Here is a 109,866-nt window from a genome sequence, read left to right as displayed (position 1 = left end):
CCTGAGCCACCATCTGTGGCTTCTCTCCCTCTTTCTTGCCTGCATAGCAGCCTCTGCTGCCTATACCAGCACCCCACCCCACCCTGCCCCTCTGTGGGATCTCCCTGGGCTTCCACCCACGCCCTGCCACACCCAAGGCTCCTCCTGCCCTGCCTTGCGACTCTCGGCTCTCTCGCCTTGCCCAGTGATCAGTCAGAGCACTTCCCACACTGTGGAGGGGCAGGGCTGGTCGTACTCACTGTGTCCCCGGTGCCCAGCCAGGACCTAAGGATCTGAACAAATGAATGAATGAATGGAAAGGGAAGTAGGAATGGAATAATTCCATTTTCCCAACTGTAGGGGTAGATAAGTGGGGGCACAGGCAGATAAATGTCTGTCTCTTGGCATCCTTGTTAAAGCCGAAGATGGCAGAGCCCAGGCTTCTTAGTTCCTGCCCCAGGAGGTTAGCCCAGTGTCCCCATCCTGTCCTCTCCAGAAGGGAGCTAAGCTGGGCGCTCTTGGACTTGCTGCTCTGTGCTGCCACCTTGTGGCCTCACAGGAGGAGCTTTCATTTTTCACCCAAGAGCTCAATGACTTGGTGAAATCAGCCTGGATTGATTTAATCCTAGTAAATGTATCCTCCTATTTCACTAATGAAAGACATACTCAAATGACAGACAGTGAGAGGCCACCAGTGTGCCCACACTGAGCTATAATTCCAACCAAAGCTACAATTCCCATTGTTTGCAATAGCCCATGACTCCCTACCCGGGGCCATGACTTACTTGTTTCAGAGCTGGAGATTTCTCGGGAAGTCCACTCCACCCCTCCCCTTTCCTTTTCTTTCTTTCTTTCTTTCTTTCTTTCTTTCTTTCTTTCTTTCTTTCTTTCTTTCTTTCTTTCTTTCTTTCTTTCTTTCTTTCTTTCTTTCTTTCTTTCTTTCTTTCTTTCTTTCTTTTTTTGAGACAGAGTTTCGTTCTTGTTACCCAGGCTGGAGTGCAATGGCGCGATCTCGGCTCACCCCAACCTCCTCCTCCTGGGTTCAGGCAATTCTCCTGCCTCAGCCTCCTGAGTAGCTGGGATTACAGACACGTGCCACCATGCCCAGCTAATTTTTTGTATTTTTAGTAGAGACGGGGTTTCACTATGTTGACCGGGATGGTCTCGATCTCTTGACCTCATGATCCACCCGCCTCGGCCTCCCAAAGTGCTGGGATTACAGGCTTGAGCCACCGCGCCCGGCCCACCCCTCCCCTTTCATGGAGGGAGCAGTCCAGATGCTTTCTTTGTGCCAGACTCTGCTTGGACTGCAATCCATGGCGAGCAAAACAGAGCCACCCTTAGCCTCGAGGAGCTTAGGGTCTGGAGCAGAGATGGGTCTTTTTTTTTTCTTTTTTTTTTTTTTTTGAGACAAGGTCTCTGTTTTCCAGGTGGAAGTGCAGTGGTGCAGTCATGGCTCACTGCAGCCTCAGCTTCCCAGGCTCATCCTCCCACTTCAGCCTCCTGGGTAGCTGGGACTACAGGTAGGCACCACCACTAATTATTTGTATTTTTTTGTACAGATGAGATTTCACAATGTTGCCCAGGCAGGTCTCAATCTCCTGGGCTCAAGTGATCCACCCACCTCAACCTCCAGGAGTGTGGAGGGGAACCCTGCAAGAGCTGAGGCAAGGGTCTGAGGCCTCAGTCTGCTCTCATAAAAATAGTGAATTATTAGAGATACAGTTACATAGTTATTCTTATATATAGTCAGAAATAATCACATAGCTATTCACACGTAATTATATACATATATATGCAATCATATAATCTTTAATTTTACTAATAAGTCTCAGGTCGTGAAGTATGGAACTGAAGTGGCATTGGGATAGAGGTGACCCTAAGGCAAGATGCTCTAAGCCCTCTGTCACGCCTGCATAAGGGCTGCTGGAGGGCGCCTCAGCCGTGCGGCAGCACCAGCCCTGTGAAAGTGGCCGCTGTTTAGCTAGCCAGGGAAGGAGACGTCCAAAATGGCCGAGACGTCGCCTTTCTCCGGGGAGTCAAGGGAAAACTCTGCTCTTCCAAGCCCTTGGGGTAGGCCTGGGGGCTGTCAGGGAGGCCCGCGGGCACACGAGGGCTTAACTGTCTCTGTGTGATGCTATGCTTCCGCAGTCACGCTCCATGTCTGCTTTCATGTTCCGCTTCTGCACCTGGTTCCTCTCTTTCTTCTAAGATAAAAATTAGTAATACTAACATAAATGTTAATGTCCTTGATATCTTGACAAATATGAAAAAAGTGCTGATGCATTAGGTTTCCTCCTCCCCTCGGCTTCTTGAAAATCCTGAGCCCCTGTCTGCAAGATACGTGACTCACCCGACCCTATCACCAACCACCATTACCTCACCCTACCTATCCTGCCCCTGCTTTGTGCTCAATAAAAGTCAGAGTGCCCAGGTACTCAGGGCCACTGCTGGACTCCACGCCTTGGTTGGCAGTGGACCCCTGGGCCCAGACTCTCTTTTCTCTATCTCTGTGTCTTGTGTCTTTATTTTTATGGTTTCTCATCTCCACACCTGTAGAGAGGGACTCACAGGACCCTGTAAGGCTGGACACCATACTAAAGTCTTGGGATGACAGGCATGAACCACTGTGCCTGGCTGAGATGGGTCTTATTCAAATAATCATGCAAGCATATACTTTCAAACAGATTAAATTCAATGAAGAGAATGTAAATGGAGTCTGTATTAGTCCATTTTCACACTGTTTAAAAAAGACATATCTGAGACTGAGTAATTTAGAAAGAAAAAGATTTAATGGACTCACAGTTGCATGTGGCTGGGGAAGCCTCACAATCATGGCAGAAGGTGAAAAGCATGTCTTACATGGCAGCAGGCAAGAGAGAGAGGGCAGCCAAACCCAAGGAGGAAGAGTCCCTTATAAAATCATCAGATCTTGAGAGAACTCACTATCATGAGAACAGCATGGGGGAATTCGCCACATGATCCAATGATCTCCCACTGGTCCCTCCCACAATATGTGGAAATTATGGGATCTACAAGTCAAGGTGAGATTTGTGTGGGGACACAGCCAAACCATATCATTCTGCTCCTGGCCCCTTTCAGATCTCATGCTCTCATATTTCAGAACCATTTATACCTTCCCAACAGTACCCCAGAGTTTTAACTCATTTCAGGATTAACTCAAAAGTTCATAGGCAAGAGTCTCTTCTGAGTCTCTTCTGAGTCAGGAGTTCAAGACTAGCCTGGCCAACATAGTGAAACCCTATCTCTACTAAAAATACAAAAATTAGCCATGTGTGGTGGCATGTGCCTATAGTTCTAGCTACTCAGGAGGCTGAGGCAGGAGAATCACATGAACCTGGAAGGCACAGATTGCAGCAAGCCAAGACCACACCACTGTACTCCAGCCTGGGTGACAGAGCAAGACTCTATCTCAAGAAACAAAACAAAAGTTCATAAAGTCTCATCTGAGACAAGGCAAGTCCCTTCCTCCTATGACCCTGTAAAATCAAAATCAAGTAGTCACTTCCTAGACACAATGGGGGTACAGGCATTGGATAAATATACCCATTCCAAATGGGAGAAATTTGCCAAAAGGAAGGAGCTAAAGGCCCCATGCAAGTCCAAAATCCAGTGGGGCAGTCAAATCTTAAAGCTCCAAAATGATCTCCTTTCACTACGTGGCTCACATCCAGGTTATGCTGATGCAGGAGGTGCGTTCCCATGGTCTTGGGTAGCTCCACTCCTGTGGCTTTACAAGGTACAGCCTCCCTCCCGGCTGCTTTCACAGGCTGGTGTTGAGTGTCTGCAGCTTTGCAAGGTGCATGGTGCAAGCAGTCAGTGAATCTATCATTCTGGGGTCTGAAGGATGGTGATTCTCTTCTCACAGTTCTGCTATGCAGTGCCCCTCTGCATAGGGACTCTGTGTGGAAGGGCACTGAGAACCACTGCCCTAGTGGAGATCCTCCATGAGGGCCCCACCCCCGCAGCAAATTTCTGCCTGGACATCCAGGTATTTCCATGCATCCTCTGAATTCTAGGCAGAGGTTCCCAAACCTCAGTTCTTGACTTCTGTGCACCTACAGGCTCCACACATGAAAGCTGCCAAGGCTTGGGGCTTTCACTTTCTGAAGCCATGGCCTGAGCTGTGCCATGGCCCCTGTTAGCCATGGCTAGAGCAGCTGGGATACATGGCACCAAGTCCCTAGACTGCACACCGAAGTGAGGCATTGGGCCTGGGTCAGGAAACCATTTTTTCCTCTTAGGCCTCTGGGCCTGTGATGGGAGGGGTTGCTGCAAAGGTTTCTGACATGCTCTGGAGACGTTTTCCTCATTGTCTTGGGGGTTAACATTGGGGTACTCATGACACGCAAATTTCTGCGGCCAGCTGGAATTTCTCCTCAGAAAATGGGTTTTTCTTTTCTATTGTATTATCAAACTGTAAATTTTCTAAACTTTTATGCTCTAGCTCCCTTTTAAAACTGAATGTGGGCCGGGCGCAGTGGCTCAAGCCTGTAATCCCAGCACTTTGGGAGGCCGAGGCGGGTGGATCACGAGGTCAAGAGATTGAGACCATCCTGGTCAACATGGTGAAACCCCGTCTCTACTAAAAATACAAAAAACTAGCTGGGCGTGGTGGCGCGTGCCTGTAATCCCAGCTACTCAGGAGGCTGAGGCAGGAGAATTGCCTGAGCCCAGGAGGCGGAGGTTGCGGTGAGCCGAGATCGCGCCATTGCACTCCAGCCTGGGTAACAAGAGCGAAACTCCGTCTCAAAAAAAAAAAAAAAAAAAAAAAACTGAATGTGTTTAGCAACACTCAAGTCACCTCTTGAATGCTTCGCTGCTTAGAACTTTTTTCCACCAGATACACTAAATCATCTCCCTCAGTTCAAAGTTCCACAAATCTCTAGGGCAGGGGCAAAATGCCACCAGTCTCTTTACTAAAACATAGCAAGAATCATCTTTACTCAGTCCCCAGCAAGTTCCTCATCTCCATCTGAGACCACCTCAGCCTGGATTTCATTGTCCATATCATTATTAGTATTTTTGTCAAAGCCATTCAACAAGTCTCTAGGAAGTTCCAAACTTTCCCACATTTTCCTGTCTTCTTCTGAGCCCTGCAAACTGTTCCAACTTCTGTCTGTTACCCAGTTCCAAAGTTGCTTCCACATTTTTCTGACATCTTTACAGTAGCACCCTGCTACCTGGTACCAGTTTACTGTATTCGCCCATTTTCATGCTGCTGATGAAGACATACCCAAGACTGGGCAATTTATAAAGAAAAAGAGGTCTGATGGACTCACAGTTCCATGTGGCTGGGGAGGCCTCCCAATCATGGTGGAAAGTGAAAGGCCTGTCTTACATGGTGGCTGATGAGAGAGAAAGAGAGAGAAAGAGAGAGAGAGAGAGAGAGAGAGAGAGAGAGAGAGAGAGAGAGAGAGAGCAGACGAGTGAAGGGGGAAGAGCCCCTTATAAAACCATTGGCTCTTATGAGAACTTAGTCACTATCATGAGACCAGCGTGGAGGAAACCATCCCCGTGATCCAATTACCTCCCACAACCTGTGTTGTGGAGGGTAATTGGATCACGGGGACGGTTTCCTCCACGCTGTTCTCATCTTGAATATGAGATTTGGGTGGGACACAGCCAAACCATATCAGGGCCTTAAAAGCAAATAACAGAGGGGCCAGTTCTAATGTGGGCAATGGCAGGAAAGGCTTCCTTAGAGAAGTCACTTTTGAGCTGAGTTCTGAAGAATGTCTAAAGGAGAGAATGGCACATACATAGGCCCTGAGACAGAAGGAATCTGAACTGTTCAAGATATTGAAAGACTATCAGATGGCTGGAGCATGGAGGGAAAGAGAAGGGGCAAGTGGACACTGGCCGGGTTGGTGGGGCAGGAGGCAGACTATTTAGGGGCTCATAGGCCTGGTCTGTCTAAGAGCAACGGGAAATGAGGGCTTTAGACAGGGGGTTGGCATCAGATGCTCTATTTTCAAAGAACCCCCGGTGGCACCAGGAGGATGAATTGGAGTGGGCACAGTGGCTTCAGGAGACCTGTGAGGAGAGTGCTTCCTTTAAGTGAAAAGGCAAAAGTTCTCAATATCATAAGGAAAGAAAAAAATATGCACAGTTTGCTAAAATCTTGGGTAAGAACAAATCTATTCACGAAACTGGGAAGGAGGAAAGAAAAAATTGTGATGGTTTTTGCTGTCCTGCCTTAAATTGCAAAAGATAAGCTACAGTGCATGGTAAGTGCTTAGTTGAGATGGAAAATGCATGAAATTTGTGGATGGAAGACATGAACAGAAACGTGTTCCCACTGATGGCAATTTGTTGTACCAGAAAGCATGCCCTGTACAAAGACTTCAGCAAGTGATCTCCCAAAATGAGTGATGCTAGGCCATTCAGTGCAAGTGAGGGACAGTTACACAGATTCAGGAATGGGTTTGGACTAAGAAATATAAAAATTACCGGAGAGGCTGCCTCTGCTGATGAAGAAGCTACCGCCGCATTTCCAGCAGAGCTGAAGAAGCGGATTAAGGAGAAAGGTCATCATTCAAAGCAAGTCACCGACTGTGGTGAAACCAGGCTCTTCTGGAAGAAGATGCCCGATAGTCTCTCCTCGTCAACTGTCACTGACATGGGCTTGGGTTCCTCAGTCTGTGGCAATAGCATCTCAGCTTTAAGACTACTATCAGGTGGGAGATATCACTAAGGCCCCTCAGGCCAAGAAGCAAGGCAAGTGGGCTGAGTAGTTACAAACGGGTACTTAAACTGGCTCTACAGCAATGTCTGCCCTTCCCTTGAAGCTGAGTGCACCTTAAGGGCAGGGATCCTGGCTTAGTCCTTGCCTATCCCTAGTGCTCAGCACAGAGCCTGGCACCACTGAGTGTTTAGGGATATGGTGGACATTTGTCACCTTGGCTGTTGCAGAGTATAGATAAAATATTTTTGTGTCTCTTTACAGTTAGTGATTTCCGAGCAAATTTTCCTGAAACCTGGAAATTATTTGCAATTATATAGATAGTGAGAGAACTCCGAAGACATTTACCTAATTCTGGAAGGATGTGTTTACATTTCAAGGGATAATGGAGACTCGGTTTGCCTAGCTCCTAGGAAGGCTGACTTACATGCCAAAGTGTTGTAATAAGGACTCAAGCCCTGTGGTTTCCCAGGAGACCCTTCCAGGAGTGGCAGAGGACAGCTCTTTCCCCTTTATAAGCAGAGAAAATTCTTTTTAAGTTCATTCCTCTCCTAGGATACGACTTTTTATGCATAGGAGATTTTTCTGACTGTCATTGTGTCACCTCAGGGGTAAGAATTAGGATGGAAGGAGCCAAGTGATAATTCTTTGCTTTTTAAGTGAATAATGATAATCCCTCTCATCTAAATTGCCTTGTGCATTCAGTATGAAATTAATGAAGATGAATATTAAAAATCCAATAGCTGCTCAGCATTTGGATAACCTTCCTATTGTAAAAATAAGTAATTCAAAGTCAAAACTGTTGGAATTTTATTTTGAGCCTTGAAGGAATAATATTATGGGGTCTGAATCATGTGACAGGCTGCTGTAACTTAGGAAGCTGTAACCTAGACAGCTGTAACTTTTGTTCTTCTGTTACAAATTAGTCTTTTCTTTACCTAACTTGTGTTGTAAAACATTATTTAAAAACAACAATAAAAACTAGAGGGCACCAGAGAAGACCCTTTCCTCTTCACTTCTGATCTTCATTATAGATGAACTTCCCTTTGACTTCTGTTATACAAAGATCTCACAACTATCACATTGTCTAAATGAGATGTTAAATATGCTCATTTAAATTGTGAAAGCAAAATAAAACAAGCTATTACTAGTCACACATTTCTGTAACCCATAAACCAGTCTTGCATGAAAAATGTCGTATGCCTGTTAATTTCTTTGTTTTCTGCCTACATGAATAAGACCTTGACTTTTCAGCTTAGGAAAAGTGGCCCCATTCTCCTAGGGAAAAGGGCCCCACTGGCCCCATTCCTTTAGAGTCTCTGTTTCCCAGGTGGTCATGCTCAGCTTTGCACTTGAATTCACTCTTTTAAACTAGATCTGATCCTTTTGATTATTTCTCGTTGACGTTCTGATGATTCAGATGGGACCCGAAGTGGTCTCTTTCCATTGACGCCTAATGCTTCACAGAGAGATCAGGGCCCTGGTACCCACACACACTGTTTCTATGCAACCAACGTTTGCGAGTTTGCCAAAGTTCTTGGCAGAGTCCCTCTTGGGTTTCGATTCTCCCTGGCTTAGGTGAAGTCAGATATTATTTAAGTGAACTGATTCCATGCTTGATGGGGATGGAACTGAAGCTCAAATTTAAAGCTTTAAGGTAGGGATTTGTTACCTATTCAGAGATTTTGCTGCATGCAGGTTTGTGGTTTTACTCTTCCTTGAAGTTAAAGTTTTGTGTCTTACTTGCTAAAATTTGTAATATGGTTTGCCTCTGTGTTCCGACCCAGAACTCATCTTGCTTTGTGATAATCCCCATGTGCCAAGTGTGGGACCAGATGGAGACAATCGAATCACGGAGGGTGGTTCCCCCATGCTGTTCTCATGACAGTGAGTGAATTTATTCATAATAGTGAGTAAAACCATCATGAGAGCTGATGGTTTTATAAATGGTAGTCTTTCCTGCGCTCTCACCCTCTCTCCTGCCACCTGGTGAAGAAGGTGTCTGCTTCCCCTTCTGCCATGATTCTAAGTTTCCTGAGGCCTCCCCAGCCATAGAGAACTGTGAGTCAATTAAACCTCTTTTCTTTATAAATTACCCGATCTCAGGTACTTCTTCATAGCGATGTGAGAATAGACTAATACAATTTATGAACTTTTGTCACAATCGAAATTTGGTTGAGGAGAAAGCAGTTTCTCTTTAACAGGACACAAATGTCTGTGGCTTAAGCAAAATTGTGATGTTAGGTCAGTTCAAATTGCCACATTTAGATTCTTCTTACATAAAAAGAAAGAATAGACTAATTTATAAAAGACGTTTATGAGGACATGATAAGTCACAAAGATGTGGGACACAGTTCCTTCTGGCCAAAAGGCACCTTAAGCAACTAAGGTCTCGTAAGAGTGCCAGAGTTTATAGCTTATGATAAGAAGTGGTCCCATAAGGAGTCCCCAAAGAAGAACAAACAGAGAAATTTGCTTAACTTGATGGGCACACACAAGGGACTGATCTCCCAGTGCTTTAAGTACCTGGGATTCCTGGGTTTTACCAAGACACATAAGAGGGAAGAATCAACCTAAGGATGACCCCTGAGGAAAGTCATTCCCATAAGCAGTACACAGGATTAAAAATATCTTTCCCTTTCAGCTTTTGGTCCCTTAAGAGGAGAATACAAATAATAGACAATGCCCCATCTAATCCAAGCCTTCCTTAAGGAGAGATTCACATTTTGAGACTCCAGCTGGACTCATGAACCATACTTATGGCACTGTCTCTTCTCCTTATTTAGAAAAATGGTCTCACATAACTCACACACACACACAAAAATTGCAATGACCAAAATGGAGTACCTTTGAATGCTTAAACTAATGTATTTGCATGCTCAATTAGAAAAAGCTTGCTCTAGGATAAAATAGAATAATTGAGAGAGTTATTTCCAGTGGTATTTGAAGGTATCTAAAAGAGGCTCTGATAAAGTTATTTCTTTGCAGGAAGAAGAAGATTGTCAAACAATTTCTGAATTTTAAAAGGCTGCTGAATCTTCTCCTTCTCCCTCAGAAGCTTCGCCTTGACTTGGCTTTCCTTCCTCCTTACCCTTCTTTTTCTTCCTCCACCTCCTCCTGCCCATGTTGTTCTGGCTCTGTTCAACAAACAGCGTCTGGTAGGGGAGAACCTGACTTGGCTTAATAACCATGATCAAAGGCAGAACTTAAAGGCATAATTAAGGAACTTCCTGACCCCCATCAGAACCCTACTGGTTTTGCCAGGGAATTTGAACTAAATGTTCAAGCTTATGGCCTTGGTTTTCTGATTGATATCAACTAGTTCACATGTTAGTTTCAGAAAGTGATGTTAAAGATTGGCTAGATAAAGCCCATCGGAGAAACCTCCTAGAGGATTTCCATCACTGTTTATAAGAAGACTGCAGGAATGTCTGTGACACTGCAAGGGCTCCATGTGCAGCCACGCCTTTCATCTTCCAAAAGGTGGTCAGCTGAAACAAAATGCAACGTCAGCAAAACCCGATGAGTCGGTCGTGTCATGTCTGAAAGGTTTGAAAAGACTTTAAGGCACTAGTCAGGCTTATCGGAGGCAAGCTATGTAAATCATCAGAATGACACTCTCCTCAACTCCAATTTTATAAAACGGTGCATAAAGTATCAGCACTAATAGTAGAGGGATAATGCCCTGGTTGGGGCATTTCTCAAACTCACAATTTGGTTAACGCTGCTGACCAGTGGTCTTGTACTTTAAAGAAGCAAAAAGTCCAGACCAAAGAATAAGCTAATGTTACGAATTTTCAACTCAATTATCCATTCAGTCTAAACTGCCGAAATATCCTAACAAATCTTTGAACAGATCTAACCCTCCAATATACAATTACTGCAAAAGAACTGGCCACTTAAAAAAAAGATTGCCAAAAACTAAAACAGAGGAACAGCAACAGACAAAGGACGAAAAGATAGAATAGGGGTGCTCCAAGGAACTTAAAGGGACCTTTCTTTTTTCCTTACTGACACTCTGGAAGGAATAGAAATTATTTTAAGTGGAGAACAATCCCAAGCCCTCATTGACACTAGAGCAACTTTATCTGTAGTAAATCCACCTTATTACAAGGTCCCATTCTTTGAAGTAAAATCTTGGTCCAAACAGTGGCTGTCACAGATACTCCTGTATCAGCATGGAAGTCTCAACCTGTAACTTTTCAACTAGGTCCCTTACAGGGAAATTCATGTTTTCCTTTTGGTTTTATCAGACCTTGTTCATTAAATAGAAAGAGACTTCTGGCTGGGCACAGTAGCTCTTGCCTGTAATCCCAGCACTCTGGGAGGCTGAGGCAGGTGGATCGCTTGAGGCCAGGAGTTTGAGACCAGCCTGGCCAACAGCCTGAAACCCCAACTCTACTAAAAAAAAAAATTAGCTGGGCATGGTGGCAGGTGCCTATAATCCCAACTACTAGGGAGGCTGAGGCAGGAAAATACTTGAACCTGGGAGGCAGAGGTTACAGAGAGCCAAGATCACGCCACTGCACTCCAGCCTGGGTGACAGAGAGAGACTCAGTCTAAAAAAGAAAGAAGAAAGAAGAGAGAGAGAAAGAGAGAGAGGGAAAAAAGGAAGGAAGGAAGAAAGAAAGAAAAGAAAGAAAGAGAGAAAGAAAGGAAGGAAGGAAGGAAAGAAGGAAGGAAAGAGAGTAAGAAAGAGAGAGCTGAGGCCGGGCGCAGTGGCTCAAGCCTGTAATCCCAGCACTTTGGGAGGCCGAGGCGGGTGGATCACGAGGTCAAGAGATCGAGACCATCCTGGTCAACATGGTGAAACCCCGTCTCTACTAAAAATACAAAAAAGTAGCTGGGCATGGTGGCACGTGCCTGTAATCCCAGCTACTCAGGAGGCTGAGGCAGGAGAATTGCCTGAACCCAGGAGGCGGAGGTTGCGGTGAGCCGAGATCGCGCCATTGCACTCCAGCCTGGGTAACAAGAGCGAAACTCCGTCTCAAAAAAAAGAAGAAAAAGAAAGAGAGAGTTGAGACTCCTGTGTTTCTTTCTTTCTTTCTCCTGGAAAGGGAAATGTATATAGAATTAAATGCTATAGATGATAAAACAGAATTAACAGACAGAGCAAATTTTTCAAAATCTAATCCAGTTGCTACCCACATTGCCATTGAAGACACTGAATTATTAAGCAATGAAGAATCACAGAACTTGCTAAAGGTAGTGAAGCAGGAGGGGTCGCAAACAGACCTCTGGAGCACCGGTCTGGGAAGGAAGTGGTGATTGATTCGGCCGGGAGCCGCAGCGGCATAGAGGTCTAATATCCGAGCTCCCCAACAAAGAAAATCCTTGCCCTTTTAAAGGCTTACAACTCTAGAAATTACATGTGAAAGGGTCTTGATCCATGAAGTAGGCATGGGGTACATGACTTAGGTGGGGGTCTGATCATGTTTAAGTAAAAACAATGCCTTCCGGAAAGATTCCTTCATACCATATCCATGATCTATAGATGGGATTGTGGTTAGCAGTAGGGGTCTTATCCTTAACCTGGCCAGCAGCACCAACCAGTCCCTCCTCTGGCTGACTTCTAACTTCTCCTTTTGAGATGCAATGTAGAAGGCTGAAGGGGACATGGCCTTAGAAGCTGAAGAGGATTAAGGGTCTCCTTGTCAGTAGTACCTAATCAATAATGGTCAAAGTCCTCCACTGATATAGGAACTATTATTTCAGCTACTCCAACAAAAATTTAAATAGTGTCATCAAAATCAATTCCAAATATCAAACAATATTCCTTGAGAATTGTGGCCCTAGAAGGAATAAAACCTGTAATGTGCGATTATATAGAAAGAGGAGTGATCACTGGACATGGTGGCTCATGCCTATAATCCCAGCACTTTTGGAAAACCAAGGTGGGCAGATCACTTGAGGTTAGGAGTTTGAGACCAGCCTGGTCAACAAGGTGAAATCCCATCTCTACTAAAAATACAAAAATTAGCTGGACATTGTGGCATGCACCTGTAATCCTAGCTACTCAGGAGGCTGAGGCAGGAGAATCACTTGAACCCAGGAGGTGGAGGTTGCAGTGAGCCAAGATCATGCCACTGTACTCCAGCCTGGGTGACAGAGTGAGACTCCATCTCAAAAAAAAAAAGAAAGAAAGAAAGAAAGAAAGAAAGAAAGAAAGAAAGAAAGATGATTCATCATTCCATGTACAAGGCCTTGTAATATGCCAATCCTTCTGGTAAGAAAACCAAATGGAGCAAGGTGCAGTGGTTCAGGTAATTCCAGCACTTTGGGAGGCTGAGGCAGAATGATCTCCTGAGACCAGCCTGGGCAACATGGCAAAACAAAAGGAAAGAATAGAAGGAAGGAAGGAAGGAAGGAAGGAAGGAAGGAGGGAGGGAGGGAGGGAGGGAGGGAGGGAAGAAAAAAATAAAGAAAAAGAAAGAAAGAAAGAAAGAAAGAAAGAAAGAAAGAAAGAAAGAAAAGAGAAAGAAAGAAAACCAAATAGTAAAGAAGGAAGGTTTGTACACGATTTAAGAACAGTAAACAACATGGTAATTCCACAGAATGCAGTAGTGCCTAATCCTCATAAATTTCTCACAGCTATTCCATCAAATGCAGATTTTTTTTACAGTCATAGACGTATGCAGTGCATTCTTTAGCATTCATTAGTGCTCATTCTTGTAGATACAGTTCATTTCTCTTTGCCTTCACTCATGCCCCAAGGATACACTGAAAGCCTGACTTACTTTTCACAAATACTAAGAACAGAACTTTCAAATGTTGACTTCATGGAGAAGTCTGGTTTTTTGTTTGTTTGGTTGGTTGTTTTTTGTTTTTTTTTTTTTGGTCAGAGTCTCACTCTATAGCCCAAGCTGGAGGGTAGTGATGTGATCTTGGCTCACTGCAACCTCTGCCTCCCAGGTTCAAATGATTCTCATACTTCAGCCTCCCAAGTAGGAGGTATTACAGGCATGTGCCACCATGCCCAGCTAATTTTTGTATTTTTAGTAGAGACAGGGTTTCTTTAGTAGAGAATAAACCCCATCTCTACTATAGAAATCTCCATCTCTACTAAAGGCCAGGCTGGCCTTGAACTCCTGGCCTCAAGTGATCTGCCCACCTTGGCCTCCAAAATGCTGGGATTACAGGCATGAACCACCATGCCCAGCTGAGAAGTCTGTCTTAATACAATATATAGATAATTTACTTCTTTGCTCAGAGAACAAACAAGCTTCCACAGCAAATGGGATATACCTATCAGAACAATTGGTCCTAAAGGGTCATAAGGTTTCTGCCATAGTTTGGCTCTGTGTCCCCACCCAAATCTCATCTTGTAGCTCCCATAATTCCATGTTGTGGAAGGGACCCAGTGGGAGGTAACTGAATCATGAGGGCAGGTCTTTCCCATGCTATTCTCATGACAGTGAATAAGTCTCATGAGATCCGACAGTTTTAAAAACAGGAGTTTCCCTGCACACGCTCTCTCTCTCTCTTTACCTTCTACCTTCCATGTAAGACATGACTTACTCCTCCTTGCCTTCTGCCACAATTGTGAGGCCTCCCCAGTCATGTGGAACTGTAAGTCCCTTAAACCTCTCTTTCTTTTTGAATTGCTCAGTTTCAGGTATGTCTTTATCATCAGTGTGAAGACGAACTAATACAGTTTCTAAAGAAAAGCTTCAATTTCATCAAAAACAAATGAAGTACCTAGGCTATCTAATATCCAAGGAAGGACTTTTCTATTATTCCAGATAGATTTAAAGGAATTTTAGCTTTTCTTCCATCAAGAACCAAGAAACTGTTAAGAGAGTCTTGGAGACTAAAATGATATTGCCTAAATTACATTCCAAACTTCTTCAAAAGCCCAGCCCTTATATGCAGTCTTAAAACAGGATATACCTGACCCTCTAGACGGGACAGAAGAAAATGAGCTAATGTTATATATGATCAAAAATGATCTTGTTGGCTGGGTGCAGTGGCTCACACTTGTAATACCAGCACTTTGGGAGGCAGAGGTGGGTGGATCACTTGAGGTCTTGAGTTTAGGACCAGCCTGGTCAACATGGTGAAACCTCATCTCTACTAAAACTACAAAAAATTAGACGGGTGTGCTGGCACATGCCTATAATCCCAGCTTCTCGGGAGGCTGAGGTAGGAGAATCACTTGAATCCAGGAGGTGGAGATTGCAGGGAGCCAAGATCACACAACTGCACTCCACCCTGGACGACAGAGTGAAACTCCATCTCAAAAAAAAAAAAAAAAAAAGTTAATGCCCCAGCCTTGGGACATCCAAATTATAACCTTCCATTTTCCTTATTTGTACATAAAAGTGATGGAAATGTTTTCAGGGACCTAACTCAAAAACATAGAGATGAAAACAGACCCATAGAGTATCAGAGCCAACAATTAGACCCTGTAGCAAGAGGATTGCCACCTCCTATGAGAGCCATAACAGCCACTGCTGTGTTCAGACAACTGAAGAAATTGTAATGGAAACACTCCTTACTATCTTTGTCCCTCATTCTGTGGAAGCATTGCTGAATTCATATCACACTCAACATTACTTGGTTAGCAGACTGGCTTCACATGAGTTCCTGCTTCTGTCAGATCACCATCTCTAGTGTAACGATTGAAACCCTGCAACTCTTTTGCCTTCGTTTACAGATGAAGTGCCACGTGACTGCCTAACTACAACTGATCAACTTCTTTCTCTCAGGTCAGACCTACAAGACACTCCCCCTTACAAATGCTGATGTTGTTTAGTTTACAGATAGATCTTACTTGAAGGATGAATCTAGAATCTCCTGAGCACATTACACTAGAGTGGCTGAAGAAATGGAAAGTGTCTATCTTCTGGAAGCCATCTCAGCTCAGCGAGAAGAATTAATGGCATTAATTAGGGCCTGTCAGTTGGCAAAAGAAATATCCACTGATATTTATACAGACAGTAGATATGCTTTTAGAGTAACCTATGATTTTGGAAGGTTATGGAAACAAAAATGGATCTTAACCTCTCTGAATCAATCCATAAAAAGTGGCCATCTTATTTCACAACACTAGAAGCCATATTATTACCACAGTCACTGGCCATTAGTAAAATTCCAGATAATTCCAAATCAGATACTTTAGAAAGCAGAGGAAATCAACTAGCTGATGAAGTTAACAAAGAGAACTTCTTTAAACACATCCAAGCAAACAAACAAAAACAACTTATGTTAATTTTTAAGGATGCACCTGAATTTGAGAAAAAATTAGCTCAAGTCAGAACCCCAAAATCAAAACAAAAAGGCTGGGAAACAAAAGAGGGAAATATACTCCTCAAAGCATGAGATAGGGTATGTGCCAAATGACTTGCTCATACTTTCAGCTGAATTACAATTATTTTTCACTTGTGTATATGATCTAACTCACTAGAGTCCTGACAGAACGGTTGCTTGGGGAAAACAATGTTATTGAAAGCCTTCTCTGAGTATAGCTCATAAGGCATACAACTCTTGTCATATTTGCACAAGGTTAGTCAGGGAAAACCATTACCTGGCTCCCAGAGACATTTTTCTTTACCCAAGTCTCCCTCTGAAATATGGCAAATGGACTTCATCTGGCAGCCACCTTCACAGGGCTACAGATATGTTCTGGTAATGATCTGCATGTTTTCTCATTGAGAGAGGAATTCTCATGCAAAAGAGCAACAGCTTTAGCAGTAAGTAAAATTCTCTTTAAAAAGATTATTCCAACCTGGGAGTTTCTCTGGAACTTCATAGCAACAGAGACACTCACTTCAACTGGACAAATAATTCAATCAGTACATCAAATCTGGCCTATTCTTCAACATTTCCACTGTGCTTGTCACCCTAGCTATCTGCATTAGTGAAACGCACAAACGAAATAATAAAAACCCAGTTAACAAAATTAATGAAGGCTTTTAAAATTATTTGGCTGATGCGGTTTGGATATTTGTTCCCTCCAAATCTCATGTTGAAATGTGATCCTCAGTGTTGGAGGTAGGGCCTGGTGGTAGGTGTTTGGGTCTTGAGGGCAGATTCCTTGGTCTCTCCTCATGGTAATGAGTTCACATGAGAGCTGGCTTTTTTGTTTTTTGTTGAGACAGAGTCTCACTTTTTCACCCAGGCTGGAACCCAACCTTTACCTCCTGGGTTCAAGTGATTCTCCTGCCTCAGCCTCCTGAGTAGCAGGGACTACAGGTACATGCCACCATGCCTAGCCTATTTTTGTATTTTTAGTAGACACAGGGTTTCACCATGTTGGCCAGGCTGGTCTCAAACTCCTGGCCTCAAGCAATCCACTCGCCTCGGCCTCTCAAAGTGCTGGGATTACAGGTGTGAGCCACCACGCCCAGCCAAGCTGGTTGTTTAAATGAGTCTGGCACCTCCTCCCTCTCTTTTGCTTCCTCTGTTGCCATGCGGCATACACCTGCTCCCCCTTCACCTTCTGCAATGACTGTAGGCTTCCTGAGGCTTCACCAGAAGCGGATGCTGGGACTGAGTTTCTTGTACATCCTGTGCAACTGTAAACCAAATAAACCTCTTTTCTTTATAAATTACCCAGTCTCAGGTATTCCTTTATAGCAATGCAAAACAGACCAACACATTGGCCGAAAGCTCTTCCATTGGTGTTACTAAACCTAGAACTGACTTTTTTCAGTATACACCAGTTATCTCTGTTTGAAATTAGACAGACTTACAAAACTATCTCCTGGAAATTGTGCTGCTTTAATCATAAAAAAGGATATATTCACTTATGATGATCTTATGAAACAACTAACTAAAAATAATTGGTAAAGTATTTCACATTGAGCTCCCAAGAGATGAAAATCTCAAGAACCACGGACTTCAACCTGGAGATTTTATCATTGAAAACAACGTCTTTTAAAGGACTCTCCAACCATGGTGGAATGGATCCTACCAAGTACTCCTTTCTAATCCTTGTGCTGGTAAATTAAAAGGATTTATATCTCTTATCTAAAGAAAGCCAAACCTCCTGAATGTACTGTTTCACCAGAAGGTGATCTTCAATTTAAGCTAATGCCTGGACAAAAACCAACAACACAAGAGATGGTCAGGTTTCCCAAGACTTGAGACCAGTCCTGTACCTAAAAGAATGCTTAGACTGCCTTTACAATGGCTGATACTATTTGTTGTCTCAGGAAGTAGTAGCTGTTATTATTGTGGTCTTACATATTGTTACCACCCTATGTAAAGTAGGACATTTGCCTTGTTTACTTTAACTAGCTCCCTTAAATTAGCCAGTTTTTCCTACAGTTGTCCCTCTGTCCCAGTGCAAAGGATGGCAGGATAACACTTTGGTTACGTTATCCCAAAGTATCACCACTGGAGAAAATCTGTCAGATTGTTGGATTTGTTATATAATTCCTAGCTTCATTCATGACCAATATGTGCCATTAGTAATACCTGTCACTGACTTCTCAGATGTCCCCAAAGTTAAAGTCGCCACTTATTTGGACCGACCTCCTGCTGGATTAACTTATCAAGTCTTAACTACTTTATAACCCAAATACTGCTGCCCGTTGTTTTAATTTGTCCCTTGTTTTTAATGGTAGAAATCCATTCTATATTATGGAACTTCCTCAATCCATATGCTACTAGGTAAACAAATACATTCTAGATGATATGAAAAAAGTTAAAGATAAGTCCTTACTATGCCAACAATACCTGCATATAGGCTTTTATATAAACAAATTCTGAAAAGCTTGCGAAGAAAAGAACCCGTGTGGTTCAATTTGATGGTGTCAGCATTCATCATGAATGAATCTCTTAGTGAGCACACCTCAGGGGTATCCCCTGTGCGCCCCCAGGGTGTGTGTATGTGTGTGTGTGACATGTGGTCTGAATCACCTACACGAAGATGGACACATCATTGCCTCAACAGATTACAAACAGAAAGTTTATGCTTGCTGGAACATTTTGTAAACCCCTTTATCCCTATAAAAACATACAGAGGGGACCCCCTTTTTCTCTTCATTATAGAGCTAAAAGGTGTATGTTAATAAGATATGATAATATATAAGTGAAAATACCCTGAGAATGCCTATTCCAGGTGCTAGAATTTACGTCAACAGAGATATTATTCAAAACCTATTCACCACTATTAGCTAGATTGTTTAAGTCACTGTAGGCCAGGCACAGTGGCTCACGCCTGTAATCGTAGCACTTTGGGAGGCCGAGGTGGGCAGATCACCTGAGGTCAGGAGTTCGAGACCAGCCTGGCCAACATGGTGAAACCCCATCTCTACTGAAAATACAAAAATTAGCCAGGTGCGGTGGTGTGCACTTAAAATCCCAGCTACTCGGGAGGCTGAGGCAGGAGAATCGCTTGAACCCGGGAGGCGGAGGTCACAGTGAGCCGAGATGGTGCCATTGTGCTCCAGCTTGGGCATCAAGAGTGAAACTCCATCTCATAAAAAAAGAAAAAACACTGCAAAAAGTTTTGTAGCTCAACAAAAACGCTTTAGCCCAGGTAGTACTGGACAACAGAATTGCCTCAGATCACTTGTCAGCAGAAAAAGATTACTTAGATTACTTGTCAGCAATAACACACACCACCTGTTATACCTATTATTAATTCAGGAGGACTAGAAACTAACTAGAAAAGATAACTCAGAAGGCTAAATGGCTACAAAATGTAAAAAAAAAAAAAAAAAAAAAAATTGATCCCTTAAATGACTTGTTTAGTTAACGACGGAGCTTGGCTCTGTGGCCCCACCCAAATCTCATCTCAAATTGTAATCCCCAATTCCCTTGAGGGAGGGAAGTAGTTGGATTATGGGGGCAGTCCCCCATGCCGTTCTCATGATGGTGAGCGAATCCTCACAAGATCTGATGGTTTTATAAATGGTAGTCTTTCCTGTGATCTCAGTCTCTCCTGACACCTGGTGAAGAAGGTGCCCGCTTCCCCTTCCATCATGATTGTGTTTCCTGAGGCCTCCCCAGCCAGGTGCAGCTGTGTGTCAATTAAACCTACTTTGTTTGTAAATTACCCAGTCTCAGGTACTATCTTTACCCCAGGGTGAGGATTGACAAATACATTTGGTTACTCTTGGGACTAAGTTCTCTATTTCATTCTAGTTTTCAAGTTGTTATTGTAATCATAAACATAATTGTTATTTTTCTGGTTGTTAAGTTCATCATGATTTGTTTTCTACTTGATTAAAACCAACAACAAAAACTAAAATAACGATTGCTTACAGAATTGCATTAATCAAGGGACAGCCCTGTAGCCTGACTCAACTCACAAAATCACCTCCTTCCTGTTACTCTAAATTCAGCCTATACTCCATCAATGTCAACTTGTCCAACATCTCCAGCTGTGGGACATGATGTCCTAGGAATGAGCCTTTCTAATAACATGGGACCAAAATTCCTAAACATAAAAGGAGTCCAAACTATTGAATTCATCTACAATGCTTTCTTCAAAAGATCTTGCTGAAAAGGGAGAAATGCAGAAATAAGTACATCAAAATCAAATCTGTTAGAACTTTAAGTAATTTTGAACCTTAAAGGAATATGATTATGGGACCTGAATCATGTGACAGGCAGCTATAACTTAGGCAGCTATAGCCTAGACAGCTGTCGCCTTTGTTCCTGTGTTATAGATGAGTCTTTTATTTACCTACATTGTATTGCAAAATGTTACCAGAGGCCAACAGGCACCAGGGAAGACACCTTTCCTCTTCACTGTTGATCTTCATTGTAGATTAACTTCCCTCTTACTTCTCTTAAACAAAGGCTTCATGTCATATTGTCTAAGATGGGATTTTAAATATACTCATTTAAATTGGTAAAGAAAAAGAAAAAAAACTACTCAAATTGCTATAGTTCATAAACCATTCTTATGTGGAAAATGTTGTAATCCTTTCACTTTTTTTTTTGTTTTTTGCCTATATAAACAAGACCTTAGAACTTTTCAGCTTCAGAACACCGACTCTTTTCCTTTGGAGTCTGTGTTACCCATATGACTATTCTCAGCTTTGTGTTCGAACAAAGTCTTTAAAACTGGTTTCTGATCCTTTTTATTATTTCAGTTTTTCTTATATTTTGTAGCCATTTAGCCTTATGAGTCAATTTTTCTAATTTAGTTTCTAGTTCTCCTGAGGTATTAATAGGTACAAGATGTGGTGTGTGTTATTGCACAGACACCTTGTTTTTCAGCCGAAGAGTTGACACGGTATTGTGGGAACCTCCAAACGGGGAAATAGGAAATCTGAGGAGGAAAGTGAATCCCCCTCCATCCTCTGGCAGCTCAAGTATGAGCACACACCGAGTATAGCCGGTTGGCTGCTTCTTGCAGGCTTTGATCCTTAAAGCCTGGGAGAAGAGTGACACAAAGATGCCTGGTCACTAGGTGTCACACTAAGTGTTGTGTTCCAGCCCAAGCTGAAGTCTGAGTGGAGTGGGTGGATGGGAGGTAAATAGCTGAAAGAATACATGGGAGGCCATAGACAGGTGAAATAGGGCTTTTACTCGGCAGCGCTCTCATCAGCAGCTTTCTTACGCCATTCGCCTTTATCTTGGCTGCCTGCTCACCTTTCTCTTAGCTGCGTGCTCCAGCTCTGCGGCTCCTGCCGCTCCCACACTGCAACTGCAGTCCCTGGCCCGCAAGGCCAGCTCTTCCTTACGAGGTTAGCAGTTTCACTCTCTCCCTCTGGGCGGAAGTCACGCCAAGCCCAGCCGCACTGAGCCCTGAATACAGTGTTAGTAGGGCAGTTACAACTTTAACAGAAAATAGTGGCTTCGAGCCAAGTATGGGCTTACACAAACAGGTTATATAACTAGTGGAGTTATGCGTTTGCACTCCAAACTCACTGAGTCATGCTGCCCCGATGTCTGCTTCGGCCTATGCTTGACCACAGCACATCCATGTTTTCTGGTGTCAGGTCCTCAGTGGCCTGGCAGCATGTATGCGGGTGACAATGACAGAATGATCTTCTTCCTAAGCAGGCCCTTTGTGGGCAGGCTTTTGGCTGTGCCTGGCCTCCCTTACTTTCTGTTGAAATTTTGCTCCTGAGCCATCCCATCACATTTGGGGACATACTGATATCCTTCCAATAGACTGTTTTCCCCTAGGATTCGCCAGAATCCATTTCCGAGTTAGAAAAATAAATCTGACAGGCACAGCTGAATTTAATTTGCTGTTGAATGCCTATGATTACAATCTCAAGCCAGCTCTAAAATGGAAAGGTTAAGTGTGAGTGCTCTCTCTCTATCTCTCTCTGTGTCTCTCTCTCTCTTCAATGGAGATCAACTGCTGCACCAACTTTGGGTATATCCTGGTGTCTCACCAAGAGCTTTCTGGAAGACCCAAATATGTTATCTGATCATGGGTGACATTCTATTTTCAGGTGCAAACTGTATTTATGCCTTCAGGACATCAGGAACTCAACTTGCTGAGATGAACACGATCATAGACTGCTGACACAGCGAAGTGCTAAATCGATTATATGAGGCCAATCAAGGTTTTTAGTCTCCTCTCCTCCCTCACCCCTCTCTTCACTCGATCTGAAAAGTTCACCCACTCTCCATGCTCCTTCACGCCTCTGTGCCTTTGCTCAGGTAGGGCTCCCTGGAAGCCTTTTCCCCTCTTCTGTCTTGAAAAAATAAAATAAAAAATAGAAGGGCACCCTCCAAGCTTTAGGCGCCTGCCATTCCTTCGTTCTCGCTTGCCCCTTATTACATTCTGAATTCCTGAGATCAGAGCCTACTCTAATTCATCTCTGTAGCGCCAGCCCCTGGCCTGCTGCCGTCCTTTAGTGAACGCGGGTTGAATGAATGAAATGAATGTCCTGGGTGCCTCAAAGACAAACAACCCTGTCCCATTCATCTTTGCCCCCTAGTGCCCAGCACAGGGCCTGGCCTCTAGAGGGCCCTCATGTTGATGAACTGAATGGCCCCTCTGTGGACCCCAGGCTCCTCATAAATCCAAAAACTGCTGATAATCCCAAAATCTTCTCCGAGAAGCCTTTAGGCCTCAACTTCCTCCCTGCTGTTAGTTCATCAGAAAATTATCTCCCGCTTACCTCACCTTCATGGACAACTTAAGCTTCCTAATTCCCCACGCGCTTCTTGTTCTTCTTGTTCTGACTCAAACATTGACTTAATCTCCTTTTAACATCTTGTGCCCTGGCAGCTCTCCAAAGGAGGCTCCGACCGCAGGATTCCACTTTTCAGGGCCACTACTTCTACCAACAACCAGAAGGAAGGGATTATTGACTCCAGCTTCCAGAGGAGGAAATGGAAAGGAAGTGCAAGCAATTTGCCTAACAAGTGGAAGAACTACAGTTAAAAGCCCAAGTCCTGTTTATTCTAAGACCTGGACTCTTTTTCATTCCTCACCACCTCTAGGAAGCTAAAAATTTATTTTCAATTCAACTAGCACATCTTTAATAATAAGGCCTTTCTATGGACCTGGCATTAAGGGAAAAGCATGTAATAGCTTCACTGATTCTGGGGTGGGGTGTGTGTGTGTGTGTGTGTGTGTGTGTGTGTGTGTGTATTTGCTACTAGACACCAGGCTGTCACTCTGACAGAGGCTGGGCTCATCACAGTGACCCAGTGGCTGCCCTCCAGTAATTCAGAGTCTAGTGGGCGTATTTTGTTTATTTTTAAATTAACAGATCGTAGAGTATGTTAGTCAAGTCTCAGTTGTTTTAACAGAAGAGTATAGAGAAATGTAAGCAAGGTTAAAGTTGCTGACTCCGTAGCAGAGAAGTCAAGAATTAAACACTTAAATATCATGGAGGTGGCAAGTGCAATAAACTGTCTCCACTCCTAGGTTTGGGGAACAAAGGGAAGAGGTTGGAATTATTAAAAGTAAGTGCTAAAGGAGGGTCTTCTGGGTCTAGAACCCAACCCCTGGGGAAGGGGTCCTGGTAGGCTGGTGCTGGTGTCTCTGAGGCTGAGGGTGATGAGGATGGTTCTGCAAGGACAGGGAAAACTGCAAACCGGATCCAGCTGCTGTTACAGAAAGGCAATGCTACTGCAGTGGCAGAGTTGCTCGGTGATGTGCCCTGGAACAGGAAACTAGACATCCCTCCTCCCCTCTCTAGCAGGTAGCTGAGTAGTGTCTCTCTCTCTCTCTCTCTCTCTCTCTCTCTCTCTCTCTCTGTCTCTCTCTCTCCATCCCCCGTCCTTGAGCACATGCACAGATCCTAACATGGGGCCAGTGAGCAGGAAAATATGGTTTACATAGTCCCAGCCTGTCTCTGTCTCTTTGGGCCACCGTAACAAAATACTACAGAATGGGTGCCTCAAAGAACATTTATTTTTCACAGTTACGGAGGCTGAGAAGTCCAAAATCAAGGTGCCAGCTGATCTAGTGTCTGATGAGGGTACCCTTCGTTGTTTGCAGACAGCCATCTTCTCCTTGTATCTTCATGCAGTGGATCACGGAGCAAGAGGATTGGCAAGCTCTCTCTTGTCTCTTGCAAAGGCACTGATCCCACTCAGGAGGGCTCCACCTAATTCGATCCCACCGAGGATTAGGTTTCAACACAGGAATTTGGGGAGGGACACAAACATTCAGTCCATCGCACAACCCCAGCATCCAAAGCCGAGTATAGAAAGGTGGGGTTGGAGCAAAGAGACAATAGCCTGGTAACTGGCACACATGGTAAAGGCAAGGCTCTGGACTGTAAATCAGCGTTCCCATGTCCGTGTCCTGCCTCTTCCACTAACGTGCCATGTGGCTTGAAGTAAGTCACTTGACAGCCTCAATTTCTTCTGCTGCAAAATGAGAAGGTGGGGGTGCTGACTGAACTCCTGCTTCTCACATTGTGCTTCTCAGACCAGCAACATTGGAATGACGTGGGGACTTGTTAGAAACTCAGAATTTCAGCCCCCACCCAGATGCCCTGCATCAGCATCCACAGCTCAGCAAGATGCACAGGTGTGGCTGCATTTTAGAAGCTCTACTTCAAGAGCCCCTGCTGGCCAGGCCCATGCTAGGCAGGCATGACAATGTGATGGAAGGGATGGGGTTTACAGTCAGTCAGGCTCGACCTGAATCCTCATTCTGCCATGGAAGCCTGGGCCAGTTAGTGTCTCTCAACTTTAATTTTCTCACCTGGAAAAACAAACAAACAAACAAACAAAAAAAAAAAAACAAAAAAACAGAGAGAGAGAGGAGGGAAATTACATGAAACTCACAGGATTGTGGTAAGGATGAAATGAAGGGCAGATACTCCCAGCACCAGCAGGGACTCAAGATCATTTTGTACACTCTATTGTAGAATCAGTATGGGTCAGGACATCAGGGCAGGCTTCCTGAGAGCAACACTGAAGCTGGGTCTCTAAGAATTCACAGGATGTGAAGAGACAAACCACACTCCAAAGAGACTGGAATCTGAAGGGACGTTTGTAAAAGGTGGAAATGTCAAACATGTGCTCTTTTCTGTAGAACAGGCAGTGTGGTAGGAAGGGAGATTCTTGGACTGTTTTGTATTGGTCATGTGAACTTGAGGTCATCATGACTCTTCCAGCATCAGTTTTCACATCTGTAATGTGGAACGGTTTTGTAATATTCCCACAGGGAACACTACTCATGTGATGAAAAGCTGTTTGTGTCGTGGTGATGGCAGGAGTAGCCTGTCTGGAGTAGCCTCTGGGGGAACACCTGCTGCAGTGGGGAAGGCATGGATGAGGCTGTGTGCTCCACAGATCCCACTGGGGCCAGGAACACGCGGGAGCCCCGTCCCCTACTGAGTTGGCAGGGCAGGAGCTTCATGCTCCTGAGCACAGCTGCAGCTGCCCAGCTGCAGTTCTGGACCTGGGTATCCCTGAACTCTTGGGGGTGTGGGAAGTCCCCCCTACCCCTGCAGATTTGGAAGTACCTGCCCCCACTCCCTGTCCTCTCCCTGCTCCTGGCTCCAGCTCCAATTTCAGAGCAAAGTTGAAGCCAAACCCAGGCACTGTCATGACCTGACTGCATGTGCACATGTGTGGGGCAGTGCTGACACACCAGCCCCCTGTCACCTCAGCCCCCTCCAGACTTTGGGTGCTGATGAGCTTGGGAAGGAGGCCAAGCGGGTACTGAGGGAGGCTGAGGGTGGCTTGGCAGATGCCCCTCAGCTCAAACAGGCCAGGTACCATGGATGGCACACTGACAGCAGCAGGAGGCAGACAGGCTGTTCGGCAAAAAGATGGATGGATCCTAGCTTACACCCACCTTCAACCCATGGATGGCCTGAGCTTGGGGGCCCAGCTGCCAGTTCCAGGTAGTCTTCAGTCTAGAGTGAGAACTTATAGTGCTTTTTTCCAGGCCCGCCCATGGCCACCCATAGACCAATCAGCACACACTTTCTCCCTTCTGAGCCCATAAAACCCCACGGACTCAGCCAGACTCAGACAGACATAGAGACAGCCAGCTGTGGGAAGAAACTACCCATTGTGGGCCTCCTCTCTGCTGAGAGCTGGACACTCATAAAGATGACCTGCCTGCAGAAAGGAGCTACCCACTTCAAGTCTCCTGAGAGCTGTCCTGTTACTCAATGAAGCTCCTCTCCACTTTGCTCACCCTCCAGTTGTCCACATACTTCATTCTTCCTAGATGTGGGACAAGAACTCAGGACCCACCAAATGGCAGGACTCAAAGAACTGTAGCACAAACAGGGTTGAAACATCCCCACTGCCACCACTCGCCAACATTGTGGGCAACAAGGAGAGAAGAGCTGCAGCCCTTCGGGGAGACCTAGGGGCTCCTGAGCCAGGGTTGTGGCACCCTCTTTGGGGCTTTGCAGTTCTTGGTGTCTCCAAGCTTCCAGGTGCCACCACATTCCCCTCATCCAGATGTAGGTGCCTGCAGCAGAAACTGTGTATCTGGTACATCTGGTCCAGCCACAGCCTTGAATGGAGCCGACATTTGTGCTGGCATCTGGAGCTGCTTGCCCTGCCACAGCAACTGGCATGCCTGGCTGTGCACAGTGGCTGGACCCCACGCTCACTTGCCCACACACCCCTGGCCACTCCGTGCTTGGCTCACCCTTGGTAGGTGTGGGATCTGGGCCGGTGGTGCAAGCTAAGCACAGCCTGCTGGGCCGAGTGGGCAGGACAAGCCCAGCAAGCGCAGGCAATACTCAGGCAGAAGGTGCTGCCAGCCACAGAGGTTCCCAGCTGGCAAAGCAACACCCCAAAGATCCCATGACATGATTTGTTTGTTAAAGAGTTGCTCCAGTGCTTCTGGCTTGGGTGACTACTGATTGCATCCTGATCCAGCTTAAGACTTTGAGGACGACAAACTAGGCTGCAGCAGAAACATCAGTCATGCTGAGTTGAGGTTCACGCAGGACTCCAAGTGGAGATGTCCAGCAGGCATGACTTATGTAGGATGAGAGCAGAGCATATTTGCGCATGTGTATGAGATATGTTCCACTTCACCCACTCTGTACAAATACGGTGACATCCTTGTTTTTCAAATTAACTATTTAAGTCCCCACATGCCCTTGTTAACAGAAAGTTTACTATTATTTCTCTCTCTTAAAAGACCTATCTCCTTCCCAGCTATCCAAGAACCCTGAGAGCTCCAGGGACTAAAAAGTCCTCAGTTCACCATTGCAATTACCACCGTCAAGAGGTGTCAAGGTTCAGCACCATTCCTGCTACCACTCACAAATGCCAGCCCACTCCTTCAGTTCCTGAAACAGAACAGCCTGTCAGGGTAGCTGAGTCTGGAGGAGCATTCAACCTTAACTCAGCACAGCCCGGGAGCCAGTCCTCTTCCACCAACGCTGTGTGGATGCTCATGCACCAGGCCGCTGTGGCATGCTGTGCTTTGAGGCTTTTGATGCCTTTCCACCTGCTCAGGGACCACAGACAAAATCACAGTGATCATCTGCTTCAGATCTCAGGGAGGAGGAGTGGGGGTGGGGTGTCTCAGGCCCTCTTCTTTCTAGGAGTGCTGGGATTCTTACATAAATTCGCCCGTGCCCCCCCTAGATCCTCTACTCACCAAGGACAGAGGCGGCGTTGGATAAGACCGTCTTCTCCCCGGACAGTGTGGATGACTCCTAGACTCTTCACAGAACTGAGATCAGTGCCAAGACATCTTGCTTGAAAACCGCATTTCTGCCTGCTAGGCTTGCTGCGTAGACAGGTTTGGGAGCTTCTGCAAGTAGGTGATGAGTGAGGTAACACCAGGAGTGGAAGATGTTGAATTTTCAGAGGGCAATGGTCAAGGAGGGGTCCCTGAGTCACACCAAGGCTGGGGCCGGGGTAGGGACAGAGCCAGACAAAGGACTCAGGGGTCTGACTGATGGAAGGAGGCTTCTGGTCACAGAGCCATGGGAGGACAGGGTTTCAGGAGGAAGGAGGGGACCGAGAGGGCAGGTGGAAGGACTGACAAGAGCCCACTGGATCTGGCAATTCTAAAGCCATTGGTGGCCTAGAAGCCAGTGGTTGGCAGAGAGTCACAGGAGCTGAAGCGAGGTTGCTGTGGGTATAGGAGCAAGGAAGTGGGAGCAGGCAGTATGGCCACCCCTTAGCCAAGGAACTTGCCTTCTCTTTTCTTTTCTTTTTAAATGGAGTCTCACTGTTGCCTAGCTGGGTGCAGCGGTGCAGTCTTGGCTCACTGCAACCTCTGCCTCCCAGGTTCGAGCAATTCTCCTGCTTGAGCCTCCCTAGTTACCGGGACTACAGACGTGCACTACCACACCTGGCTAATTTTTGTATTTTTAGTAGAAATGGGGTTTCACCATGTTGACCAGGCTAGTCTCGAACTCCTGACCTCAAGTGATCCTCCTGCCTCAGCCTCCCAAAATTCTGGAATTACAGGTGTAAGCCATCATGGCCAGCCAAGAACTTGTCTTTAAGAGAAGGTAAGAGATGCTGGCTGGGCAAGGGGCTGATAGGATCTTTGAGGCACCTGGAGAAGGCTGACTTAGCTGAGGTGTTTGCCTTTAACAGAGTCTTCCCAGGAGACCTCTGGGGTTATCATGTGTTCAGGCCAACTTACCAAATGAATCTCAAAGGTCGAATTAAGGTATATTTCCACATCATGATTTCTCAGCCTTGTGGTCTTCACAAACTAGCTGGGCAACATTACAGTGCTGGAGAGGAAAGGCAGGACCTGACTTAGGCAAAGGTATCATTTTGCAAAGTGCTTATTGTGTAAAGAGAAAGAGAGACACAAGGCAATGGCTGGGATGGGGAGGGAGGCAGGCAGGACCAGGAGAGGGTTTTGTTGTTGCAAAAGCACATTAGAAGAAAGAACAGAGGAATAATTGGTGTGAGTGGAGTGGGCGGGGGAAGGCATGTAGAAGCACATGTGAGGAATAATGAGAGGACAGGTCGAGCCCCAGTTAGGTTAGCCTGTGACTGTCAGCAGAAGGAATTTGTCCTTGGCAGAGAACACTGAAGGTAGTTGGCCAAGAGGCTGAGAGGATTGTTGCTGCATGTAATGAAGATTAATTTTGCTGGGATGTCTGCCTTTAAATTAGCTGGAGAGTGTGCCCAGAGGATCTTGGGTAGACATTAAGCTTCAAACTCACTTACTTGAGAATCATACTATGATTGCTCAACCCTATCGTCTTCATAACTAGCTGAGCGACATTACTGTGCTGGAGAAGCAAGCTAGGACTTAATTGGACAAAGGTATTAACTTAGCCTGTGTCATAAAGACAAATATGCTGCTATTCACAATAGCAAAGACACGGAATCAACCTAAATGCCCATCAATGATAGACTGAATAAGGAAAATGTAGTCCATATACACCATGGAATACTATGCAGCCATATAAAAGAACGAGATCACGCCTTTGCAGGGACATGGATGGAGCTAGAGACCATTATCCTTGCCAAAGTAACACAGAAACAGAAAACCGAATACGGCAGGTTCTCACTTATAAGTGAGAGCTAAATAATGAGAACACACAGACACATAGAGGGAAATGACACATACTGGGGCCTTTTGGTGGCTGAGAGGAGGGAGAGGATCAGGAAAAATGACTAATGGGTACTAGGCTTAATGCCTGGGTGATGAAATAATCGGTACAACAAACCCTGTGACCCAAGGTTACCTATGAAACAAACCCGCACCTGTACCCCTGAACTGAAAAGTTTTAAAAAAAAATGCTGGTTTCTTTGGGGGATAAAACTGTCCTAAAATTAGATGTGATGGTTGCACAACTCTGTAAACATACTAAAGAACTATTGACTTGTACGCTTTGAATAGGTAAATTTTGTGATATATAAATTCTATCTTAATATAGGTTTTAAAAACAGCCTGGACAATGTGACACACTAAGCCAAGGGTAACCATTGGTTTTCCACCTACAATGAAATAATGCTTTCTTCCTAGAGGCCCCAACTCTCCCAAACTGCTACACGCATTCTCACTAATGCCAACGTCTGCCTCTACTAGCCTGTTAGTCCATGCTCTGGGACCAGGGCTAGGCTGAGTCTTCATTGCTATGGAATAAAGTTCTAGTTATAGAATACCTGACTTACATCCCCAGCACCTAGGAGACCATCTAACATGTGAAGGAAAAAAATGACATAGCTGGAAAAAAGATAAAGATTTACATTTAATGTCACTAGCTCTAAGAACAAGAAAAAGAATGCTGAAAGAGGTTAAGCAAACAGAGTGCACTTAGCTAGAAAGTGGTAGTTGGTTCAGTTCAAAATGTACTTACTGAGCATCTGTGTAGAAGGTACTATTCTAGGGCCGAGTGCAGTGGCTGATGCCTGTAATCCCAGCACTTTGGGAGGCTGAGGTGGGCAGATCACACGAGGTCAGGAGTTCCAGACCAGCCTGGCCAACATAGGGAAAGCCATCTCTACCAAAAATACAAAAATTAGCCAGGTGTGGTGGCAGGTGCCTGTAATACCAGCTACTCAGGAGGCTGAGGCAAGAGAACCGCTTGAACCTGGGAGGTAGAGGTTGTGGTGAGCTGAGATCGCACCATTGTACTCCAGCCTGGGCAACGAGTGAAACTTTGTCTCAAAAAAAGAAAGTACTATTTTAAGCACTGTGAGAAATACGAAGGTAGGTCAGGTGCAGTAGCTTATGCCTATAATCCCAGCACTTTGGGAGGCCAAGGTGGGTGGATCACCTGAAGTCAGGAGTTTGAGACCAACCTGGCCAACATGGCAAAACCCCATCTCTACTAAAATTACAAAAATTAGCCAGGCGTGTTGGTGGGCACCTGTAATCCCAGCTACTCAGGAGGCTGAGGCAGGAGAATCGCTTGAATCCGGGGGCAGAGGTTACAGTGAGCTGAGACTGTGCCACTGCACTCCATCCTAGGCAACAGAGTGAGATCCTGTCTAAAAAAAAAAAAAAAAAAGAAAGAAAGAAATACAAAGGTGATTAAGATGAACTCCCTACTCTCAACAAATAGGGGACATAAATCATGTTACCCACGTAGGGGAGAGGAGCGAGACACACATTGAAGGCTCTAAGCAGGGGTCCTTCTCTGCCTTAGTCTCAGTCTTCACAGACACCCTAGGAAAAGGATTTTATTATCCCCAACTTACAAACAAGGAACTCAATCTCAGGGACATGATACATCAGAACTTGAACCCAGGTCTATCTGGTGGCAAAACCTAAGCTCTTTTCATAACACTATTATAATTGAAGAAAGAAAGGCCAAATGAGTTCAAAGGAGTAAGTTGCTCACATCTCTGGGGATGGCAGGAAACATTTCATGAGAGAAGTAGTATAGGATCACCGAAAACGTTTTGACAGCAAGCCAGTTTGAGGGCAGGTGTGTAAAGATGGGTGGCCATTTTTGGAGGGAGAAAATGCAGGAGAAACTGTGTCTATAAATAAAGGCCTACAGCTCGTTTCAACTAGAACCAGAGTCCACATAGGGCAATAGTGGGGACAAGGTGGGAGCAGAAATTTGGGACTATATCATATACAAACCCCTGAAGGCCAAGAAGAGAAACATGGACTTATTTGAAGACGATATTTCATCAGGGGGATGATGCATCATAATGCATAATCACAGCTGGGATTTAGGAAGATCAGCCTGTAGTATATGTAGGCTGGCTTACCAAAGGCAGAGGAATCGGAGGCCAGGAATCTATTAAGAAGTTGCCAGTGTAGTCCAGGGCCAGAAATAGGGAGGTGTGCAGTGGGATTGGAAAGGTGACAATAAAGTACATTGCTATAATGTACATGTGTCTAGATGCAACCCATCTATATTACAATTACATAATTGCTGAGCACATGTTTAGTAGTAATAACAGAGATATTTATTGAGTACTTGCTGTACCAGGCACTTTGCTAAGTGCTTTATAAGCACTAATTTATTTTCTACTAATAGCAGCCTCATGAAGTGGATGCTATTATTATACCCATTGGGCAGATGAGGAAGTTGAAGCTTAGAGAGAGTAGAAATACACACAAGGTCATATAATTAGTAATTGCATAGACAGAGCTCAACTCAGATTTGTTTGACTCCAAGTCGGTCATACCTACCACATTACCTATTCACTCCTTGTGGCCACCTCTGCTTGGCTCAGCCTCCTCCAAATTAACAAGGTTTATATGGAAATTTCAGAGCATTCTGAGATCATGGAAATAGCATGAGCTCTGGAGTGCCACAGACCTGAGTGTGGGATCCTGGCTCAGTTACTCACAAGCCAAGTGATACTGGGTATGTTACTTGGCCTCCCTGAGCTGATTTTCTTTCTGTAAAATGGAAAGAACAGACCTACTTCCCAGGGCTGTTGTAAAGATTTAAAGTAAGAACGTATGGAACATTCCTAGGCGGTGTGGCACATGGTAACTAACATGCAATAAGTGGCAGTTGTTGATTAATAATAAAAAGGCATCCAGACCAGGCTGACAGGAGGACGGGAGGTCAAGCCACATGAGAGAAGGGAGATGGAATAGTCATCTTCAAATGTATACAGCATTGGCAAGCAGGGGAGACTGTGGCTCAGGAGGGCAGAACTGGGACTAAGGAGATTAGTCAGGCAGTTTCCAACCATCTGAGGTAACTCACATGGAAACAAATTTCTTTGGAAGTTAGTGGGATCCTGTTACTGGAAGTTTTCCAGAGAAAGCCTGTGCAATCCATCTAGAAAGAAGGAACTACAACAGTAATTCTTTTGTTTTTTTTTGAGACAGAGTCTCACTCTGTGGTCCAAGCTGGAGTGCAGTGGCATGATCTCGGCTCACTGCAACCTCCACCTCCTGAGCTCAAGCAATTTTCCTGCTCAGCCTCCCTAGTAGCTGTGACTATAAGCGTGGGCCACCATGCTCAGTCATTTTTCTTTTTTGTTTTTTTGGGTTTGTGTGTGTCTGTGTGTAGATGAGGTTTCACCATGTTGCCCAGGCTGGTTTCAAACTCCTGGACTCAAGGGATCCTCCAGTCTCAGCCTCCCAAAGTGCTGGGGTTACAGGTGTGAGCTACCACACCTGGGCTACAACAGTGTGAACCCTACAAATTTGAGACAGGTCTCAGTTAATATCTATCTATCTATCTATCTATCTATCTATCTATCTACCTATTTATTGAGAGAGAGTCTCACTCTGTTGCCCAGGCTGGAGTACAGTGGCATGAACTTGGCTCACTGCAACCTCTGCCCACTGCAGCCTGTGCTTTCCAGGTTCAAGCAATTCTCCTGCCTCAGTACCTCCCCCTGAACCCTGACAAGTAGCTGTGATTACAGGCACACACCACCATGCTTGGCTAATTTTTGTATTTTCAGTAGAGATGGGGTTTCTCCATATTCACCAGATTGGTCTCAAACCCCTGACTTCAGACTATCCGCCTGCCTCATCCTCCCAAAGTGCTGGAATTACAGGCATGAGCCACCGCATATGGTCAGGTCTCAGTTAATTTAGAAAGTTTATTTTGTTGGGCAGGTGTGGTGGCTCATGCCTGTAATCCCAGCATTTTGGGAGGCCGAGGCAGGTAGATCATGAGGTCAGGAATTAGAGACCAGCCTGGCCAACAGATGAAACCCCATCTCTACTAAAAATACAAAAATTACCTGGGTATGGTAGTGCATGCCTGTAATCCCAGCTACTTGGGAGGCTGAGGCAGGAGAATCACTTGAACCCAGGAGGTGGAGATTGCAATGAGCCAAGACTGCACCGTTGCACTCCAGCCTGGGTGACAGAGTGAGACTTCGTCTCACACACACACAAAAATAAAAGAAAGAAAAGAAAGTTTATTATGTCAAGGTTAAGGACACACGTACTCATTACACAGCCTCAGGAAGTCCTGATGACATGAGCCCAAGGCGGTCGGGGCACAGCTTGGTTTTACACATTTCAGGGAGACAGGAGGCATCAGCCAATATATGTAAGAAGTACGTTGGTTCATTCAAGAAAGGCAGGACAACTTGAAGCAAAGGTAGCAAGACTCAAGTGGGGAGGGGATTTCCAGCTCACAGATGGTGAGAGACAAAGGGTCACATTCTTTTCAGTTTCTGATTAGCCTTTCCAAAGGAGACAATCAGATTTGCATCTATATCAGTGAGCAGAGAGATAACTGAAGAAAATGGGAGGCAGGTTTGTCCTGAGCAGTTTCCGGCTTGAGTTTTCCTTTCAGCTTAGTGATTTTGGGAGCCCAAGATATATTCCTTTCACAACAGTAATTCTTAAACTTGGGCACATCAGAACTATCTGGAAAATTTGTCAAAACACAGGTTGCTGGGCCCACTTCCAGAATGTTTGCTTCAGCCTGGGATGGGGCCTGATAATTTGTGTCTCCGAGAGGTTCCCATGTTATGCTGACGACGCTGCTGGCCGATAGCCCATTCTTTGAAAACCACAGCAATAGAGAATGATAGTTTTTAAAGGCAGGGTCCATTTGGTTGGTTTGTGACAATGCTTCCAGAAATTGTCACAGTCAGAAAAATTATGAAATGCAGCAAGCCTTTCATAATGCTACATGTATTCCATTTGAAGGACTATCATTTATTCTAAGATTGGGGTCTTCCTACTGTTTCTGACATTAAAATTTCCTTTTCTGAAAATATGACAAGAGTAGGTAGTGATTCTTTTGTTGATTGTTTCTTAGGGTCCTTACGTACCATGACAACAAGCTGGCACCCTATGGTGGGCCTTAATTTTTTAAAGTTCTTCTTGGGGGCCATGAACTCCTAAAATCTAGAAAGCACTGCTTCTTAGTGTGTAAGACTTTAGACTGAGTGGTTTCTCTTAAAAAAAACTCTCTTAAAGTCAAACAGGTTCTACACCTTTTTTTTTTTTTTTTTTTTTGCCTGGCTGGATGACTCTCTGAACATGTTTTTTTGATTGACACTTTTATTGGCAATTCAAGTGATCATTATCTGCACCTACTGCTATAAAGAGCTGTCAAACTCATGGTCATGCCCTCCAGGAGCCTACTTAAAAAAGAGGACTGCGTGTCCCTCATTAGACGCCCAGGCTGCTTTTCTGTTGTATGCACAGCCATCCTACTGCCTCTGCAGGTTGCTCTCAGCCCCATTAGCATCTCTGCTCCTGTGTCAGCTTCCTCCTCACCCATGCCCCAAGAATGTCATGCCACAAAGCTTATTAAATCAGTACTTTCATTCCATACATCCATTTAAGTCCATAGTCTGTGACTTTTGGATAGCTTATCCCTGCCAATAAATGTGGGCATAGGCTTAGTAAATGATCAAAGACATTTGCTCCTTTCTGTTAGGAAATGGTAATGACACATATTCATGGAGAATTAACACATGCCAGAACTTATCTGGAGTGGCTGAATAACTTGCTCAAGGATAATGGAGAGAAGAGCTGGGACTCCAGCTGGGACTGTCTGAATGAAATGAGCAGACCAGGATTTCACCTGGTATCATTGGTGTTTTCAACAGTAAGCTACTGTTAGTCTGACCACTAAGTGGAAATATTTTTTATATTATGCTTACTCACCAGTTTTTCTTTTCTTTTTTTTTTAAGGAATGTTCTGACTTTGTGAGGAGAAACTGAAATGATTCTGACTCGAGAGTCAAGCTGGGGCCAAGGACAGTGGCTCACACGCATACTCCCAGCACTTTGGGAGGCCAAGGTGGGAAGATTGCTTAAGGCCAGGAGTTTGAGAGCAGACTGGGGCAACATAGCCTGACCCCATCTGTACAAAAAATAAATAAATTAGCTGAGTGTGGTGCTGCATACCTATTAAGGTGAGAGGATCACTGGAGCCCAGGAGTTTGAGGCTGCAAGTGAGCTATGATCATGCCACTGCACTTCAGCTGGGCAATAGTCCAAGATCCTGTCTCAAAAACGAAAAAAAAAAAAAAAAAAGGATAAAGCTAAGGAGCAGTTGACTTCAGAACACTGGCCTATGTTGGGCACTGGGCACACAGAGAGATTAGGGGACAGTCCTTGCCCTCAAGGAGCTGTCCTGCCAAATGGAACCAGCTGTAAGAGAAAAAAGCAGGCTGGTATATGGGAGAGAGGAGCAGGAGGCTGCTATTTTTGTTAAAATACTTTTACTCTTCTTTGCTCTGTTGGACTACAGGCTTGTATCCTATATTTAAGTTGAACAAAGCTGAAACCCATTCTGGCCATCAGTGTCTGATTTGTGACATCTCTCCTAAGAAGTCCAGTGTCCAGCACCTGGTTCCACCACTTACTCTCCTTAGACCAGCTCCCTAACTTCTCTGAACACTGATATAGGGAGGGCATGTGTCAGGGTCACCACCTGCGGGGGTCTGTCCTGCAGACCCTGACTCAGCAACGGATGAATAAAGTACACTGACACACAGACATTATACTTTGCCAGTTCTGCGGAGGGTCCATGGCTTTACACCCTGGAGAGTGCTGTAAAGACATAGCAGCCACTGGCCCCCCAACCAGCCAGAGAGACTTGCATTTATTTAGTAAAGTTTAATTGACAAAGGCTTCAGTTAGCCCCACTAGAGGTTAAAGATTAAAGCACAGGTTCTGATGCTCAAAGAAAACACCATTAGTACATCATCTCCCTGGTCAACCTCCCCTCGAGAGGACCCTCCAGCTCAAAGGTTAGTTTTAAGACCATATGAGCTGCCGGGCGCGGTGGCTCAAGCCTGTAATCCCAGCACTTTGGGAGGACGAGGCGGGTGGATCATGAGGTCAAGAAATCAAGACCATCCTGGTCAACATGGTGAAACCCCGTCTCTACTAAAAATACAAAACATTAGCTGGGCATGGTGGTGCGTGCCTGTAATCCCAGCTACTCAGGAGGCTGAGGCAGGAGAATTGCCTGAACCCAGGAGGCAGAGGTTGCAGTGAGCCGAGATCGCGCCATTGCACTCCAGCCTGGGTAGCAAGAGTGAAACTCCGTCTCAAAAAAAAAAAGACCATATGAGTAAACAAGTTAGGCAAACTCCCGCACATACCCTAGCTATTTGCTTTACTTATTAACTAAATGTAAAGGGGATTTAGGCTGCCTTCAGCCAAGCACTATAGAAAAATATTTAGGCCTTCCAAGAGGGTTTGAGACTATATTCAATAGCTTTCTCCAATATTTTTCCCCGAATATTTTTGCCACCACCCTGAATGAATTCCCACAGGCATGTCCACATGGTAGAGATGTGTTAAGGGTTATAGTGAAATGATGAGTGTGTGAAGCCTGGTGAACAAGAGGTGCTCAATATCTATTATTGAGTCAGAAGATTTCTCCTCTTTTTAAGTACATACTCAGTATTGGACCACTTGCAAAGTATAATAGTTAGCACATTTTCCTTTGTACTGTTGTATTTAATCACATTATTGTATTATATTTAAATATAAAGCATTTAGAACTGTGCCTGTATTAGTTAGGTTTCACTAGAGAAACAGAACCCATAGGATAGATGGATGGATGGACAGATAGACAGACAGATGGTAGACAGACAGACAGATATAGACAGACAGATAGATAGATAGATAGATAGATAGATAGATAGATAGATAGATAGACAGATAGATAAAAGGAGACTTATTAAGGGAATTGGCTCATGCAATTATGGAAGCTGGGAAGTCTCATGGTATGCTGTCCACAAGATGGAGAACCAGGGAAGCCAGTGACTTCACTCATTCTGAGTCTGAAAGCCTGAGAACTAGGGGAGCTGACAGTGTAACTCCCAGGCCAAAACCGAAGGCTCAAGGACCTCAGGGAACCACAGCAAGTTTCCCAGTCTGAAATCTGAAGATCCTGAATTTCTGAGGACCTAGAGTAGGAGAAGATAGGTGTCCCAGCTCCAGGAGAGAGAGCAAAGCTATCTTTCCTCTGCCTTTTTGTTCTATCCGGGACCTCAAGCAATTGCGAGGTGCCCAACCACACTGAGGCTCTTCCTTGCTCAGTCTACTGATTCAAATGCCAGTTCTCTTCTGCTTTATCAGCCCTCTGGGTATCCCCTAACCTAGTCAAGTTGACACCTAAAATTAATCACAGTGCCTGGCAAATAATACATGCTCAATAAATATGAACTGTTACCACTACTGTAATGGACATCACTTTTTCTGCATTCACATCTTACCTACTATATTAAGATCCACGGGACAGAGGGCCTGCTGTATATACTATTTCCTCTCAACCTGTGCCCACCAGTGCTAGGCACATAAGAGTCACTTAAACTTATGAAAAGGATTATTGCCTACCTTATATCATTATGAACATGTATGTGATATGCCCAGCATTTTTAGTGAAAGCTGTATTTGTCATAAAGTTTTTTAGTGCTTACCTACTGCCTGTTTTATAGCTAGCTATTTTCATATCTTCCCCATTGGTCCATGACTGTGCTTTTGGCAAGGACTGAGTCTCTGTCATTTAAGACCCAGCTCAGTTTATTGTCTGTAGTTGAAACTGCACACATAGACAAGTATTTATATAAAATTAATGGTACTTCAACTTCAGAGCTACTCACTTGAAAGATCATCTCCTGAAGCCCTAGTTAAGGAGTACACTCAATTCAGAAAGCAGAGAATGTTCACTACATGAGAAAAAACAGGCAGTAGGTAAGCACTAAAAAACTTTATAACAAATACAGCTTTCACTAAAAATGCTGGGCATATCACATACATGTGATATTATGTGCCTAGCACTGGTGGGCACTGGTTGAGAGAAAATATGAGTATATACAGCAGAAGAGAACTTGCTTTACCAGTCTGTATTTCTCTACTGTGTAACTTGAGAAGAATTACACTTGGGATTTCTTGTTCTATCTGTCTTCCTCTTACACTGGTGGTTCTCAACCAAGGAAGAGTTTACCTCCTAGGGAACATGTAGCAATGTCTGGAGGCATTTCTGGTTGTCACACTTGGCGGAAGGTGCTACTGGCTTCTAATTACTACTAAGCCACCTGCAATACCTAAGACATCCCCACAGCAAAGAATCATCTGACCAAAAATGTGAATAATGTTGAGGTTGACAAGCCCTGCTCCGTGAGGGCAGGGCATAGAACATCTCATTTTCTGTTTTATTTCCAGTATCTGGCAGCGTGCCTGGCTTAGCCACAGGCCCCTAAGCATGCTCGCCTCCATTCTCCATCCCAATTGTAAACACTTCCATTTTCTGTACCTTTCCTTTCACGATGACAGCTGGAAGGTATGAAATAAGCCCCTGATATCATAAAGTTCCACCCAGAAAAACTTAAAACCAATAAATAATAGGGAATATAAGCTAATGCATAGGAACTGTGTGACTACTCTGAAGATGTTTAATGGATATTCAAGGATTTATTGATTGCTTTCTTAAATGAATGTTGACTCAGGAACATTGGTCAGAAAGTTTGTCACTGGCCTGAGCACAAAGAAGGTTGTAGTCATAAAGGAACGGCAAGAGCAAGAACTGTTTGTTCGTTCGTTTGTTTGTTTGAGATGGAGTTTCACTCTTATTGCCCAGGCTGGAGTACAATAGTACAATCTTGGCTCACTACAACCTCCACATCCCTGGTTCAAGTGATTCTCCTGCCTCAGCCTCCCAAGTAGCTGGGATTACAGGCGTGCACCACCATGCCTGGCTAATTTTGTATTTTTAGTAGAGATGGGGTTTCTCCATGTTGGTCAGGCTGGTCTCAAACTCCCGACCTCAGATGATCCGCCCACCTTGGCCTCCCAAAGTTCTAAGATTACAGGTGTCAGTCACCCTGCCTGGCCTAAGAACTGCTCTTGAGAATGATCGTGAAGGGTGAAAACACTCTGAGCTGCCACAACACCAACAATAGAAATGATAATGACACTTACTTCTGCTGACTGCCTTTGGATCACTATGAGTGGTCAGTCTGGGACATTCACTTGCCTTTCTTGTCTATAAAGCCTTGTGAACTGGACATTTTGGCAATCTGGAAAAGGAGACTGGCGGATGAATTTCCTCTGTGGTGGGCTGATCTTAAGCAAACTCCTTTGATGTGTGATACGAGAGATACTGAAAGGCCAGATGGAGCAACCAGCTGAGTATCTGAAATTTCTACCATTTAACCACAAAGAGATCATTATTTTATAATTGATTTATAATTGTTTGTTGATTTATAATGGTGATAAAGATGTGGAGACATTGGTATTCTTATATCCTCTGGGGAGCATTTTTAGAGAGTGATTTTGTAATAGGTTATTTTGTTCATTTGTTTTATAGAGACAGGGTCTCTCTATATTACCCAGGCTGTTCTCAAACTCCTGAGCTCAAGCTATCCTCCTACCTCAGCTTCCCAAAGTGCTGGGATTATAGGTGTGAGCCATCATGCCTGGCTGAGGTTTTAAAATGTAAATTTATTTTAAGAAAATGTTAGAAGTTTTGTAACAAGTTGTCAACATCAAAATGGAGTCACTAATGTCAAGAAAACCCTGATAAACACAGCTGGGGAAGGCCGTGAAAAGAGGGCTATCATGTATGCCTGATAGCAAAAAAAGACAACAAAAACCACAACCTTGGATTAAAAGCCATCACAACCTTACGTAAAAAAAGACTTCTGCAAGGACATCTACGCAGCAACTTCCTGTGTACTCTCGATGAGGCATAACCCTTGTTATTAATCTTTGCAGCCAAGGATAATTATTTCAAAACAATTATGTAATTTTGTCCTTTAAAAATCTTTGTCTTCCTTCGCCTCCCTGAAAATGCACATAGTTTACTTTACTATGACACATGTATTCCCATTGTAATGTTTTATTCCCAAATATAAGTCTTGTAGAGAGCGTCTCTTAGTTATTTAGGTTGACAGTTTGAAAATGCGGATAATAAGGAAAAGTCACTGAAACTTTTGCTCATTATAACAAAACTTTAGAAACATTTAAATGTCTTTTGAGAATAGACTCTTAGAATAAATTGAGCTATACGAATATGGGTTTGCACACACCTATATACATACAGATGAAGACACACACACTGGAATACAAAGAAACCATATGTCTACAGTATATTGTTAAGTTTTTTAAAAACAAATTGTAAAGCTCCTGTAGAGTTGACCTTATTTTATTAAATACTATACATATGTGCATATAGGCCTAAAGCTATGTCTAAAAGGCATGTCGTGAAAATGTGAACTTCAGTTAGCTCTGCATGATAGAATGAGTCTATTTTTGGTTTCTTCTCTGTACTTCCCTGTATAGTTTGAATTGTTTAGAAAAGCATATGGCATGTTTACAGAAGCAATACAACAATTTTTACATAAAATATAATGTTATATATGTTATTAATCTCCTTTCAAGAAAATAGTGTTGCTGCAAAGACAGTCATGCTTTGGTAAGGGCTGATTAGTCAGACGGATCCATTGACATGTTGGAAGGAAGACATCAGCAACCCAAAGGGAAAGGATACAGGAGACATCCTCTGTGGCTTTGCCTGAAGATGTCCAGCTATCATTTCTTTTCATCAGATCGGATGACCCTAACTCATCTTCCCTCCCATTCTAACCCCAAAACGGATTCAAAACCTACCTTCTCTGCCATGCTGGTAAACATCTTTGTCATCCAAGCAAAATGGCCAGAAATCATCTTTGGTTCCTCTTCTTTTTGACTCTTCGTTTTTCCTACCTTCTCCTTCAGTCTGTCTCCAACTTTTCATCTACTTTCCATTTTTACTGATACTACCTTAGTTTGTAACCTCATCACTTCTCGCCTTGATTTTTGTCGGCATCCTACCTGGCCTTGCTCCTGCTCACCACTGGTTGGTCTCCCTTCCTGCAGTCAAAGCAATTGTCCTAAATATTGTGAGAGTGGTGGCACTCTGTCTTCAAAAATCTGCCAGTAGTTCTCTATTTTCTGTACCGCACAGAATAAACTTTCCGTACTCCCAAATATCACATCCATTCACCTGCTTCTGAGCTTTTTGCACATAACATCCCTTTTCTGGAATGCTCTTATTCCTGTAGACCCAATACCACACATGGCTAACTTCCACTTATCCCGCAGCATCTCTGCTTAGTCATCACTTCCTCTCAGAAGTCCTTCGGAACGGCATATAACTATATCTAGCTACCTATCGATTGATATCTTCATGTGCTTCCATAGTACCCTTACCATAGTACTTACTAGGTTGGTTTATGATTATCTGTTGATTGCCTAGATCTACACTTGATCTGTCAGGACAAGAATTGTGTCTAATTCACTGCTGTGTCCCCAGCATTTTTCACAATTCCTGCACAATTAAAATGACTGAATGAATGTGCTACAGAAATGGTTAATTTCCATCCAAAATTGGTTCCCGTTATTTTGCTAGATGTTGCTATATCTGATGTAGCACCTGGAACCATGGCTGCTCTGCCATCATCAGGGAGGTTCACCTGAGAAGACAGAGTAGGCAAAAGATAAAAAGAACTGGGTCTTTCAAATTGTCACTGAGCCGATGAAGTAACCAACTCTTGGTCAATCTGCATTCAGACTTCTTTTTTGTTTTGGACAGGGTCTCTCTATCACCCAGGCTGGAGAATAGTGGTGCTATCCACAGCTCACTGCAGCCTCAACCTCCTGAGTTAAAGCAATATTCCCACCTCAGCCTCCTGAGTAGCTAGAAATACACGTGCGTGCCATCACAGCCAGCTAATTTTTATTTTTTGTAGAGACAGGGGTTCACCACTTTGTCCAGGCTGGTCTTGAACTCCTGGGCTCAAGTAATTCTCCCACCTTGGCCTCCCAATGTGCTGGGAGCTCAGATTTGAGCCACTGTGCCCAGTCCAGGCTTCTTGTTGTATGAGATAACAAGCACCTTTGTTGTCGTAGCTGTTTGAGTCAGGGTTTTCTGTTATATGCAGTCAGAATCATCATACATGAGAAAATGAGTGAATGAATGAATGACACTCCACCAGCATAAGGAAGCCAACTCCCTTAGAATCAACTTAAAGTCTTGCCTGGGAGACTTTTAAAACTCCTTGACAACTCAACGCAACAAGACAATAAAACCTTAATTATCTGAAGTTTCTTTAATATAATTTTCTGAATAATTGTCTTTTACATGAAAGCTACACTTTGTAAGTAAAAAGAATCCTCTGCTAGTGCTTTATTACTTCATTTTATTTATTTTTTTGAAATGAGTCTTGCTCTGTCACCCAGGCTAGAGTGCAATGGTGAGATCTCGGCTCACTGCAACCTCTGCCTCCCAGGTTCAAGCAATTCTCCTGTTTCAGCCTCCTGAGTAGCTGGGATTATAGGCGTGTACCACCATGCCCAGCTAATTTTTGTATTTTTAGTAGAGATGGGGTTTCACCATCTTGGCCAGGCTGGTCTCAAACTCCTGACCTCAAGTGACCTGCCTGCCTGGGCCTCCCAAAGTGCCAGGATTACAGGCATGAGCCACTGAGCTGGCCTGTTAGGGCTTTATTTTAAGAACAAAGGTAATATTCTTTTTTTAAGATGGGGTTTCAGCATGATGGCCAGGCTGGTCTTGAACTTCTGACCTCAGGTGATCCACCCACCTTGGCCTCCCAAAGTGCTAGAATTACAGGCGTGAGCCACCACGCCCAGCTTTGTTTTTTTGTTTTTTTTGGTTTTTTTTGGCAATATTCTTAAAGAAGTTCCAGGGTTAATATTCAGTCCAGTCTCCTAAGTTTTAGCATGCATAAGAGTAACTTAGACACCTTCTTACAAAGTAGATTCCTGGCCCCACCTCTGGAGATTTAGATTCAGTGTGATATGGTAGAGTCTAGGACTCTGCATTTTAGAAAGCATTCTGATGCAGTTGGTCTGCAAACCACGCTTCAACAAACCCTATTCTAAAACTTCTACTTCATAACTATGGAATGGAACCACATGAATGGCTCCCATCTTCTGGATCTTTCCATCATTTGAATCTGCTCCCTTGATTATTGTGTGAAGTGTGGCCTGCAGACCAACTGCATCAGAATTCTGTATTCACCAGAATAAGACATTGATCAGGTAAGTCACTTAAACTGAGTCTAAATGTCCCCATTTATTAAAAATAACACATATTAATAATTCCCTGCATTGCCACTCCTCAGACTGGTTGTAAAGATCAAATGATCTCAGTAGCTGCACTGTACAAATATAAGAAAATGCAATTTGTTAGGACTCTGGTGTTTATCGTGCTCTTTAATTGAAGGAAAAAAAAAACTGTGTTCTTTAGACTTTATTTATTAAGAAAGAAATAAAGACTCATATTGTAGAAAGATTGCTACATGGTCAAACTATAAAAGTGGTTTTTCTTAATCTCTAGTTAACCTAAAAAGTTGTTGCCCAGACATCCTCTTCCTAAGCATTCTGACTATTTGCATGTTTCATCAACCGTGTAAGTAATATTATGAGTAGATCCCCTGACAAAGGGAGCTGCTTTGACTCCAGCAAAAATTAGTGGGTCCAAGGTTATACATCATATGTTGTCCATTCATATAACCTAGAAAAAAACAAAACTATAGTGACAGAACAGGGCAGTGCTTGCCAAGGGCTAGAAGGTGGGGGAAGGGTATGACTGCAAAGGGGCAGCAGAGGCAATTTTTTGGGGTGGTGGAACTATTCTGTATCCTCATTGTGGTAGTACTTACAGGAATCCTCATCATGCTAAAATTCATCAACTATACAAAGATTAAGCAGTTTTACTATATGTTAACTTTAAAAAAATTAATTAATTAATTGGCCCAACTCAAAGTGACTGCTTTCCTTACCTGGATAAAACAACCTAAAGGATTAGAGTTTGTGGAGAGAGAAAAGAAGAATCAGAAATATGAAGAGAGTAGGCAGGAAGAGAGAATGAGAAACGTGAACACTGTTGTTCTGATTACTTTTTCACTTTTTTTGTTGCTGTTGAAATAGCCTATTGCTGAGGCTAGTATGCAGTGGTGTGATCATGGCTCACTGCAGCCTTGACCTCCCAGGCTCAAGTGACCCTCCCATCTCAACATCCTGAGTAGCTGAGACTACAAGTGCATGCCACCATGCCCAGCTTTTTTTTTCTCCTTCTTCTTGTTTGTTTGTTTGTTTTTTGTAGATGCAGGGTCTTGCTATATTGCCCAGGCCAGTCTTAAACTCCTGGGCTCAAGTAATCAGCCCCTACTGGCCTCTCAAAGTGCTGAGATTACAGGCATGAACCACCACACCCAGCCTGAGTATTTTTTTATTCCTTTCCTTTTGGGGGAGCTGTTTCCTAAAGATCAGGTTTATCTACTTTTTGGGACTCCCTCCTTCTCTTCTGAAGTATAAAACTATTCTGATTAATCAGTAATTTCTACTGTTTCTCCTACACAACACTCAACACTTCAGTTAACGTTTAGGTTGAATTTCACTTTCCAGATTACGTCATACCCCCAAAATAATCAGAACAGTTAAGCTTCTAAAGCAAGCCCTCTCTTACAGATTCAGACAGGACCTGGGAGAGGCATTTTCACATCGGCTTTCCTCTTCATACTTCACCGTCCCCCTGTAGATCAGATCTTCTAGAGATGTAATACAAGACAAATCTGTAATTTAAATCTGTAATTTAAAAAGTAAATAAAGCAGGTGAAATTAATTCTAACACTATATTTTATTTAACTCCATATATCAAAATGTTATTTCAACATGTCACTAACATAAACATTACTAATGAGCTATTTTGCATTCTTTCTTTGTACTAAGTCTTTGAAATCCAATTTTACTCTTAAAGGGCATTTCAATTTGGACTAGTCACATACCATTAGCTCATAGCTGTTGCATAAGACAGTACAGGTTCAGGCTATTTACTTTTGAAGTCCAGTGCAAACAACCTCTCATTCTTTGCACTTTGATAACTTGAATATTTGAGCTACAATCTTCATTCATTCATTGGTCAACAGCCACTGGAGTGTTTACTGTGCACAAAGCACTGTGCTTTCAGAATCTAGAAGGACAAAAGTGAACAAGACATTGTTTGCCCTAAGGCTCAGTCTGTGGGGGTGAGAGGCACATAAAGAGACAATTATAAAATAACATGAAAGAACGGTGACAAAGAAGCACACTATTTAATAAGCACCTGGAAGGGGAGCTAAGTGCTATAAATCTTTTAGAGGTGGCCCTGAGCTGGCTTCAGAATGTGTGACGTGAACTCTGAGAAGGGGACGGAAAGGGCATTCAGAGGTACCAGCTTGACCAGCAGCACGCAAATGAGAAACGGTAAGGCTCAGGGAGCCTCCTAAAAGTGCATGTTGGCCGGGCAAGGTGGCTCATGCCTGTAATCCCAGCACTTTGGGAGGCTGAGGTGGGAGGATCACGAGGTCAGGAGATCAAGATCATCCTAGCTAACTCGGTGAAACCCCATCTCTACTAAAAACACACAAACACAAAATCAGCCGGGCGTGGTGGTATGTACCTGCAGTCCCTGCTACTCGTGAAGCTCAGGCAGGAGAATCGCTGAACCTGGGAGGTGGAGGTTGCAGTGGGCCGAGATCGCGCCACTGTACTCCAGCCTGGGCGACGAGCAAGACTCAGACTCAAAAAAAAAAAAAAAAAAAAAAAAAGTGCTTGTCAGGGCAGAGATGAATGGAGAGCGAACTGGATAGATATGCAAGGCCAGAGAAGAGCCTGGTATGTCATGTTTCCCTTCTAAACTAAAACATCTCGGAAACTTCCTAAAATTCCAGGTGAAATGCAAATAGTGTTGTATTTCAGCTTTTGCTGGTAACCGTGGCAGCTCCCCTACACTGGTTGCTGAGTGAGGGCAGGGCCATGTTTTGCTCACCACCCTACTCGAGGCACACTGGGGGCCTAAAGGGTTTACTCGGGCTGAAATACCTGCCTTCATTCTTTCTCCTCGGGGCCTCCCATCTGCCTCAGTGAACTGGAAAAAGTGGAAAAGCCAGCCATAGGATTCCACGCTTCCAATGGCCTCTGGAGTTCACAAAAAGGTCTTCACCTTTCTGAGCTGCTTCCAAGTGTTTACAATGAAGCTCACCACTCTCTACTGTCCAGGACTGTTGTGTAGCTCAAATGAATTCGTGGAAAGTGCCTCCCAAAATGAAAAGGTGCCCCTGCTTGCCTTGTGCACACCGATGACCAGGTTTCCACCCTCCGCGCCTGGGAACCGCCAGCCGGGCCACAGGGTGACTGACTCAGGGCCGGGGCACCTACTAGCCCTCGGGCGGAAACCCAAAGCAAACCGCTTAAGGCGAGTCCGGAGGAGGCGCCCCCTAAGGAGGAGTGGAGCGGACGGCCCCGCAGCCCCGAAGACTGGGAGCCCTGAGTCCCCGCCGTCCGCTCCCGGAAACCCCGGCGCCTCAGAACGCAGCAGACCCCACCAGAACCCACCCCGGCACCCCCGCCTTGCACGGCAGCGGGGAGAAAAGGGTGGAGCGACCCGACTCCCTCAGCCAATAAAAACCGCGGGTTCCTGGTCCGATCCCCAGCGCGGCTCGCCATTGGTCGCCGCTCGGGTCTCGGCCCACCGAACCTCGGCGACCTGAGCCAATCGCGAGGCGGCGGGCGATAACCGCTCCCCTGGCGGCCGGCGGCTGGCGCAGAGCGGGCCAGGCGCGGAGCTGGCTGCGGTGACTGGCGGCGCGGATCTGCAGCCCTCCCCGCGTGGCGTCCCACCATGGAGCCCACAGTGTCCCTGGCCGTGTGCGCGCTGCTCTTCCTGCTGTGGGTGCGCGTGAAGGGACTGGAGTTCGTGCTCATCCACCAGCGCTGGGTGTTCGTGTGCCTCTTCCTCTTGCCGCTCTCGCTCATCTTCGACATCTACTACTACGTGCGCGCCTGGGTGGTGTTCAAGCTCAACAGCGCGCCGCGCCTGCACGAGGAGCGCGTGCGGGACATCCAGAAGCAGGTGAGCGGCGCCGGGCGCGGCCAGGGCTCATAGCCGCGGGCTCCCGGGGGCGGCGTGCGCGGGGATAGCGGAACGCGAGGCGGTGACGGGAGCTGCGGTGCGAGGATTCCCGGGGGCTGTGGGGAGCTGGGGTTGGAAGGGGGTTGGAACCAAACAAAAATGTGATGGGGGCGGGGGAGCAGAATAGGCAAAGTACCTACTGTGTGCAGGGTATATTAGGGTACTGAAGGGAGATGAAGAATGAGAAGAGGGGAGGTAACTCAGGGGCACTCTCACCCGGCCCAAGCATTTCCGAGGAGGAAAGGCTTCCGGGAGGTGGAGCTGGGTCTAGAGATTGGGAAGTTGGGGAAATGACTGCGAGAAAGTGTTTGGGTGGAGGGACTGATGTGAGCAAATGTTGGGAAGCCGGCAAGTGCAGGACAGGAGCGGGAGAATGTCGGACAGTCTGTTTGGTGCTAGGCTGGAGAGGAGCCTTGACGCCAAGGCCGGGTTTGGAGTTTATTTTGTAGCAGCAAGACGCTTCTGATTGGATTTAGGTTAGAAGACGAAAGCAAGAAGATAAACCCAGCCCAGAAGCCAGAGGGAAGAGCCTCACAGCCTCTGGTGACAGAGGGCTCACTCCTTGACAAAGGCAGTCGGTCCATCTCCCAGTTCCTCAGCCACCCACGGAACTGGTGACCTGCTGTGGCTCACAGTGGAGCCTCCACCGCATCCGGGGGCTGGCATGGGCCTGGGGCCTGGGCGGTTTCTTGACTCCCTCTGCCCCTCTTGGTGTTCCTCTCTTGCTGGCATCAGGTTGCAAAGAGCTTCTGTTTCCTGCTGCCGCCCTCCCGTAGGTGTAGCAGCCTCCATATTCTGCTTGCGCTGCTTGCCGAAGAGCATGAAGATGGATGCAGAGAGACGTTCCCATGAGGCAGAAGACCTTGGCCCGATGGGGAACGCAGTGTCTGGAAGTGCTTTGCCCTGTAGCTCTGGATTTTGCTGATCACAGTCATGGCTCCAGAGCCTCTGCCTGTCCTCCCTCCCCGCCTGCACCCTGCTTCCTAGCTCTTTTCTCGAGTTCAAATTCTCCGTTTACCCGCGTGTCTCCCCCATCAGACTGTGAGTTCCTAGAATGCAGGGACTGTTGTGTGACTCGCCTCTGGCCCATAGGGCCTGGCTCAAAACAACCTATTGAGTGTTATTAATCTCAGCTAAGCCACAAGATTCACTGTGGCTCAAAACAACCTATCGAGTGTTATTAATCTCAGCTAAGCCACAAGATTGACTGTGAGCAGGAAGACAAGGACCCAGCTGGCCTAGCCTCTACCCCCGACCTGCCATGTGCCATTGCCATCCTCACAGCAACCCTGGTAGATCTTGTGCCTATTTTACAAACAGAGAAAATTGAGTTTGAGAGTGTGAGTCATGTGCCCAAGAAGATGTAGTCAGTAAATGGGACTGGAACCCAGATTAGCTTGATTTCAGAGCCTGAGTTCTGACATTTCTTCTTTCCCACTCTTCCCTTCCCTGGTAGGTCTGGTTCAGTTGCCTCACACCTGGCTTGTAATAGCTGTCTGACCGAGTTCCCTTTTTTCCAGGCCCTCTCTTTGACCTCCAGCTTAATGCAGCACCCCTAATCACTCCCTCCCATCTTTGGGCTTGTATCAAACTCCGTGGCTGTAGATTTCAGGCAGGGACAAGGCCTGGTTGGTCAGGGAATCCCACCTCTCATCCCTTTCCCCCCAAATCACAGGAATCTCTTAATACCTGCTCCCTCCAGGCTCCGTGGCCTCTGATCAAAGGAAAGTCCTTTCCCCGGTTGCACTGTTTGCCCGGCCAGCTCCAGTGCAGCCTTCTCCAGGTGACCTGACAGTATTTGACCAGATCTTTGGTTGCAAATGAAAGAAGCTCAATTCAAACTGACTTGAGCAAAAAGAGGTTTTATTGGCTCATGTCCTGGAAAGTCTGGGGAGTATAACTGGATCAGGGATGGCTGGATCCAGGATTCTCTGTCCCCCATCTCCATCTGTCCATCCCTCTGCCATCTCTTGGCCGTACTTTCTTTTTTCTTTTTCTCGAGACAGAGTCTTGCTCTGTTGCCCGGGCTGGAGTACAGTGGCATGATCTCGGCTCACTGCAACCTTCACCTTCCAGGTTCAAGCAGTTCTCTGCCTCAGCCTCCTGAATAGCTGGGGTTACAGGCGCCTGCCACCATACCTGGCTAATTTTTGTATTTTTAGTAGAGAAAGGGTTTCGCCCTCTTAGCCAGGCTGGTCTTGAACTCCTGACCTTCTGATCCACTCACCTCGGCCTTCCAAAGTGCTGGGATTACAGGCATGAGCCACCGTGTCTGGCCTTGGCCTTGCTTTTCTAGCTTGACTTCATTCTCTGGAGCCTCTCTTCCTGCAGAGGCCCCAACAGTTTCTTGCTCATATCCAACCAGCTTAGTGACCCCACTGAAGAGAGAGGGGCCGTCCTGGAACTGGTCTCATTGTCTTGACTTGGGTCATAGGTCCATCCTTTAACCTGTCTCTTTGGCCAGAAGGATAGAATCAAACCTCAGTCATGTGTCCGCCTCCTGGGTTAGGGGAGTAGAATCAGTTTCATTTGGACCAAAGGAAGATTGGGATTGTTAGAAGCAGATGAAGAGGAAGTGGATGGTCACAGTTCAAAACAACAAATATCCACTTCCCTTGCATTAGTTTATCTCAGGAGAAAGGAAATGCTTGCTCCTGCGTTTCTGATGGGCTTGTCGTCTGTGGGCCATTTGTTCTGTGCTTTGTGGTCTGGTCAGTTACCTTAGAGGTTTTGTAAAACCTCTTCCTTCCATTGGTTTGGTGGTCCTTTCCTGCTCCTCCTCTCCAAAGCGATACGTGAGTTAACATACACAAATGTTTAAAGAGGCCTTGGCATGTGATACCTGTTAGCTGTTACCCTGTGGACTGTTAGCACAACCCCATCTACCCTTCCTGTCCTGAAGTCAGACAAGCCCTGTCTATGAATCTGAGCTCTGCCATTTACCAATTGTGTGACTTTGGACAAGTTCTTTTGCTTTTGAGTTTCCTCATCTGCAAAAGGGTGTCGTCATCCTAACTTCCTGGGACTGTTGTAGGAATTAAACAAGACAGTGGGCAGTAGATACCTACTGTATTGGGAATACCCAGTAAATGGTCATCATTTTTATAATTGCTGTTATCACCATGACAAAACCTTCTCTGAACTTCCCAGTTAGAATTAATGTTTTCAGAATGCTTTGATCCTCTCTTCTAGCTCTTTCTTCATTCTTCCTTGTGGTATAGCAGTATGTTGGCTTTTCTGTCAGCCTTGCTAGCCAAGGAGGTGCCAGAGGGTAGGGCCAGCAAGCCTTTTCATTGTTATGTTTCTCCCGTGCCTGATGGAGGCGTCATTCCCAGCTCCGCCTCAATGAAAGCAGGGCTGCAGGCTGCTCTGGGGATCCCCAGTGGGGCCAGCTCCGCCTCTGTCCTGTGGTTGCAGGTGCGGGAATGGAAGGAGCAGGGCAGCAAGACCTTCATGTGCACAGGACGCCCCGGCTGGCTCACTGTCTCGCTGCGTGTCGGGAAGTACAAGAAGACACACAAAAACATCATGATCAACCTGATGGACATTCTGGAAGTGGACACCAAGAAACAGGTGAGAATAGCATTGTTCTGGGCTCTGGGAGCAGGTGAGGGACTTCCCTGGTGCAAGTGACTCATAGGGAGATGATTTTAGCCAAGGGCATCCCAGAGTGGATAGGACCAACGCCCACAGTCATGGAAGATTCTCCCTGCCATTGCTATCCTCAGGTCTCACAGGCCAGGCACTGGGGGAGAAATGGGTCATAACCCCGTATCAAAGGTGGACAGACCAAGAGCTCAAGGGACCCTTCGATTGTCTGTGTTTCCACAGGAAGTCAGGAATGGGGAACTCATGGGCAAAAATGAGAGACAAAAAAGGAACCAACTTACCCCTTCCTGATAAGGAAGGGTGCTGGTGAAAAGTGGTGCTACAGAAGTGACTGGGAGCCGTGGGTCTTGTTCCAAGCTTCCTGGAGACCCTCTTGTTTAATAGCCTTCAAGATGTGCATACTCTTGGGCCCATCTAGTAATTTTACTTCTCGAAACCTGGCCTAAGGAAAAAGGAAATCAACTTCAGTATAATTAAAGATACGAAACACACAGAGATTGTATCACAGCTTTATTTCTAATTGACAACAATAGAATATCCATTAATAGGAGAGTCATTAAATATGGCATGTCTACTTGATAGCATTTTGTTGTTTTCGTGGGACCTTGGCCAAGTTACTTAATCTCTCTGTGCCATTTTTTAAAAAATAGCTTTATTGATGTATTTAAGGTGTGGTAAAAAGGCTGGGCTCGGTGGCTCATGCCTGTAATTCCAGCACTTTGGGAGGCTGAGGTGGGCAGATCACGAGGTCAGGAGTTCAAGACCAGCCTGGCCAACATAGTGAAACCCTATCTCTACTTTAAAAAAAAAAAAATTAGCCGGGTGTGGTGACACACACCTGTAGCTACTTAGGAGGCTGAGGTGGGTGAATTGTTTGAACCAGGGAGCCAGAGGTGGCAGTGAGCCAACACCATGCCATTACACTCCAGCCTGGGTGACAGAATGAGACTCTGTCTCAAAAAAAAAAAAAAAGTGTGATAAAACTATTACCACAATCAAGACAACAAACATATCCATCACACTCCGAAATTTCCTCATGCTCCTGAGTAATCCCTTCCTCCTGCTTCTAGCCCTGCCTCTTCCCCTACCTGACCCCCACAGCCTTAGGCAAACAGTGACCTTTCTGCCACTATAAATTAGTTCGATTCTAGAGTTTTATATAAATGGAATCACATAGTACTTTTTGTTTGTCTAGCTTTTTTCACTCAACATCTTTATTTGGAGATTCATCCTTGTTGAAGCATGTGTCAATAGAACGTTTTCTTTCACTGCTGAGTCATATTCCATTGTGTGCAGTTGGTTTATCCATTCACCTACTGATGGACATTTTGGCTGGCTCCAGTTTGGGGCAATTACAAATAAAGTGGAACATTTGTGAACATTTGTGAGCAGTGTGGACATATGTCTTCCTTTCTCTTGGGCATATATCTAGGAGTAGAATGATCTAGTCAGATCATATGGTGGGTGTACATTGAACTTTTCAAGTAACTACCAAATTTTTTTTTTCAAAGTGATTGTAGCATTTTACATTTCCACCAGCAGTGAGAGTGTTGCTCTTGTTTCACATTGTAATAAACTTGGTATGGTTAGTGTTAATTTTAGCCATTCTAATAGGCGTGTAGTAGTTTTTCATTGTAATTTTAATTTGCATTTCCCTAGTATCTAATAATCTTTTCACATGCATGTTTGCTATTTGTATACCTTCTTTGGTGAAGCCTGATCAAATCTGTTGCCAATTAAAAAAAAAAATCAGATTTTTTTCTTATATATTCTGGAAACATTTTTTTTTTTAAACTTTTAAGTTCAGTGGTACCTGTGCAGGTTTGTTGTATAGGTAAACGTGTGTCATGGGGTTTGTTGCACAGATTATTTCATCACCCAGGTATTACACCTATTACCTATTAGTTATTTTTCCTGATCCTCTCCCTCCTGCCTCCCTCCACCCTCTGATAGGCCCCAGTGTCTGTTGTTCCCCTGTATATATCCATGTGTTCTCATCACTTAACTCCCATTTATAAGTGAGAACATGCAGTATTTGGTTTTCTGTTCCTGCATTAGTTTGCTAAGGATAATGGCTTCCAGCTTCATCCGTGTTCTTACAAAGGAACATGGCTGCATAGTATTCTGTGGTATATATGTACCACATTTTCTTTATCCAGTCTACCACTGATGGGCATTTAGGTTGATTCCATGTCTTTGCTATTGTGAATTGTGCTGCAGTGAACATACACATGCATGTGTCTTTATGATAGGATGATTTATATTACTTTGGGTATATACCCAGTAATGAGATTGCTGGGTTGAATGCTATTTCTGTTTTTTGGTCTTTAAGATATCACCACACTGTCTTCCACATGGTTAAACTAATTTACACTCCCACCAACAGTGTATAAATGTTCCTTTTTCTCTGCAACCTTGCCACCATCTGTTATTTTTTGAGGTTTTAATAATAGCCACTCTGACTGTGAGATGGTATTTCATTGTGGTTCTGATTTGCATTTCTTTAATTATCAGTAATGTTGAGCTTTTTTAATGTGCTTCTTGGCCACATGCTTGTCCTTTCAAAAGTGTCTATTCATGTCCTTTGCCCACTTTTTAATGGGCAATGCTGGATATTATACCTTGAAGCAATACCCTTTATTAGATTCATGATTTGCAAATATTTTCTCCCAGTCTGTGGCTTCTCTTTTGAAAACCAGAAGTTTTATTTATTTTTTCTTTTTATGGCAGAGTTTCACTCTGTTGCCCAGGCTGGAGTGTAGTGGTGCAATCTCAGTTCATTGCAGCCTCCACCTCCCAGGTTCCAGCGAGTCTCCTGACTCAGCCTCCTGTGTAGCTGGGATTACAGACATATGCTACCACGCCCAGCTAATTTTTTGTATTTTTAGTAGAGACAGGGTTTCACCATGTTGGCCAGGCTAGTCTCAGGTGATCCTGACCTCAGGTGATCCTGCCTACATTGGCCTCCTAAAGTGCTAGGATTAAAGGCGTGGGCCACTGCGCCTGGCCAAGCCAAAAGTTTTCATTTTTAAAGTCTAATTGTTATACATTGTGGCGTATTTTTTGGTTTGTTTATATTTTTGATTTTTGAGACAGAGTCTTGCTCCGTCACCCGGGATGGAGTGCAGTGGTGTGATCTCGGCTCACTGCAGCCTCCACCTCCTGGGTTCCAGCAATTTTCCTGCCTCAGCCTCCTGCGTAGCTGGGATTACAGGCACATGCCACCACGCCCGCCTGATTTTTTTGTATTTTCAGTAGAGACGGCGTTTCACCATGTTGGCAAGGGTGTTCTTGAACTCTTGACCTCAAGTGATCCACCCAACTTGACCTCCCAAAGTACTGGGATTACAGGCGTGAGCCACCGTGCTCGGCCTCTGCTTTGGTCTATAATATTTCCTTTCTTTTCTTACTTTGGGTTTAATGTTACTCTTTTTCTAGTTTTTTAAGGTTAAAGTTTAAGTCATTGACTTAGACCTTTTTTTTTCTACTATAGATGTTTAGTGCTATAAATTTTTCCCTAAGCACTGTTTTAGAGGCAGCTCGCAAATTTCTGTGTTTTCTTTTCTTTTTTATTTCAGTTTAAAATGCTTTCTGATTTCCCTTTTGATACCTGCTTTAACCCATGGATTCTTTAAAAGTGTGTTGATTTTTATAACTAGTTTTGAGCAATTTTATTAACATGCACCTTGGTATAGTTTTCTTCATAATTCTTGCTTGGAATTTATCATAATTTTTCATCAAATTAGGAAATTTTGGGGCCATTATTTCTTTATCTGTTTTTCTGTCCCCTTTTTTTTTCCCTCTAGTCTGGGGACTGCTAGGGTATATATTAGGCCATTTCAAGTTGTTCTACAGCTCAGGTTACTGAGGCAGTGTTCACTAAAAAAATTTTTTTCTCTGGTGTTTTGTTTTAGATGGTTTCTGTTGCTATGTATTTAAATTAACTATTCTTTTCTTTTGCATTTTCTAATTTGCTGTTAGTGCCATCCAGTGTATCTTTTATTTCAGGCATTGTGGTTTTCATTTCCAGAAATTTGATTTGGATTTTTTTTTTTTTTTTTTTAAATGGAATCTCACTCTGTCGCCTAGGCTGGACTGGTACAGTGACATGATCTCAGCTCACTGCAACTTCTGCCTCCTGAGTTCAGTGGATTCTACTGTCTCAGCCTCCCAAGTAGCTGGAATTACAGATGCCTGTTACTATGCCCAGATAATTTTTTTTGTATTTTTAGTAGAGAACGGGGTATCACCATGTTGACCAGGCTGGTCTCAAACTTCTTATCTCAGGTGAATCGCCTGCCTTGGCCTCCCAAAGTGCTTGGATTACAGGTGTGAGCCACCATGCCTGGCCGTTCTTTTTAATACATTCCTAATGTCTCTTAAATTTTTGAATGTAGAGAATATATATAATTATTATAAATGCTTTGGTGTTCCTGTTTGCTAATTCTGGTATCTATGTCAGTTCTAGGTTCTGTTTGCTTGATGGAGTTTTCTCCTTTCCTGCCTCTTTGTATGCCTGGTAAAATTCTATTGGATTCTGACATTGTGACTTTCTGACATTTTACCTTTTGGGGAGCTGGGTGTTTTTGTGTTCCTATAAATTTTGAGTTTTGCTCTAGGAGGCAGCTAAACTACTTGGAAATAGTTTGATGCCAATGGGTCTTGATTTTTTAGATGGGGCCAGGGCAGTATTTCATCTTGAGTTAATTATGAGGCAAGACCATTTTGAGTATTCTACACAGTGCCCTGTGAATTGTCAGGTTTTCCAGTCTGGCTTATGGGAACAGACACTGCCTCCTGCTCTGTGTGAGCCCCCGATACTATAACCTGTTATCGTTTCTGATAGTTTTTTTCCCTGGCTTCCACCTCAGGTAATAGCCTCGTGTGTGTACCAATTAGTACTCAGTTGAATTCCCAAGGGCGCCTTTTGCATTTCTTCAGTTTTGTCTCTGTGCAACTCTCTCCTTTCCAGTACTCTATCCTGCAAACTCTATTCACTTGGTCTTCTAGAGTTCTCACCTCCACCTTTTTTTCTTTGGCAGAGGGAGGGGAGAAAGTCTTGCTCTGTTGTCCAGGCTGGAGTGCGATGGTACTATCTTGGCTCACTGTAACCTCAGCCTCCTGAGTAGCTGGGATTACAGGCGCCCACCACCACACCCAGCTAATTTTTTGTATTTTTAGTAGAGGCAGGTTTTTGTCATGTTGTCGGGCTGGTCTTGAACTCCTGACCTCAGATGATCCGTCCACCTCAGCCTCCCAAAGTGCTGAGATTACAGGTGTGTGCCACCATGCCCAGCCTCACCCCCATCTTTTTAACTCTTAGAAAATCCAAAGTTCCCTGTGGACCCCACCTGGGTCTCCTTCCCTGTACTGCCTCACTCCAATCAATTACATGGGCCATCCCTAGAGCTCACTTTTTTTTTTAATACTTTTTTATTTTACTCCTTGCTTGTTGCCCTGGCTGGTCTTGAACCCCTGGCCTCAAGCAGTCCTCCCGCCTCAGAGCTCACCTTGTTTATTTCTTATTCTCTGAGTGATCACTAACTTTGATTGTTCATGTCCATTACATTGAAAACACTTATTTCATATATTTTGTCCGTTTTTTTCCTTCAGGCAGCAGGGTAAACCTGGTCCCTGTTGTTCCACCTCAGCTAGAAGTAGAAGTCCAAGGGATGTATACATTAAAAATTCTGTGTTCCAAGAATGTGTAATGATAAGGGGTGATGGTCATAGTGTCATATTAAATTTTAAAAAGGCAAGACAGAAAATGAGATATGCCGTTTGTGTGTGTTGTATTAAAACATATAAAATAGTGTGAAAGGAAAATCTTGGTGCCCCAAAATTACTAAACTAAGGGAAAAGTCAGACGGAACTGCTCAGGACAAACCTGCCTCCCATTCTATTCAAAGTCATCCCTCTGCTCACTGAGATAGATGCATAGTCCAATTGCCTCCTTTGGAAGGGCTTATCAGAAACTGAAAAGAATGCAGCCGTTTGTCTCTTATCTACCTGTGACTGGAAGCCCCCTCCCTGCTTCAAGTTGTTCTCACCTTCCTGGACAGAAACAGTATACTTCTTACATATATTGATTGATGTCTCCTGTCTCCCTAAAATGTACAAGACCGAGCTGTGCCCCAGCCTCCTTGGGCACATGTCACAGGACTGCCTGAGGCTGTATCGTGGGCACGCATCCTTAAGCTTGGCAAAATAAACTTTCTAAATTAACTGAGACTTGTCTCTTATATTCAGGGTTCACAATAGCAATATAGTGTGGGGTGGGGGGAACAAAGTAAATACATAGTGTACGCACTGTTATTAACATTGGTAACTCTGAAGAACTAGGATAGGTGATTTTTTTTTTTTTTTTTTTTTTTTGAGATGGAGTCTTGCTCTGTTGCCCAGGCTGGAGTGCAGTGGCACCGATCTTGGCTCACTGCAGCCTCCGCCTCCTGGGTTCAAGCAATTCTCCTGCCTCAGCCTCCCAAGCAGCTGGGACTACAGGTGCTTACTACTATGCCCGGCTAATTTTTGCATTTTTAGTAGAGGCAGGGTTTCACCAAGTTGGCCATGCTGTTCTCAAACGCTTGACCTCAGGTGGTCCGCCCACCTCAGCCTCCCAAAATGCTGGGATTACAGGCGTGAGCCACTGTGCCCAGCCAGGATGGATGATATTTGTTTTCTTTTTTACATTCGCTATATCTTCTAAGTGAATGAGTATTTCTCCTGTAATTAGAAAAGGATAAGTCAAATATTTAGTATAAATATACTTAAAGGGCAAGGTTAAACGCTAGCTAACAGACAGCCAGAAATTCCATGCCCTGTAATTAAAGGCAGTGTTCCAGAAAGAGCCTGTAAAGGCTGTATTGGAATCCCTGCAGGGGGTGTTTGGGAAGGTTTGAGATGACACCTTCTGTGTGCAGGAGCCCTGCACCGCCTTGGGCCTGGCAGCCTCCTTTTGACCTCGGATCTCTTTTCTTGTGTCAACAGATTGTCCGTGTGGAGCCCTTGGTGACCATGGGCCAGGTGACTGCCCTGCTGAACTCCATTGGCTGGACTCTTCCCGTGTTGCCTGAGCTTGATGACCTCACAGTGGGTAAGGACCCCATGTTAATGGGCAATAGGAGACAGACGGTCCTAGGATCAGAGCTGATGGGCCTTGGCCACCCTCCATCTAGTCCTGGAATTGCCACTATTCCATCTGTGAGAGAAGTAATTCTGTCTCTTACTTGCCTGCTCCAATGACAGGGATGTTCACTGCCTGCTGTTCGTTTCTGAGCAGTTCAGGTTATCAGATGGCACTTTTAATTTCTGGTTTGAATCTGCTTCCCTGTGACTTATTCCCACTACTCCAATTCCACTCCATGGAACACCCAGAATAAGTCTAGTCTCTCTTTTTCTCTCATAGGATTCATAGTCCCCAAAGCCTCTTCTTCTCCAGGAAAAACGTCTTTGGTTCTTTTAACTATTCCCATGGGACAGGGCTTCCTGTCATCCCTTCAGCCCCCCTTTTCATTAAAGTCCCTCTCAAAATGAATGCACACAGATTTCTAGGTTGAGGCTGGCCAGAGGTGAGGTGTGAGTACCCTTGATAAAGTCTGCTTACCACCCTCTGCCTCTAAAGATGACCTCATGCTTCCATCTGAGCCCCTCCTTCCCTCTTCTGCTCTCTAGATTGACAGGTGGGAAGTCTCCCCTCAGTCAACAACCCCATTTCTGCTAGCCTGCCATGCCTCCCTCATACTAGAAGGTCCCCAGCGCCAACCCACCCCAATCCTGTACCCGAAGCTCTCCCTGCTGACACTTTGTGTGATGTCTCTGTAGGGGGCTTGATCATGGGCACAGGCATAGAGTCGTCATCCCACAAATACGGCCTGTTCCAACACATCTGCACTGCCTATGAGCTGGTCCTGGCTGATGGCAGCTTTGTGCGATGCACTCCGGTGAGTTCAGCGATGGGGAACATCCATGCCAGCCTGCACTGGGCGTTAAGGATCCTGAGGTCAGGGAGGGGGCTCCTCTGGGTGTGCCTCATTTCAAATACACCTGTTCAGTCTGGGGCTATATCCATAATAAAAATTTATATAGCCCCTTATGTGTGCTTGGGTGATGTTGTAAATACATTATATATATTAAGGCATGTAATCCTTCAACAACCTTATGAGGAAGATACTATTATTATCCCTATTTTATAGATAGGAAACTAAAGCTCAGAGATGTTAATAAACCTGTCATAGATCACACAGCTGGGACTCATACCCCAGTAATCAGCCTCCCAGATCCCTTCCCCCTAGCCATTCCTTATGCCATCCTGCCTCTTTGGAGGAAGTCAGGCCTTGGCATCAAAGCTGGGTATCTTACATTGTGAGGTGCGGTCGTGTGTCACATAACAATAGGGATGAGTTATGAGAAACAAGTTGTAGGCAATTTTGTCATTGTGCAAATATCATAGAGTATACTTACATAAACATAGATGAGAAAACCTACTTCACACCTAGGCTACATGGGATAGCCTACTGCTCCTTGGCTACAGACCTGTACAGCATGGTACTATACTCAGTACTGTAAGCTTTGGTAACGCATGGTACTTATGTATCTAAAAATACCTAAACTAAACATACCTAAACTTAGAAAAGGTACAGTCAAAATATAAAAGATAAAAAATGGTACACCTAGGTAGTGTACCTACCATGAACGGAACTTGCAGGACTGGAAGTTGCTCTTGGTGAGTCAGTGAGTGGGTGAGTGAATGTGAAGGCCTAGGAGATTACTGTACACTACTGTAGACTTTATAAATACTGTGCACTTAGGCTATACCAAATTTATTTTTCAAAGTTTTCTTTCTTCAATAACAAATTACTGTTAGCTTACTATAACGTTTTTATGTTATAAACTCCTTGAAAACTTTAACTCTTGTAATAACACAAAGCTTAAAATGCAAACATCTTGTGCAGGAGTACAAAAATATTTTCCTTCTTTATATCCTTATTCTATAAGCTTTTTTCTTCTTTTTTTAAATTTTCTTTTCCTGAGACGGAGTCTCTGTTGTCTAACTGGAGTGCAGTGACACAATCTCGGCTCACTGAACCCTCCGCCTCCCAGGTTCAAGTGATTCTTCTGCCTCAGCCTCCTTAGTGGCTGGGACTACAGGCGTGCACCACCATGCCTGGCTAATTTCAGTCAGCCCTGCTTATGCCAGAGCGAGACCCTATCTCAAAGAAAAAAAGTTAAGACACTAACGCACGGTAGTCTAGGCCTACCCAGAGTCAAAATTATTAATAACGCTACTACTTCCACATCTTGCCCCACTTGAAAGTCTTCAGGGGCAAAACACACATGGAGCTGTCATCTCCTATGGCAACAATGCCTTCTTCTGCAATACCTCCTGAAGGGCCTGCCTGTGGCTGTTTACAGGTAACTTCTTTTTTTGAGACGGAGTCTCCGCCCTGTTTCCCAGGCTGGAGAGCAATGGCATGATCTCTGCTCCCTGCAACCTCCGCCTCAGCCTCCTGAGTAGCTGGAATTAGAGGTGCCTGCCACCACGCCCAACTAATTTTTGTATTGTTAGTAGAGCTGGGGTTTCACCATGTTGCCCAGTCTGGTCTCCAACTCCTGACCTGATGATCTGCCCACCTTGGCCTCCCAAAGTGATTAGACTACAGGCATGAGTTACTGTACCCAGCCTTAGCTTTTTTTCATAAGCAGAAAGAGTGCACTCTAAAATGACAATGAAAAGGATAGTGTAGTAAATACATAAACCAATGACAGAGTCATTATGGAGTATTATGTGGTGTACATAATTATATGTGCTATACTTTTATACAACTGGCAGTACAGATTTGCTTACACCAGTGTCACCATAAACACATGATTATGACATTAGGCTAGCTGTGATAGCTATGATATCACAGGCAATAGGACTTTTTCAGCTCCATTATAATCTTATGAGACCACCATTGTATCTGCAGCCCATTGTTGACTCATATGCCTTTATGCAGCACAGGATCATGTAACTAAGTGATTAGAGAGGCTGTTTTAGAAAAATAAAAGGCAATTCTGCCACCCAAACCGGGATACAAACATGTAAAGCATTTTACCTAAGAGGTGGGATAGGACTGAAACTTTGAATAACCTTGGCTCTGTCCTGGCAGGTATGAGGGGGCCCCTGGCATGGGAGAGACAGTCAGTCTGGTTGAAGTGGGTATTTCAGGGAGCCACCAGAGTCATTCACCTCACAGAAGAGGGCCAAGGGAAAGACTCCCAGCTTGGCAGTACTGTTCTTAGATGAGAGATACCCCTAGCAAGATTCACACCAGTTCATTCTATTTTCCTGAACGCTTGCTGGGACCTTGTCTTTTGACTTATTTATTATTGACAGAGAAAGAAGACAGACATTTGTGAATTCCTTCCCTTTTCTGAGGCCCAGGCTCCTCACTGACAAATACGTGGTCTAGAGGAATAAGTAGGTCCTGTATGGGAAGCTCCTTGCATACAGCTGAGCATGCAGCAGTGTCATCGTCACTGCCGTGACCGGGAAGATGTGATTAGCTGTAAGCCCGAGGGGGAGTTGGTGGGCTCAGTGCTGCTATTCCTGAGGCTTCTGCCAGCCTGCTGCAGAGCCTCTGTCCTCCAGCTCTCCTGCCCCCTGCATTCACTGTGCCCACCACCAAGAGCATTCAGGTTTCACAAAAACTGCACAGGGCTGTCCTCTTAGTAAAGTCAGGACAAGGCTGGACTTTTTCAGAAGGAGCTTTATTAGAACCAAAGAATCCCAATTAGAATGGCCAAGGAAAAGTCAGTTATCTATGTGCAAGACATATGTCAAAACAATAAAATGGTGAGATTGGACATGGATTTACGGAGGCAGATGAGGTATTGTAGGAAATGCTGGCTGGGGAGTTAGGTGAGCTTACCTGGGCCTTGGCATTGCTGCAGCTGACTTTTCTGGGAAGCCTTGGCCGAGTCATGGCAGCCCTCAGAGACTCAATTTCTTTCCTTGTCATAAGGGGGTGCCAGCACCCTCCCTGGGCTTTGTTGTGGATGGATTCCACAAGCCAGTGGACTGGGAAAGGCCGTGTAAATTTTAGTGATGGTTCAGAAGTGAGGAAGTTTAATGTTCCCCAGCTACACTGCCTGACACCCAGTAAGGGTTCAGCTCTGTTTTAGGCCTTGGACCCCTGCCCCTGAGTTACCCATTGTGGGTTGTAGTGGGGCAGTGCTGGTCCCAGCTTTTTCCTGAATAGCCTCTGGGTCAGGGGCTGTGCCTAGCTGGGAGAAGGCGGATACTCTCTCAGTGAGCATCCTTGAAACAGCGGGCAGTATTATGTTTCATGTCATGTTGAAGCTGCGAAGAGAAAACTAAAGCCCAGTAAGCTCAGTGTGTACAGTTCATTGTTTGGGTTTACACAAGACACTGAGAGAATAGGGACTCTCCCAGGCTTTGCTCCCTGACTGCCTGCGTGCCACAATGTGGGACCCAAGGTTCCAGCTCTCAACATGTCAATTCTGTCTCACAGTCCGAAAACTCAGACCTATTCTATGCCGTACCTTGGTCCTGTGGGACGCTGGGTTTCCTGGTGGCCGCCGAGATCCGCATCATCCCTGCCAAGAAGTATGTCAAGCTGCGTTTTGAGCCGGTGCGGGGCCTGGAGGCTATCTGTGCCAAGTTCACCCATGAGTCCCAGCGGCAGGAGAACCACTTCGTGGAAGGGCTGCTCTACTCCCTGGATGAGGCTGTCATTATGACGGGGGTCATGACAGACGAGGTAGAGCCCAGCAAGGTAAGCCAGGGTGTCAGCTGCTTGCAGACCAAGACTAGAGAGGCATAAGTGTACTGAGATTGAGCCTGATCCCCCATCCTGACCCTGGCAGCCACCTCTTCAAGGCTGGGTCAGCCCACCTGGGATACAAGCAACAGGATCTATCGTCAGAGATGTCTTAGACAGTGATGGAAGCGTCTCCCTACTCCCTACCACCTGCCTGTGATGTGCTTGTCTCTTAGTGGATGCAATCTTTGGTTCTCATAGCAACCCCATTTTACAGATGAGGAAACTGAATCTTCAAGAGGTAATGTAGGCTGGGCACAGTGGCTCACACCTGTAATCCCAACATTTAAAAGAGGTAATGTAAACTTCCACAAGATTTGAGTAACTGATTTGATGCCTTGGAATCTAGATTGACATTCCTTCCACATATGCCATGTAATTTTTACTAGCAGTTTTTTCTGCCTTTAGAAAGGATCTGTGCTTATTGTAAGACACTTGGAAGGTACAAACAAGTAAAGAGGAAAGAAAAGACTCCACCTGTAAATATGACCCAAAGCCAGTATGGCCCATGTATTTGGTATACAATTGGTCCTTCTGTCTCTGGGTTTCACATCAGTGGATTCAACCAACTGCAGATTGAAAATGTCCAGGGAGCAAAAATGGATGGTTTCATCTGAGCTGAACATAGACAGACTTTTTTTTTCTTGTCAATTCCTTAACTATTCTATAGCATTTACATTGCATTAGATATTATAAGAAATCTAGAGATTATTTAAAGTATATAGGAGGATGTGCTTAGGGTTATATGCACATATTACATCATTTTATGTACAGGACTTACGCATTCATGGATTTGGGGGGATCCTGGAACAAATCCCCCATGGATACTGAAGGACAACTGTATTTATTTCCTCTTAATGTGTATGGATTTTTTAAAAAGGTTTTAAATTATAAATGTAATATAACAATGCCAAAATACATAAAGAAAAAGGTAAGTACATCTCTTTACACCCAGGATATAACCACTTACATGTAACAGTTTTGTGTGCATTCTTCAAGACCTATTTTTTTTTTTCCTTTTCTGGTTTTTTTTTGTTTTTTTTTTTTTTTTTGAGAGAGGGTCTCTGTCACCCGGGCTGGAGTACAGTGGTGCAGTCATAGCTCACTATAGCCTTGACCTCCAGGGCTCAAGCAATCCTCCCGCCTTAGCCTCCTAAGTAGCTGGGACTACAGGCATGTGCCACCATGTCTGGTTAATTTTTAATTTTTTTTGAGATAGAGTCTCACTCTGTTGCCCAGGCTGGAGTGCAGTGGTGTGCTCTTGGCTCACTGCAACTTCTGCCTCCCAGGTTCAAGCAATTCTCATGCCTTAGCTTCCCAAGTAGCTGGAATTACAGGCATGTGCCACCACACCATGCCTGCCTAATTTTTGCAATTTTACTAGAGATGGAATTTCGCCATGTTGACCAGGTGGGTCTCAAACTCCTGACCTCAGGTGATCCACCCACCTTGGCCTCCCAAGCCAAGTGCTGGGATTATAGGTGTGAGCCACTGTGCCCAGCCTGATTAATTTTTTTTTTTTTTGAAGACGGAGTTTCGCTCTTGTTACCCAGGCTGGAGTGCAATGGTGCGATCTCGGCTCACCGCAACCTCCACCTCCTGGGTTCAGGCAATTCTCCTGCCTCAGCCTCCTGAGTAGCTGGGATTACAGGCACATGCCACCATGCACAGCTAATTTTTTGTACTTTTAGTAGAGACAGGGTTTCACCATGTTGACTAAGATGGTCTCGGTCTCTTGACTTCGTGATTCACCCGCCTCGGCCTCCCACAGTGCTGGGATTACAGGCTTGAGCCCCCGTGCCAGGCCAATTTTTAAAATTTTTTTGTAGGGATGGGGTCTTGCTATGTTGCCCAGGCTAGTCGTGAACTCCTGGCCTTAAGCAATCTTCCCACCTCAGCCTCCCAAAGTAGTGGGATTATAGGTGTGAGCCACCAAACCCAGCCAAGACCTATTTCCGTGTGCGTGCGTGTCTTCATTTCATTCTATAACATCCCATTTTTGCATGTAAATAATTGGTTTAATTTAGCCCTTACTGACATTTATGTTGCATAAACTTTTGCTCTTACAAATAATATTGCATTGAAGATTTAAGACTGTCTTACATTTATCCTGTTCTTCTGTACAAATATTTGTGTAGGATAGAATCAGAAAAATGGAACTCATTACACAAAGGTTTGAGCACTTAAATGTTAATAGATAAAACCAAACAACCCTCAAGAAGAGCTGTGCTTATGCCTACTTGCAGCAGTAGTGTGTGAGAACGCCTTTTTCCCTACGTTCTTGCCAACACTAAATAGGATCACTCTTTCATTTTTGCCAATCTGATAGGGTTAAAAATAGTATCTCGTTTTATTTTGCAGTTCTTGGATCACTCATGAGGGTGAGCTCCTCTTTGCAGTTTGTTTGTCTTCAGCTGTGATCACCTGTTCACATTCGTCTTTTCTTGTTTATTGTTTTTTGTTTTGTTTTGAGACAAGGTCTCGCTCTGTTGCCCAGACTGGATGCAATGGTGCGATCTCAGCTCACTGCAATCTCTGCCTCCCAGGCTCAAGCAATTCTCCTGTCTCAGCCTCCCGAGTAGCTGGGAGTACAGGCACACATCACTGCACCCGGCTAATTTTGGTATTTTTAGTAGAGACAGGGTTTCACCATGTTGCCCAGGTTGGTCTCAAACTTCTGAGCTCAGATGATCCTCCTGCTTCGGCCTCCCAAAGTGCTGGGATTACGAGCATGAGCCACTGCACCCAGCCTTTTTCTTGTTTATTGTAATGAACATTTCCCCATGTTGTTATATTGCCTTCATAACTATTGTTGTTAATGTCCACCTACAGAACATTGCATAGAGCAAATGAATGAATGCCCTATCGCTGCCCAGAGTTGAAAATTTGTTTCTGATTTTTTTTGTTATGTTAATTAGTGGAGCAATGAACAACTTTTGTCTGTAATTCGAACAATGTCTTAACATAGAAATTGCAGATCAAAGGATAGCATCCCTTCAGACTCTTAATCTATACCTATATATACTTCAAACATTTTAAAGTTGTAAAGGACTGCAATATCATCTGGTACAATCCTCTCTACAAATAAGAAAATGAGGCCCAGAAAGGGAAAGAGACTTCTCTGAGGACACACAGCTAGCACAGAACAGATTTAAATTCCAGCTTCTGACTCTTGGTTCAGTCAGTTCCCCAGCATATCAGCCCATAGACTTTAGCATCATGCAAACATTGCTCCCTGTGGGACAGCGGTAAGTGCGGAGGTCCTGGAGCAGCGGTGGCAATACAGCATATCGAGCTGAAGTGTATGGCCCTCCTGGGCCCCTGGATCTGCCTGACCCAGGACAAAGCCCAGACAGTATGTGTCATCTACACCAAGTCACTTAGCAAGGACATCTAGACCAGAGGTTTCCAACTGCTCTGAGGCATTCCTTTGAGGCTATCAGGGGTAGGAAAGCTGAGGGATGGGACCAAGGGGAGTTACCACCCCCACTGTACCCAAAGTGGCTCTGCTGTCTTCTGTTTGATGTGTTAGATGCCACCTAATACTATGATTTGGCAGAGGGGTTTGCACTGCTTTTAAAATATTTGGAAACCTGATCTGATTCCTTTACTTCCCAAGGAGAAGACTGTGAGGCCCAGAGGGCATTACCCAGAGGCCCTCCCAGAATCAGCAGCAGAGGGATATTTGCCAAGTGCCCCAGTGAGCAAGACCCTGATCCTTGATGGGAACAGGGCTGGGGCAGAGTGGTAGATGCCATTAGACATCTGGGCACTTTATTTTAGAAGCATTTCTTCCAAACATTTCTGTTTCCAAGCATTCAGGAAGTTATCCCCGTGTGCCAGGCCCTGTGATGCGCCCTCTGCAGGCACTGCCCAGTGTAAAGCTTGCCACAATCCTGTGAGAAGCATCCTGCCCCCATTTCACAGCAGGGGGTGGGGGGGCCAGAGATACGGAATGGCTTGCAATCAAGGACTGAGGTGGCCTGCAGCTCGTGTAGCCACCTGGCTTCCTCAGCTGGTGTGTGCCTGGAAGAGACATAGTATCTAGGTTCTTTCCCATATCCTGAGCTTCTCTGCATGGCTCCTGATGCATCAGCGTGCACCAGGAGCACCTGTATCCAGGTGGCCTTAAGTCTCACTTTCATTATGCGGCTGGTGGTGCCACTGCCACGTATATGCCACGCCTCACCTGGGATTAGATCAGGTTGCTCTGTTTCCTTCTGGGTTCCCCTCTTCACATGAGCAGGCAGAGGCCAGTATGAGTGTTTTTTGCCCTGCCCTATACCATCCCCACCAAAACTAATTTGGGCAAAGAGGCTCTTTAGCCCTAGTTTCCTGACCCTGCAGAGTGTCCTGAGCGGCAGGGTAGGCCTGCACAAGCAGGTGCACACAGAGAGCTGCACGTGCTGGAGGCCAGAGATCCAGGGCAAAGGGTTGCCTGGCTCTAGGGTAGAGAAGGTCAGCAAGGGGCGTAGGTGGGGGCTGAGACTGCAGCCCCCTGTGAGCCAGGCACCGTGCTTGGCACTTCCTACATCATCTCTTTTAGCCTTCCAGAGCTGCTAAGTAACCTGCCCAGGCTCTCCCAAATGTGTTGTAAGTGGAAAAAGCAAAGTGGCAAACAATACATATCAGATAATCCCATTTTTGTAAATACAATGGGCACATGTATGTAATTTCTAATAGGCAAAGAAATCCCACAAAGTATGTATTCTTATTATCATGTTATGTGTGAAGAAAGGCTCAGAGATGACCTGCCTGAGGTCACACAGCTGGTGGGAAACTTGGTGTGTCCCCAGCTGCCCATCCTGAAGCTTGTGCTCTTTCCAGGATCCCCCCTGCCTCTTCCTGTGAGCATCTGCCAGAATTCATTTATGGATGTGGAAGCTGAGGCTAGGAGAAGCTCAGCCATCCTAGCGCACACAGCACATTGAGTCCTGACCCTTTAGGGCTGAGGGAGACACCAGCTCAATAGAAGATTTGGGTGTGAGAGCCCCCAGGGCCAAAGCCAGAGCCAGGGCCAGGGCCAGGGCCAGGGCCAGGGCCAGGGAGGTGTGAGGTTTATTCATGTGAGCATCCTTCAGACAGTGGCTGCCTGGGGAGTGCTGTGCAGGGGACTGTGGAGCTTGGTCCAGGGACAGCAGGGAAAGTGCCATGACCAATTAGTGCTGTGAGCCCTGGATTACATTGACAGGCTGACCCATGCCCAGAGTTCGAGCTTCACTGGCCTCAGGGAGGGTGGGAAAGGAGGGAGGGAGGGGATTCCCCTGCCTGGAGCACTGCATCAGGGCAGACACTATTAAACATTTGCACCAGGCTTGGCTGGGGTCCCTGAGTTCTCTAGACTGTGGGGGACTCACTGTGTGGCCCTGGGCACACACCACTTAACCTCTTTTGAGCTCCTGCTCTCTCTGCTAGAGGATACCCGCTGTGCATAACCTCACCAGCTTTCAAGAGTCTCAAAGGCGATAATAGACATCAGAGAGCTTTGAAAAGGCCAGGAGTGCTGAACAAAAGCCGGGTGTCACTGTTAACGCCCTGATGGCGCTGGGCACTTGTCTGCAGGCTGATCACAGTGCCCTCTGTCATTTCAGCTGAATAGCATTGGCAATTACTACAAGCCGTGGTTCTTTAAGCATGTGGAGAACTATCTGAAGACAAACCAAGAGGGCCTGGAGTACATTCCCTTGAGACACTACTACCACCGCCACACGCGCAGCATCTTCTGGGAGCTCCAGGTGAGGCTTGGGTTTCTGTAGCCCTGGCTCCTCCTGGCCAGCCGGGCAGGGAGCCCAGACAGGTAACACTGTAGCCATACTCTCTCCCTTCAGGGAAAAGAGTGGCTTTGTCCTAAGTAACCTATGGTGCCTTCTCAAGCTGCAACACAGTCGTTTCCTTTTGAAGGAACCAGCTACCTCCGGTTCAAGCAGCAGGCTCTCAGCAAGCATCTGCTTGGTGCTGGGGGGTGGGCCCCTGGGCCTGTACTTTGGAGAACACAGACCTGTTCTGCTCTTAGGAAGGGTTAGGCTCTAGCCACGGTGAGCAGACAGATCTCCCTGCACTGTAAAGGGCCACAGAAACAAGAGGAGGAAGTGGCTAGTTCTGCCTAGGGCTCAGGGTGGCAGCCAAGCCTGGCTGTGAAAGGTGAGTGAGAATTTACTGTTGCGTGTGTAGACGGGTGGGTGGGTGAGGAGCAGTGACACTTTAAGTTGGGGAAGGTCAGGAAGAGTCCTTCAGGAGATGACTTTGTGAGCAGGGACATGAACATAGGGAGGGCAGACCAGGAACAACTCGGGAGGACTCTGGAACTCTGTTCCCAGGCAGAGGGACAGCCAGAGCCCAGGGCTTGAGCTGGGCTAACAAGAAATGAACTGTTGCAAAATGGACAGACAGTTCAGGGTGGTTTAGTGCATTCACAGTGTTGTGCAGCCACTCCCTTTATGTAGTTCTGAACATTTTCATCACCTAAAAGGAAACCCTGCACCCATTAAGCAGTCACTCCCTATTCTCTCCCCTGGCCCCAGCCTGTGGCAACCACCAGTTCGTCTTCTGTCTCTATGGATGTACTTATTCTGGATATTTCATACATATGGAATCATGCAGTATGTGCCTTTTGTAACTGGCTTCTTTCACTTAGCAGAAGGTTTTCAGTATCAATATTTCATTTCTTTTTATGGCAGGATAGTAGTTCATTTTATAAGAGACCACATTTGGTTTTTTCACTCTTTCTTGATGGACATGTGGGTTGTTTCAACCTTTTGGCTACTTTGAACAGTGCTGCTATGAATATTCATGTGCATATATTGTTGGAATACCTGTTTTCAGTTCTTTGGGATAAGGAAGTAGGAGTGGAATTGCTGGGTCAGATGCTAATTCTGTGTCTAACTTTCTGAGAAACAACCAAACTCTTTTCCACTGAGGCTGTGTCATTTTACATTCCCACCAGCAATGTATGAGTGTCCTAATTTTTCAACATTCTTACCAAACTTGTTATTTTCTGGTTTTTAAATTATTAGCATTGTTATAGCCATTCTGGTGGGTTTGTGGTATTAATTTGCATTTTCCTTGGAGCTAATCATGTCGAGCATCTTTTTATATGCATGTCAGCCATTTTGTGTATCTTTGGTGAAAGGTCTGTTTGAATCCTTTGCCGCGTTTTTAAATTTGGTCATTTGTCTTTTTTGCTGAGAGGTAAGAGTTTCTTATATATTCTGGATACTAGACCCTCATCAGATATGTGATTTGCAAACCTTATCTCCCATTCTGCAGGGTTTTTTCACGTCTTGGTAATGTCCTTTGATGCACAGAAGTTTCGAATTTAGATAAATCCTAATTTATCTATTTTCCCTTTTGTCATTTGTGCTTTTAGTGCCATATATGTAAGAATTTATTGCCAAACCCAAGGTCATGAAGATTTACCCCTATGTTTTCTTCAAAGACCTTTATGGTTGTAGCTCTTATATTTAGGTTGTTGAGTAGGGTAGGAGTCCAATTCCATTCTTTTGCATATAGCTACCCAGGTGTCCCAGCAAGACTGCATGTGTTTGAAAAACAGCGTGAGAGCTGTAGAGCTAGCATTCCCACGCTGAGCCATGGTGAGGAATGAGGTCAAAAAGCCGCCAGAGGCTAGATCATATGGCTCCTTGTCGGCTAGGAAGGACTTTATATTTTATTCTAAGTATAATAGGAAGCCAGCGAGGGCTTTCAACGGAAAGTGGCATGGCCTGATTTTTGTTTTAAAAGGGTAACTGTGACAGCTGGTTGGAGTGGATGGGGGCGGGAGTGGGCAAGAGTGGTAGAAAGAAGACACTTGTCTGGGCAGCACAGAGGAGAAGTGTCAAATCTGGAGGATGCAGTGCAGGCTGAACCACCAACAGGATTTCCAGACAGATCAGCTGTAGATGCGATTCCAAAGTTTGGGGCCAAGGCTAACTGCCATTTTAAACAGGGAGAGGGGACTGGAAAGGGGAATCAGAAGCTATTCAGATGTCCAGGTGGGACGACAGCAGGAGCCAGTGACATGTGTCAGGACTTCAGGAGTTCAGTGGAGGTTGGAGCCCCACATACATGTTTCTCAGCCTCAGAGAAATGTCTTCTAAAGCCATGGAGGTAGATGAGTGAGGGTGGCTAGAGAAGACCCTGGGACACCCTGCAGGTTAGGGGAGGAGGAGCCAGCCAAGGACAGGAGGAGGTGCTGTCAACCAGGGCAGGGGAACAAAACCAGGAGGACGTGGCATCCCAGATGCCAAGGGAAGACTGTTTCAGAAGGAAGACCAGCAACTGTGCCACATGCTGCTGAGGGCGATGAAGACAGAGACCTCTGGATTTGGCCATGGGTATGTCATCCCTGACTTTAAGCGATAGGGGTGAAACCTTGACCAGTGAGTGCGAGAGAGAACCAGAGACAAGGCAGTGGAGACAGTGAAAGCAAACCTGAGAGGCTCACTGCCAAGAGAGGCGGAGAAGGAGGGTGAGGGCTGGAGCGGGTGTGGGGGAAGGTGAAGGTACCTTGTCTGTGTGATTGCTTTTAAGATGGGAGAGATGGCAGTCAGGACAGTGATCCAGTGGAGGGGAAAATGACAATGCAGGAGAGGGTGGATTGATAGTGAGAAGTCTTCAGTCGGGGCATGGAGTGGCTCCTGAGCTCGGGTGGAGAGGTGGCCTTTTGATGGGCACATGGGAAGTTCATCCAGTTGTCAGGAGGGAAGCGGGCCCAATGGCTACAGCTGCTACAAATGGGAGGATTGTAGGGTGGTAGGAGGGTGTGGGAATTCTCTTCTGACCGCTTCTGTTTTCTCAGTGAAATAAGGATTTCAGCTGAGATGAAAGGGGAGAGGATGTTGATGGTTTGAGGAAAGAAGAGATGTGAAGCTGTCCCTCGGAGAATGGGAAATGAATTAACAGGGAAACACTGTGGCACTGCCAGGCAGCATTGATCCTACCAGGGGTTTGTGCTCATGAATTTACAGTAAGATCAGTGTGGTTGTGGGTTTCCACCCAAGAATCTGTGTGTGGGGGGTACAGAGTAGGCAGACGTATATTTAACCATGGCTGAGGTTTGGCAGGGAGTGTGATGTGTAGGCAAGAGTGAGGAAACAAGGGTGTGGTTACAATGACATCTAAGCCAGCCACAGCGGGGAGGCAGGATGTGAGAGGCCCCCAGGGACTGACAGGGGACTGATACGGTGAGGGGGGTGAAGCATTAAAGCCAGGGGACTAGAGGGCGTAAGCTAGTAAGAGAGGCGGTGATGGCTGAGAGCAAACACTTGCAATTGAAGCTATGGAGACAGTGAATGTAGACCTCATGACCAAGCCTAGGGTCAGCAATCTTTCCTAAAGGCCAGACAACAAATATGTTAGGCATTGCAAGCCATGGAATCCATCACAGCTCCTCAGATCTGCCAGACGGAAACAGCCAAGGACAGTACATAAATGAATAGGGATGACTGGCTCCAATGAAATCAAGTTTACAAAAACAGGAGCTAGGCCACGTTTACCAGTGGGCTCACTTCCACTCCCACACTGGATCTCAATGAGTGGTAATTTCTGTCCTCTCCTCTAGAGTATGTTGTGAGAGTCAGTGGCCAAAGACATGTGGAAGATAAGGTCACTGGAATATAAAGAAAGAAGGCCAAGGTCAGGGAGGCCAGGGCCATAGAGGCCAGGCGTGGGCAGAACCATCTCTGTGGGTATTAAATCACCGAAAGTTAATGTTAGAGAAGGTGACAGTTTTCCAGAATCCGGTGAAAGGAACCAAGGATGTTGGAGTCGGGAAATCCAGTGATCCACACTCTAGTGAAGGGAGCCGTGGTTATCAGGGGAGGTATTGGGCACATGTTTCCAAGTTTCTGAGGTTGGTTTCTGGGCACAGGGGAGGAACAGAGATCTGGAAGCAGGAATGAGGGGCCGGGAGGACTCTGCCTCACCTCCATCTAGTCCAGTGGCAGGAGGGTCGTAGGGGAGACAATGATACCACTTAAAGAGGGCTTCAGGGTTCTAGTTAAGAACAAGGAGGGAAAAGGAATGTTCAGAGACTGAGGACGGAGAGAGTTTCGCTGCTGTCAGACCATGAGAGCACAGAGGGAGGGCCTGAGAGGAAAGGCAGCGGGGTAGTGGCAGATGAGGTCAGATTAAGAGGTGCTGCATTGCTGTAGCAGGTGAAGATCACAGGTAGCAAGGCCTCTGGAAGGCCATGGTGACTAAGGACAACTGAAGGTAAGGCATGACTGAATTACACCTGGTGGGCCCCTAGGAGAGGGTGATTGGTCAGTTCTGACATTAAGCAGAATGTGATTGGCTGGTGGTAGGGGTAGAGGGTCTCATCATGGCCTGGGGGACTGTGGGATCTCCCCCACAGCCATTAGTCTTAATCTTGGGCGATGTCCAGGCCCACAGCAGGTAGTGGGCAACTTTGCCAAAAGTAGAAGCCACTGTAAGTCCTGCTTCATCCCAGCCAAGAGCCGTGTTAAGGTTGTGGAGTGTGGTTTTGTTAAGAGAAAGGAGAGGAGCCAGCGAAAGAGGATCATAAAGGTAACAGCAGTGCTAACGTTAGCCCTTCCCGACGTGGTGGGCGCTAAGGCCGAACACTTTCCATGCACTGTCTTCTTCTTCTCAGCAGTCCTCTGAGAGTAGGTATTAGTGTTATTTCCATTCCACAGATGAGGTTTAGGTTATCCAAAGTAACCACCAGCCTGGCCAACATGGCAAAACACCATCTCTACTAAAAATACAAAAATGAGCCAGACAGATTGGGACATGCCTGTAATCCCAGCTACTAGGGAGGCTGAGGCTGGAGAGTCCCTTGATCCTGGGAAGTGAAGGTTGCAGTGAGCCAAGATCACGCCACTGTACTCCAGCCTGGACGACAGAGTGAGACTCCGTCTCAAAAACAAAAATAAAATTGTTCAAGACAAAGTAAATAGCACAACTCAGAGAATAAGTGTATTTGTGATCTATAGCTACATAATGAACAAAACCAAAAGTTAGAGGTTAAAGCAGCAATCACTTATTATATCATAGTTTCTGAAGGTCAAGGACTTGGGAGTGGCTGATCTGGGTGGTCCTGGCTTAGGGTCTCATGCTGTGGGCTAGGGCAGCAGTCATCTTGGGGCTGGGAGATCTGCTTCCAGCTCCCATGGATGTTGACCATACCTTAGCTCCTTGCCACATGGCTTCCTTCAGTAACCTCATGACAAAGCAGCTGGCTTTGCCCAGAGCAAGTGATCCAAGAGAGACCAAGGAGGAGTCTGCAGTGCCTTTTATGACCCAGCCGCTGGTCACACCTGTGACTTCCACCATATTCTGCTTATTAGAACGGAGTCACTAATCCAGTCCATACTCAGGGGAGGGGCATTGAGCTCTACTTCTTGAAGAAAGGACTAGCAAAGAATCTAGGGCCATATTTTAAAACTACTACACAGAGCTAGGGTTCAAAATGATGTTAGTCTTACATATTTGTGCTATTAAACACTGGCCCACACTGCCTTCAGGTAAAGGAAGAATCTGGAAGAATGGGTGTTTTCAGCCTGCCTTTGCATACAGGAAGTTAACGTTCAGACCCCCTGTGAGGGAGTAGGGAAGCATGACAGGGAAGAGGGAGAAGTCAAGCTGTGGTGCAGAAACAAGGAAGGCTTCAACTGACCCACAGGCATCGTGGAGTAAGATGGCCCACCAGAGTTGTGTCACCTTGAGGCCAGTGGGCTAGGACTTTACACCAAATGCTGCCCCATCAACCAGTCATTGTGCAGGCTGACCTTGGATGAGGCAGCTCCTTTCTGCCAAGGGCAGTTCTCTCTGAGTGTCAGCAGTCAGCACCCCCCTGCAGCTGTTTCCCCAGGAATGGGTGCCTTCCTGGAGCGGGCATCTGTGTGGAGCACCGCAGCATCCTCTACAGTCGAAATGCAGAAGTCAAGACATTTCTAGAGTCGAAAGTCTAAAGTCTAAACAATTTCAAATGCATGCTTCCCCCCGCCGCCACTGCCGCCCCTGCTGGGATAACTCTTCTCCCATTGGCCGCCTTTTCCCCCAGGTTCCTCCCTGCTGAGCAAGACCCTGGAATGAACCAAGTGTGACCACACCTGGGTGCTAAGTCCCTTAACAAGTGATCAGTACATTCCAGTCACACCTGTGCCAGGCCTGGCTGGTCGGGTCACTTCCCTTCCCCCAGTTTGGTCAATCAGCAACACGTGGGGTCAGAGCTAGTGCATAATTTGCAGGGCCCAGTGCAAAAAGCAGCCCAGAAGTGCTTTAAAGGTACTAAAATGTAAAGCTTTTTCCTTTCTCCATGGTCTCTCTCTCTTGTCATAAATATTTGCAACTTAATGCCATTCTAAGTAAAGAAAAATTTAAATTATTAGCATGAATTTTACTGTTCATTGTTTAAATATATTCATCAATACAAATATAAGAACATTGAACTCCTCGTGTATATGTATATCTTGATATCTTGGTTCCATTAAGAATGCAGCATAAAAACTCTTTTTCTCTTTGCTGCATGCACATTCTACCAACACTACCTTTGACTACAGTAAGGAAGGACTGAAAGAAAAGGAACCAGGGGCAGCTCTGTCTTGCCTTTCCCTTTTTTTTTTTGAGATAGAGTCTTGCTCTGTCACCCAGGCTGGAGTGCAGTGGTGCGATCTTGGCTTACTGCAACCTCTGCCTCCCAGGTTCAAGTGATTCTCCTGCCTCGACCTTCTGAGTAGCTAGGAGTACAGGCGTATGCCACCGTGCCCAGCTAATTTTTTGTATTTTTAGTAGAGATGAAGTTCACTGTGTTAGCCAGGATGGTCTCAATTTCCTGTCTGCGTGAGCCACCATGCCCAGCCGCCATTCCCTTTTATGTTATTGTTTCAGTATAAGTGGTTGGCTAACACCCACCCCATGAGAGCTGTCTCTGGCTGTGTGCCCTTAGGGAGATTGCTTAAGTTCCCTGAGTATCACTGTGCTCATTCAACAGCATTCACTTCTCAAACATTTATGGAATGCCAACAGCTAGACCAGGAATGATATTTACCTCATCATTAGACTCCAGCCACAGAGTTGCGTGCCTTCCACTTGGTATTAATATCTCATTATCCTCACAAGTCCCATTTTACAGATATGAAAACTGAGCTCAAAGAAGTTATAACTAGCCCGGGGTCATCATTGTTGGTAAATGCCAGAGCTGAGAAGAAACATAGATCCAACTGGTAAAGTCCTAGGTACCATCACGCCCCCTCTAAAGAGGGGAATGGGACCCTGTCGTGCTTCTGTTAAGTACAGAATGGGGACCTGGTCCCCAACCCCTTGCACTTGGAGACATTCAGTCCTTGTTTTTTTCTCCTCTCCATCCCTAATCTGTGTTTTCCAGGACATCATCCCCTTTGGCAACAACCCCATCTTCCGCTACCTCTTTGGCTGGCTGGTGCCTCCCAAGATCTCCCTCCTGAAGCTGACCCAGGGTGAGACCCTGCGCAAGCTGTACGAGCAGCACCACGTGGTGCAGGACATGCTGGTGCCCATGAAGTGCCTGCAGCAGGCCCTGCACACCTTCCAAAATGACATCCACGTGAGTGGGGCAGGGCAAGGAGGGCGCACCAGGTGCATTCCCTCGGAATCCATGGTCTCCTCCCCTGAGCCGTGTGACCGACCTTGGGCACACCTGCCCTTTGGGCCGCAGTTTTCCCGACTTTAAGATGAGGCCCTTGTCCCTATGCCTACTGAGGCCTCAGCCGGCTCAGCGATGGACCCCCGGGAGAGGAGTTGTAGGGCCTGGCAGCGAGCACTCCCTTGACCTGCTCCAGTTGTGTCCTCCAGGGTGTTCTCAGCCAGGGCTGGGGGACAGGGAGTGAAGCCAAGAGCACCTTGTTGGGGGTGGTCTTTGAGAATGCTGCAGAACCATTTGGGTGGGTATGAATGGGCCAGCCACGAGCCTGTCACCTGTTGGAGAAAAAGCACAATACCTCCCTCCTTGATCTACCCAGGTCTATCCCATCTGGCTGTGTCCATTCATCCTGCCCAGCCAGCCAGGCCTGGTACACCCCAAGGGAGATGAGGCAGAACTGTACATTGACATTGGAGCATACGGGGAGCCACGTGTGAAACACTTTGAAGCCAGGCCCTGCATGAGGCAGTTGGAGAAGTTTGTTCGCAGCGTACATGGGTGAGTGGCCCAGAGTGTAGTGTGATCCCTCTCACTGAGAGCCCCAGGGTACTGCTTCAGGGGAGTGAGGCCAGCTCTGTCAAGAACCAGGAGCCCCAGGCCTGAAGAACTGCTTCCTCAGGGCCCCTGGAGCTGTGGCAGCCTCTGGGTCAGGAGGTGAGTTCTGAAAGCTGGGCGGGGTGGACTTGCAGGACCACTTGCGCTCTTTCCCCTGCACCCCCTCCTCCAGTGAACACATCACCCCACTCGCCCCCATGGGAGGGGTCATAGGTGTGGGCTTAGCTGTGTCCAGGGCCGACTGCTCCAGATGGAAAGGCCAAGGCTAAGGAGAGGGATTCCCGAATGTGAAAACCACCGAGAGGCCCAGGACAGAGGCTTGCCCAGAAACAGCCTGAATAAACTGTGGAGTGGAACACAGACAAAGCCAGGAGAAAAGAATACCATGTGATTCCTTTGATAAAAGATTCCCGAAAACACCTCAGGGGTGTTTCCATACTAACAGAAAGCACACCAGTAGTTGCCTTGGTGGTGGCAGAGGAAGACGGGTAACCACGGGGCACGGGTAAATTGTGGGGCTGACAGAGCCACGGTCTGGACTGCAGTGACCGCGTACCTGTGTCGAGCTTATCCAATTGTCCACTTTAAATATGTGCAGCTTACTGAAAAGTTAATAACCATGAAAGGAAAACAGCCCCATCAGGGGAGGCACCTGTGCCTTTGGCCAAGCAGAGGGCAGAAGCCCAGCAGTCTGAGTTCTACTCCTGACTCTGCCTCCACTGCTAAGCTACCTAACCCCCAAGCCCCAATTCCCTACCTGCAAAAGGGGGATAAGAATTCCTGCACCATCTTCTTCACCAGGTTAAGGGGGTTAAACAAGGCAAACCTTCCAAAAGCCCTTTCTGGGCTTCAGAGCGAGCGGTTGGGCTCCTCTCGCACCTCACACTCCATGCACCTCCTGGCGTCCTCACCTGCTTCTCTGCCTCTGCAGCTTCCAGATGCTATATGCCGACTGCTACATGGACCGGGAGGAATTCTGGGAGATGTTTGACGGCTCCTTGTACCACAAGCTGCGAGAGAAGCTTGGTTGCCAGGACGCGTTCCCCGAGGTGTACGACAAGATCTGCAAGGCTGCCAGGCACTGAGCTGGAGGCCGCCTGGAGAGACGGACACATGTGAGTGGTCAGGCATCTTCCTTTCACTGGAGCTGTGGCTGCTTTCCCAGATCCACGCTTTCAGAGAGAAACCCCTCCAGAAATACCCCCCTGACAGCCCAGCACCACCTTCCTCCTGGCTTCCAGGGGCAGCCCAGTGGAATGGAAAGAATGTGGGGTTTGGAGGCAGACAAGCCTGAGTCCAGTTCCCCGTTTAGAACTCATTAGCTGTGTGACTCTGGGTGAGTCCCTTAAACCCTCTGAGCCTGGGTCTCTCCATCAGTTGAAGGGGATAGTAATACCTAACCTGAGGTTGTCATCCGAGTTGAGCACCAGTCCCATTGCAGGTGCTGGGTAAGTGCTAGCTCTTGTTGCTTCCTGTTCAGCGTCACATCTGCAGTGGAGTCTGAAAAGGCTTCACGTCAGGTCACCCATGCACAGCCGTGGGCCGTGGCTGGAATGATGAAGGGGATGCCCTGGAGTTGCCCTGCCACTGCCTCCATCAGCCAGACGAGCCCTCACAGGAGAAGGACAGCTCTTCCCCACCCTGGGGTCTCAGGAGGGCAGCCGTGGGGCAGGGAGGCCCAAGATGTGCTGTGCCATAGCCAGGTCTGAGGCCAAAGTTCTCCCCGCCGTCCTTGGTGCCATCCTGCCCCTTCCTCCTCTATGCCCCGGCCTGCAGGCCCACCCCAGCCACCACTGAGTCCACTCGGAGGGGCCTGTGTTCCTGGAGAAGGCATTCCAGGGTTGAATCCTGTCCTAGCCTCACTCTGGGACACCTAGGTGGAGAAAGTGGTCTGCGCTTTGAATTGGATCCAGGGGACCTGGGCTGATTCTTCTTGGCTCACCAATGCTGCTGGCCTCATTTGTCCCAAAACCCGCTTTGTCTTGGTGGGAGTGGGTCTACGCTGCTCTGCAGCATGGGGGCTGGGGAGTGGACAGCATCAAGTAGGAAAATGGAGTCCACCATCATGTTTCTGTGGAATTCTCACTGTGGGGCTGGAAGAAAAGAGCATCAGCTTGATTTCTCCAACCACTCATCTCTCTTTTTTTCTTTCTCCCACCACTCCCCACCCCCGCTGTAGTTAATTTCAGTGCCTTACAAATCCTAAGCTCAGAGAAAAGTTCCATTTCCGTTCTAAAGGGAAAGGAACCTGCCTAGGTCCTTCCCCTGCTTGTTATAACTCAAAGCTTGGTTGTTTATGCAACTCCATCTTAAGAACTGCCCAGCCTCAGGTGAAAACCCCGAATCTGAGAAGGAATTGTGGTCATGTAAGGGAAGCTGGAATTAAGGGAGCTGCGCCAGTCATGGTTGTGAGGTATGAGTCGGAAGACCTAGGTTTCAGTCCCTCTCTACCAGTCAGCGAGCTGTGCAAGGTGGGCAAGTCCTTTGTCCTCTGAGCTGTGGTTTCCTCATCTGTCACATCACTAGAGAGAAGACCTCCCTGGAACCTTTCTGATTGTCTTAGATACTGTGGTTGCAAAACCCATGGAAAGCCTCATTTGGGTGGACAGTCAGAGGAAAAATAAATGATCTAGTGAACACTTGGGGTTATCTGTCATTCAAGATCCTTCCTTCAGCCCCAAGGCCAGCTCCCATCTCATTGTCAGAAAGGCTTATACCTGGCTTGCAGGGAAGCATCTGTCTTGTCATTCCAGCTCCCACAATCCTCTTAAGAGTCACACTTTAACTGAAGTGTTCACCCATCCCTCCCAAGGCTTGGCACACTAGTGTCTGAGCACGGTCCTGTGCGGGCTGGGGGCATTCAGGCACTCAGAAGGCAAAGGAACCACCCAACCTATTTGGCTTCTGGAGGGGGCAGAAGGAAAAAACATTCTCTAATTTGCAAAGCATGTGAATCCTGGCATTAGTTCTCATAGGAGACCCATGTGCTTCCTTGCTTGGTGCAAAACTGATGATTCTACTCGCTGTAGATGAATGGTTAACACGAGCTAGTTAATCCAACAGTGCCATTGTTTCGCCAGTGGAGCCTCCATCCCTAAACCACTGGGACTGTGGCCAGAGATGCCAGCAACCTCAGTCACCCTTAGTTATGTAACCAAAATCCAGACCTTACCCACAACCTGGGGCTTGGAAGGGAAGGTATTTTGGAATCACATCCTCAGGTTAATGTTGCTCCAGTAAAATCTTGCCTGGAAAGAGGCAGTCTTAGCATGGTGAGCTGAGTTCATGGCTTGCTTTTTTTTTTTTTTTTTTTTTTTTTTTGGTAGCCAGTCCTGTCACTGGCCATCCATGTGATAGTTTTGGGTGGAGTTAAACTTGTCCCAGGGGGCAATGCATGTGGAAAGTATCAGAGTAAACCTCTCCCCTCCAGAGCCCTGAGTTTCTTGGCTGCGTGAAGGTTTTCTGTAAAATCAGAATTGTAGCCAGTTTCTTTGGCCAGAAGGATGAATAATTGGATATTACTGAAAAGGAGGGGTGGGGATGGGTGTGGCAGTGTATGGTGTGTGCTTTTTATTTTCTTCTTTGGTCATGGGGACCAAGGAGAAAGGCATGAGTCTCCCCCATCAGGCTCTTGCAGCCACAGGCACTGTGTCTACTGTCTGGAACACATGACCTCGTGGCTGTGAGGCTGCTGCTTCTGTTAAAATTAAAATATGGCCTGGAAGCTGGCGTTTGTCGTTCCTTGCTTGGGGGACCAAAATGTGGAGTCAAATCTGGGCTCCGGTGCAGGCTGTGCCATTCCCCAACTCAGTTGCTCTCACTGAACCCATGAGCCCAGGGGCAAGGGCTAGAACAAGTTTGTTTCTATACCGTCAGGGTGTGATTGGAGGATGTGTCAAAAGGATCCCTCTATGTGCACGGTGGTAAGCAGACCAGTGAGAAGGCCACCGCTGTAGTTCAGGTGATAGATGATGGTGGCAGAGGCCTGGCTTTGTCACTTGGTTGTGGCCAATTTCAGCAAGTTAGTTAATCCTGTTGAGACTACTGTCCTCATCTACAAACTGGTGGACCCACTAGCTATCCATTAAAACACATTCCTCCCTTTGAACACACAGCTGGACTACCTTTCCTAGCCTTCCTTGCAGTCTGTTGTGTCCTTGTGTTAGGAGTTTTCCAGTGGAATGTAAACAAAAGTCATAAAAGCCTATATGAGGTCTCCTGGCACTCCTTCGCTCAGTGCAAATGACAACTAGGCCATAGGTGGTAGGAGTCTTACGTCAGAAGGAACCTGGATTCCTCAGTCGCTGCAGGAGGAGTGATTATGGCCAGAAGTTCAAGACCAAGCCTGAACAACATAGTGAGACCCTGTCTATAAAAAATTTTGAGAAAATTAGCTAAGTATGGTGGCAAGTATCTGTAGTTCCAGCTACTCTGGAGGCTGAGGCAGGAAGATTGCTCCAGTCCAGGAACTTGAGGCCAAGGTGAGCTAGGATTGTACCACTGCACTCCAGCTGTGGTGACACGGAACAAGACTGTCTCAATAAATAAGGCACTATCTGGGCTGGTGCCTGAGAGCCCAACCCAGACCTTGTTTTGCTGGGCTTAGGTTCTAGACTGGACACTGTGTGTTGCTGCTCACAATTCCAAATCTGAATCTTAGCAGCAGCTGCCTTACAAGCCTCAAGCCATGGGCCTGGCCTCGAGATGTCTGAGGAAGCAAGAGGGCCACCTGAGGAGCCTCGGCTTGGTTTAGCAGCTTTCTTACAGGAGGGTGTCAGGAATCCGTTCACTACCTGACCTCATGGAAGCCGAAAGTAGAAGAGAACTCAACATGCGTGTCCTTGGAACTTCTGGTAACCTCACCCGCAGACCTGAAGTCTGATCCATCTTGGAGGAGGGTGAGAAAGGTGTTTATGGGAGGGGGTCGGTGGTGTGCTGGGTCTGGCTTGTACCAGCTTACAGGAGTCATCGTGCACTCCTCCTTCCACTTCCATGTTCAGTGACATTGGCAGCCTGAAATGACCCACAGCAGGAGCATTTTCACCACAGGAATTAGCAGCACTACAAATCAGGGCTTGTTTTGTTCTGTCTGTTGTATTAATCAGTGTTCTCTAGAGAAAGAGAACCAGTAAGAGATACAAAGAGGCATGCATCACTTAACGGTAAGTTCTGAGAAATGTGTCGTTAGGTAATTTCATTACTGTGTGAGTATCATACAGTGTAGTTACACAAACCTAGATGGTCCAGCCCACTACACACCTAGGCTAAATGGGATAGCTTATGGCTCCTAGGCTGCAGATCTGTAACCCATGGTACAGTACTGAATACTGTGAGCAATTACAACACAATGCTAAGTACTTGTATATCTAAACATAGAAAAGGTACAGTAAAAATACAGCATTTTATATATATATATATATATATATATATATATATATATATATATATTTTTTTTTTTTTTTTTTTTTTTTTTTTGAGACGGCGTTTCGCTCTTGTTACCCAGGCTGGAGTGCAATGGCGTGATCTCGGCTCACCACAACCTCCGCCTCCTGGGTTCAAGCAATTCTCCTGCCTCACCCTCCTGAGTAGCTGGGATTACAGGCACGTGCCACCATGCCCAGCTAATTTTTTGTATCTTTAGTAGAGACGGGGTTTCACCATGTTGACCAGGATGGTCTCGATCTCTTGACCTCGTGATCCACCCGCCTCAGCCTCCCAAAGTGCTGGGATTACAGGCTTGAGCCACCGTGCCTGGCCAGCATTATAATCTTATGGGTCCACCATTGTATATGCCGTCTGTCATTGACCAAAATGCTATGCATCATGTGACTGTATGGAAAGTAAGACACATGCAGAGACAGAGAAATAGACTTATTATAAAGTATTGGTTCATGTGACTATGGAGGCTAAGAAGTCCCAATACCTACAGTAGGCAAGCTAGATACCCAGGAAACCCAGCAGTATAGTTCCAGTCTGAGTCCAAAGGGCTGAGAACCAGGAGAACCAATGGTGTAGGTTCCAGTCCAAAAGCTGGTAGGCTCAAGACCCAAGAAAAGCCCATCTTTGAGTTCAACTCTGAAGGCAGGAAAAGCCTGATGTCCCAGCTGAAGCACTCAGGCAGGAGGAGTTTCTTCTCATTCAGTCTTTTTGTTCTGTTCGGGTCTTGAGTTGATTGGATGAGGCCCACCTGCATTAGGAAGGGCAACCTGCTTTCCTCAGTCTGATTCAATGTTAATTTCACCCAGAAACACCCTTGCAGACACACCCAAGATAATATTTGGTCACATGCCTGGGCACCCCATAGCCCTGTCAAATTGACACACAAAATTATCACAAGCTTTGTTTTGTTTTGAGACAAACATTTAACAGCACACCACCTAGCAGAGACCTCTCCTAATAAGCCCTCCAAATCCAAGCTTAGTAGGAAAGGTGGCTCCTGCACCCTGGCTCTGGCCTCAGTACATTCACCTCTCAGGCTTCTGAACCTTCTACATCTCTACAATCATCCCCCACTTCCTTGTTCATTCATTCTCATTATTGGTGAGCCCCCATTCCCTGGCTAATGCAGCAGGTCCAGGAAAAGGGAGTAGATCCACTGAACCTGGGAAGAGGTGTAAACTTGCCGAGAAGGAGGAGCTCCAAGGGTCAAGCTGCAGAAGGTGAAACTTCCTTCAGGGCCAAAGGACTATGGCAGGGTCTGAGCCCATGGGACCTGGGCTTGCTCAGGCCCAGGGCAGGCACTGAGCAACCCACAGCGATGAGGATGGGAGGACCTGAGCTTTGAACAAGGGGAGCTTCCCAGAGCTGTGCCCAGGGATGTCGTGGACTCAAGGCAAAAAGCCAAAGACAGCACAGTACCGTATTCATGGTGGTCAGAACCATCACCCTTAGGTATTCATAAGAACCTAACACAGCAAATGAAGTCCCATTCTTTAACATTGTTTACTAAAACAACCACGCCATGCAACCAATGTAAACTTGTTCCTCCTGTGGGCTTCAGCTTCTTGTAAAGTGAGTAGCTATGCCAGCCATGCTTCGCCTTGCCAAGGCATTGCAGATGACCAGCCTCTGGTGCCCACTAGCTGATCTTCAGAACCTGGTTGCGGCAAGACTGCCTACGTGTGACGCCCACTCATTACCTGTGGTCCATGTTGCAAGGTGGTGCTGAAGGCATAGTAAGAACCTGGATGTTAAGTCTGGTGGCGTGGCTTGTAAAAGGCTACCTTTGGTCTGCTCAGGGCTTCCCACAACCTGGCAGCATCTCACACTGGAGTGGGAGAGATCACTACCCTCCTAAGCAAGCAGGGAGGTGCTAGAACCTGGTGTTACTTTTATAAGATTTATGTGCTGGAGTGTTCATCCCAGTCACCTGCAGAACTGCTTCAAGAGACTGAACGAGAATGTGGTGGTGATTAAGTATTCATTTAAGTTTTGGCTGTGAGCTCTTTTTTTCCCAAACAAAAGCTTTTAGGGAAAGTCCAATATATAATGAACATGGAGCTACTTTGAGACAAGCTGTGTGAGGCCAGGAGTCCAGCCTCCTGGCCAGCCCCTGTGCCCTTCTTCCCCAGGGACTGCTGGATGCCCCAGCAGAGCCCTGCTAACTGCATAACTCCATGCCCTCTTACAGCCCTGCCCAGGCAGAAGGGCAAAGGTCACAACAAGCCAGATTTCAGCTCAACATCCAAAGGACCCTTTTACAATCATAGCTGCCCTGCACTGGGTGGGCACTGCCTGCCACTGGGAGAGTGTGCAAGGAGAGGCTAGACAGACAGATGTAGTCACTGTCGCAGAGCAGAGCGGTGGTCACCAAATGAGGTTCCCAAGCCCAGGGTGTAACAACAGGATGATCCATTGGGATGCCTGAAAAAATGTTAGTGTTTGTCTTGGTTTCGGTTTCCCTAGAAGCCAACCCTAAGGCAAGGGTTTGAGTGCAAGCAGTTTATTTGGGAGGTGAAGAAAGCACCAGCAGGGGATGGGGAAGGGATGACAGCCAGTAATGGGTTCATTCTCAAGCAGGTTACCACTGGGGGCCACTGAAATATAACTGCACTGGGAAAACTGAAAACCAGTGTAAAACATGCATTTCAAAGGTACATCCCACAAGGGGTGAGGGATATACACCAACTTCCCTCAGTGAGGGCAGCTCCAAAGCACTGTGGAGTCCCTAGCACTTCTAGCCCTCCAAAGGCAGCAAAGCCGGCCGTAGTAGCCAGAGAGCCTTTTGCTCCATTACAGATAAGTGTCCCTCCCCAGCACACATTATTTTTGTAACACACATGAACTCATTCTTACCTCATGGCAAAATATTTTTAAAGAATTATTTAATTTAAAGTTGTGGCCAGGGGCCAGGGTGGTGGCTCATACCTGTAATCCTAGCACTTTGGGAGGCTGAGGCTGGGAGGAGTTTGAGACCAGCCAAAACCCCATCTCTATTAAAAATACAAAAATAGCTGGGCGTGGTGGCACATCCCTGTAGTCCCAGCTGCTTGGGGGACTGAGGCATGAGAATCGATTCAATCTGGGAGGCAGAGATTGCAGTGAGCTGACAATGCACCACTACACTCCAGCCTGGGAGACAAAGCAAGACTTTGTCTCAAAAAAAAAAAAGTTGTGGCCAGGCTCAGTGGTTCATGCCTATAATCCCAGCACTTTAGGAGGCCAAGGTGGGAAGACTGCTTGAGCCGAGGAATTTGAGACCAACCTGGGTAACATAGCAAGACCTCATCTCTAAAAATACAAAAACATTAGCCAGGCGTGATGGTGCAGCCTATAGTCCCAACTACGTGAGAGGCTGAGAGGTGTGAGTATTGTTTGAGCCCAGGAGATCGAGACTGTACTTAGCCATGATCATGCCACTGCAGTCCAGCCTGGGCTGGACACAGCAAGACCCTGTCTCAATAAATAAACAAAGCGGTTACACAGGTTTCTCTTATAAAAATGCAAGCATTACAAATTTGCTGACCTTCTCTCTCTTTTTTTTTTTTTTTTCTTTTGAGATGGAGTCTCACTCTATCACCCAGGCTGGGCTGGAGTGCAGTGGTTCAATCTCGGCTCACTGCAACCTCCGCCTTCTGGGTTCAAGCAATTCTCTTGCCTCAGCCTCCTGAGTAGCTGGAATGACAGGTGCCTGCCACCATGCCTGGCTAATTTTTGTTTGTTTCTATTTTTGGTAGAGACGGGTTTTAATTGTTTTTTGTATGTTTAGTAGAGATGGGGTTTCACCGTGTTGGCAAGGCTGGTCTCGAACCCCTGACCTCAGGTCATCTGCCCACCTTGGCCTCCCAAAGTGCCGGGATTACAGGCGGGAGCCACCACGCCTGGCCTTGCTGACCTTCTCTACAGTGACAGTGATTGTCTATGACAGCCAACAGACATATTTGAGCAAATGTACTTATTTTGTAAGATAAACAGTCTCTCTAAAAAGTTGTATTGCATATATTTTAACTTGTTTAATTACTTTTATTTTTATTTGTAATTAATTCGACAGAAAAGTTGCAGTGGTAGTACGGCAATCCCCTTCACCCACCTTCCCCTGATGTTAACATCTTCTACATGAACTAAGATAGTTGTACCATTTTACATTTCCACCAGCAGTGTATGAGAGTTCCATATCCTCACCAACACTTGGTATGGTCAGTCTTTTTAATTTTAGCTATCCTAATAGGTGGGTAGCAGTCTCTCATTGTGGCTTTAATTTGCATTTCTTTAATGGCTAATGATGTTGAGTTTATTTTCATGTGCTTATTTGCCATCCATATATATTCTTGGTAAAGTGTCTGTTACATCTTTTATACATTATTTATTTTGATGTTTCTTATTATTGAGATATATATGAATTCACATACATATTCTGGACATAAGTCCTTTATTACAGCAGTCCCCAGTCTTTTTGGCACCAGAGACCGGTTTTAAGGATGACAGTTTTTCCACGGATCAGGGTGAGGTGGGATGGGGCAGCGGGGAAGTATGGTTTCAGGATGAAACTGTTCCAACTCAGCTCATCAGGCCTTAGTTATATTCTCATAAGGAGCACGCAGCCTGGATCCCTCACATTTGCCGTTCACAGTAGGGTTTAGCTCCTGAGAATCTAATGCCGAGGCTGATCTGACAGGAGGCGGAGCTCACCCACTGCTCACCTCCTACTGTGTGGCCTGGTTCCAAACAGTCCCTGGGGAAGGAGGGCACAGGGGCTGGCCACGAGGGCTGGACTCCAGCCTCACCCAGCTGGATTCAAAGTAGCTCCGTGTTTTATATTGGACTTTCCCTAAAAGCTTTTGTTTGAGGAAAAAGAAAAAAAGAGCTCCACAGCCAAAAAAAAAAAAAAAAAAAAAAAAGAATAAATGTTTCATAACCACCCAATTCCACTTCAGTTTCTTGAAGTGGTCCTGCAGGTAATCAGGTTGAATACTCTGGCATGTAAATCTGAAAAAAGTAGCATGAGGTTGCTACTTTCTGGTTGCTCAGGAGGGAGTGATTTTTCCCAATCTTAACGTCCAGGTTCTCAGTATGCCTTCAGCACCCCCTTGCAGCATGGACCACAAGTAACAGAACAGTGAGTGGGCATCACACGTAGGCAGTCCTGCTGCACCCAGGTTCTGAGGATCAGCTAGTGGGCATGGGCGGCTGGTTATCTGCAATATGTTGGCAAGGTGAATAAAGATGGTTTTACTTCTTCAGAAACAGTTGTTTTGACACGTGAAAAACTGCTTTTTGGGGTTTTGGGGGTTTGTTTTGTTTGTTTGGGTTTTTGCGACGGAGTTTTAGTCTTGTTGCCCAGGCTGGAGTGCAGTAGTGCAATCTTGACTCACCACAACCTCCGCCTCCCAGGTTCAAGGGATTCTCCTGCCTCAGCGTCCCGAGTAGCTGGGATTACAGGCATGCGGCACCATGACCAGCTAATTTTGTATTTTTAGTGGAGATGGGGTTTCTCCATGTTTGCTTAGGCTGGTCTTGAACTCCCGACTTCAGGTGATCCACCCGCCTTGGTCTCCCAAAGTGCTGGGATTATAGGCATGAGCCACCGCGCCCAGCCTTTTGGAAAACTGCTTTTTGTAAGACATTTGTGCACTGAAGAAAGTGTTTCAAGTATTTTTTTTTTTTTTTATCATTATGTGAGCTTTGTGGACGAGGCTGTAGTATCCCAGTGTCCTCTAGGGACAACCTGCTCCCATTCTCACTGACATAAAACAGTGAGGGAAGGGGGCCCACAAGGGCTGACTCAGGGATGAAGCCAGTGTTCCCCATGGCTGGACATTGCTTGAGGTCAGCAGTTTCCTCATCAGTGAGGCCCTGCCAAGCATCCAGAAGCATCCTGGGATGGTGATGGGGTGCTTCTGGAGAGTCCTAGAATTGCCGTATAATAAATGCTACACTCTCCCACCACTTTCTAACTTTAATAAACAAGGAGCCAAGCACTCTGGCTTTAGAATAGAAAGGGTCCCACAAGTGTCCACCACATCCCATCCCTTCAGTCCATCTGCTCTCTGGCCCCCATGTTCATGTCACTGGCTGAGTTGAGTTCTCAGAATAACTGATCTGCAACAAGGTATCTGCCCCCAGCTGTCCCAGAAGACACTGTGACCTTCAGGTACACAGCTCTGGCAAAGGTGATCTCCACAAGTCTCTCGCCTCTCCCAGGCACTCCTGTGTGTCCTTTCCCTAAAACCCCCCACTCCCACACCCATGCTTTCCCATGCCCATGCTCTCACCCCCAGAATTGTTTTCAGGCCTTTGGGTTCTCCGGTCACTGCGAGCTGTTCTTCACGTGTGGCTTTAAGGAGTAGGATCTGAATTGTAATCCACAGTTGGAGGACACTTCCCCTTAGTAAATGGTGTGATCCTTTCCCTTTAAAAAGAGAGAGAAATTAAATATGGAAGTGATCCTTTGGAGGAGAGGGGGCTTCTTATCCCTGGAGGGACACCCGTAGGGGATGAACAGGTACCTGTTGGTTATGCTTCACAGAAGATCCTAGACTGGTGAGAGGCCAAAATTGATGACCTCTAGACCTTTACAACAAAACAGATTCTAAAGATGAGATTCCACCAATTAACACCCAGTTAAGCTCATTAAGGCACCCAAGTTGGCTTGTAAACACTTCGGTATAAAATCATAGTGCCTGGAAGATCATCCAACCCAACCTGAGAGGAAGACCAAGGGTCAGAGAGAGGAGGGAACCTACCTGAGGGCACCTGAAGGCCAGCATCAGGGCCTCAGCCTCCCAGCCCACGAGCCCTTCGAAGATGGCACTTCCCTAAGAACCCTTTGCTGTGTGTGTCGAAGAGCATCTGCCAGCCCTTACATTACACACTTTATGTATCTGCCTGTTGTCTTTCCTCCCCAACAAGACGTGAACTCCATGAATGCAGGACTTGGATTTCTTCATCGATATTTCCCCTATGCCTAGATCATTACCTGTGCTTAACGAATATTTGTCAAAGGAGGGAGGACTCACCAGGGTAAGAGGGGTCTTTCCCACCATCCAGTGGGTTTCCATGCCTCCTGTCTCTCTACTCCTCGCCATGCCCATGGCCCCTGGCCCGGCCTCGTGCCTCATTTCTCATCCCCACCATCGAGGCAGCCTCCTTGTCTCTGTCCCCATAACAATCCATAATACCATAAGCACACTTTTTTTTTTAAAAAAAAAAAAACACCAGAATTACTTCCCACTGAAATCCTTCTGGATATCTGGGATAAAATATTTGCAAAACACATATTGATAAAGGACTTATGCCTAGAATATCTAAAGAACTCAAAGCTGAATATAAGAAACCAAGCAGCCCATTTGTTTAAAATGTGCAAAAGATTTGAAAAACACTTCACCAAAAGAAGACATCAGAGGATGCATATGAAAAGATCCTCAACATCTTGTCACTAGAGAAATGCAAATTCAAACCATCATGAAATATACTATTAGAATGGCTAAAATTAGAAAAGAAAAAACCCTGACAATACCAAGTGCTGACACGGATACAGAACCATTAGACCCCTCATACATTGCTGGTGGGAGTACAAAATGGGCCAGCCATTTCAAGATAGTTCAGCAGCTTCTTATAAAGTTATATGCACACCCACCAAATGACCTAGAAATCCTACTCCTAGATATTTACAGGAGAGAAATAAATACATCTCTCTATGTGAAGACCTGTATGTAACTGTTTATAGCAGCTTAATTAAAAATTCCCCAAACTGGAAACAATCCTAATGTCCCTCAACTTGAGAATGGATAAACAAACTGTGTCAAAACCTTACAATGCAGTCCAACTCACTATTAAAAAGGAATGAACTACAGATACGCACAACAGCATGGCTGAATCTCAACAGCACCACGTAACAAAAAGAAAAAGATACAAAATTCTACACACAGATGACTCCACTTATATGACATTCTGGAAAAACCATAACTCCAGGGATGGTAAAGTTGCCAGGGGGCAGTGGGAAGAGTGGACTGACTACAGATAGCACAAGGGGGATAAGAATATTCTAAATCTTGCCTGTGGTGATATGCATGACAACTACATGCATTTGTCATAGAATTGGGCTGGGCATGGTGGCTTATGCCTATAATTCCAGCACTCTGGGTGGCTGAGGCAGGTGGATTGCTTGAGCCCAGGTGCTCAAGACCAGCCTGGGCAGAATGGCAGAAGCACTTCTCTACAAAAAATTTAAAAATTAGCTGGGTGCAGTGGTGCACACCTGTAGTCTCAGTACTTGGGAAGCTGAGGTGGGAGGATTGCTGGAGCCCAGAAGGTGGAGGCTGCTGTGAGCTGTGTTCACACCACTGCGCTCTAGCTTGGGTGATAAGAGCGTTCACCCTATCTCAAAAAACAACAAAACCTTATAGAATTGTATACCTAAAGAGAATGAATTTTACTGCATGTGAGTTATACTATAATAAATTCAACTTTAGGCCAGGCGCAGTGGCTCATGCCTGTAATCCTAGCACTTTGAGAGACTGAGGAGGGTGGATCACCTGAGGTCAAGAGTTTGAGACTAGCCTGGCCAACATGGTAAAAACTCATCTCTACTAAAAAAATATGAAATCAGCCGGGCATGGTGGTGCATGCCTGTAATCCCAGCTACTAGGGAGGCTGAGGCAGGAGAATCACTTGAACCCAGGAGGCAGAAGTTGCAGTGAACCTAGATCGTGCCATTGCACTCCAGTCTGGGCAACAGAGAAAAAAATAAAACAAAAAAACTCCATCTCAAAAATATATATACATAAATAAATTGAACTTTTAAAGAATCCTGTGGCTTCTCACATTCAGGATAAAGTCCAAGCAGCTTAGCTATACATTCCAGGCCTCTAAGGACTGACTGAACCACCTCTCCTGCCTTATTCTCCACTATTCCCCTCTACACCCCACCATGCATCATTCAAAATGGGCCATTCAGTATTTCCCAGATCTGTCCTGAACTTTTTGCTTCCTTTCCTTTGCTCATGCTCTTCCTTCTGTCCTATTTTTTTTCTCCTCCCTGGAAGAAGAAAACCCTTGAGGAAAGAACACAGCTTGGAGCCAGCTGGACTAGAGATCCAATCCTTTTCTGAGACTGGACTAGACAGAGAGCAAAAATGGCCCAGGCCTCCACAGCTCCTTGCATTGTAGGCCTTTCCAATGCAACTTCGCAGCCTCTCCCATCACAGGGCAGAGTCCACTTCCCCTCCCCTTGAATCTGGGCTGGCCGTGGAACTTGCTTTGGCCAACAGAATGTGGTAGAAATAATGGTGTGGCATTCTAAGCCTGGGCTGCAAAAGGCCTTGCACACTTCCTCTCTCAAACTCCAGCTTCCTCCATGGGGGCAAGCCTGGGCTACCCTGCTGCAGGCCGGAGTCCATGTGGAAGAGTCTAGTTGTTCCATCCAAGACCATCCCAGACCAGCCAGCCTCCAGCCAACCCACAGACTCCTGAACAATAACAAATGGCTATTGTTTTAAGCCACTGAGTTTTTGGGTGGTTTGTTATGTAGCAATAGCTAACTGCTACAGTCAGTAACTTGCTGTGGCCCTGGGAAAGTTACTCAGTGTACTCGTCTAGATAATAAAGGCACTACTACATGCTTCACAGGGCTTTGTGATGTCTGTGAGAGATGATTTTTTTTTTTTAATTGAGATGGAGTCTCACTCTGTCTGTTGCCTAGGCTGGAGGACAGTGGTGCGATCTCAGCTCACTGCAACCTTTGCTGCCTGGGTTCAAGTGATTCTCCCACCTCAGCCACACTCGTAGCTGGGATTACAGGCACCTGCCACCATGCCCAGCTAATTTTTGTATTTTTAGTAGAGACAGGGTTTTGCCATGTTGGCCAGGCTAGTCTTGAACTCCTCACCTCAGGTGATCTGCTTGCCTCAGGCTCCCAAAGTGCTGGGATTACTGGCGTAAGCCACTGCTTACGCCACGCGGCCGAGAGATGATGTTTATACGGACCTGCGTATAGTGCCTGGCACACAGTCAACCTTTGATTAACAGTCATTATTGCCGTTCCAAGCCCGTCTCTTATCCAGCTTTTGAGAACCAGATCAAATGCTACTTCTTCCAAGCAGCCTTCCCTGCTTGGAAGGCTCCAAATTCAATGTAATACTCACCTCCTCTGAATCCCCACAGCACTTCCCCTCTCCCCATCCAATACACTCTATCCTCAACTAGAAGCAATTTGGAAAAACAGTGACAGCCTTAAACATAGGTATCCATTACAGATGTATACTCAAAGCCAGAAAAAGTGAAACGATCTGTATAGGATAGGCACAGAAAGTCTGTTCTCCTGCCTCCCAGGCCTCTGCTCCATCCAACCATTACACACAGCCCCCTTCAAGGGAGATCTCAGCAGACTTCCTTGCACGTTCTTGGCACTCAATAAATGTATCCTGAATTGAATCAGCTAACTTGGGGGTGGCATTTTCTGTCTTGAGGGCAATGAAAACATGCAAAAGGGTTTGGGGATTGTCCCAAAGACTGGGGGCCACTACTCCCCAGCCAGTCGGCAGGCACCTGGAACGCTAACCGTCCCACTGGGCAGGAGAGTCTTTCACCATGAACAAGAGGCGTCTCACCCCTCCCACAGGCCAGCAGTGCCCTGCTGTCAAAATATCAGACAGGTCTATTAATAATTCTCATGATTACTATGGGATTTTGTTACTGTTATTTTGGGTGTGTACAAGTTTATAGTTAGGCTGGGCATGGTGCCTCATGCCAATAATCCCAACACTTTGGAAAGCCAACATGGGTGGATCACTTGAGCCCAGAAGTTTGAGACCAGCCTGGGCAACGTGGTAAAACCCTGTCTACAAAAAATACAAAAATGAGCTGGGTGTGGTGGCATGTGTCTGAAGTTCCAGCTACTTGGAAGTCTGAGGTGGGAGGATGGTTGAGCCTGGGAGGTCAGGGCTCCAGTGAGCCATGATTGTGCCACTGCACTCCAGCCTCTAGCTTGACCCTTATTGGTTATCATGATTAAATACTCATCTATGTTCTACTTAAAATTTTTGCCTTGAATTCTATTTTGCTTAGTGTTTGTATATTACTACTCTTTCTTTTCATTGTTGGTTACATATATATGGCCAGAAGCCCATATATATAATAGCCAGATATATATATATATATATATATATATATATGATAGCCAGATATATATATATATATGATAGCCAGATATATATATATATATGATAGCCAGATATATATACATATATATATATATATATATATATATATATATATATGTATTTGGAGATGTAGTTTCAATTGTCACCTAGGCTGGAGTGCAATGGCACGATCTCAGCTCACTGCAACCCCTGCCTCCTGGGTTCAAGCAATTCTCCTTCCTCATCTTCCCCAGTAGCTGGGATTACAGGCGTGCGCCACCACGCCCAGCAAATTTTGTTTGTATTTTTAGTAGAGATGGGGGTTTCACCATGGTGGCCAGACTGGTCTTGAATTTCTTACCTCAGGTGATTCCCCCCACTTAGGCCTCCCAAAGTGCTGGGATTACGGGAGTGAGCCACTGCACCCAGCCATGTCTTCCCCTTTCTTAAGCTGTCCATGTTAATTCATTTTTCATTTGATTGGAGGATAGTATTTTCAGAAGATGTGCATTTATTTGGTATACATCCCAACACATGCATCTCTCATTTGCCTTGCACATGAATGATTGGTCAGCTACCTACATTGTCTCTACATTGTCCCAATTATTTTTCTTGAGAATTCTATAAACAATGTTTTCTATCACTTATGTTTCGGAAGAGAAGTATGAAATATGCCTGTCTTTGATTAAGATTGCAGGTTGCAATCTAAATCAAAATCTTACAGATTGCAAGATTTTTATTTTGCCTTTTAAAAGCCAGAAATTTCACCACACTTTTCATGGATTGAATGGGTACATTAACCTCTCTCCCTCCTGAAACCTCACTAAAACAAAATAAAGGAATAAAAATGATAAGGCATATACCCACAAGGGCCAAAAAAAAAAAAACCCAGAAGAAACGGCAGGAAGAAAAAATATTTTGGAAGCTGAAAAGCAGATGGAAGAATAGTAACTAACCTCATAGACCCAAGAAAGCCAACCCCCAAATCAGTAGAGGGCAAAGCTAAGAATCCCCCCAACTCCAAAAGACTAAGGAATTAACAGCACCAAGTACCTCTGGAAGTGGGAATGAAGGTGAAATCGAAAACAGGGTTTGAATATCAGTTTGAAAGTCTGTATCTCAGTTTCTCTCCCACACTGACTGCAGCCAGATGAATGCCCTTCATTTAGTCTGGAGATTTATTCTCTGGAGACAGATTTCTGTTCAGGATGGCACCAGGCATAGTTGAAATCATGAGTACCATATTTAAAACAGGGAATTGAGCTGGGCATGGTGGTTCACCCCTGTAATCCCAGCACTTTGGGTGGCCAAGGCAGGCGGATAACCTGAGGTCAGGAGTTTGAGACCAACCTGGCCAACATGGTGTGTACTCTCTCTTAGAAGCCTTGCCAGGTGCGGTGGCTCACACCTGTAATCCCAACACTTTGGGAGGTGGAGGCAGGCAGATCACCTGAGGTCAGGAGTTCAAGACCAGCCTGACCAACATGGAGAAACCCCATCTCTACTAAAAATACAAAATTAGCCAGGCATGGTGGTGCATGCCTGTAATCCCAGCTACTTGGGAGGCTAAGGCAGGAGAATCACTTGAACCTAGGAGGCGGAGGTTGTGGTGAGCCAAGATCGTGCCATTGCACTCCAGCCTGGGCAACAAGAGTGAAACTCTACTGCAAAAAAAAAAAAAAAAAAAAAAAGAAGGTTATTTTTTTTCTCTCTTTTTTAATAGATTATCTTTTTCATTGGTTTTTTATTTTTTTTATTTTTTTATTTTTTTATTGCATTTTAGGTTTTGGGGAAAAAATAGGTTATTAAGTAGAAGTTTAATTGCTAAATATTGGGAACTCTAGCCTCTGCCCTTCCACTTAGATTCTAGAGCTTGGACAGCCAAGCTTACAGCGCCCAGAGAAGCTCGCTCTGGCCAAGGCCAAGAGGAAAGCTCTGACAATAGTGACGTTGGCAGTTCACCCAGTGACAACCCCCGGCTTGATCATACTGTGGTAGTCCATAATCAACAAGTACTACCGAGCCTTCAGAAGCGTCTACAGCTGGACAGGGGTGCATAGCCAAGGATCACCAGACATTTGAAAAAAAAAAACCTCTGATGTGGAAGACTGAGGCCAAAAGGAACATGCAGAAAAATGAGATTTGGGAAAAAATGGGAACAATGCCAAGCAAATAGTCTTAACGTCTTCAAAAGGAAGACATTAATCTTTAATCCTTTGAAGATATTTGTCTTAATATCTTCAAAAGATGAGGAAGTGCTGCCTCCATGAAACTAGAGCATATTGTTATCAAAGGAACATTCAGAAAACAGAAAGTTGCCCTTAAAAATTAAAAATATGAATGCAGAAATGAAATTTTCATTGAGGGAATGGCAGACGATTTCTGGTCACCTGAAAACAATTAGTAGCTCAGACGTGCTCAGCACAGAACCAAGCACAAGGCAGGTTTTTCAAATGAATCAGTCAATGAAAGAGTGCATTAAAATATCCTTCACACCTGTTATCTGTCCTCTGTGCCTCCTGGCATAATTCTTCTGAGCCAGGAGCCCAAGGAGGGCAAGGGCTTCGTGGACATTGCAATTGATGGCCTCTTAGGTCAATAAAATATGGCAGCAGCTTACATTTGCAGGCTGTTGTATAGTTTGCCACAGTATTTCACGTACCTTTTCCTTCTTAGGCTTCGCAATCTCCTGAAATGAGTTTTACCAACCCCATTATGAACACCAAGAAAGAGATTCCACGTGGTGAAACCACTGAGGACGGACGACCGCGTGGGCTGCGGGCGGTGGATTTAGGGGTGGAGTATCTTTTCCTTACCACGTGTTTTCAACAGATCATTTCATTTGGGTCTCCTCCACCAGCTGCTCTTTTGACAGCTGAAGGAAATGAGGCTGAGCGGAGTTCAGCAACACGCCCCACCCCACACGTCCAGTAAGTGGCAGAGCCAGGATCTGAATGCGAACATCCCTCCACTGCCTCTGCTGTTTGGCTGGTCTCAGGGGCCGAAGCTGTATTCCCGTGGGAACCAAACATGGGGAACCACCAGCCCACCCCAGAGTAAGACCCCACCACCGCCCACCCTTCTCCTGCAGCTCTAGTGCACTCACTGCATGAGCTTGTCCCGGGCCGGGTCTGAGAGGTAGCGTTTGGATCCAGGCAGGTATAAGGACCGATATCGCTGCCGCCGGTCCTTGGTCTCCATCAGCCAGGTGTTGAGGTAGCGGCCCACACCTACGGGGTTCTGCAACAGGGACAGGGTGGCAGGACAGTAGCAAGCCCGGCTTGGAGACTGCGTCTCAGCTCCCTCTCCTCCCTTCAGACTGCCCTACTCCATCTGTTATGAACTGAATTGCGTCCCCCAAAAGGAGATGTTGAGGTCCCAACCCCGAGTAACCCCAGTACCTCAGAATGTGAAATAAGGTTGCTAAGGACATCACTAGTGAAGGTGAAGCCACACTGCGGTAAGGTGGGTCCTTCATCCAATGTGACTGGTGTCCTCATAAGAAGAGACACACAGGAAGACAGCCATGCAAAAAGACAGACTGGAGAGATGGCTACAAGCCAGGGAACACCAAGGATTGCTGGCCACCTACGAGAAGCTACGAGAGGCAAGGAAGGATTCTTCTCAACAGGTTTTGGAGGGAGCACGGACCTGCAGGCGCCTTCATTTCAGACTTCTCGCCTCCAGAACTGTCAGAGAATATATGTCTGTTGCTTTAAGCCACCTAGTTTGCGGCAGCCCTAGGAAGGGAATACAGCATCTCACCCGGCTATCTGGGTCGCAGGTCCTCGAGGCAGCAACAGAGGGGTTGGGAAAGGAGATGTAACTTCCCCCAGGTGACATAGCAAGGGCAGAATTAAGGCAGGACAAGAACCCAGCCACCTGCAGAGAAGCAGTCCCAAGGCTGGGCTGGGGAGATGTTAGGACCCAGAAGCTAGTCCCATGCTAAACAGAAGTTGCCTCCCACAAGGGAGAAGCCTGTTTCAGGAGGTGCCAGGTTTCGGGGTGCAAGCTGAGGGGCTCTCCCACCCTGTGGGGCGTGGCCAGCTGAGCAACAAGAACCCGGACCTCACATCAGTCCTTGCCACTTCACGGTGGCTGACCCTGTGGTAGCAGCAGGGTCATTTGGCTCTGGTCTAAACATTTCACTTGGGGGCTGTCAGGTAAAGACTACTCCCCTGCGGGGTGCAGGCTGGAGGTGATAAAAGGAAGGATTCGGAGATGACCAGCTGGTCCTCACAAGAATTGGTCATTGGGGTCTGGGCATGCTGAGGACCTTGCCACCTTATAGGGAGGTGAGGTGCCTGGGATGTTCCCCAGAGGAAAAGCTCAGATGTCGGGGTGCAGGATGGGGCAGTGGGATGGAGCATGATGGGAAGGCGGGTAAGTTACAAGCAAGGCCTACCCAGGAGAGACCTTAAAAACGGAAAACCGTTCAAAACCTGTGCTACTGGAAGTCAGCACATCAGGCTATCTAATTGCAGGTGGGGGTGGGAACTGTGGATGCTCTTGGGGTGCTGGAAATGAGAGCTGTTAAACTCTCTGGGGGGTAGCTACGGGCCATTATCTGACAATTCACGGAGCTGTGCACTTAGGATTCAACATCTTTCTCTATGATTATTAGACCCCAATAAAAGGTGCATTTACAAACTGAAGAGGGGGTGGAATAAGAAACAGAATGAGGTCAAAGCCCAAGGCCAAGAATTTAGCTGGTTTACAAGACACTAACTAAAGATTACATTGCACACTTGGGCATGCCTCTGGAGAGAAGGAAGAGAGTGGGAAAGGGAAGGGGCGGGAAGGGGGCCTTGCTAGGCAAGGGATGGGAAAGGGACCAGCTTCAGCAGCTGCCCCTGAGGCCCAAGACAAATACAAAGAGCGAATGGAAGGAGCATATCTCTGGGAAAATAAAGAGAATGGCATGGCTGCCGTGTGATGTTTCTTAGCCCATTGGCTCTCAAAGTGTGGTCCCTGGAATAGCATCATCCCCATCACCTGAACTTGCTGGAAATGCAAATTCCCAGGTCCCAACCCAGGCCTACTGTATCAGAAGCTCTGACGTGGGGCCCAGCTGTCTGTTTTAACAAGCCCTGCAGGTGATGCTGATACCAGCTCAAGTCTGAGAACCAATGCCTTAGGAAATAAGAGTGGGAGTGGACCTCAGGCCCCTTGGGGAAAAGAAAGAGGAGGCATGTGGCTTACTCAAAGCATGGGTTGCAGGGGACAAAGAGGCTTTAGTGTTGGCTGTAGAGGCAGAAGAGCATTCCCACGTATCCCCCACCCCAGATCCACTCACCCAGCTTCCCAAAATCATCTGGCAGGCCTTTGCACCTGACCCCTTGGAGGAGAACAGGAACGGTGGATGGTTGACAGGTCTGCATTTCGTCTCTTGCGGAAGCCAGAAACCAGGGCCAGACGTGGCCTATGAGGAAGGAAGGAAGGCTGAAATCTGGAAGGCTGTGCCAGTGTCAGCCTGGGCCCAGGGCAGCTGAGGGCTCCTGGCAGCTGACTCCGCCCGTTCAGCAGCCCTGGGTCTTGAGCCAAGGATGGTGGGAGGCACCAAGCTACCTCCCAGCAAAGCGGCCCTCATGACCCATGCCACCCACTCTAGCACCACCCCCCACCACAGCCTAACGCCTCTTTTCAGGTGCCCAAGGGCCTTCATGGTCTGGTGGGGCCCAGACAGCTGAAGACCCCGTTTCTGAGGAAGGAGGCCACACCAGACTTGGAGCCAGATGAGCTGGGTTCCAATCCCAGCCCCTTCTCACCCTTGTTGGGAGAATTTGGGCAAATCCCTTTCCAGATCTGGGCTTCTGTTGCCTTTAGTGAAATGCAACTGATAATCCCTACCTCAGCAGGATGGGGCGGGGGGTTGGAAAAGTGCCTCGAAGGGGCAAACCCTGCTTGGGGGGCCTGCTCAGACCCCCAGAGGGCTGCTTTGACACCAGCGCTGAGCTCACCACTCCCTTGGGTGGAGCAGGTGAGCAGGCCCTCCAGTGGGGAGCTGTACTCTGCCCTGCTCCAGTTTCCTCTGCCCATCCTCCAGCACTCTGAGGCCAGAGGAAGGGGAAGGTCAGCACTGGGTAGGCCCTTCCTGGGCACCACACACCATGCTACGAGCTCTGAGTACACAGCCCCATCTAATTCTCATAACCACTTCACCATCTTCATAGGACAGGGGTGTCAACCGAGGCCTGACCAGGATCTCATCTGAAGTGTCCCAGCGTCCAAGACCAGGACTAGAAACCAAGTCAGTCTGATCCCAAGACTGAGCTTTCCCCATGAAATTAACCACCCTGCCCCACGCCGAGCCCCGGCAGGAGGCTGCCCTCCAAGAGAGGAAGGCCAGCCATAGCAGCGAACTGACCAGAAGGCGGGGGCACTGGCTAAGGGTAGACCAGTAAATCCTCTCCGTAGGGATTTTCGGGTTGCGGGGAAGTTTAGAAAAAACCCCATGTTTCTTATTGTGACGTGAGTTAAGTTCTTCTACAAAGCTCTTGAAATTCATCAGTTCCCTGGGCTTTTTTTTCTGAGAAAAAGACAGAAAAAGGAATCTGTTATGCCAAGAAAATCAAGAGCTTCTTTCTCAACCCTCCCCTGCAACCAGAGAAAAGCAATGGGGTGTCACTTACTACCCTGCTGTGCAGACATCCCGGAGGCCAGGCCAGTCTCAACGGCCCCTCGACCTGGGCTGGTGGTCAAGGGGCCACCAGCAGGCCGGGGCAAAGTTCGTCTCTTGCACCCCACACCTGCCACATCCCACAGCCCAGCTCCTTTTCATCCATTTCTTCTTTCTTTCATTTGTTGGACATGTATCGAGTCTGGCACTGTTCTAAGCAGGAATGATACCTTAAATATTTAAAACCAGCACGACCGGAGGAGCACAGAGGATTTGGAGGGCAGTGAAACTATTCTACATGATAATAAAATGGTGGCTGCATGTCACACATTTGTCCAAACCCACAGGATGTATATATACCACCTGAGTGAACCCTAAGGCACGCCATGCAGTTGGGGTGATAATGACTTATTAGTGTAGCTTCTTCAACTGCAGCAAACGAACCAGGATGCTGTGGGATGCTGATGGTCAGGGAGGCCGTACATGCTATAGGGAGGGCAGTGTGGTATATGGGAACTCCTTGTACATTCCACTCAATTTTGCTGTGAACCTGAAACTGATCTAAAAAAAAAAAAAAAAAAGTTTGGCCAGGCACAGTGGCTCACTGTAATCCCAGCACTTTGGGGGGCCAAGGCAGGTGGATCACCTGAAGTCAGGAGTTCGAGACCAGCCGACCAACATCTCTACTAAAAATAAAAAATTAGCCAGGTGTGGTGGCGCATGCCTGTAATCCCAGCTACTCAGGAGACTGAGGCAGGAGAATCCCTTGAACCCAGGAGGTGGAGGTTGTGGTGAGCCGAGATCATGTCACTGTACTCCAGCCTGGGCAACAAGAGCAAAACTGTCTCAAAAAAAAAAAAAAAAAAAAAGGGTTTCACAAACAAAAGCAAAGAGCATGGCCTGGGCACTGGCCAGTCAGAATGGGCACTGGCCACAGTGCCTGTGGAGGGTCCCTTGACCCCTGCTGTAGCTGGTCATGGGGAGGTCTGGGAGGCTCCAGGGAGCAGCCAGTTCGAGGCCTTAGCTCAGTGGCTGCCTACCAGCTAGCCCCAAAGTCCTTCGGCATTAACCACCACCACCCCCCAAGCGCTCCAGAGCTCTGCCATGGCACTCATCGCCTGCTCACACTCAAGAATTTTTTTTTTATTCATTGATAACTGAGTTTCTTTTCCCACAGAATGTAAGTTCCACAAGGTTGCTTTCCCCTGCACCTCGCCTGCTACCTGGCCTGATCATACCCACTGCGAGAATGCAAAATGGAGAAAAGACAAACAGGCAATTAGACAAAACCTAATTCCAACGGCTATGAGCACAAAACAGGCAAAGCACAGCGCACTGTGAGATCACATCACAGGGACTTGATGGGGGCGGAAAGGAGTCCACCAAGGTAAAATTCTACCTCAGTTTCCCCTCCTGGGCCTCCTTGTTCTCTGCTTTGTTAACAGCACTGGCACTAACCCAGCCAGCTTGGTCTACAATGCCTGCTGTCTCCAAAATAAGAGGGTGCCCCCCGCCTTGTGTCATCAGGGTTCCTCATGGCCAAGCTCCCCTGGCACTGTGGGCCATCTTTGCCTCCTGGGCTCGTCATGCCAATGCAGAGGAGAGAGCTGGCAGTGGCAGTGAAGTCAGACAGGTGTCCTTGGGTTCAAATCCCAGCTCTGCTCCTCCCAGCCGTGTGGCCAGCCTGTTTTCCTTACCTAGCACCGGAAGCCGGATGCGCCTGGCTGTGAGGGTGAAGCGAGGTGGGGTGGAAACAGCCCGGTGCAGAGCCTGGCGCACAGGCTGCTGTTCTGGTGCTGACTAGTGGGGCCTGTCATCCTGCTGGGGCATGAGCCAACACCTTCCACCCTCCAGGTACACACCTGCATGGAGTAGTGTCCATAGGGCAGCGGCTTGCTCCGATCACCAGAGAAAGTGTCATAGGGACCACGCGTGCCAACGGATCGTGCCACGTATGTATCAATGCCACTTTTGATGGAGTAGGTGCCGGGTGCCAGACCACTGCCCTAGAGCACAGCAGAGGCAATGAGGCCTGCAGGACAGCTCAGCTTCCCCCTCTGCCCTGGGAGTGCCCCTCCAGGATGGGAAGGCAGGCTAGGCCTGGCCAGCCAAGGGGGTACCTGATGAGCCCGCGGGTGGGGCTTGTTGCTCATCCTGCACATGAGGCCCTCGGAATGGGACCGCTTCCAGGCATTCTCCTCCAGCTTGGTGTATGGGTTGCCCTTCTCCCCATAATTTCCAGGGCCCGGGTAGTAGTTCTGTGGGGCGGGGTGGGGGCATAGAGGCCGTCAGACCCACTCCTTGTGCTGAGCGTGCTCCTGAGGAACACCTGGGATTGCCATCCCAAGAAGGGAACGGGCTTTTCAGGGTGCCCGCTTGCTACCTGCCCTCTGACACATGACATTGTTGCCCGTCAGCCTCCACCACTGCTCATACCTTCACCTCCAAGCTCAGCCTCTTCCCTGGGCTCCAAAGTCCTGTCCAAGTTACATCTCCCTGCTTCCTCCTCACATCACACACTGGCCAACACAGTGGGCTCCTTGCTGCTCCCCAAACACAAGCCATTCTGCCCAACCTTCCCTCGTTGGCTCATGCTGTAACCACTACTCCAAATGCCCTTCCTGCCCTCTTTGCCTTGGACAATTCCACTGTTCCTGCAAAGCCAGCTCAAATGTCATCTCCTGGAAATGAAGCCTTCCTGCCCTACCACCTGAGACCATTGCCTGCTTTGGTGGATCTGGCAATTCCAGTCTTCGCACCCCTGCACCACAGCCCTGCGTGACATGAGGACTTTCTCAGTGTGCTGTTTCAGGGAAGGACTGTCGTTCTGGGTTCAGATCCTGGCTCTGCCGCCTCCTAGCTGAGTGACCGCGGGCCTTCTGAGTCTCATGGTCCATACTGGTACCACGGGATAGGAATACTTTCTTCTAGGAAATGGCGATGAAGTTAAAGAGTGTCTGTAAAATAATGTCTGCAAGCAAGCGAAGGGGGCTGGGCGGAACGGCGTGTGCTTCAGGAGTAGCAGAAGCCCACCATGTCCCAGCGTGGGATACAGGGAAGCAGCAGCGAGACAGGGACGGGCCAGTGGGGCCCTGCAGGAGAGGCTGAACTTGGAAGTGTAGGTGCGAGCAGTCGTGGAGGCTCACAGGTGCCTGGCACATAGCGACACTGACACGTGGTAAGTCAGGGTGGGGTGGCTGAAGGTCTTGGAGGGGCAGGAGGAGAGGTTAAGAACTGATTGGAATGACCATCTGGGACCTGGGCTGCCAGGGTTCGAAGCGTGATTTTGTAGGCAGAGTGAGGCGAGAAGTCCACCTTGGGGAGACACCTGGCGGGACACGTTCTGCTGCTCTGCACCTTTTAGCCACGCGGGGTCACTGCTGCTCCATAGATGGCTCGGCTGTACCCACCTCTGAGCCTGGCACCTGACCCTGGGGAAGCATGATGGGACAGAGAGGGCAGGGACCTCTGCATGGGGAGTCAGACCACTAAAGGCATCCAGAGGAACGGGACTACAAGTCTCCTTCCGGGGTTCCCACGTATGTTCTGGAGAAAACCCCCGAGGATAGCTGCATGGTGTGTTAGGTGCTTCACAAGCCTCAGCATCTTGGTCCTGGTAGTGACTGGGGGAGATCAAGTCAGCACCATCCACAACTAACAGATGGGGAAACTGAGTCTCGGAAAGGCAAACTGCGTGTCCCATGTCCCAACTCCAGAAAGGGACAGCATGAGGGTTTCAACTCCAAAGTCCATAACCTTTCTGAACCTCTACTGTTTGCCAGGCACTGTGGAAGGCACTAGGTGGGTGAGCAGCGGTCACCACAGGTCCTGGGAGACTTTGAAGAAGAGGGTTATGCCAAGGGTCAGAGTGGCCCTGCTCCTGGAGCCCAGAGGCAAGTGCAGCACTGGGCACTTTGTCGGGATAATCCCATTTCTTCCTTAAAACCTTCAGGTTCAGACATTCAGTACCACATCTGGGCTTATGGGAAAGCCCATGGTTTTAACTAGAACGTTATGTTGTCAGCGCTTTGGGAACTCAAACAGGAATGATTAATTGGAGAGGGGAGTGTGGGAATGAATAAATCATCACTTGTAAGTTGTTCTTTTTTTTTTTTTTTTTTTCAGGCTGGACTTTGAAGAATGGAAGGATTCCCAAAGACAGGTAGGAGGGAGGGTGGGAAGGTCCCCCGGTCAGAAAGAGCAAAGGCAGCAAGGAAAGACAGTCAGCTTGTCCCCTCAGTTCCCTGCCATCAGTGAGGCTGAGTTCCCACACCCAGGCCCTGGCCTCCACAGAGACTCAGGGAGCAAAGTCCAAGAACTGCGGGGGGGCCACGCCTATGGGTGAAATGCCTGGTACATGTTGGACACCTGGGATTGAAAAGTCTGCTTCTGCCAGCCGGTAGCTTCATGACCTTGGGTGGTAGGTTACTTAGCCACTTTATACCCCATTTTTCTCATCTGTAGAATGGACATAATGATAGTGCCTACTTCATAGGGCTGTCATGAACATGAAATTAATTAGTACATGTCCACTATTATTACTTTGGATTGGTTTAAATGTTCCAGGCATCCCCTCTCCCTAAGTTACAGTTACAGCTTCTGCACCTGAAGATGCATCGTGTCAGGGGGAATTTCCAGCCTTCACAGAAGCGTTCCCAGTGTTGAGGTGCAGGAGAAAGGCCCTGGCTCTGGGACCGGACATTCCCTTGTCTGCATCTCAGCAGCTGGGGCAAGCTGCTTATCTTTTCTGAGTCTCCAGGGCCTCATCTGGAGTAGTTGCAAAGAATTAAAGAGAATGTGTTGGAGCACCTGATACTTAGGGTGCACGCACTTATTCAGTCCACAAATACTTCCTGCGTGCCTATGTGTGCCAGGCACTGCTAGAACCCCAGAAGGCTGCAGTGAAGGAACTGAGCAGATGTGGTCCACCCTCAGGAGCTGCTGTCCAGTGCAGAGGGACGCTGAACACACAACCACAATGGAGACGCCTAGGGAGACGCCACCTAGCAGGGCCGAGGAAGGCTTCTGGAAGCTGAGAGCCGCAGGATGAGCAGGCGTGCCCTAGGAGAGGCTGCTGAGGGAGGAAGGGCATTCCTAGCAGAGGGAACAGCAGGAGCCGAGCCCCATGTGAAGTGGCATGGCCTGTGTGAGGGGCTGGGAGATGGATACCAGCGTCCAGCACAGAGAGGTCCAGGCTAAAAACTGCAGCGCTGGCTCCCTTGGAAGGGGGTGACGCCTGCCTTCTCCCTTGTGCCCTTACTGAGCCTCGGTGTCACTCAGCGTCCTCCTAATGGGATCATCATCTCCCAGTGCTGCCACCCCCGCCTCGCAGCACCATTGCCTCCTCCCAACTCTGGCCCTCACAAGGGTATTCCTCCAAAAAGGTAAGTCAGGTCCCCCTGTCAAAGCTCTCCACTGCGCTCCAGCAGCACCTGGAATAAACACCAAGGCTCCACATCAGCTGCAGGGGCCTCGTGACCCAGCCCTTCACTCCTCCGCCCCATCGCTCGCCTCCTCTCACCCTCACCCAGTGCCCTCCAGCCACACTGGCTTCCTGCCTGCAGGTCTGATTCGACAGGCATGTTCCCGCCTCAGGGCCTTAGCCTCTGCTGCTCCAATGACTAGAATGCTCTACCAGACACTGCAAGGCTCCGCTGCTCATGACCTGCCAGTCTGCTCAAATGTCACCTCCTCCCAGAGCCCTGACTACCCTCTATCAATTGCACCAGCATCACTGTCTGTCCCTTCCCTGTCTCATTTGTGCTCACAGCCCTGCTTATATATGTATTCTATTTCCTTCTTTGTACTACTGTTTCCCCCACTAGGACATCTACTTCAGGACAGCAGGGACCTTGTCTTCATCACTGCTAGATTCCCAAGGCCTCGGTCAGCGTATGCCACTTAGGAGGTACTTCACCCTTATTCCCGGCTTGCTAGAGGGATGTACAAGTGAATGAATTTGCTGGGCACCCCACGTATGCCAGGCTGTCTGCTCGGGACTCCAGACATGAGAACACCTACCCCAATGAGTCCTCGGAAGCGAACCTCCCCAGAGCTGAGCAGCCCCCGGGTGCTACATGGTTTATCCCGCAGCTGTTCTAAGAAGTCTTTGAGGTTGTAGGAGCCAGGCCCCAGCTTTTGCTCCTGTGCCAAGAGAAAAGAGCAGAAGATAAGAGCCTTAAACTTGGGAAAGTCCAGACAGGAAGAAGCTCAAGGCGTGATGGTGTTCCTTAAAGGATAATCTCCATCTGGCCCTGGGAGGACACTGATGGCCACACGGAGCAGCTGCGATGGACAGGAAGACCTGGCACCAGAGAGGGAGAGGCCTGGCCCCAGAGGCCTCACCTGCAGCCGCTTCTCTTTCAGGATGGCCTGGTACTGGAAGTGGGGTAGCTGGGTCAGCCGCGTGGCTTCCTGGGCCTTGGCCCAGCCTGTGTCCACCTCCTTCATCAGCTTCGTCTTGCTGAAGCAGGTCTCCTTGGAGCTGTAGGTCCCAGGGCCTATGTGGGACTGAGTCAGGGCGTGGTCAGAGCTGTGACAGCCGCACCTGCCCGGTCCTCCACACAGCAGGTCCTTACCAAGCCACCACCCTGGCCCGGAGGCAATCTGCCCTGCAGCTGCCACCCTCAACACCGCGGCTGCCACCACCAGGCCTGGCACTCAGGTGCAATCATCACATCCTCTATCACTGCCCCTCACACTGCAGGGAGGTGGAACAGCTCCTTCCAGAGCCCACAGCCAGTCAGTGCACAAGCTGGGAGTGGCGCAGCCCCTCGCTTATCAAACACACTGGAAGCCCCCAGCAGGCCCAGCTCTATGCTGGAAGAATGCAGAAGATCCGCTCCTTCTACAGCTCAGCTCATCCACCACCGCTGTCCCTCTGAGCTGCCTGCTGTGGTGGATGAGCTGAGCTGTAGAAGGAGCGGAATCTTCTGCATTCTTCCCAGCACCTAGAGCTGGGCCTGCATGAGGGCTGAGCTTCCAGTGGTGATAAACAGCAGAGATGTAGGGGCCAGGCCCAGTGAGAGCCTGTGCCTGCCTGGCCTGTGGGCAGGCCTGGAGCATGGGGGAGCTGGTTGCCCATGGAGGTGACTTTGGAACAAGCTCATGAAGAAAAAGCAGCAGAGCTGCAGTGGCTTCGAATGTTCCAGGCCACTCCCACCCCACCCTACCTGCCAGCTCCTCCCCCCAGCTTCATGTTTTTCCACAGCCCTTATCAATATCAAACATTTTACAAATATACATACTTTTCTTTATTATCCACCCCCACCCCCACAGAAGAGCGCAAACTCCATGAGCACAGAAGTTTGCTGTTGTGTTCACTACTGTAGCCCCAGATCCTAGAACAGTGCCTGGATCCCAGCAGGTGAGAGAGAGAGACAGAGTGGAATATGAATCAATGGGAGACAGACACCTGGGCTGAAATCTCACCCACCACGTTTGAGCTGAGTGGCCTACTATGGACCAGGCCACGCACAGAGTAGGTGCTCTTGAAATGGTTTTAAAGAACTCACCGAGATGGTAAAAGAACCCTGGACAGGGAAGAGCAGTAAGTTTGGGGAGAAGAGTAAGTCCAGCCCCTTCTCACTGCCAGCCCCTCCTCCCGTTATTCCCCTCCCTGCCAGGCTGAGCCCCGTGTAAGTGGACACCCTCTCTCTCGAGGTCAAGGGTGGCTTCGGGGTGGGCAGTGGCTGCCTTAGACCGTAGGCGTGAGCCCAGGACGCAAACAGACCCCACCTGTGGCTCTGCACCCCGAAGGGCGCACCAGTGAACCATTTGGTGGCCATGGCGCTGGCGCGGTTCCAGCCACTAGCCACTAGCTCCTGCGGGGTCCTGGCCTTCCCTCACCGCGGGCCTCCGCGGCCGCCTCTGCCGCTGCCACGGCAACCAGGCCTTGTGATGCGCCTCGGAGCTGTGGGCCACGCCCTCCCGCACCACCCTGCGCGTGTAGCCTGCTGATTTTTCACTTGTCCGTGCACATTTCCAGGGTCCTTCCCTGGCCCCTGCCGATGTTATGGCCCTTCTTGTATTTAACATGGATGCCATCGAGTGGGGCCATTTGTTGAGGAAGTGTTTCCGATTTCCGGCTTTGTCCCAGAGCCCTGCATGGAGCCTGCCTAGGCTCAGAAAGAACCTCTTAATGTTCACCTTGTGCTGATGGGAAACTGAGGCCCACAGAGAAGGCAGACTTGGGCAAAGGACATCCAACTCCTCTACTCTGGGAGTCAGGGGAGCAGATGTAAGGGGGACGGGGCAAGGAAAGCCAGAGGTTGGAGGGCTGGGCAAGACTGCAGGGATAGCCAGGACTCAACCGGGCCCTAGACACCCCTGGCACCCACTCCGGGCAGACATCGTGCAGAGCGCCTGGGACCCAGATATGGCCCCTGCCCTGAAAGTAATGGGGGAAGCAATGACCACATACTGTGGTCAGGTCTATGAGAGAGGGAGGCCTCTGACCCAGCCTGTGGGTAGGTAGGTCAGGGAAGGCTTTCTGGAGGAGAATTCCAAACTCAATATTGAAGCATATGGATGACTTCCCACATAAAGAAAGGAATTGAGGGCATGTGCCCCACATACACCTGCAATTCATACGTAGTCAGCTGTCTCCTCCCTCCTTCCTTACCCCCTCCACCAGTGCTCCACAGCCATGTTCTGAGATTGTCTAATTTCTCCCATGATGGCCTGTGATCTTCCCAAAGGTCTTAGGCAAAGGTGGGGCAGAGATCCATACCCCATTCCATGGTGACAGCATTGAAGCCAGAAAGGTGTAAGTTGTACCAGAAGTCCTGCTTCTGGCCCATGCTGAAGCTGGATCAGAGGCACAGTGGGTCTTCTGCCAGGCCCCACCCAATGCCCTTCTGACATCCCAAGCCAGTAATTAAATAAGAAGTGTGGCTCCCCAGCACAGCTGAGAGCTGGACTCTTGGGCACATGGCCTGACAGGCACATGGCCACAGCTGGCAGAGCGTCTGCACTGCACCACTGAGCTGATGGTCAGAGGTGTCAGGCCTCAGGAACAGGCAGCCTGGGTCATCTAAGCAGACTCTGCCTTTCCCAGCCATGGGACCTTGAGCAAGCCACTTCTTTGAGTCTCAGCATTATCAGTTTCATTCTATAAAGTGAAACTAATCATCTCTGTCTCTCAGGCTGCTGGGAGAAGAGAATGAAATGACCTGATTTAGGTAATACCCT

The 109,866-nt window shown here is 46.8% G+C and overlaps 2 protein-coding genes across 2 annotated transcripts; one reads left to right on the top strand and one right to left on the bottom strand.

Moving 5' to 3' along the window:
• Window positions 1–47,448: 47,448 nt before the first annotated feature.
• Window positions 47,449–81,202, top strand: DHCR24 (24-dehydrocholesterol reductase). The gene is made up of 9 exons (XM_003921518.4): window positions 47,449–47,790; window positions 51,268–51,423; window positions 58,447–58,552; window positions 59,281–59,399; window positions 62,973–63,236; window positions 68,873–69,016; window positions 76,630–76,827; window positions 77,243–77,421; window positions 78,410–81,202. The coding sequence occupies exons 1-9, from the start codon at window positions 47,560–47,562 to the stop codon at window positions 78,561–78,563; spliced, it is 1,551 nt and encodes a 516-aa protein (XP_003921567.2). The 5' UTR covers window positions 47,449–47,559; the 3' UTR covers window positions 78,564–81,202.
• Window positions 81,203–86,848: 5,646 nt separating this feature from the next.
• CIMAP2 (ciliary microtubule associated protein 2) lies at window positions 86,849–108,461 on the bottom strand. The gene is made up of 9 exons (XM_074381539.1): window positions 108,440–108,461; window positions 107,020–107,333; window positions 106,696–106,818; window positions 102,795–102,932; window positions 102,537–102,680; window positions 100,423–100,584; window positions 99,352–99,477; window positions 97,162–97,295; window positions 86,849–89,326 (listed from the first exon to the last, which is right to left on the bottom strand). The coding sequence occupies exons 1-9, from the start codon at window positions 108,459–108,461 to the stop codon at window positions 89,254–89,256; spliced, it is 1,236 nt and encodes a 411-aa protein (XP_074237640.1). The 3' UTR covers window positions 86,849–89,253.
• Between the last annotated feature and the right edge of the window lie 1,405 nt (window positions 108,462–109,866).

Source organism: Saimiri boliviensis, chromosome 11, assembly GCF_048565385.1.
Source record: "Saimiri boliviensis isolate mSaiBol1 chromosome 11, mSaiBol1.pri, whole genome shotgun sequence".
Taxonomy (NCBI): domain Eukaryota; kingdom Metazoa; phylum Chordata; class Mammalia; order Primates; family Cebidae; genus Saimiri; species Saimiri boliviensis.
Note: the sequence above shows the minus strand (reverse complement) of the source record. Positions and strands in the feature narration are given on the sequence as shown.

What these genes read in the sequence shown, in the direction of transcription:
- DHCR24 (XM_003921518.4), top strand. Translation starts at nt 47,560, where the DNA reads ATGGAGCCCACAGTGTCCCTGGCCGTGTGCGCGCTGCTCTTCCTGCTG. An exon ending in TGCGGGACATCCAGAAGCAG is followed by an intron (nt 47,791 to 51,267) that starts GTGAGCGGCGCC and finishes CTGTGGTTGCAG; the next exon opens with GTGCGGGAATGGAAGGAGCA. An exon ending in GCTTGATGACCTCACAGTGG is followed by an intron (nt 58,553 to 59,280) that starts GTAAGGACCCCA and finishes ATGTCTCTGTAG; the next exon opens with GGGGCTTGATCATGGGCACA.
- CIMAP2 (XM_074381539.1), bottom strand. Translation starts at nt 108,461, where the DNA reads ATGGCCACCAAATGGTTCACTG. An exon ending in GCTTCCGAGGACTCATTGGG is followed by an intron (nt 102,933 to 106,695) that starts GTAGGTGTTCTC and finishes CCCGCCCCACAG; the next exon opens with AACTACTACCCGGGCCCTGG. An exon ending in GCCAGTGCCCCCGCCTTCTG is followed by an intron (nt 99,478 to 100,422) that starts GTCAGTTCGCTG and finishes CCTTCCTCATAG; the next exon opens with GCCACGTCTGGCCCTGGTTT.